General features: G+C 36.2%; 1 protein-coding gene and 1 long non-coding RNA gene across 3 annotated transcripts; both read left to right on the top strand.

Moving 5' to 3' along the window:
* Positions 1-34,006: 34,006 nt before the first annotated feature.
* Positions 34,007-34,584, top strand: LOC122220119. The gene is made up of 2 exons (XR_006202683.1): positions 34,007-34,436; positions 34,554-34,584. It is a non-coding gene; the product is annotated as an uncharacterized LOC122220119 (long non-coding RNA).
* A 26,374-nt stretch (positions 34,585-60,958) lies between these two features.
* Positions 60,959-129,263, top strand: LCA5 (lebercilin LCA5). 2 transcript variants are annotated; one of them, XM_042939216.1, is made up of 9 exons: positions 60,959-61,024; positions 72,070-72,412; positions 77,107-77,636; positions 112,830-112,967; positions 121,876-121,972; positions 122,673-122,815; positions 124,915-125,047; positions 126,765-127,624; positions 128,650-129,263. In XM_042939216.1, the coding sequence occupies exons 2-9, from the start codon at positions 72,214-72,216 to the stop codon at positions 128,695-128,697; spliced, it is 2,148 nt and encodes a 715-aa protein (XP_042795150.1). In that variant the 5' UTR covers positions 60,959-61,024; positions 72,070-72,213; the 3' UTR covers positions 128,698-129,263. The 2 variants fall into 2 exon arrangements, with proteins under 2 accessions (XP_042795150.1, XP_042795151.1); XM_042939217.1 differs by having other exon boundaries at positions 60,966-61,024; positions 126,765-127,667.
* The last annotated feature ends 14,916 nt before the right edge of the window (positions 129,264-144,179 follow it).

Here is a 144,179-nt window from a genome sequence, read left to right as displayed (position 1 = left end):
CCCAAGGGATACAGGTGTGCTGTTTCGAAGGGACAAGTGCACCCCCATGTTTATAGCAGCACTATCAACAATAGCCAAAGTATGGAAAGAGCCCAAATGTCCACTGATGGATGAATGAATAAAGAAGATGTGGTATATATATACAATGGAGTATTACTCAACAATCAAAAAGAATGAAATCTTGCCATTTGAAACTACGTGTATAGAACTGGAGGGTATTATGCTAAGTGAAATTAGTCAGTCAGAGAAAGACAAAAATCATATGATTTTACTCATATGAGGACTTTAAGAGACAAAACAGGTGAACATAAGGGAAGGGAAACAAAAATAATATAAAAACAGGGAGGGGGACAAAACAGACTCATAATTATGGAGAGCAAACAGGGTTGCTGGAGGGATTGTGGGAGGGGGGATGGGCTAAATGGGTAAGGGGCACTAAGGAATCTACTCTTGAAATCATTGTTGCACTATATGCTAACTAATTTGGATGTAAATTTTAAAAAATAAAAAATAAAACAAGTTAAAATTAAAAAAAAAGTATGATGGCAGCTGTGAGTTTTTCATAGATACCCTTAATCAGACTGAGGAATCTCCCTTCTATTTTTAGTTCATTGATTGCTTTTATATCATGAAGAGTGTTGAATTTTGTTAATTGCCTTTTCTGTGTCTATTGAGATGGTCATATGGTTTTTGTCCCTTATCATACTGTATGATGCATTACATTAATTGATTTTAGATGTTAAGTTTGATCATTTTAAAATATATTCACAGATGATTTGTGTTCTTCTGTTAAACACTGTTCATGTTGTTTGGCCTTTTCTACTGGATTGCTTGTCTTTTTCTTACTGATGTATAATAATTTTTATATAGCCTAAATATCTTTATCAGTTATGTGAGTAATCAAATATTTTCTCCAGATTTGTGGTTTGTCTCATAAAACCCTCTTGTTGTGAGGTCTTTTGATGAACACTAGATCCTTAACCTCAATGTTATAAAATTTTTAAATCTTTATGGTTTGTACTTTTGAAGACCTAAGAAATCTTTCTTGGGGCACCTAGATGGCTCAGTTGGTTAAGTGTCCAACTCTTGATTTTGGCTCAGGTCATGATCTCATGGTCCTGGGATTGAGCCCCACATTGGGCTCTGCACTGAGCATGGAGACTGCATGGGATTCTCTCTCTACCTCTCTCTGCTCCTCTCCCCTGCTTGTGTGTTCTCTCTGTCTCAAAATAAATAAATAAACTTAAAAAAAAAAGAGGGGCACCTGGGTGGCCCAGTTGGTTAAGCTTCTGACTTTGGCTCAGGTCATGATCTCACATTCATGATTTTGAGCCCTGCATGGGTCTCTGTGTTGACAGTTCAGAGCCTGGAGCCTGCTTTGGATTCTGTGGCTCCCTCTCTCTCTGCCCCTCTCCCACTTGTGCTCCTGCTTCTCTTGCTCTCAAAAATAAATAAACATTAGGGGCACCTGGGTGGCTCAGTCGGTTGAGCGTCTGACTTCGGCCCAGGTCATGATCTCGCGGTCCGTGAGTTCGAGCCCCGCGTCGGGCTCTGGGCTGATGGCTCAGAGCCTGGAGCCTGTTTCAGATTCTGTGTCTCCCTCTCTCTCTGCCCCTCCCCTGTTCATGCTCTGTCTCTCTCTGTCTCAAAAATAAATAAACGTTAATAAAAAAAAATTAAAAAAAAAATAAACATTAAAAAAATTCTTTAATAATAAAATTAAAAAAAATCTTTCTCTTCTGGTAATTATATTCTCCTTAGTTGTCTTCCCATTCAGTTAAATCTCTATTCCACATGGAATTGACTTTTTTAAAGGAATGAGGTAGGAACAGGTATCTCATTTTTCTATGTGAATATCCAATTTTTTTTTAATAGCCTGTTGTTTTGGACACAATTAATGCAACTCCTCCAATTCACTCAGATTCACCTTGCCCAGAGTCCTCAGCTGATTACTCTTGGTGAGCTCCTGGTGACTCTATGGCTGCTGTAGCTGTTGCCTCGTCTACCGGTGCTGCCATTTATCTCAACTTTCCTCCCGGAGTGCCAGCTGCAGCATTGCCCCATCGTGTCTGTTGTCGTGGGAGTACCAGTGGATCTGGCACCCAGGCCCAACCCAGATGGACTCATAGAGTGTCTGGCTCCTCCTGCCACTGACTCCTCTGGATAAAATCCAACATTACAAGGCATGGGATCTTGGCATGAGTGTCCTATAGGTGAACCAAAGGGACCGAGTGATACAGCCTGGAATTGTGGTGGGGTTAGTGCTTTCTGAGACAAACTTTGAGCAGTGAGGAATAGAAGACAAGTGAAAACCAGCAGATTAATTCTCTTCTCATCCTCCCTCTGGTAGACTGTTGTGAAGCATGATGCTTCTGAACAGCCTGTCTTAAAATGTTCAGCATGACTGAGCAGTGAGCACCCAGCTGTGTCTCTTTGTGAGACTCAGAAATGTATTTGTTTCACCCTCCTTTCCAGCCTCACTGTTCTTCACTTTTTGTTGCCCTGGGATTAGATGTCCCAGTAAAGAAGTAGCCCTTAAGCTTTACCCCAGACTCTAGTTTCTTTAAAAAAAAAAAAAAAGGACCGAGAAAATTTTCTTGGTTTTTTATTTACTCACCTACCTGCAATGCCGATTATAGCATAAATCAAGTTTCCCTAAATGTGTCTGTTTCAAAAGTGTATATTTTGTTCCATTGATCTATTTGTGTAGCTTTGCCACTACCACCCATTTTCAAAAACTATTATTATAGGGCCACCTGGGTGGCTCAGTCAGTTAAGTGTCCGACTTTGGCTCAGATCATGATCTCACGGTTCATGGGTTCAAGCCCTGTGTTGGGCTCTGTGCTAACAGCTTGGAGCCTGGAGCCTGCTTCAGATTCTGTGTCTCCCTCTCTCTCTGCTCCTTATCCACTCACACTCTGTCTCAAAAATAAATAAACATTAAAAAAATTTTTTAACTATTATTATAGTTTGATCATATATCCCCAAAGCTCATTCATCTTCAGGTGATTCAGGGTCATAATATATTAAAAATTTAGTACTTACCTGGATTCACGTTATCATGAGCAGAAGAGTTTATATGAAGTTGAAATAATATGTTCCTTAGCTGTTTGATAGAAGTCACCTGACAACTTTATGGGGCTTGACATTTTTTTCTGGGAAAAATTTTGAATTACCACTTCAATTTCTTTCATGGTTAGAGATTATTTCTTAGTATACTTACACTTGAATCAGTTTTGGTAAGTTATATTTTTTCAGTTTTGATAAGCTGTATTTTCAAGTTATTGATATAAAGTTCACAATTTCCTTTTATTTTCTGTTCAACATCTGCAAAATTTGGTATTATTTCCTTTTTCATTTTTAATTGTGCTTACTTTGAATCCTCTCATTTTTCTTGATTAAACTTGCTAGAAGTTTGTCAATTTCATCAGCATTTTCAAAGAACCAACATTTGATGTTCTCACTCCTATTTATTGTATATTTTCTATTTTATTAATATCTTATAATTATTTTCTTGTTTATGTCTTTAGTTTACTTTTTGAGTGTATTCTATTTGCACTTTAAACTTATTTTTTTATTTTTAATTTTTTTCACTTACTCATTTATTACCACCATTTACATGCTTCCAATCAAACCCAGAAATCTATATATAAGAGCTGAAAAGATATAAAAACATCAAGATTCAGTTTTATGCACTTTCCTCACACATTTGCTCACACTCTTACTTCATTTATTCTCATTCTGCTCTTCTTCCAGCTATGTATAACTTAGTGTTAAATTTTTTCAAGATCAAAAACTCTCATGATATGAATCATTTGCTTCTCTGTACTACCCTATATTCCTGTAACATACTTTTTGACCTATTGCCTTTTTTCCCCTATTTTATTTATTTATTTATTTATTTATTTATTTATTTATTGTTTAATTTACATCCAAGTTAGTTAGCATATAGTGCAACAATGATTTCAGGAGTAGATGCCTTAATTTCTCTTACCCTTTTAGCCTATCCACCCCCCACAACCCCTCCAGCAATCCTCTGTTCTCTATATTTAAGAGTCTGTTATGTTTTTGTCCCCCTCCCTGTTTTTATATTCATTTTGCTTTCCTTCCCTTATGTTCATCTGTTTTGTATCTTAAATTCCTCTTGTGAGTGAAGTCATATGATATTTGTCTTTCTCTGACTAATTTCACTTAGCATAATACCCTCCAGTTCCATCCACGTAGTTGCAAATGGCAAGATTTCATTCTTCTTGATTGCCAACTAATTCTCCATTGTATATATATATATAACACATCTTCTTTGTCTATTCATCCATTGATGGACATTTGGGCTCTTTCCATACTTGGCTATTGTCGATAGCACTGCTATAAACATTGGGGTCCATGTGCCCCTTTGAAACAGCACACCTGTATCCTATCCCTCAGGCAAATACCTAGTAGTGCAATTGCTGGATCTAGGGTAGTTCTATTTTTAGTTTTTTGAGGAGCCTCCAACTGTTTTCCAGAGTGGCTGCAGCAGCTTGCATTCCCACCAACAATGCAAAAGAGATCCTCTTTCTCCACATCCTCACCAATATCTGTTGTTGCCTAAGTTGTTAATGTTTGCCATTCTGACAGGTGTCAGGGGGTATCTCATTGTGGTTTTGATTTGTATTTCCCTGATGATGAGTGATGTTGAGTATTTTTTCATGTGTTAGTTAGCCATCTGGATGTCTTCTTTGGAGAAGTGTCTCTTCATGTCTTTTGCCCATTTCTTCACTGGATGATTTGTTTTTTGGGTGTTGAGTTTGATAAGTTCCTTATAGATTTTGGATACTAACCCTTTATCTGATATGTCATTTGCAAATATCTTCTCCCATTCCATCAGTTGCCTTTTAGTTTTGCTGATTGTTTCCTCTGCCGTGCAGAAGCTTTTTTATTTTGATGAGATCCCAATAGTTTATTTTTGCTTTTGTTTCCTTGCTTCTGGAGACATATTGAGTAAGAAGTTGCTGTGGCCGAGGTCAAAGAGGTTATTGCCTGCTTTCTCATCTAGGATTTTGATGGCCTCGCCTGTCTTATGTTTAGGTGTTTCATCTACCTTGAATTTATTTTTGTGTATGCTGTAAGAAAGTGGTCCAGGTTCATTTTTCTTCATGTCGTTGTCTGGTTTCCCCAGCACCATTTGCTGAAGAGACTGTCTTTATTCCATTTGATATTCTTTCCTGTTTTGTCAAAGATTAGTTGGCCATACGTTTGTGGGTCTATTTATGGGTTCTCTATTCTGTTCCATTGATCTGAGTGTCTGTTTTTGTGCCCTGTTTTTAATTTTTTTATGTACTTGTTTTTTTGTTTTTTCTTTTTTTTTGAGAGAGAGAGAGACAGCTGTTTCAGATTCTGTGTCTCCCTCTCTCTCTGCCCCTCCCCCACTTACACTCTGTCCCTCTCAAAAATAAATAAACATTAAAAAAATTGAAAATAAGAAAATTTAAACCAAAAAATAGATGAATTAAAAAAAAATCCAGCCTGACAAGCTTTGTTTTCTTTTTTTTTTTTTTTTTTTTTTAAATTTTTTTTTCAACGTTTTTTATTTATTTTTGGGACAGAGAGAGACAGAGCATGAACGGGGGAGGGGCAGAGAGAGAGGGAGACACAGAATCAGAAACAGGCTCCAGGCTCCGAGCCATCAGCCCAGAGCCTGACGCGGGGCTCGAACTCACGGACCGCGAGATCGTGACCTGGCTGAAGTCGGACGCTTAACCGACTGCGCCACCCAGGCGCCCCACAAGCTTTGTTTTCTAAGTAGAGACGTGAGTACTTTAAAAATACTTTTGTTTGACTAGTCATATATTTGGGGTTTTTTTACTATCTTATTTCATGTTTACTATTTTTCTTTTTTTATCTTTTGTTTCCTCCTTTTCTTCTTTTTTCTTCCTTTTTCTTATTCTATTTCCCTCCCTCTATTTTTTTGGAAATGTTATAATACTCAATATCTTTTTTTTTTTTTTTTTAATTTTTTTACTCTTGCTGGAGCACCTGGGTAGCTTGGTTGTTTGAGTGTCTGACTTTGGCTCAGGTCATGATCTCATGGTTCATGAGTTCAAGCCCTGTGTCGGGCTCTATACTGATAGCTCAGAGCCTGGACCCTGCTTCATATTCTGCGTCTCCCTCTCTCTGCCCTCCCCTGCTTGCTCTTTGTCTCTTTCTCAAAAATAAATATTAAAAATTTTTTAAAAATATAATTATTACTGTTACCATTTAACATGCCTACTTCAAGTCTAAAATAATCAAGATATTTATTATTCTTCCTGATAATATAAAGATATTAGAATGATTTAGCTGCTATCACCCACTTATCAACTCATATACTATATGTTTAGTATTTTGCCTTTATTCTGGTTACCTTTCACAAATTAGACATTATTGTTATTATTTGCCTGTATTTATGCTAATACCTTTGCTCACCATTCCTTCTTGCCTCTCACACAATCCATTTAGGATCACTTCCTGTCTGGATTGTATCTTTTAGTATTTCTTAGATTGAGAAACTGTTGGTGCTAATTCTCTAGTTTACAATTGCAGAAGTAATGCCTTTATTTCACTCATTCTTGAAAGAAAATTATAAATCTAAACTTATATGCCGTATGTGTGAACATAAAGACATCAATTTTACTACAAATTCACCACAGTTGAATTATACCAAGTTTTTTGTTGTTTTGTTTTGGTTTATGGACCTTAACAAGCTGATCCTAAAATAAAGAATTAATTAGAATCCTTCCAATGATATGGAAGATCAAAGGGCAAAGAATAGCCAAGTCATTCTTGAAGAGAAAGTACAAAATGAGGGCGCTTCCAGATATTAAGACTTACAAAGATATGATAATTAAGATACTATGGTGTTAGCAAAACAACATAGAGCAATGGAAAGAAGAGAGTCCAGAAACAGAGCCAAACACATATAGTAACTTGATATTTAATATTGGTGGCATTGCAGATCAGTGGGGAAAGATAAGCCATTGAATAAATGCTGCTGCGATAATGGATAGCCCTCTGTAAAAAGTGAAACCGGGTTCCTACCTCACACCATACACAAAAATCTACATCAAGTCGAGTAAAGACCAAAATACACAAAGCAAACCTTTCAAACTTTTAGAAGAAAATACAGGAGAGGAGACTGGGTGGCTCAGTCAGTTGAACGCCAACTTCGGCTCAGGTCATGATCTCACGGTTCATGGGTTCGAGCCCTGCCTGAGGTTCTGTGCTGACAGCTGAGAGCCTGAAGCCTGCTTCAGATTCTGTGTCTCCCTTTCTGTCTGCCTTCTCCCTGCTCATTCTCTGTCTCTCTCTTCTTCAAAAATAGAAATAAAAAAATAAAATATAGAAGAATATTTTTGTGCTTTCAGGATCGGGAAAGATTGTGTTATCAAGAAAAAGAAATTCAAATCTTCAGGGAAAAGACTATGAATCGATTAGACCACATTAACATTTAATGTGCACCTGAAGACCCTGTTTTAATTTAAAAGTGAGTAAAGACAGGCCACTATCTAGAGAAGTTATTTGAAATACATATTGTCAACCAAGATTTAGTATAGGGTGTGTGTCTCTCTCTCTATATATATATAAAAGTCTACAAATCAATACAAAAAAATTCAAAAGCAATGGATATGAGCAAGCACTTTGCAAAATAGAAAACACATGAAAAATGCTCAATCTCATTAGTAACTAAGGAAATGTAAATTAAAATAAAAATGGATGCTATTTTATATCCATAAAATTGGTAAAAAATGTCATCTGACAATACCAAAACCTGGAAAGAATTTGGAACAGTGGGGACTTCCACTTATTTGTGAAATTGTATGTAGGTATAACATACATGTTACATGTGTGTGCACAAGAACATCATATGTGTACACAAAGATATCAGATATATTAATGAAAACTGGAAACAACCTAAATGTCTGTCAATACAATGATGGAGAAATTTTAGTATAATCACATGGTAGGAAAAAAATGAATGGATACTAAATGCATTCCCAGATTAGATTTTGGAACAGAAAAAGGGTATTAATGGAAAAACTGATGATATCCAAATAAAGTCTGAATTTAGTTATTTGTAATGTACCAATGTTAATTTCTCAATTTGGACAAAAGTACCACTGCTGTGTGGGATGTTAACACTGAAGAAAATTGGGAGAATGATGTATGGGTGCTATGTGTACTCTGCAATTTTTCTACAAGACTATCTTAAAAGAAAAAGTATATTTAAAAAAAATAGAGCTACTTGTATCATTATGGATAAATCTCACAAGCACAATGTTGAGAAAATAACAAGTTGCAGAAGACACATGTGGTATATAACCAACTGTATAAATTTAGAAGCATTCAATATAATATTATGTCTTATTTAATGATACAAATATATGTACTATTATTTTAAGCATGCATATGTGAAGGATAAACACCAATTCTGAATATTAATTACTTCTTGAAGGTGAAGGACTAACATATGATAAGGAAGGTTAATGACAGAATTAAACTTTATTTGCAGGGTTTAATTTCTTAAGTTGGGTGATGTGTACATAAGCAAATTTTGTCACGAAATTCGCCTTTTAAATTACCTGGAATATCTGATAATTAAAAAAAACAGTTTCTTTAAAATGAAGAGAGGAGGAGAGAGAAGGTAGAAAGGAGGGAAGGCAGGAGGAAAGGAAAACGAAGAAAGAAGAAAGCAGTACTAAATATAAGGAGATTTTAAAAATACTGCTTTCTGAATGATTTGAAAGTCTCACTGAGAAGAGGTTTTAACAACCTGTTGTAGTGATCTTTAAGGATTGGGGTTTGAAGCACATTTAGGACAACAGCCATCTGAATCAGAATCTCAAGGAAGCTGGCATAAAAGTTTAATTCCTATGCCCAAGATCCCAAGAGATTTGAGTTCAAGTAGGACCCAGGAACTTGAACTTTTATCAAACTGTTACGTGTTCTCATACCATTTAAAGTATGTCTGTATAGGTAAACTGATTTGGTTTATTTCAGGCATGCATTGATTCCAAAAATTTCTTATTTGCACATATATATATATATATATATATATGTATGTGTGTATATATATATACATATATATATGTACATACATACATATATATATATATTTATATGAGCCTGAATGTGTGTATATGAGTTATAGGTCGCCTAAATTAATGAATGGTCTCAATTCAGAGATATCGACCAAGAGATTAGCTAGCTAGATAGTTATCCCATACAAAGTTTTTAACCATTTTTGTGCTATGGACCCTTTGAGAGTCTGGTAAAGTTGTGGATCCTCTTCCAGGATAGTGTATTTAAATGAATAAAACAAATTGCATACGATTATAAAAGAAACACATTTTATTGAGATATAGTTGCAGATTATTAAAGTAAATGAATTTGTGGCATATTAATGTCTACTTCTTTATTAAGGCATCGAATAACAAGATATACATACCACAGATGTAATAATTCATAATTTGAAAGTGGTGGCATCAAAGTCACAGATAATGTTTACACTATTATGGTTTGTTGCTTAAGTTCACAGTTAAAGAAAATGCTAAGTTTCAATTAGAAGTTTGTGAAAACAATAATAGTCTGTAGATCAGGGTCAGCACTCGAATGAGGTGAGCAAAACATTCACACTTCTGAGCACCAAAAACATCAGCTATCAAGATATTTTAAAGCAATATTTAAAAATTCAAAATTAAGGGACGCTTGAGTGTCTCAGTCAGTTAAGCACCGGACTCGATTTTGGCTCAGGTCACGATCTCATGGTTCGTGAGATCGAGCTCAGTGTCAGGTTCTGTGCTACCATGTGGAACCTGCTTGGGATTCTCTCTCTTTCTTTCTCTCTCTCTCTCTCTCTCTCTCTCTCTCTGTCTCTCCTCTTCTCTCTCTCTCTCTCAAAATAAATGAATAAACATTTTAAAAAATTCAAAATTCAGACAAAAAAATCATGATAAACAAAGTACCAAGATTCCTAAATAAAGAGAGGTCAGTATAGATCCTCTGAATACTATCCACAGACCCAAAGAATTCCACACAAGAACTCCTACCCCAGGTTAAGAATTCCTGCATTGTATGTAGGCAGGAATTCTTGCTTTTCCCACTTTTCTACTACTTATTTGATATTGTTTGGGGAGATCCATCAAAATCTTGCAAATCTCACTTTTGCATTAATAATCTTTGCATGTGACAATGAATACAAATAGGTTTTTCTGTTTATGTGCTACATAAATTCCTTAAACTAAAATTAAGTTTTAAAAGCTAAAAAGTCTATCTTAACTCTTTGGCAATGGTGCAAAGATTAAAAAAAACAGAAAAAAGTAATTTTGACATCTTATGGTTTTTTTGTTTTTAATCTAATAAAGGCAAATCATTTAAAGTAATTCTGATTATTTCTCTTATGAGATTTCCTACTGTGAAAATAAATAAGTTAGTGATGGTGATTCTATAAGGAGCAAAAAGAAATGTTCAGGAGAATGTGCTAGCGGGTTAGGGACACTTCTCCCCCGATCATTGCCTTGTAGAAACCCCAACAGAGAGAGAACACTGGCGTTAATGTGCTCTTATTCTTTATTAGGGAACATGCTCTTTTGAGAGTTATTCTTAAGCAGAACACATATTTCTATATTCAGCTGTTTCCTCTGCTAGAAGAACAACAACAGCAACATACACTATAAAATGCTATAATTCCTTCTGGTATTTTTGGAGGACTTTGATTTATTTTATTTTCAATTTGTTCTTCCATTTGTTGCTTCCAGTACTGAGGCTCCACCTAGGGCCCTTTTCTATAATTACATTCATATTCATTAACTCTAATCTCTTTTATGACGGCAATATGGAAAACAGTTATGCAAATAAGAAAGAGTGGTTGAGCCTTTGTTTTATTCTAAGCATGTGTCTAACACATACAAATTGTATTTGGTCACTCCCAAGAACAGAACACTAAGGCAGTGAACCAGCACAGGCTGCTGGCCAGGCGAGGCCGTGGCTCACATCTCATCTCTGGCCTTGGAACATTGCCCTCCAGGAATGCAGCCGGCTAACCTTTGTAACAGGTGACCCCAGCCCAAGCAGAGCGGTAAAGTGGAGAAACAATAACCTCCTTGTGCATCACAGGGCTGGCCACCCAGGAAAGGTGGGAAAGGCATAAGTCAGATAAAGGCAGAGAAAGATCAACCGATTTGGTATTGAAGTTACAAAACAACACCTAAAACTGTCTCCCCCACCTTTTATGTTTCTGTCTATTAATCAGTTTTCAGCATTTTACTCCTACTCCAATGGGCGATTTGTTTTTTGATTCCCTCTCTCCAGCAGTGAGTAATATAGAATGATTTGAGCTAGCACCCCAGAGTGTTTTGACTCACACCTGCCATCTGTCTGCTTAGTCACTGTGCAACCATCCTTCCCCTAAGTGATGATTTCTATTTGATATAAGAACTGGCAGGCAACAATGGTTGTGTTAGGAGATTGCTGGATTCCCAGTTTTCTTTATTCTTGTGATGATAGCGGCACAGTGCATTAATGTTTCAGATATTCATTTGGCTTTTTCTGGGAACTACCATATGTTCCTAAAGATACTTAGTGTGGGGAGAGTTGTAAAAAAGGAGGGAGGAAGGGAATTATTTTTGAAAATGTTATTTTAAAATTGTAGACATGTAGACCATTACCACTCAGCATAGGGCAAAGTAGAAATCTCCCAATTTATTCATATGCAGAACTAATACAAATAATTGCAGCCCTCAATTTCAGCAAAATTACCCTAACTTTCTGCATGTTCCCGTTGATAGTCTTACTCTGTAGAGTTTGGGTATAAATTCTCTATGGGAAGATAGAGCTCTAAAGAGTGAATTCTGTTCATATAGTTACTGGAGCCATACATACAAAGCAGAAATTATGCACAAAGTGACCATTGTATGTACACATCAGACTAGGCAAACAAATCCACTTTAGAATCAGAATACAACCAGAAGCACAGTTATTTAGCTGAACACCTATTACATGGTAACCAAAAATTCCTTTTGAATTATTTCCATATATGCAAAGAATATATACTACACATATGTATAGTATAAATAAGAAAAATAAACATGCCCACCACTCAGCTTAAGAATGAAAACTAACCCTGCCTTGCATCACCATCCCTCTCACCTTATTCCACTCCTTGCTTCCAAGGTAACCATTATCTTGAATTATGGGTTATTGTCTTTGTTTTTCTTTGTTGTTAAAAAAAATGGTGTCTCCCTAAATAACATGTTTGTTCGGTTTTGCATGCGTTTGGATTTTATACAAATGGAACTGCAATCTAAGTATTCTGTCACTTTCTTTTTCATTAGCATTATGTTTCATTCATGTAGGTGCAAGAAACTATAGCCCATTTGTCTTCACTGCTATATACTAAGTATCCCATCATATGTATCTATCACAATTTACTTAAACAGTCTCCTGTCAATCGTCCTTTGGGTTGGCTCCAGTTTTTTACTGGTAAAAACAGTGCTGTGTTGAATATTTTAGTACCTGTACCCTCTTGCACGTACATGAGAGTTTCTTTAGATTAGGGTAGATATTTAGGGTTGAATTGCTGGGTAAGAGGCAGATGTAGCTTCAACGTTACTAGAAAATGTCAAATTCTTCTCAAAGGGGGTTTAACAAATTTACTCTCTCGTTAGCCATATGGAAGAGTTCCTGTTGTCCCTCATCTTCTCAAACACATTGATTGCTCAGGGTTTAAAATTTTTGCCAATATTTTGGGTGTAAAAGTATTTCAGCCTTTTCTTGATTATGAGTTAAATTGGGCATCTTTATATATTTATTAATAATTGGTTTTCCCTCTTCTATAAAATGGGCATCTTTTTTTTTGCCCATTTTTCTATTAGTTTGAGTGTGTGTGTGTGTGTGTTGGAGTGTGTGTGTGTGTGTGTGTGTGTGTATATATATATATATATATATATATATATATATATATATATGGAGAGAGAGAGAGAAAGAGAGAAAGAGAATATGAATAATTTGTTCTAACTAATATGTGTTGGAAATACATTCCCCTGACTTATGTATTGTCTTTTCACATCTTTAAAATGGTGTCTTTCAATAAACAGTAGTTCTCATTTTAACAGACTTAAAGTTAAAAATTTTATATGTACTTAATTCGCCAGGAATTTATTTTTTTGTTGTGATGTGGGTCCATATAGAAAAAGATTGTCCAGGGGTGTGTGGGTGGCTCAGTTGGTTAAATATCTGACTCTTGATTTTGGCTCAGGTGATGATCTCACGGTTTGTGAGATCAAGCCCTGCATTAGGCTCTGCACTGACAGAGTGGAGCCTGCTTGAGATTCTCTCTCTCCTTCTCTCTCTGTCCCTCCCCTACTCATGCACATACACTCACACTTTCTCTCTCTCAAAAATAAACAAACAAATAAATAAATAAACTTAAAAAAAAAAACTAAAAGATTGTCCAGGCATTATTAAGGTGTCCATTCCTTCCACACTTCTCTAAAATTGCAGCTCTGACTTCTTTCATATATGTGAGGGTCTACCTCTGAGATTCCAATTTTTGTTTTATTGATATGTTTGTCTATCTCTGCCCCAGTAACACACTACTGAAACTTTAAATAATCCTGGAAACCTGGTGGACAAATTCTCTCCATCCCCAGATGCACATTTTTTTCTTTGACAGTATATTGGCTATCCTTTTTCCCCCTTGGTTATTCTTGGTCTTTTGCTCTTTTGTATAAATTTTGCTATCAGTTTATCAGATTTCACAAAAACAGTTCAATAAACTTTTTTCAGGTTTACTCTCTTTCCTTATAATTTTTCTATAACATAGCCTGAGTTTGCACAAATTAGTGTTAAATCATTTCAAAGGAATGCGGAGAGATTAAGGAATGAGCATCATTCCTTAACTCAGTAGCATCAGTCCTAAAACATTTAATTAGCAAGATTTTATTTTGTTTAAAAAACATGGAACATCACAGCCTATAGGAAACCAGCTGAGATCAATGAATGGAGATATGTATTCTATCTCAGCTAGCTCACTTTTGAATTAGGCCTATCTTGGGAAAATTTAAGCTTTCAATAAAATCAGTGAACAAGTGTTTATTCATAAGCAATTATAATGTACACAGCCCTGTTCTAGATACTATAGAAAATATGTAAATGGAGTAAAATATGGTTTAGATCTTCTAAGGATTTATAATTTATTGTGGAAAGAATTGATAAAAAATAAAATGCTGAACTTTAGTTCTGACCATGAGCTATTACGGAGTAAGTTCAGAGAAAGGAAGGAACAGTACAGATTGAAGTAATCAGGATAAATGTCATACTAAGTAAGTAGGAGGTTGTTAAAATAAGAAGGAAGGGAAGAGCAAGCCCTATAACTGGCCAAATCATTTTCTGCATAAAACTGACCATCACTAATAAACTTTACTTAGTCATTGGTTCCCCTTCCACCTAGTTCTAGCTGTATAATCCATCATAGCCAACAGTCTATTTTTTTCAAGGAATTTCCCTGGTTTGCTTCTTGTTTTCACACACTGCCCAGCACCATTCCCAATTTTGACTTGTCTTTGAATGGAAGAAATATTAATTACTCATTATTTGTTAGTAAGCTAACTTGAAATTTTATTACATTTTAGAAAATGGTGACAATTTGAAGTTTGGTAGGCAAGTCGATTCGGCTTTACATATTGCATTTTTTTATTGTTTTCTTTGTGAGTTTTAAGATTTCTTGGTTGGAATTAAAATTTAACATTAAATAAATAATCTAGGGTCTTTTGTTGAAGCTTGAAATATGCAAGGTTGAATGGTGGCCAAATGAAGAAAGCATAGAAACACATATTTTCAGAAAAGATTATGATGTTTTTTCCTCCATGGCTTTCAATATAATTTTCCCTCTTCTTGCAATGAATTTCCTTCCCACCTGTCTATCTGTAAAACCTTAAGTGTCCTTTAAAACCGAACTCACGTATCACTACCTGTTACAGATTTGTTTTTGTTTTTTAAATGTTCATTTATTTTTGAAAGAGACAGACAGACAGAGCATGAGCAGGGGAGAGGCAGAGACAGAGGGAGACACAGAATCCAAAGCAGACTCCAGGCTCTGAGCTGTCAGCACAGAGCCTGACTTGGGGCTCGAACTCACGATCCGCAAGTTCATGACCTAAGCCAAAGTCAGATGCTCAACTGAATGAGCCACCCAGGTGCCCCTGTTATAGATTATTTTTAAAATTTCTTCCCTTATCCCCATGACCTTGGATGAGAAGTCCCACACTGACCACTGACGTTTGACTTGGCCAAGTGACTTGTTTGTCCAAAGAAAATGGCAAACATGACACAGAGACTTAAAAAGTGATTACACATTAAAACTTACTTTCTCTTGCTGCTTTTGGAACTCAGAAACCATGTTAAAACATGGGCTAGCTTGCTCCATGTTGGAGACATGTGGCTCAATTGCCCATTGCTTCAGCCATCGACCATATATGTGAGTGAGGCCATTCATAAACAACTAGATCCCAATGACACACCAGGTGAGTGTAGACACATGAATGAATCCAGGAGAGCCTGTTCAGAAATGAACATCCAGATATATCCATCCAATATTACCAATCTACAGATTTGTGAGCTAATAAAGAATTATGTTTTCAAAGGACTATTTTTTGGAGTGGCTTGTTATAAGCAAAAATGAACTGATATAAAAATTTGTGTCTATAAGTGGGGTGTTGCCAAAACAAATATCTAAAATAGATGACAGTAGCAGCAAGTGGAAGCTGAGGAAACTGTGGACCAAGGCTGGTAGCAAAGACAGGAATAGTAACAAGAAAAGCATTAGCAAAGGCTGGAAAAATGTTGAGCAGACTATGAGTAAAGGCTGGAATGACAATAAGTAAACTGCTATGGCAGGCTGAAAAAATGCTGACTCATGTTATATATTAGTGAAAAAGTTTTTACAACTGCCACCTGTAGTACCTTGGAAGATAGAAAATACATATTATAAGCCTGTGTATCTGACTAAAGAGATTTCCTGACAGTGCCAACTAGTTTCCGGTCACTGTATATCAGAAAGTATAATAAAAGAACTCAAGCAGAAACCATTCCGTTTGTAAATAAGATTTAGAAGATAATTACCTTAAGGAGAAACCTTAAGAATGTAAAACTTTAGTATACTTTATTCAATTTTTAGGGTTTTTTTAAAATAAAGATTTTATTTTTAAATAATCTCTACATCCAACGTGGGGCTTGAATTCACGACTCTGAGATCAGAGTCGCACATCCCTCTGACAGAGCCAGTCAGGCACCCCTTAACTTTTAGACTTTTAAATCCAATGTTAATTTGTACTTTTCTTGAGTTTGAAAAGTTTGTGTTTTTGCTAATTCTGCCATGACGGTTTATTAGAAAATGTGAATTTCTGAGGCTACAAATGAAGTAATCAAAGCAAAGCAATTTGCCCAACTGCACAGCGAGTAGTAAGGCTGGGATTTGATCTCGAGCTATCTGGATTCTAAATTAGCATTCTTTTCAGGACATCTTTTCTTCTTCCCTGTTTTCCAAATTCTTTCGAAAAGAAGAACCTTCCATTGTTCAAGTTACTTAACTTAAGATAAAATGTATACTATATTATCATTTATAAGGGTTCTCAAAAAATACACAAGTTTCACAGAAGTGAATCCTTTTAATATTCAAGATGGGTGATAGAATGATACATTATGTATGAAGGGCTAGAATATGCTTTCCACTTTTGTAATTATAATAGAAGAAATTATGGTGTGCCCGCAGTTTATGCTGTTGAAGGTGGACTCTCTTTGATATGTGACCCGTAATGCTCTCTTTGTCTGTCTCCTGCTGCTTCTGGCTTAGCGTCTTCCTCTTTTTCTGGATAAGCTTTTTCTCCCTTTTTATTTGGAAAATTCCCATTTAGATTAATGAAATGGAATTTTTCTTGGCAGGAGAACAAGGAAGAAATGGATTTTCAACAACAGGAGGATATAATATTAAACCTACTTAGGAAGGGAGGAATACATTCAGTTAGGATAATTGCTCTTTCTTTTTCCCATCCACAAAGGAAAGAGAACTCTATTCTTGGAACAACTTATATGTTATTTTCCCTAGAATCAGAGAACACAGGTAATAAATTTCTTTAAGTCCTTCATTCTCTGAATTTCCTCATAATCTTCATTCTCTTGGAATTTGGAAAAGAGAAAATTCTCTATTTAAAACATGAATGCAATAATAATTAAGCCTCCTACAATGACCATTATGTGTGGCAGAAGAAACTTTAAGAATATAAAACTGCACTGGGATGTCTGGGTGGCTCAGTTAAGTGTCCAATTTTGGCTCCAATCATGATCTCACAGCTCATGAGTTCAAGCTCCTCATCAGGCTGTGTGCTGACAGTTCAGAGCCTGGAGCCTGACTTGGATTCTGTGTCTCCCTCATTCTCTGCCCCTCCCCTGTTCACACTCTGTCTCTCTCTCTCAAAAATAAATTAACATTAAAGTTATATATATATATAATGCACTGTATATTATCAAATATTAAATTTTTTAGTTCAACATTAGTTTGTATTTTCCTTGACTTCGCAAATTATGCCTTTTACTACTTGTTTCATGTTGTTTTATTTAAAAAAAAATTCACGCTCATTAAATGTAGTCGATGTTTTGTCATTTATCAAGTATCTGAAATATTGTAGAAGAAAGAGAATTAGAATACAACCTCACAGTTTATCATATTATTTGGTATCATTACAAGGCATGTTTTCTCAATAGAGGCACTATTTATTGGCACTTGGGGCAGAAAAATAATTCCTTGTACGAGATTCTTCTGAGCATTGCATTAGCTTACCATCCCTGGTCCCGACATACTGAATGCCTGTAGGGCCCCAGGGTCATTATGATAAGCAAAAATGCCTACACACATTTACAAATACTCTGGGGAGGGGGGGAATGGTATTGTCCCTAACTGAGTGGGATTCATTAGTATAGATAAATTTGAGAAATCCAAAACTCTCTCTTTTTCCCCCTCTAAATTTCTTCCAACTCATTATGGAATCTCTAGGGGAAATCTTACTTGTACTCATGAAATAGTCCTCTCCACTCCTACATGATAGCAGCTAATTTTCTTCTTCCTACTTCAACTTTCTGCAACGATGTCCATTCACCCTACTGTGTGCTTAAGTCACATTCTCCATATTCTAACACTCTGAATTGAAAGAAATATCTGCTTTGAGGTACATTTCACATTTAGCCGCAAGAGCCAGAATATTTTGTTACCAAATCTCTTTTATGCCACTGCCAAAGCATCTGTCTGCTTTTTAGCATTTTACCTCTGTGATCTAGATGTTGGAAATTGTTGCTCAGAACAGTTGTAACCCAAGTTTATGTCTTGACTCCCTCATGACCTATGTTATATAGTGAGTTTTCAGATGAATGCCATACATTTGGAAATCAGCGAGTTACTAAGCTTTTGCATCTAGAGTCTTGCAAAATTATTAATTCTTTTGACAAAGGGGTGGGGAGATTAATCTTAGGGTATTAGAACTGAATTAGAGAGGGGTGCCTGGGTAGCTCCGTCGGTTAAGCGCCTGACTCTTGATTTACACTCAGGTCATTATCTTATGGTTGTGAGATTGAGCCCTGAGTGGGGCTCTGTGCTGGGAGTGGAGTCTATTTAAGGTTCTCTCTCTTCCTCCTCTGCCTCTCTTCTGCTTGGTCTATCTCTCTCAAAGAAAGAAAGAAAGAAAAAAAGAATTGGACTGGAGATTGGGAATATGGTTTAACCTTTCATTTTTTAGCACTGCCCAGAGAACTGAAAGAAGTTATCCAAAGCTACACAGCCAATTAACTGCAGAATGGAGAAGCTTACCCAGACTACTTGTCTTGGTCTAGTGCTCTTTCTCCCACACCATGATATTTCTGATCAAAATCAAATTTGTGGGCACCTGGGTGGCTCAGTTGGTGAAGCATCTGACTCTTTGATTTCTGCTCAGGTCATGATCGTTGTGGATGGAGTCCCACATCGAGAATCCCCTGCTTGGGATTCTCTCTCTCCCACTCTCTCTGCCCCTCCCCTGCTTGTGCTCTCTCTCTCTCTCTCTCAAAATAAATAAACTTAAAAAAATTAAATTTGTGGTTCAAATAAATCATAGTTCATAAATATTTCAAAAAATTACTCAACTATTGATATAAGACCAAGTTCTAGGTACTTAAGATAGAATGGTGAGCAAAACATAACACCACCATTATCTAGCTTACAGCCTGGTTAAAATAATCACATAGCTGATGATTATGACATTTTGTAACTGTTTGTTCCTTCAGTAATTCATTCAACAAATATTTTATAAGCACTTAATATTGGGTCATCACTTTTCTAGGCACTGGGCAAGTGTCAGTGGATCAGAAAAAAAAACTCCTGTTCCCATGGAACTTAAAGGATTCATTTAAAACTGTATTTCTTTTTAAATAAATAAATAAAATATGAATATAACTTATTCTAAATATAAAACATTAAAGTAGATTTTGATTTTTGCCTCTAAACTCTGTGACTTTAGCAAAGTTGCATAACTTTCCTGGGTCCCAGGAAACAAGGGAAATAGACTAATCCCACACTACATAGTATGGTGGCCACATGCCAGCCCTGAAATCCACGAATCCTTTTGGAAGCCCTGGTTCCTTTCAACAGGGCGTGACATTAGAGACCAAGACGTGGGCACTGGGTTTACTTGCGGTTACTAGAACGTTTTGTTTCCAGGCTTTTTCACTGGGCAGAGCTCTTCCTTTTTCTTTTCCTCCAGAGTGCCTGTCTTCTATTTATCTCAGTCATCTCTAGCTGCTTCTGTGTCTTTCAGCCTGTTTGCCTCCTTTTTGCATCTGCAATATACTCATTCTACCCATCAACCCTCATTCTTGATTTGCCCTTCTTTCACAGATCCAAATAGATACATGTTGACTTATTTCTTTTCTTCTTTCATTCTGTGCCCTGGAAATTCAGTCTACCTTTTTGTAGGTGTGAGTGTATTGTTGGATTGCTACTTTTATTTTATGCTTTCATTTTAATAGTTCTTGCATCAGATTGGTCTACCAGTTAGAATATAATATTCTCCCAGCAGTTCCCTTAGTCCTTTTTTCCTGTTACAACGTTCTGGACTAAATCTTTTTATTTTCTTTAATTTGAGCTTTCTTCATTAAATCATTCATTCATATGTGTGTTTGTGGCTGTTGTTGGCATTCCAGATAATAGAGTGAAAGAGACAGATACCCCCTGCACTTGTAATTCTAATCAAAGTCTATGCCACCAAAATATTGTTTTTACTTGGTGATAGCTACATTGAGAGTCATTGTATTAGTCTATTTTTGCATATGTTTGAACATTCTTTTTATTTTAAACGTTTTTATTTATTATTTTTGAGGAGAAAAAGAGAGCGCCCCCAAGCTCCAGCACACAGGCACAAGCAGGGGAGAGGCAGAGAAAGAGGAGGACAGAGGATCTGAAGCAGGCTCTGTGCTGACAGCAGAGAGCCAGCCAGATGAGGCTCCAACACACAAACTGGCTGGAGATCATGACATGAGCTGAAGTCAGTCACTTAAACAACTGAGCCATCCAGGTGCCCCTTGAACATTTTTATAATACAAAGTTAAACTAAAAGACACCCAAAGTGCTGAGAGTGTACCTTGTAAGTTCACCTCCGTTTGTTATCAGAATCTTTTGCTGAACAACAGCTGTCTTACCATTAGTCAGTCAGAAGGTCAATTAGGGATATTTATTTTATGGAAAACTTATGTAGAGTTTTCACTTCTTTAAAGTAAATGTACCACTACATTCAGTTAATAGATTCTGTGGTTTAAATACCTTCACATCAATTGTTTCCTCCCTTCAAAAAGGATTCTACGCATCACATTTATATGATGTATTTATGCAACCACGGGGCTCTGGTCCGGACACCAGGATGTAGTGCTATCCTTACGTGTGCAAAGCCCTATGCCATCACCTGTTTACAGTGGTTGATCCTCCTGTGTATGGATGGACTGTGCCCAAACTGCTGATTCTACAGTCTCTCCATCTCTGGAGCCGAGCTGTCTTCAGGAGCTACAGCAGCAGGCTCCACACACATCCTTCCACCTGTTGTTCTTTCCCCACGACTATGTCACCTACTTCCTTGCATGTATCACTCATTTACGCCAGACTCGTTTGGCACTCATAGCGAAAACAATGTGCTGATGCGTCTAAATTAGTTTTCTCTCTTAGGAGATTCTCACTTATGATACTAATTTGCATCATAAATATTTTCTTTCTTGATTCCAAGAAAAACAAGAGCCCAGTCAGATCTGAATGATCACAAGTCCTCAATCACGGAGGTTCAAAATAATAAACTGTAATATACATAGTAGTCTTTCCATTCCAGCCTGATTAATTCCAAACTCCCCACAATCAGGGTAACTCTTCTCCCTGGAAGCATTCTGGAAAAAGTTTGCATGCCAAATGAGACATAGAACTGAATAATTGTCTCATAAAATATTAAAATTTGCTTAGAAAAAAGATTCTCTGGACATCTAATGTTTGCTGGCTGAAGCAAGGTTGTGTCCCAGCAAGCTTATCTGCTACTAATTACAATGCTTCTTCCTCCAGAACACATTTACTCGAAATATAAGTATTCCAAACATAATTACTCTTGGAAGGCTATTGCATGATAATGGTTGTGACAATCTGGGAATATTCCCAGTGGAATAGCTCCAGTTTGTTCATTGATCTATTAATAGTTCTGCATGTTTTTTTTTTTTTCATGTACAGATGTTCTTTGAAAACCTATGCTAGATGATTTTTCCTGCTCAGTAAGAATTTAAATCTTCAGTATTTTAATAATTTGGGTATTTCAATATCTTCTCCTTAGTCACAAATTTTAATTTTTCTTGTCATGAACCACTAAATTAATCATAACTTTAACAGGCAAAAAAATTACAGATAGGTATTACTTTTAATAAAAATTAAAACATGACCCACAGTTACAATTCTATATTTCTTCTTATTTGTCATCAATAGCAAGTGTTCTTTCTTTTTTTTATACATAAGTAATATTCCATTATGTGAAACACAAAATCTTTATCCATTCATCTATGGATGGACACAGGTTGCTTCCATATCTTGGCTATTGTAAATAATGCTGCAATAAACATAGGGTGCATTTATCATTTTTAATTACTATTTTCATTTCTTTGGGTAAGTATCCAGTAGTGGAATTACTGGATCATATCATAATTCTATTTTTAATTTTTTGAGGAACCTCCACACTGTTTTCCACAGTGGCTGCAAGGGCTCCTTTTTCTCCATATCCTTGACAACACTTCTTATCTCTTGTGTTTTTGATTGTAGCCATTCTGAAAGGTATAAAGCAATATCTCATTGTGGTGCGTGTGTATGTTTTTTTAAGTTTATTTATTTATTTTGAGAGAGAGAGAGCACCAGCAGGGGAGGAACAGAGAGAGAGACAGACAGAGGGAGAGAATCCCAAGCAGTTTCCACGCTATCAGTGCAGAGCCTACTCAGGGCTCGAACTCACAAACCGTGATATCATGACCTGAGCCAAAGTCAAGAGTCAGATCCTTAACTGACTGAGCCATCCAGGCACCCTCATTGTGTTTTAAATTTGCATTTCTCTGATGGTTAGTAATATTGAACATCTGTTTATGTATGTGTTGGCCATGTATATGCCTATGTGTTGGCTATTCCTCTGCCTATTTTTTAATTGGATTATTTGAGGGTTTTTTTGGTGTTGAGTTGTATAAGTTCTTTATATATCTTGGATATTAACCCCTTATTGGATATATGATTTGCCAATTTCTTCTCCCATTCAGTAAGTTGCCTTGCTGGTTTATTGATAGTTTCTTTCACTGTGCAAAAGCTTTTTATTTTGGTATAGTCACAATAGTTTAATTTTGCTTTTGTTTCCCTTGCCAGAGGAAACATATCTAGAAAAATGTTTCTATGGCCAATGTCAAAAAAATTACTGCCTGTGCTTGTTTTTCTTTCTTTCTTTCTTTCTTTCTTTCTTTCTTTCTTTCTTTCTTTCTTTCTTTCAGGAATTTCATGGTTTCAGGTATAACATTTAGGTCTTTAATCCATTTTGAGTTGTTTTTGTGGATGTTGTAAGAAAGTGGTTTAAGTTTCATACACATGCAGCTGTCGAATTTTCCCAACACCATTTGTGGAAGAGGCTGTCTTTTTCCCATTGCATTTTCTTGCCTCCTTTGTCATAGATTGACATAATTATTCATAATTATTCATAAAAGCATGGGTTTATTTCTGGACTCTCTGTTCCATTGATCTATATTTCCATTGATCTATATTGATCTATACGGTGCCAGAACCGTACTGTTTTGATTACTACAGATATGTAGTGTACCTTGAAATCTGGGATTGTGATATCTCCAGCTTTGTTCTGAGCATGGCTTTTTTATTGTCTCCTTACAGGCATTTAATATTTTTATTCTTAAAATATGAAATAAGTGGAGAAATGAAAATGGAATCTACTTGGACATAATTATTTCATTTTGAAAAATTTTAAAGGCTTCTAATGTTGTTAGACTTTTCCACATTTGTTAATATGTATTAATTTCTCTTTAGGCAATTGTCCATATCCTTTGATTTTTGTGCTTTGTGGAGTTTTCTTTCCCTATTTTTAATCTTAGGAAGTTTCCTCTTTGCAGAAATTTGATAAAAATTTACTTTAATTTTATGCTGCTTTTTATATTTTGAATTTTAAATTTAATTCTTAAATTCATTTGGTATATATTTAATGAAATGGTATAGTCCAAGTTATAAATAAAGATCTCTGAGCCCATGACTTTTCCCAGAATCATTTAATGAATAATTCTTTCCTTTTTTCTTTGACTTGGGACATTAACTTTATCATATATTTTAATTTTGTGTTAGTACTACTTAAAAATGTTTGTAACATATAATATTTTAATGTCTGTACAGGCTATATCTCTTTTCATGATTATTATTTTTAATTTTTAAAAACTCACTTTATGTGTTCATTCATCTAAAAAATTTAAGATCAGGGACAACTGGGTGGCTCAGTCAGTTAAGCATCCCACTTCAGCTGAGGTCATGATCTCACAGTTTGTGAGTTCAGGCCCTGCATCGGGCTCTGTGCTGACAGCTCAGAGCCTGGAGCCTGCTTCAGATTCTGTGTCTCCCTCTCTCTCTGTCCCTCCCCCGCTCATACTCTGTGTCTCACTCTGTCTCTCAAAAAATGAATAAATGTTAAAAAAAAATTTTTAAATAAATAAAAAATTTAAGATCATTTTGAATACCTTAAAGAAATGGTTTTGAAATGTCAGTGAGCCTATAATTCAATTGGAGATGATTTGACACTTTTAAATTACTCAGTTTTCTTTTCCAGGGACATGGTATATTTTTAGTTTTTTCTTTACATAGGTCACAGAAGGTGACTATTGTGACTGAAATATCTTGTCTTTTACATTAGCTAGCCAGATATTGGCAGATATATAATGACAACATCTGTAATAGCCATATTTGTCTGTATAATAATATCTATCTCTTTCATTGTCTACCTTGATATTGGCATGTATATAATAATAATATAATAATATAATAATTCATTAGCCTTCGGGTTTACTAAGCAATTATCTTATTTAACTTTCAAAACAATCTGAGGAAGTGGCATTATGGTTTCCATTTTTGGACAAGGAAAATAGAGTTGAGTAACTTGCCTCAAATTGCAACTTCTGGGTGACAGAGCCAAGTGTGTGTGACCTCTGACTTCATAGTCTGCACTGTTACCATACCACTTTACAATATAAAAACCATTAAATTTTCTATTTTTCACTTATATTCCGATTGACTGAACTTCAGGATTTAGAGAAAAGTACATTTGAATTACAAATTTCAAGTCAGCATTCTTTATTCCCTGTTGCAGACTCCTCAATAAATCCTCTATTGAATTTCAAAGAATACTCCGGAAACAACAACTCTCAAATGACTGTCAGTAGAATGTCAAAAGAAGATTAGAAAGGCTCTATTAATATTTTTGCATATATTATGTCCTAAGTACAAACTTTGCAATTTAAAAATTATGTCTCCCTCCTACCCTGGAATTTCTTGTGTAAAAAAGCTTCTGGACATGTCTAGAAACTCCTATTTAATATTTTTACACACTAGACAACCATTATAATGACATGATGTTAATATACCTACCATGCTCACAACAGGAAAAATAAGAGGAAGAGACAGATCATTTCCTCTCCAAAGGCCATTGAGAATTGTGTTCATGAGCTGGAGTTTCTCAGCACCACTCAACTGGCCACCTAACTAAAATGACCATGCAAAAATGACTGATAACATATCAAATAACATTTGTTGCTTGTGAACAACAACTATAACATTTCTTCAGGATGAAAAAAGGCTAAAAATCTGACCAGATCATATAATTTTCTCAGAAAAATGTACATTATCAAAGATAGTGTGCTGATAGTGTGGATCCTGCTTGGGATTCTCTACCTCCCTCTTTCTCTGCCTTTCTCTCTGTCTCTCTCAAAAATGAATAAATAAACTTTTTTTTTCCCAAAGATACTTCATGGAAGAGGAAGGAAAATGGCCAAGTCTTACAAGATTAAGTCACCCAGGATCTTGGCTATTCTGATGGTATCTGTCCATCATGGCTACAAGCATCACCCATCTTGTTTTGATACATCATGTTTGCATGACCATCCAAGTGGTAAAAAACAAAGAAACAAATCAAAACCAAAACACATTAAATTTTTGGTCCCTTTTCTTCACTGGGGCCACAGGCATGAATTATTTTCATTTAGATGATGAATTTCTTCTGCACAAAGTTCATTTGGACATGTGAGTATCTTGTCTAAAACTGAGGTTTTGTTGTGATTTTGAAGGGGTTCATCAGAATTCAGACTTGCAAAATATCTCCACGTGTAAGCAAACATACAAACACCATCTTCTTTTCTTTGTATTTTTGATCAGAGTAATATCAGGACTGGCAGGTATAAATTCAGAGGCCATAGCAAAGATGGTGAAACTAGAACTTTGTCCTTGATTTGCATTAGCTGTGAACCCTGTCTCTTCTTTCTTCATTTGGCTGTGTAGACCGTGTAAGTGCTTCTGAAAGGAAAATTCCAGCAATAACTGAAAAGCAGCTTCCATATGAAAAACTCTCTGGGAGACAGAATCCTCTCCAGTCTACTGCAAACACAATGAAAAGGGCCTAAATCACCAAGACAATGAGGGGGTTGATTCCACACCATAGGGCACAGTATCCTATGCTTAGAGTAACTGCTGTCCAAAATACTGCTATCAGTATGAGAAGCCTCTAACCTATCTTGAATATCAAACAATCAGTATAGTATGCTTAGAAGTGAATTGTGAAATTTGTAAGATGTAAAGCCTCAGTTTTGATAGCTGGGAATATTCCCGAAGCAACTATGGATTCTCCTAAACCAATACTTTTCAAACTGCACTGTGCATACAAATCACCTGTGATGAAGATTCTGGGGTCTGGAGTGAGACCTGAGATTCTGATTCTCGGCAATGCTGGTACTGTTTGTTCATTGACCCCACTTTGAGAAGCAAAACCTTGGCCCAAAAAAACAGAAAAAACACAAAAAAACCCACATCTCAGCTGACTTTTAGATAGCTCACTGGGAAGTCCACCATGGCTCCTTTAATATTTCAATACTCTACTTCTCCATTATACAGTAAAGAATTGGGGATGAGGTTTTGTAATTCCAAAGAACTTGTACATAGTCTAAGTCATTACAGCTTGCAACAAAACAAGCCCAGCAGAGAGGTCAGTAAAAAAGGTGCTTCAAAAAGTAAAAAACCGGGGCGCCTGGGTGGCTCAGTCGGTTGAGCGTCCGACTTCGGCTCAGGTCACGATCTCGCGGTCTGTGAGTTCGAGCCCCGCGTCGGGCTCTGGGCTGATGGCTCAGAGCCTGGAGCCTGCTTCCGATTCTGTGTCTCCCTCTCTCTCTGCCCCTCCCCCATTCATGCTCCGTCTCTCTCTGTCTCAAAAATAAATAAACATTAAAAAAAAAAATTAAAAAAAAAAGTAAAAAACCATCACATTTTGGAAATGTCATCCAAAAAATCTCAAATGGCCTTCATCAGTGCTTCTTGAAATGGTGGATATTTTTGAAGTGGCTTTTTCTCTGTAGTAGGCTGGCATGCCACCCTTTTGATGTTTAATTAACACTGAGTCCTTGACCACTGACTTTTGTAGAAAATCTTTGCTGGATGTTGCATGAAAGAATGTGCTCTTTTGAGACACTGGCAGAAATGTATTAAAGTAAAAGGCACAGCAACAGATGCTATGGTCATGACATTGAAGTACAAGTAAAACAGGTTTGCTGAAGGCACTGATAGTAGTGCCAGCATGTAGGCTACTATGCAGAGGCACCTTCTACGGTAACCATTTACTTTCTGACCGTATTCCGCATTAACCACGCCATATGTGACAAGTTCTTCCTGTGGAGCTACTCAGCAGCCCGCATGGCCTGGGCTCCTTGATCAAGTAGGAACAACAAGATCATGTCTGGTTTCTGGGGACATGACCAGCGAGTGCACAATCAGGAAGTAGCAGCTTCAGGCAGAGTATGTCCTACTGGGAAAGGTCTCATTTGTGATCTCTGCAGTGGTCAGATTTTTATCTGGTTGCAATAAATACAAGAGGAAAAATGAATATGCATGCTCCTCATCCTATAGAAAAATCTAGATAAACAGGATCATAGTGGGGGACAAAATCCAGGAGCAGCTCAGTAAACTCTGTGGCTCGTCAAACTTTCCATTCTAGTGTACATTCAGAATTTATTCCTTTCTGAAAGTGGTGCCAGCTTCCTCTCTTCAGTTCCAACTTTTGCTTCTTCCAATTACCAGTGACTGTAAAGTCCAGCTTTCCTTCTTGGCCTCTTTGATTCTCCTTTATGCAGCTAAATATTGTTTTAAATTCTTTATTTGCATGTATAATACTTTACAGCAAACCCATGGTCATGACATTTTTTTAATGTTTTTTTTTTTCTACTGTAAAAATAATGGAGATAGGAAACTTAGAAAATGTAGAATTACAGATTCCCCCCCCAAAAAACTGTCCATAATTCTTATCATTCAAAAAGAACCACTAATAACACTTTAATGTAACATTTTACATTTTCCAAATACTTAGCATTTAAGATTAGTTTGTTTTTATGAAAGCAATATCACCACTTGGAAGCCCTTTAAAATTATACAGATGTGTCTGTGTAAGACTCCTAGCCCCTTCTCTCACTTCCTATGCCAAGTCTCACTCCCCAGGCATAATAATTTTCATCAGATAATCATGCCCATTGGATATATTATTTTTGACCATTGAATATTTTTAAGGGAACTTTGTTTGTTCATTTGCTTGTGGTGGTTATTCTTTAACCTCAAAGAATACATTTTACTTCTATTTCTTGACTTACTGATTTTAGGCAGTATTCATCAACTTGTAATAAAAGATGAGGAAATTAGGACATTCCACCTCTGTTCTTCCTGATTTTTGTTATACTTTTTAAATTGTTGATGCTTGTAATGTTTATATTGTTTCATTGTTTTCATTTTAAAATGTAGCTCTTCTATGCTGTGTTTATAAATTGAGTTTGGAAATGTAAACCCAGGGGAATGAGAGAGAAAGAGAGGGACAGGGGCAGTACTTCTTTAATTAGTTATGCTGATGATATCCCCATCCTGAACTGACTTTTGCAAATGTTGCCTCTGAACTTGGAATTTCTCTGGGCCTCCTGTGGAAACAAGTCCTTTTATCTGTGAAGTTTAGGGTTATAGTGTTTCACTTCTCTATGTATTCCTTTAGTCTGATCCTATTTAGTTTCTATCTTCCAGAATTTTTTCAAACTTTTGGTCAATTGCTATCTCCATTTTATGACCCCTCTCTTAACCATATGTTCTTAATCTTTAAAAAAACTTTTTTTTTTTTTTTAATTTACTTAATGGCTCTCCTATTATTTTACTGAGACTTCGAGAGGCCAGTGTCTAGACAGGTATGTGCAATTCACCACCTAGCAACAATTTCTCCTGTATATCCATTGCTTGGTTTCAGTCATCTTATTATGAGCCTTGATGTCTTGCTGATTGGATTATTAGACCTTAATAAAAACAAAGCCATAGGATCACATCAATACTTATTCAGATGCCAGGGACCTGGAGTTCCCTTTTCATCTTTGTGTCTATCTTCTGCTATACTCCCTACATCCTCTCATTGTTTCTTCTGTTAGATCCATTCTTTTTTTTTTTTTTTTTTCCTTAGAGTGAAAGAGAGAGCGAGCTCCAGTGAGGGAGAGGGATGGGGTGGGGGGAGGGAAGAATCTTAAGCAGGCTACACACTCAGCATGGAGCCTGATGTGGAGCTCCAAGTCCACAATGCTGGGATCATGACCTGAGCCAAAATCAAGAGTCAGATGCTCAACCGGCTGAGCCACCCAGGTGCCCTTTGCTAGATCCATTCTTGCCCTAACCACCTACTTATGTGGTTCCCATAAACCCACTCTGCAAAAACCAAAGAGAAATTGAGCAGTAATTATGGCCCCCCTCCTGCTCAAAATTTCATTCATTAATATTTTTTTAAGCATATTTTTAGTGCCTACTCTGTGCTGGGCCTATTCTAGGTACTAGGCATACAGCAGAGAATGAAACAGATGAACTCTCATCCTTGCAGTGCTTATATTCTGGAAGGCAGGGACATGTTATATCCTGTAGAATTACAGTCATCCACACAAACTAGCAAACACTAGAAGCATAAAACGTGTAATGCTGCCAACTTAATAAACACATCATCAAAACTCCTAGCTGTCTTCTAACAAATTCCTAGGTAGTTAGAATCACTCTGGTCTACAGATCAGTGGACATTTAAGAATGATAATAATAATCACATTTAAAGGAACAGATGTTATAATTCAATTCTTAAAATTTTAAAACAATACTGACATCCTATACTAGAGTAATGGTTAAGTAAATTATGACATATCTGTAAAGTGGAAAGATGAGACTATCATAAATGATATTAAAGAAGACTTTAAGATAGATGACCAAATTGTTACTATTAAGCAAATAATCATGATATAAAATTATAAATATAGTTTTATGTTAATTGGGCTGTCTCAGCTTAGTGGATTAATAAAAATAGTGTCATTTTTCCCCCCCAATCATTGCTTTCAACTGTGCTGTATTGAATTCCAGATTAACATCTTGGACAAATTCCATAAAATTCTGGTTACTTTCAGGTTTTGAAGTGTAGTCCAGTTTCAAAACTTCAGTCTTAGGGGCATGTGGGTGGCTCAGTCCATTAAGCGCCCAGCTCTTGATTTCGGTTCAGGTCATGATTTCACAGTCGTGAGATTGAGCTCCATGTCAGGCTCTTCACTGACAGGACAGAGCCTGCTTAGGATTTTCTCTCTCTCCTCACTCTCTCCTCTCCTCTCCTGTCTCCTCCCCTGCCCCCCCTGCTTGTGCTCTTTCTCTCTCTCTCCCAAAATAAACTTAAAAAAAAAAAAAAGAAACCTTCGGTCTCATTTCTGATTCAATCTCTTTTCTTTCCCTCCTGTAACAGAAGCTAGAACTCTGGACGTGACGGAAGTAGGGGAGATGATACTACTGGCTCTGGTGGGGGGATGGGGAAGTCATCCACCTTTATATGTGAATGGTCCACAGGTCAAGCTGGGGAGGCATCACTGGCCTCACTCTGGTTCAGCATGTTCGTATCTGAGACCAGTGTCTCAGAAGACAAGATGGTCTCTAAGCATATGAAGTGTACCTCCCTTGGCATAATGCTCAGCTTTACCCAGTTCTTTTCTGCTGTTGTGAGGAAGAGAGGGACAAACTGGACTTCCAGGTTGAGCAGGAGTTCACTCTCTCAGCTTCCTCTCTGGGTTGTATGTTTACCACCCCGTAGCCTCCTAGGGCAACCCTGTGCTCATCTGCCTTCCTCTAAATCTTCACTCCTTTTATGGAATCATGAAACCCAGACATCCGTGCTATGGCCTTTAAGATCATGAAGAACCAGACTGGGGCCAGGAGCCCTCATCTTCTCAGATAAACTGTCTTTAAACCCTATTTGTAGTGGTTTTTCAATTCCCACCTTTAGAAATTTCTAGAGTAGAAATGGACATTACTTTTTTATGGATGCCCCCATGAACAATGGAAAAATCTCCTAAAAATCTCACATGCTTTATTCCAATGGCAGCACAAAGCTACAAAACAGCTACAACAAAGGAGCAGACACAAGTCAGGAATCTAGATGCCAGTCTCTCCTTCTTCAAGGCACCTTATGGGTGTCTATGAATTCTTTTCTGGGAGTTCCTCCCCTAACCCCTACCCACTAGGCCATTTCTTTGGTGAGGTGAAGGTGAAGAGAAGAGTTTTCTAGGGTTGTGGTTGATGGTAGAAAGGCTGGTTATATACTTTTTAATAAGCCCCAGTAGAATGTTTTGAGTCCTAATTATTTATGGCTTTTAAGAGCATGACCTCAGCTTTAGACAGTAGCCACAACTCTAGGGTAACAGGAAAAATCCCATGCAAGATTCCATTTCGCAGAAAGTAGAGAGGGACATTTTCAAATTTAGTAATTTTTTACTTGAATATTTGTATTGTTTAATCTGTGTTAGGTAAAACAAAAATCTTAATTCATTCAACTACTATGATTTTCCTAAATATTGTGGGTTATGTCATACTGTTCGAGTCTACCTGGCTTCTGTTCCCATTTATTAACTTAGTGTTATAGACTAGACCAAGGCACATGAAATTGCTACGCTGTTCTCCCCACCTTGCTGCCTGATCAAGATACCATGACCTTGACCCCACTTTTGTCCTGTCACTAAGAGCAGGCAATTGGTCACTATCCCTTGATGAGAAGAAATGGAGTTCAGTGATGCCAAACAAGAGAAATGGGACCATGCTTCCGGCTATCTCATTTCTAACCAGAGCCTGCATATCCAGGTGCCTTGGTCTTGTCTCGGGATCCAATATGGTGAATCACAAGGTTATTAATACTCAGTCACAGTCTAGACTTGCCACAGATCCCACTTTCCCTCTTGAGTGTTCAGGAAGGGCAGCTGGTGCATCAGCTTCACTAAACTCTAATGGCAGAGTGTGATCCATCACTACTTTCTGCCTATGTCAATGCACTAAAATTTCTTTTATCAGCAATAACAACAATTTTAAATTGCAATATTTTTAAAATTGTGGTAAAACACACATATATATGCAAAAAATTTACTGTTTTAACAATTTTTTAAATTTAATTTTGAGAGAGAGAGTGTGTGTGTGTGTGCACTAGTGCACAAGTGGGGGAGAAGGGGCAGAAGGAGAGAGAGAAAGAGAGAGAGAATCTTAGGAATCTGACTTGGGGCTCAATTTCATGACCATGAGATCATGCTGAGCCAAAATTGAGTTGGATGCCCCTGTTTCAACCATCTTTAAGCATACAATTCAGTGGTATTAAGTATATTCAAAGTGTTGTATAACCATCACCATTATCCATTTCCAGAATGTTTTCATCATCCCAAACAGAATTTCTGTATCCATTAGACAATAACTTCCATTCTGTCCTCTCTCCAGTTCCTAGATACCTCCACTTTCTGTCTCTGGGAGTCTGTGTATCCTTGATATTTTATATAATATTAATGTTTTTCCCAAGGCTTACTCACCTCTGGGTATACTGATCATTGAATGTCCAGACTTTTTGGGGAAATATTTATGTATGTATGTATGTATGTATTTATTTTGAGAGAGAAAGCATGCACGAGGAGGTGGAGAGAGAGAGAGAGAGAGAGAGAGAGAGAGAAAGAATTCCAAGCAAGCTCCACGCTGTCAGCACGGTGCCTGATGTGGGACTCTATCTCATGCACGAACCATGAGATCATGACCTGAGCTGACATCAAGAGCCGGATGCTTAACCTCCTGAGCCACTCAAGGACCCCAGAGTGTCCAGATTTTTGAATCAGGAAAGTAAGAGAGGGTACAGCTAACTTAAGAAAAGTTTACAAGTGCATGCCTCCCCCATGCATGAAAGTGAGGCAGGATCCTGGCTGTAACTACAGCACAACTGTAGAGAACTGAGTTTCCTAGAACTGCCGACTTCCTGATTTTTGCTCTTTGTTTGTATTGACTACATCATATTTTTAATATAAAGAAACTATGTCACTGGAAAGTCAGTGTTATTTATAAACAGAAGAAACGATGAGCACTGATAGAATTTAAACATGGTTATTACATTATAGCTAGAAACTATTGCATGCGGTTTGTGTGTAAAAAGCTAGCTCTTGTTTTTTGTAAAAAATACGATTAAGAAGTATTAGCAAGGTACTAAAGACTACCAGCAGACTGAGATTTTTTCCCCTAAGTTAAAAAGATTCAAAGCCATTGATATCAATAGATTATATCAATAGACTACTAAAGTGATTTCAAGGACCACTAGTGTCAAATGGTCAGTATTATGGGCAGCACTACTTTGTGAACATTTTACCCTTTTTGTCATGTTTCCCTAGTGTTATGTAGGTCCTCCACCCTTACTTAGCCTAATAAAAATTACCTATATGCATGTAGTGAGAAGGAACATCAAATAATATGTTTTATAATTTCTTTTCCTCTGGAATCATATTTCTAAAATTATTTTCCTATTGACTTAATTATCAAGAAAAAAATTTTCAGGTGCTGAGATCAAAGATTATTTGAACTTACCAAGGCATAAAAGGTTAAAAAAAAAAAAAAAAAGGAAAGAAAGAAAAAGCATGTTAATTCCTCTTTAATAATTCAAGATTTCAGTGATCTGAAAGTATGGGGGGGGAAATCACCTGAGTAATAAAGCATGCATCATTTGAATGGATTAAAGTTCAAATCACTGCAAAGCGGCTTATTTTTCATCCATCACCATGGATACAAAAGGACAGCTGAAGTGCAGGCATCTGACATCACAAGCATGCCCAAACATGCCCAGGAGGAGAGCTGAGCCAGTGCCACAAAGGACAAGAAAAGCAGTGAAGGGAGGGGAGAAAGAGGCAGAAGGAAAGGGTCATTGTTAAGACGATGAAACAGAAGTTCAGTTGGGAGGATTAAATACGGGGAGGCTCAAGGCCATCTGAGAAGCTTGGAGACCAGCAGTTGTTTATACCGACCTTTTAATACCTTCTTAGCCAGAAATAGAAACAGAGGGGACTGAAAGAGAAGGTATATCAGATAATTCCCTTCTCAAACAGCAGTTTCGATAATTTCTTTTATGTTCTTCTTATGTTTAGCCTTTAATTTAACTAATGTTCTAAAGCTTTGACCTGCCTGGCTCACTTATTATTAAAAATCAATCCCCCAAGTTATTGAAGACTCCAAATAACAGCTTGAAAGACAGTGGAATCAAGTACCCACAGGACAATAGAAAGTGGTAAATATTGAGAAAAATTACTATTTTGGGGTATTAAGTTCTTTTTCGTAAGAAAGAAATAAGTTTTACTTTATTTTAATTTTTTTATTAACTTAAAATTGTGTTTCCTATCAAAAGGCAGTCCATCTATTCTCTGCTGAATAGCAGGTAAGGACCTGAACTCAGGAATACTGGATTCTGAGGTGTGCTGGTAAAAGGTTTGTTTAAACAACCAGTTCTCTGGGGAAAGCCCGGATTTGTAGCACTTGCTGACTTCTGTGGTGTAAATATTTTCACCATGGCTGATTTCCAGCTACCAACATGGTGTCAACTGGCTTGCAAAATTTCTAAAGATGTAACAATTGGGTCTTATGACTGAGTGCCAGCTAGCTCTAGCATACCAGGGACTGGGTTCTGTACCAGCTCTGACGCCAGCTTGTGGTGAGATTTTGAGCACCTCACTGGGCCTTGGCTTCCTCACCAGATGAAGGGGTTGGAACTGGGTTAAAACTCTAATTGTTAACATTCTGCATCAGTTTGCCCTGTGGTTTGAGAGAGGATTCTTGGCTGCTTTTGGAAGGGGGTGTTTGAGAGATGCTGAACTGTTAGGGTTCTATCTCCTCACATCCACTTCAACTTTGCAGGCCCATTCTGACTCTTTCACAGAGTATTTTAGATTTCTATGTAAGGTACGTACTATTTGAAGAGAAGCTTTTATTACTAAGGGAAAAAAAATCAGAAAGCCATTTGAATAATTGATCTCAAAGACCCCCTTCCATTTATGAAAATCGATGATACTATGAAACTTAAAATGTGAGTCAAACACCAAGATAATGATGTCTGTGGATAGTACTGGACTTTTCTCTTTCTTGGTTAAATCTTGAACTAATACTGGTTGAAAGAGTCAACAATGCCTGAGTGGAATTATATCCGTGGAATCATAAGTTTTTTTTTTTTTTTTTTTTTTAATAAGGAGGATCTTAGAGATGACTTCCTCCAAGTGTTTTCAAATATGCCCGAAGGGTTCATCAGAGCCCCCTCAAAAAACGCCTCTGTGTATCTGCATGAGTGTGCATGAACACATTAAACATACTGTAACCTACTTGTGGCCCCTCCCCTTCCCACTGCCATGCCCCCTTCAACAGAGAAGCGGCCCATATGCTTCCTGTTTTTGAAATGTTGGGCTTCCATACAAGATGTCTTTTGAGGACATCCTCCTGGGGGGAGGAGGAAGAAGTAAAGACAACTGATTAATGCCAGTTGTTTTGTTTAACAGGCCAGAAACCAAGCTTTAAAGAAAAGGAATACCTTGTCACTATCCCACAACCAGTAACAGGCAGAGTCATGTCTAGAATTCAGGTCTCTAGGTTTCCAGACCAATATTTCCCTTTTCAGAAGCTGGCTACCTGGCAACGGTACTTCCCATTATATGTCTCTGTGTAAATAATCTAATCCTATGTTGTCCCAATAGGGTAGTCACAACCCACATGTGACTATTGAGTACATGAAGTGTGGCTAGTCTGAATTGAGATGTGTTCTAACGGTAAAATACACACTGTCAAATTCTTAGTAATAAACAATAGTGTGAAATAGTTCATTGATAATTTAAAAATAGATTACATGTTGAAATGATAATACTTTAGATATGTTAAATAAAATATATGATACATTTCATTTTTTAAAACTTATAACGTGACTACTAGACAATTTAAAAATAAATATGTGGCTTGTGTTATGTTTCTATCAGACAAATCTGATTTAACCTAGGGTCAAATTTCCACACCTATTAAAAGTAGAAAATATCTGCCCTTCTAATTTCTCAGGGTTGTTTTAAAATCCAATGAAGTAATCTTTGTGAAAGTGCTCTGCAAAATGCTACTCAAATATAAGATCATACTTTGAGGCATTTTAATCTTTCTTGGCCACCTATTGTGTTAATGTTTCCCTGGAAGGCAGTAAAAATTTTGTGGACTTTTTTCTTTGCTGTTGTTTATATGTTTTGGGGGGGTGGAGGTGGGGGAGGAGGTAGATAATAGTGTAGGTTACAAATGTTATAATGAACACATTAAATTTTTTTTTTAACGTTTATTTATTTTTGAGACAGAGAGAGACGCAGCATGAACGGGGGAGGGGCAGAGAGAGAGGGAAACACAGAATCGGAAGCAGGCTCCAGGCTCTGAGCCATCAGCCCAGAGCCGGACGCGGGGCTCGAACTCGCGGACCGCGAGATCGTGACCTGAGCCGAAGTCGGACGCTTAACCGACTGAGCCACCCAGGTGCCCCTATAATGAACACATTAATTCTGTCTTATTTATATTCTGCGTGTGTGCTGAGCCCATCTACTCATTAGCCTCAGCGTAGAGCCATATAGATTGTAGATGCTTCTTACATGCAGTGAGAATCTCAGTTTGAGTGACAGACCTCAGAACCCTCCTGAGAAAGAACTTTTCCAAAGGGAAGAGTCAAGCATGGCTAACCTGATCAAGAGCTGTCAAAGAAGGTAGTGTCTGACTATAGCACAGTGACCTGTTCAAATCTATACCAGGCCAGCTCCCTACTGTGTTTGTGCCATAATGCAGGAGATATGAAAACACTTCCACTAACTTATATAAAACATCTGGACATAACAAATGTCACAGTTCAGAATGCAATAACAAAAGTACCATAGCATAGCCTGGGTGGGTTAAACAACAGAAATTTATTTCTCACAGTTTGGGAGACTAGAAAGTCCAAGATCAAGTTGTCAGCAGATCTGGTGTCTGGTGAGGACCCAATTCCTGGTTTGCAGACGGCTGACTCATTGTATCCTCACATGTCATTTATAAGAATAAAGGATACTAATCCCATTCATAAGGGCCTCATCCTCATGATGTAATTATCACCCAAAGACCCCCATCTCCTAATATCTCACATTGGGGGTTTGATTTCAACAAACACACTTTGGGGGGGGCACAAACATTTAGTCTATAACAGCAAGTAACACCTCACTAGGATCCATCTAGCAGAAAGTAACACACAGGGAAGGGGGCATTTCACTTTCACCTCTAAAGCTTGGTTCTAGAACTCTAGATCAGTCACGATACTGTCAGGAAACCACACTAGATTTGTTTATTTGTATTTATTTATTTTAAATATTTATTTTTTTTGAGAGAGAGAACAGGTGTGTGTGTTCATGGGAAGGTGCAGACAGAGAGAGGGGGACAGAGGATCCGAAACCACACTAGGTTTCTTTGTTTATTTTATTTTATTTTATTTTATTTTATTTTATTTTATTTTATTTTATTTTATTTATTTTATTATTTTATTTATTTAATTTTATTTTTTAAATTTTAATTTAATTTTTTATTTTTTTAAATTTACATCCAAATTAGTTAGCATATAGTGTAACAATGAGTTCAGGAGTAGATTCCTTAGTGCCCTTACCCATTTAGCCCATCCCCCTCCCACAACCCCTCTAGTAACCCTCAGTTTGTTCTCCATATTTATGAGTCTTTTCTGTTTTGTCCCTCTCCCTGTTTTTATATTATTTTTGTTTCCCTTCCCTTATGTTCCTCTGTTTTGTCTCTTAATGTCCTCATATGAGTGCAATCATATGATATTTGTCTTTCTCTGACTAATTTCACTTAGCATAATACCTTCCAGTTCCATATATGTAGTTGTAAATGGCAAGATTTCATTCTTCTTGATTGCCAACTAATACTCCATTTTATATATATATACCACATCTTCTTTATCCATTCATCCATCAATGGACATTAGGGCTCTTTCCATACTTGGCTATTGTCGATAGCACTGCTATAAACATTGGGGTCCATGTGTCCCTTCAAAACAGCACACCTGTATCCTATCCTTTGGGCAAATACCTAGTAGTGCAATTGCTGGGTCATAGGGTAGTTCTAATTTTAGTTTTTTGAGGAAATTCCATACTGTTTTCCAGAGTGGCTGCAGCAGCTTGCATTCCCACCAACAATGTAAAAGAGATGCTCTTTCTCTGCATCCTTGCCAACATCTGTTGTTGCCTGAGTTGTTAATGTTAGCCATTGTGACAGGTGTCAGGTGGTATCTCATTGTGGTTTTGATTTATATTTCCCTGATGATGAGTGAAGTTGAGCATTGTTTCATGTGTCAGTTGGCCATCTGGATGTCTTCTTTGGAGAAATGTCTATTCATGTCTTTTGCCCATTTCTTTCCTGGATTATTTGTTTTCTGGGTGTTGAGTTGGATAAGTTCTTTATAGATTTTGGATACTAACACTTTATCTGATATGTCATTTGCAAATATCTTCTCCCATTCCATCGGTTGCCATTTAGTTTTGGTGATTGTTTCCTTCACAGTGCAGAAGCCTTTTATTTTGATGAGGTCCCTATAGTTCATTTTCACTTTGTTTCCCTTGTTTCTGGAGACGTGTTGAGTAAGAAGTTGCTGCAGCCAAGATCAAAGAGGTTTTTGCCTGCTTTCTCCTCAAGGATTTTGATGGCTTTCTGTCTTACATTGAGGCCTTTCATCCATTTTGAGTTTTTGTGTATGGTGTAAGAAAGTGGTCCAGGTTCATTCTTCTGTATGTTGCTGTCCAGTTTTCCCAGTACCACTTGCTGAAGAGACTGTCTTTATCCCATTGGATATTCTTTCCTGTTTTGTCAAAGATTAGTTGGCCATATGTTTCTGGGTTCTCTATTCTGTTCCATTGATCTGAGTGTCTGTTCTTGTGCCCGTACCATGTCGTCTTGATGATTACAGCTTTGTAGTTCAGCTTGAAGTCTGGGATTGTGATACCTCCTGCTTTGGTTTTCTTTTTCAAGATTGGTTTGGCTATTTGGGGTCTTTTCTAGTTCCATACAAATTTTATGAGTATTTGTTATAGCTCTGTGAAGAATACTGGTGTTATTTTGATAGGGATTGCATTAAATATGTAGATTGCTTTGGGTAGTATCGACATTTTAACAATATTTGTTCCTCCTATCTAGGAACATGGAATCTTTTTTGATTTTTTTGTGTCTTCTTCAATTTCTTTCATAAGCTTTCTATAGTTTTCAGTGTATAGATTTTTCACCTCTTTGGTTAGATTTATTCCTAGGTATTTTATGGTTTTTGCTGCAACTGTAAATGAGATCGATTCCTTGATTTCTCTTTCTTTTGCTTCATTGTTGGTGTATAGAAATGCAACTGATTTCTGTGTGTTGATTTTATATCCTGCAATTTTGCTGAATTCATGAATCAATTCTAGCAGTTTTTTTGTGGAATCTTTTGGGTTTCCCATATAGAGTATCATGTCATCTGCAAAGAGTAAAAGTTTGACCTCCTCCTGGCCTATTTGGATGCCTTTTATTTCTATGTGTTGTCTGATTGCAGAGGCTAAGACTTCCGATACTATGTTGAATAACAGTGGCAAGAATGGACATCCCTGTCTTGTTCCTGACCTTAGGGGGAAAGTTGTCAGTTTTTCCCCATTGAGGATGATATTAGTGTTGGGTAGCTCATGTATGGCTTTTATGATCTCAAGGTATGTTCCTTCTATCCCTACTTTCTTGAGGGTTTTTATCAAGAAAGGATGCTGTATTCTGTCAAATGCTTTCTCTGCATCTATTGAGAGGATCATATGGTTCTTGTCCTTTCTTTTATTGATGTGATGAATCATTTTGTGTTGTGGATATTGAACCAGCCCTTCATCCCAGGTATAAATCCGACTTGGTCGTGGCGAATAATTTTTTTAATGTATTGTTGGATCCAGTTGGCTAATATTTTGTTGAGGAATTTTGCATCCATGTTCATCAAGGAAATTGGTCTATAGTTCTCCTTTTTAGTGGGGTCTCTGTCTGGTTTTGGAATCAAGGTAATGCTGGCTTCATAGAAAGAGTTTAGAAGTTTTCCTTCCATTTTTATTTTTTGGAAAAGCCTCAAAAGAATAGCTGTTAACTCTTCCTTAAATGTTTGGTAGAATTCCCCTGGAAAACCATCTGGCCCTGGACTCTTGTTTTTTGGCAGAGTTTTGATTACTAATTTGATTTTCTTACTGGTTATGGGTCTGTTCAAATTTTCTATTTCTTCCTGTTTCAGTTTTGGTAGTGTATATATTTCTAGGAATTTGTCCATTTCTTCCAGATTGCCCATTTTATTGGCAGATAATTGCTTATAATATTCTCTTATTATTGTTTTTATTTCTGCTGTGTTGGTTGTGATCTCTCCTCTTTCATTCTTGATTTTATTTATTTGAGTCCTTTCCTTTTTCTTCTTGATCAAACTTGCTAGTGGTTTATCAATTTTGTTAATTCTTTCAAAGAACCAGCTTCTGGTTTCATTGATCTGTTCTACTGTTTTGTTTGTTTTTCTGTTTGTTTCGATAGCATTAATTTCTGCTCTAATCTTTATTATTTCCTGCCTTCTGCTGGTTTTGGGTTTTATTTGCTGTTCTTTTTCCAGTTCCTTAAGGCGTAAGGTTAGGTTGTGTATCTGAGATCTTTCTTCCTTCTTTAGGAAAGCCTGGATTGCTATATAATTTCTTCTTATGACTGCCTTTGCTGTGTCCCAGAGGTGTTGGGTTGTGGTGTTATCATTTTCATTGGCTTCCATATACTTTTTAGTTTCCTCTTTGACTTCTTGGTTGGCCCATTCATTCTTTAGTAGGATGTTCTTCAGTCTCCAAGTATCTGTTACCTTTCCAAATTTTTTCTTGTGGTTGATTTCGAGTTTCATAGTGTTGTGGTCTGAAAATATGCACGGTGTGATCTTGATCTTTTTGTACTTACTTAGGGCTGATTTGTGTCCCAGTATATGGTCTATTCTGGAGAATGTTCCATGTGCACTGGAGAAGAATGTGTATTGGTCTGCTTTAGGATGAAATATTCTGATATATCTGTTAAGTCCGTCTGGTCCAGTGTGTCATTCAAAGCCATTGCTTCCTTGTTGATTTTTTGATTAGATGATCTGTCCATTGTTGTGAGTGGGGTGTTCAAGTCTCGTACTATTATGGTATTACTGTGAATGAGTTTCTTTATGTTTGCAATTAATTCATTTATATATTTGGGTGCTCTCACATTTGGTGCATAAATGTTTATAATTGTTAGGTCTTCTTGGTGGATAGACCCCTTGATTATGGTATAATGCCCTTCTTCATCTCTTGATACAGTCTTTATTTTAAAGTCTAGATTGTCTGATATAAGTATGGCTACTTTGGCTTTCTTTTGTCATGATAGTTGGTTCTCCATCCCCTTATTTTCAATCTGAAGGTGTCTTTAGGTCTAAAGTGGGTCTCTTGTAAACAGCATATAGATGGGTCTTGTTTTCTTATCCATTCTGTTACCCTATGTCTTTTGATTGGAGCATTGAGTCCATTGACATTTAGACTGAGTACTGAAAGATATGAATTTATTGCCATTATGATGCTTGTAGAGTTGGAGTTTCTGGTGGTGTTCTCCGGTGCTTTCTAATCTTTGTTGGTTTTGGTATGTATGTATGTATGGATGGATGTATTTATATTTTCATCTTTTCTCCCCTCAATAAGTCCCCCTTAAAATTTCTTGCAGGGCTGGTTTAGTGGTCACAAACTCCTTTAATTGTTGTTTGTCTGGGAAACTTTTTATCTCTCCTTCTATTTTGAATGACAGACTGGCTAGATAAAGAATTCTTGCTTGCATATTTTTCTGATTCAGCACACTGAATATATCCTGCCACTCCTTTCTGGCCTGCCAAGTTTCTGTGGATAGGTCTGCTGCAAACCTGATCTGTCTTCCCTGGTAGGTTAGGGACTTTTTTCCCTTGCTGCTTTGATGATTCTCTCCTTGCCTGAGTATTTTGTGAATTTGACTATGATATGCCTTGTTGATGGTTGGTTTTTGTTGAATCTAATGGGGGTCCTCTGTGCTTCCTGGATTTTGATATCTGTGTCTTTCCCCAGGTTAGGAAAGTTTTCTGCTATGATTTGCTCACATAACCCTTCTACCCCTATTTCTCTCTCTTCCTCTTCTGAGACCTCTATGATTCTGATGTTGTTCCTTTTCAATGAGTCACTGATTTCTCTAATTCTTAAATCATGCTCTTTTGCCTTAATCTCCCTCTTTTTTTCTGCTTCATTATTCTCCATAAGTTTGTCCTCTATATTCCTGATTCTCTGTTCTGTCTCATCCATTTTTGCTGCTGCTGTATCCATCTGTGATGGCAGCCCAGTTAGAGCAATTTTTATTTCATCCTGACTAGTTTTTACTTCTTTTATCTTCGCAGAAATGGATTCTAATCTATTTTCGACTGCAGCTAGTATTCTTATCGTGATTCTAAATTCTGGTTTAGACATCTTGCTTGTATCTGTGTTGGTTAAATCCCTGGCTGTCGTTTCTTTGTGCCCTTTATTTTGGGGTTAGTTCCTTCATTTTGTCATTTTGAAGGGAGAAAAGGAATTAATGAGGTGGAAAAATTAAAATTAAAAAAAACTTAAAAATATTAAAATTAAAAATTAACACACACACACACACACACACACACACAAATCTAATAAATGATGCTAGATCCTAGGTGTGTTTTGGTCTGGGTATTGAAAGTGGTTTATAGATTGGAGAAAAAAAGGGGGGAAAAAAGGAAATTGTTTGAGAATTTGAAAAAATGAATACACTGAAGTAGACTAAAATGAAATGATGGAAGTAAAACGGAATTTGAAAAAAAATTTACACAAAAATAAAGAATATAGTAGAAAAAAATTAAAGAAAAATAATTTTAATAAAAATTACAAATAAAAATGAATTTTTTCTCTTTCTGTCTTCAAGAAAAAGAAATGAAAAAGAGAAAAAAGAAAAAAAATGAAATTGTTTGAAAATTTGAAAATGTGAATACACTGAAGTTGACCAAAATAAAATGATGGAAGTAAAATAGAATTTGAAAAAATTTACACAAAAATAAAAAATGTAGTAAAAAAATTAAACAAAAATATTTTTAATAAAAATTGAAAATAAAAATGAATTTTTTTCTCTTTCTGTATTCAAGGAAAAGAAGTGAAAAAGAGAAAAAAAAAGAAAGAAAATTGAATAGATGGACCTGCTAACAGAATGAAATAGGACTGAAAGTACTTCGTTTTCCCCTAGAAGTCAGTCTATGTAGTTCTTTATAGTCCATAAATTAAGCAGGTGGTGAGACTTGTGTTCTTGAAGAGTGAGGTCAGCCCAGTTGGGTGGGGCTTAGTGTAACAGCTCCATTCTCCACTAGATGGCACTGCTAGCCTACTGGGGTGGATTGTTGTGGCACTTGTAGGTGCGTATGCGCATGTGAGGGAGTGGTGTCACCCACTTACCCGGTGTCTAGTATCAGAACTGTGTTCTCCTTGATCAGCAATCACAGACTGGTCCTCTGTCTTCAGCTTTTGTCCTCTGCCCACTTTTTCACTGTCTGTGACCAAGCCCCAGGCAGTACCTCTCTCCCGAGTTTTGTCTCAGATGCAGGTGTTTCCCCTGGCCCCTTCTGAAGGACTGCAGCTTTGACCCGTTCTGCCCCTCTGTGGGAGGGTCTCACCTGGGCTGCACCCAGAACGCTTGCTGGACCCTGCTGCTGCCAGTGCCCTGAGACTACAGCCAGGTGCCAGCCTGCCCCAGAAAAAGTTTGCCAGATAGTGTAGCAGCAGCTTTTCAGGGATTATGGAAAATTAAAACACACATCTGGCACCAGGCTTCACCCTTAACGACCTTATTCCAGTACCAGCAAATGTGGCAGTTCTCTGGGGTCGGCTGGGACCAGGTGGCCTCAACAGTCTCTACCAAATGCCCTTCCAGCAGTGGAACTGCTTTTCCCTGCGTGGCCCGAGAACCTCCCGGACCCCACTCTGCTCCTGGGGATTCTCCCTTCCAACCAGAGCACCACCAGGTATCGAGCTGCAGAGTTGCAGACTCTGTGCTCTCCTTGTTTACAGTCTTAATAGAATTTAAACCCTTTCTCCTTTCTTTCTCCCTTTTTAGTTTAGTCCCTGTCTGTTTCCAATTTTCCACTTTCTCTCCAGCTGCTTTTCAGGAGGGGGGCTTTTCCCATATTCTCCCCCCAGTCTCCGTCCTCTCTCCACAAAAGCACCTCCCTTCCCGCTGTGGCTTCTTGCTCCCCACGTTCACCTTTCTACGCCGCGTACCTGCTGAATTCTGTGGTTCAGGTTGTGCAGATTGTTGTGTTAATCCTCCAATCAGTTTTCTAGGTGTGCAGGATGGTTGTGTTGGTCTGGCTGTATTTCATGGACGCGAGACACACAAAAAACTTCCATGCTGTTCTGCCATTTTGGCTTCCCCCTCTTGTTTATTTTAAATGTTTATTTAGTTTTGGGAGAGAGAGAGAGAGAGAGAGCAGGAATGCGTGCACTAGCAGAGAAGGTGCAGAGAGAAGGGGACAGAGCATCCAAAGCAGGCTCTGCACTTACAGCAGTGAGCCTGATGCAGGGCTCACAGAAAATTGGTATAAAGGTGTTGAAAGGCTAAAAGATCACAAAGAGAACACTGAGGTAAACCAGATATTTGTAACTGAAGAAAGGAGTTAACCTGTGTAGTTAAGGGAAGAAAATAATTGGGGTTGGGGGTCACTGGAGTGTACGAACTCAGAGAAAAGGCCCTACAGGGCTGGTATCTACACTCCTAGGGGAAGTTCTAAACATGTAGATCCAGAAGCAGCAAAAGACATGTTACAGTAGAGCCAATTGCTGGTGCTGTAATAACACTGATAGAAGCATGGACATCAAGAAGGAGATTCTTTCTCACCAACTCCCACCTTCCAACCTTTCCCTAATGCTTCCTATTGTCAGAACCTAGCAATGAGCTAACTAGCAAGGGTTCTGGGTAATGTAGCTTGTTGAGTCCTAGTCCCAGCACTATATAATAGAATCTAGAAAGGCAGGGTAGGATCTGAGAAACGGTAGGCATACTTCTGGCATTATTCCAGTTCACCTTTGTAGCGACATAGTCGTGGTGAATCAGTGACAGCCACCAGTGGGTTCTGGAAAGAAATGGGATAGACTGTTGCATGATATAGCAGTGGCCCTGCTGTTTTTCCTAGCAAGGACCACCAGTGAAGGTAGATGTGTTTTTAAGTATGAGACCCTCTCCGGGAAGTCCCAGAAATTATCATGGGAAAGTCTTTTGACGGTGGAAATACTATAAATCAGAAGGGGTCAAAAGACAACAATATTTGGTTGATAGTATCTATATTTACATCCTGGAGAGCTTAAAATTGCATATATGTTTCTTAGATGAATTTTAAATTAAGTATGCGCCAGACTGGTCCACGAACCTATACTAATTTTCCTTTGGAGAAACAGCTCTCTCAGCTCTTCTGGGAGAACACGAAAATTCAGGAGACTTGATGACACCTTTTCTACCTTCTCCACTCCAAGCAACCACTTGGCCACAGTAATTAGTACATGTTCAGGTATAAGCAATCAGAATAAATATTACCAGGATTTCAATTGGACCAATGAGAAAAGAGGTGTTCTTTTCCCCATGGGGTTGCTAGGTGACTAGAGTAGAGTGTAAGTTTGGAGCTTTGGTGTTAATACCTGGCTTTCTCTAAAGCCTGTCTGATATAAAAATTTTCCTATGTAAGTACATGAAAAACATAAAGAGAAAACATAAAAAAGGTTTTAAATAAAATTTTAATGATATTCAGCATATGGATCTAACTATATCTAGAGATAGGTCTACTTCTAAATTTTTCTATTATATAAGTCCATGTATTTTTTTTTAACTAAGTCATTTAAAAAGTTGAGGTAATGCTCACATACAGTGAAAAACATCTATCTTAAATTTACATTTTGATGAGTTTTGATAGAGGAAGCATTCTTTTACCTCCACCTCTGTCAAGATATAGCATATTTACAACACTAAATTTCATTCCCTTCCAGTCAATCCCTACCCTATCCCCATAGTTGATTGTTCTGATTTTCACCAGTATATAAATTAACTGTCTGTTTTTGAATTCACTATTAGTGGAAATATACAGAATATATTCTTTTGTGGTTGACTTCTTTTGCTCAACATACCTTTGAAATTCATCATGTTCATCGGTAGTTAATTCTATTGATGACCAGCATTACATTATAAGGATATACATTTTAAAAATTCATGCTGATGTTGATGGATATTTGGGTTGTTTCCTGTTTTATTTAATATGAATAAAGCTGCTATAAACACTGTTGATTAAATATTTTTTGGATATATGCTTTTGTTTTTCCCAGGTAAATACCTTGGAGTAAAATTAGGACATGTTAGAGATACATGTTTAACTACATAAGAAATACCATCTGCATTTTTACCTGGATGTCCCATGGATACCTCAAACATAGCTCCCAAAATACTTATTACTGTCCTTTACCTCAGACTTGAATTCTGTACTCACTGTCTTGGTGAAGGGAGCCAGGTGTCTTAGCCAGGAATCAGCATATTTGTCAATTAAAATTAAAAATTACCTAGCACACTAATTAAGTTATAATAACTTAATAATTACTTAATATTAATTAATAATTATCTAGCATATTTATTGTAAATTTAAAATATAGTCACCAATTTTAACAGAATTTCCTATGTATTATTTTTAGTAAAGGACAGGCAATTGTCCACTAAGAAAATTGTATTGACATTCTCCCTTTCAAATCTAACAATGTGAATAAGAATAGAATTATGGCTTCCTTCAATGCTATTTCTACTCCTTTGGAGGTAGCATTTAATCTATAGGTCAATTTACTTAAAGATATAATTGTGGAGTAATGAAATCTGAAAACATGTATTAAAAACTAGCTTAAACCAACTTTTGATTTAGATCTTTTCATGCAAAACAAAAGCAAAAAACCCCACATTCAAATAAATTCCATGACATTGAGAAACTATCAATGATTTACTTGCCAATTATGAAAGAAGAAAAATACTAGTAAATATCTCAGTGGTTTTTTTTTTCTCCACTAACAAAATTAACTTGTAAATTTCATCTAGCAATCAAAAAAGACTTATCATTTTTTTTTCAACGTTTTTTATTTATTTTTGGGACAGAGAGAGACAGAGCATGAACGGGGGAGGGGCAGAGAGAGAGGGAGACACAGAATCGGAAACAGGCTCCAGGCTCAGAGCCATCAGCCCAGAGCCCGACGCGGGGCTCGAACTCACGGACCGCGAGATCGTGACCTGGCTGAAGTCGTATGCTTAACCGACCGCGCCACCCAGGCGCCCCAAAGATTTATCATTTAAACAATAATCAAATGGTGCCAGCTTTCTGTACTGCAAAGGCAAATAATAGCAATCAATTAGACTCAATTTGTTTTTATAAGATCAAATCACTGTCCCTAACTTGTTTTCCTAAGCCATTCAATTTCTTTTAAACACCTAGCATGTTTAAAAGTTAGTATTATATACTGACAACCTACTATTTACCTGTAATTTCTCCTTTTTCTTTTTTATTGAAAAAAAATTTTTAATCATTATTTATTTTTGAAAGAGAGAGAGAGGGAGACAGAGTGTGAGGCGGGTAGGGGCAGAGGAAGAGGGAGACAATTTGAAGCAGGCTCCAGGCTCTGAGCTGTCAGCACAGAGCCTGATGCAGGGCTTGAACTCACAAGCTGTGAGATCATAACCTGAGCCGAAGTCGGACTCTTAACTGACTGAGCCACCCAGGCACCACTTACCTGTAATTAATGTTTAAATTTTTCTAGCAATATGCACACCAGAAGTTAAATTTAAAAGTTTTAAATTTTGTATTATCATCTATCTAGGTAAAATGTATAAAAATTGTGCCAATACTTTTTTTTTCTAAAGAAGTATTAAATGAACAACTGAACTTTAGCTAAGGATAATTATACTGGTGTGCTTTCCAAGATATGATTATTTATAGTATGCCCCTTTTAAAATGTAGTCATTGTAATTTCTGGATTGTCTAGAATTGGAAAGTCTACCTATTAATTTTATGAAACTTCTGACATAGAGTTCAAATTTCTTAGTTTCTCCATACAGAAAATGATTAATTTTATTGGTAAGCACATCTAGGAAGATTTTAATTAATATTATCTGTATTGTCACATAGCGTTAAGAAAGGCAACTGAGGTCTTGTAGAAAATGAACAGTTAGCAATATAATTAATCTGGAGATACTGTAATATCAATGTAAGCCCAAAATATTAAAAATAAAACCTCAAAGTCCCTAATGATCATTAGTATAATTCCTTTCATAAACATAATCTTTAAAAACAATAAGAAGTCTGATTCCTGTTAAATATAATTTCAAGTGGCGTAATATAAAAATGTACTTTTGTTGGCTTTTGTTTTTTCTGAAAAGCAGAATTCTATGTAGTATATAATGGAATGAGATATCAAATAGTATTATCTTAGAAAATCTAATCCTATCAAAATGATTATGTCAAAACCAGGTAACATCATATAAAAATTTCAGAAATTATCTCAAACTTTTGGATAACTTTTTAAAAAATTAGTTTAATAAGCTGGTTTTACTTATGGAGATTTAGAAATCCTTTGGGTCTTTATTCAAGGTCAAATAAATTGATAGTCACTGTTAACTCCAAACATGATAGAGTGAATAAAACTGCACATTGTAAATACTTTGAAAATGTGTTATATACAATTAGACAATTTTTTGGAGACTTCCAACCTTTCAAATGCTTCCTTGCTTTCTAGCAATTCTATTAACCTGTGGGTGAAACACATTAAAGGCGTTAAATTTGAAGCCTGGAATTTAGCTGACCTAGGCTTGATTCTCGCCCCTACCACTTACTACTTTAGTTATCTCCTGGAAGATTCTTTCATCTGTCTGAATCTGTTTCCTCAGGTATAAGAATGAATAACAATACCTGTCTCAAATCAGGAATGAAGATAGAATGAGATTATATTGCCTGGGTATTGCCCGTGCAAAATAAATGTCAGTTTCATTCTCAGCTGTCCTTGAGTGCTAACAACCTTCATTTGACTCTTTGGGGAGAGACGTTTTGTTTTTTTCACCTAAATGCACAAGGCATGTTTCTTGACCCTCAGCTATTTCCTTTAAAAGTACTCCACCAAAGCGTTGCACTGCATAATATTAACTCTAACGGAGTCAGTAATAACTAGTGAGCTATTGTAACGAAGAGTATTAGCAAATTTAAACTGATGAGAAGTTACTTAAGTGCACTTTAGGTATTACTCATCTTTATTTTTTCACTGACAGACAATTGCTATCTTCTGCTTTCCATACAGAAAATTGCACTTAATTACAGTAATGTTTAGGTGGGTTAGTCTGTAACTTGAAGTAAAATATATTGACGGGATAAAATGAAAGCTTTGAAATAGTGCAAAATTGGGAAAACGAGGTCAAGCAAGAAACAGAATTACTGTAATTCATGGTGAGAAGATTGATTAGCACGCATTTGCCTTCAGCCTTCAAGATTTAGATTCTCTACAGAATGGAGGTAAAGCCCAGTTTTCAAGGAATTACCAATGGCGAATAAAATAGCGTTCGGTGTTAGGCCATCTTGGTAATCACAAGGTTCAGAAAGGCTTAATTAAAATAACCTTCACTGAAGAGAGGATTTTTTTTTTTTTTTTTTTTTTTACTTTCCCTACCTCCTGCAATTAATGCAGTTTAATGCACTGTCAATTGTTTAAAGGGGAAAATATGCCATCCTGCAGTTCTCAACAGGTTACTGACAAGCGCCACAGACATTTATTAAAACAAAGAAACAAACAAAAAAACCTGTGCAAACGTCTCAAAATCATTCCACCTCTAACCCGTTCCAAAACCTAAAAAAATCACTTTCAAGCCAAACTCAGGGCGTGTTAATGATTTACCTCGAAGCAGAAGCATTAGTACACTAACTACACCTACTCCTAAAAATACGCAATCTCAGGGCTAAGACAGAGAAGGAACTGGCTGTTTGCTTATAATTTAAAATCAAATGCGTTCCCAAAGGAATTCGAAAAAATTTTCAATGTTTTCAATCACGCATTTGCTGATTTCTACAATTCATTACACCACCGACCTTTCTCCTCCACCCACACCCTGCCCTCAAGACCCAAAATCCCTGCAATCTCGCTTCGCCCAGCTGCCTAAAAGGCCCGGCGCTTGGCCGGGTTTGGGTGCAAACCATTTCCGTACACTCGTTCCGCGCTACAGCTAAAGCGGTCAACCAATGGCTGCCTTCTCCTGTATTCATCGTCCCGCCTTCCGATTCCACTGAAGCCAATAGAAAAGGCCACCTGGTGTCGGAGGCCAATGGGAGATTGGGGGGCGGGCGTCATTGGCTGCAGCCGCGTCGCAGTGCAGTATGGGCCTCCGTCTCCGTTACCCTGGTGCCCAAGTCGCCGGGCCCGGCGCTGCCCGGAAGCTGCTGTCCCCGCCCCTATTTTGGTCCTGCGTTCAAACTTCCCGCACCCCGTCAGTCCCGGCGCCCGCCCCCCAATCTTTGCAGCAGCAAGGCACCCACTCTTCGACAGCTAGACTCTGAATCTCCGGCGGGGAGTTTGCTCCGCGGAGAGAAGGCAAGGAGGCGGGACGCCGCGTCGGATCTGAGGAGGGCCGGGGCGGGTTGGGGGTGGGCTTTGGCGTGGGCGTGGAGATTGCGGAGTTGGGGGTGCGAAGTGAGGCTGTGACTGGAGCGTGGAGGGCTGGCCTTTCGTGGATGGAGGCCTGCGAGTTAAAGCGGGGAGGATGAAAGGATTAGGGATGGGGAGGGTTTAGGGACGCGGGGAGAGCAGAGTCCTAGGAAAAGATGTGAAGAGCCCGTCAGCTGGGAAAGGACCAAGAGGATGGGAGGTTTACCTACACGTGGGGGGGATTAGGAAGTTAGGAGGAGACGGAGTTGGGGAAGGGTTGGTTATTTGTTGGAATCAGGAAGGGAGCTTATTGCAAGAGGATCTAGAGAAGGGGTTAGGAGTTATTAGAAAACCTTAGAAGCCTGTGGCGACTGAAGGTGGGAAAGGAGGGACAGAGCCGAGAAGGGAAAGGAGGCTTTGAGGCTTTCGGTATCTCTGGGATAAAAAAATGGAGATTAAGACTATGGTTGGAGTAGAAAGGCCCATTCATTTGTCCAGGGTTTAAAATTGTTAACATGTCTTTCCGGATGAGAGGAGGAAAGATGCTTGGCAAAAAATGCGCCTACTTGGCACAGAGGAGTCACTACTCAAGCAGTTTTTAACAGTGGTGAAGATCATGGGTCCTGAGTTTAAACACCTCTCATACACTTGTGACCTTGGACAAATTACTGACATCAGTTAGTAACGAATTATTGGCTAGTAACAAATTACTAGGGGCATATATATATTTTTCTATTTGGGAATGGGAGTAGTAGATATTGTGAGGATTATTGAGATGTTCATTTACCTATACTTAGGTAAATGAAAACAGTGGATGGTTCTGTTAAAGTGGGTTTCTTATTGGAATTTGGTTTGTGTGAGCAATTCGATGGGCTGAATTTATTGGAGATTTTCTTAATCTTTTCCTTCGTTGACCCTGCTCTGAAAGTCTGAAGAAAGTTTTGGCCCCTCTCCCTAGGAAAATATACTTGGACACATACATGTTATGCCCGTCCTTTACCTGCAGGTTAAGAACTTCGGTTGATATATCTTTGGGATCAAAAGTCATCCTTCAAATGGTTGTTGTTGTTATTATTATTATTATTTTGGCGGGAGGGGACTACATGCAGTTTGGGAAAAAGGGTACAGTTCTGGAGAGTGTTTACTTTCTTTAGTATGTTGTTATTTTAATCCATATTTTTTTCCAGTTACAGTTCCATACTTGTATATTACTATTCTGTTTCACTTTGGGCTTTTGTTGCATGTTGACTTACATGTTTATCCAAACTCACAATAGGAAATAAGTTTGTTTTGAGATTCTGAATTGACAAAGCATCATTTCAAATATCAGAAAGTAATTGGTGACTTTGGAAAAGAGATTTTTCTTTTGTCAGAGTCACATCTTTTCTTTCTTTCTTTCTTTCTTTCTTTCTTTTCATTCAAGTTTATTTGTTTTGAGAGAGGCAGAGACAGTACAAGTGGGGGAGGGGCAGAGAGAGGAGAGAGAGAGAGAGAGCGAGAGGGAGAGAATCCCAAGCAGACTCCTCACTGTCAGTGCAGAGCCCAGCCTGATGCAGGGCTGAATCTCACCGACTGAGAGATCATGACCTGAACTGAAATCAAGAGTTGAACAGTTAACCAACTGAGCCACGCAGGCGCTCCAGAGTCACATCTTTTCTGTTAAGCAGTCATGGAACAGTGTAAGACACAGAAGTCCATTAGAAGATGCTATTCTCTTGGGGCACCTGGGTGGCTCAGTTGATTAAGCATCCCACTAATCCCAGGGTCGCGAGATCTGGCCTCTGTCCGTCTCTTCGCTGAGCGTGGAGTCTGCTTGGGTTTCTCTCTCTCCCTCTGCTCCTCCCTGGTGCGCGCGCGCGTGCGCGCACACACGCTCTCTCTCAAATTAAAAAAAAAAAAAAAAAAAAGGATGAAAAAAAGAAGTTGCTCTTCTGGCACCTGGTTATTCTCCTGCGTGTTATTACCCATTTTCTTTGTGGGATGTTCCTCCTCTGCTCATCATTTAATTATCGTGTTTCCTCATAAGTTAGTCTGCTTTCTCTTCACTCTGTGTTCTTTTCTTGGCTGAGTTCATCCTCAGGATTCTGGTAGTCTTGGCTTCCACCATCTATATTTTATTAATGTACTCTCAATTTTTATCTCTATCCTGGAACTCTTGAATTAGCTCTAAATTTGTATAGTTAATTTTTGATATTTCCAAATAGATTTCCCACAGGCATTCTAAAGTCAGTCTGCCTGATATTAAACCATCACCTTTCCCCACCAAACTTGTCCTATTGAATGCTACCATATTTACCCAATTTTTTAAGCCCAAAACTTTGGAATTCATTTAGGTTCTTCTCTGTTCTTATAGTCCACATACAATCTGTCACCTAGTGCAGTTTGTTTTACTTGATAAAACATTTCTTAATTCTGTACTCTACATCTCTACTTACCCACATGAGTTCAAACCACTATCATTTGTCTCCTGATTTCAAGAACAGCTGGTCTTCTGCCTTCAGTCTTATTGGCCTCCAATTCGTGGGTTGGAGATGGATCTTTGTAAATGTCAGATCTGGTTATTTTATTTTATTTTATTTTATTTTTTTGACTAAAAGAGATTCATTTTATTTATTATATTTTTTTGCCTGTGAGATTTTTACTTATTTATTTTATTTTGTATTTTTTAAATTTTACATCCAAATTAGCATATAGTGCAACAATGATTTCAGGAGTAGATTCTTTAGTGCCCCTTACCCATTTAGCCCATCCCCCCTCCCACAACCCCTCCAGTAACCCTCAGTTTGTTCTCCATATTTATAAGTCTTTTCTGTTTTGTCCCCCTCCCTGTTTTTATATTATTTTTGTTTCCCTTCCCTTGTGTTCATCTGTTTTGTCTCTTAAAGTCCTCATAAGTGAAGTCATATGATATTTGTCTTTCTCCGACTAATTTCACTTACCATAATACCCTCCAGTTCCATCCATGTAGTTGCAAATGGCAAGATTTCATTCTTTTTGATTGCCGAGTAATACTCCATTGTATATATATACACCACATCTTCTTTATACATTCATCTATTGATGGACATTTGGGCTCTTTCCATACTTTGGCTATTGTTGATAGTGCTGCTATAAACATGGGGGTGCATGTGTCCCTTTGAAACAGCATACCTATATCCCTTGGATAAATACCTAGTAGTGCAGTTGCTGGGTTGTAGGGTATTTCTATTTTTAGTTTTTTGAAGAACCTTCATACTGTTTTCCAGAGTGGCTGCACCAGCTTACATTCCCAAGATCTGGTCATTTTAATCCTAGAAGATATTTTGTTTCCAACCAACTTCTTTGTATGATATAAAGGTCCTTGTAATGGTCTCTTTGACTTGATCTCGTCTCATTTATTACTTTGTCACTACCCTCCCTAGCCAATGCAGTCATTCTAAATCAACATTGTCTAAAAGAAATATAATGTGAACCATATACAGAATTTAACATTTTTTCAGAGCCACAGGAAAATACAAACTGTGAAATTTTAATAGTATATCTTATTTAACCCAATAAATCCAAAATACTATTTTAACATATGATTAATATTTAACAATATTCTTAAAAATTTTTTTTTAATGTTTATTCACTTTTTGATAAAGACAGAGCGTGAGTGGGGGAGAGACAGAGAGAGAGGGAGACACAGAATCTGAAGCAAGCTCCAGGCTCTGAACTGACAGCACAGAGTCCGACGCGGGGCTCGAACTCACAGGCCTTGAGATCATGACCTGAGCTGAAGTCGGACACTTAACCGCCTGAGCCACCCAGGCACCCCTTAACAGTATTATTAAGGAGATATTTTATGGCCTTTTTTATGGACTAAGTTTTCAAAATTCCATGTGTATTTTATACTTATAGCATATCTTGATTCTGACTAGCTAGCTCAGTAGCCACTGTATTAGATAGCACAATTGTGTACTATTTGCAGTTTGATGATATTCCACACTTATAAATGCCTTTTACTTTTGCAAATGCTGCTTCCTCTTACTGAAATTGGGTCTTCTCTCACCTCATCTACCTGCCCAACTCCCTCCCCACGCCCCCTCTAAAAAAAACAATCCGCAAATACAAATACTTGTGCATAACCTCTGCTAATACCTAAAGATTCAATTTAGGCCTTACCTGGAATTGTCCCCAAACTCCCTCTGTCCTCTAATCTTAGTTGTTTGTTTGTTTGTTTATATATATGTGTGTATATATATATATATATATACACACGTATATATATATATATGTATGTATATACATATGCACATACATATATGAGCTCGAAGCAGGGTTCCATCTCATTAACCAAGAGATTATGACCTGAGCTGAAATCCAGAGCTGGATGCTTAACTGACTGAGTCACCCAGGCACCCCTTTCCTCTAATCTTAGTTATAAGTTTACTTAGCCTGCTTTACTTTTTTGGTTATTAGTACTCATACTCTTGGATTATCTTTTTCTTCTTGTATTGGAGTTTCTTAATAGTAGCCTATCAGTTGTATCTTACTTAATTTTGTATCTCCATTCATAGGTTGGTGCCTGGCATAGTAGGTGTTCAGTAAATGCCTTATGCATGAATGAATAAATATTCTGTGATGTTTTCATTTGACTGACTAGACTTTGGGAATGCATGCTGTAGTTAAGATGCTTTAATTTGACCCACTGTTTCAAAATGCTGTTTAAAATGAAGCTGATTATGCCTTAAATTTTAAGTGTAATATATATTGTGATCTGACCTAGAGTCTGGGAAACCATACTCAAAATCTAAACATAGTTTGATTTTAAAGCAAGAGTAGGTATTGTGTAGGGGTGTCTGGGTAGCTTCGTCGGTTAAGCGTCTGACTTCGGCTCAGGTTAAGATCTCACAGCCTGTGAGTTCCAGCCCTGTGTTGGGCTCTGTGCTGACAGCTCAGACCCTGGAGCCTGCTTCAGATTCTGTGTCTCCCTCCCTCTCTGTCCTTCCCCCACTCACACTGTGTCTGTCTGTCTCTCTCAAAAGTAAATTAACATTAAAAAAAAATAGTAGGTGTTCTGTAAATAAAGGTAGGATAAAGAAATGCTTAGGGGATATCCTGGAAAATATAGGTAGAAGAGCAAAAAACTACTTGGTTTTATTATCTGTTTATAATACTTTATCTCTTTTATAGGAGAGAAGCAGGTGCAGTTTTAAATGCAACAATATTGTTTTTACCTTTGTCTCATCTTCAGTTATTTCCATTCCTTTTTGAGAGATCTCCTTATTTATATCTTTCTCTCTTAGTTTGTTTTCATTTTACTCATCTAGTTGTCTGTTGTATGAGCTCTTCTGCTGGCAGGAGAGATAGCCAGGCACCAATGTTTTACACAAAGAAGCCTGAATACAGGGAAATGACAGGAAATTAACAGTTCTTTGATTTTGTATAGTTTTTTTTTTCTTAAAACTAAGAACTTTTCTTTTTTGTTTATTTTTTAAAAATTTAATGTTTCTTTATTTTGAGAGAGAGAAAGGGAGACAGAGCACAAGAGGGGGAGGGGCAGAGAGAGGGAGACAGAATCCAAAGCAGGCTCTGGGCTCTGAGCTGTCAGAACAGAGCCCGACGCAGGGCTCAAACTCACAACCTGTGAGATCATGACATGAGAAGTTGGACGCTCAACCAACTGAACCACCCAGGCACCCCTAAAACTAAGAACTTTTCTTAGTCACATGAATCAGCTAATCATGATATTCCATATATAGTAGACTTTTGGCTTAGGTCTACTTTCTGATTCATTTGAAACTTTATATAAGGAGGCTTCTGGTACTGAATGGGCTTCTGGTCATCTTTTTCTGACCTGTTATGTGTGACCTATACTATTTGGGACTTTTTTTTTTTAGAAATAAGTTAATTTTTGGATGAAAAGTGATGTGTTAGATTTGCTGGTTTTCTAGCATTGCCATAGTAGCACTCCAGGCCATTTGTGCTATCCAATACAGTGGCTACTGAGCTAGTTAGTCAGAATTGAGATATGCTGTAAGTGCAAAATATACATGGAATTTTGAAAACTTAGTCCATAAAAAAGGACATAAAATATCTCCTTAATAATACTATTAAATATTAATCATATGTTAAAATAGTATTTTGGATTTATTGAGTTAAATAATACTATTAAATATTAATCATATGTTAAAATAGTATTTTGGATTTATTGAGTTAAATAAGATATACTATTTAAATTTCACAGTTTGTATTTTCCTGCAGCTCCTGAAAAAATGTTAAATTCTTTATATGGTTCACATTATTTCTTTTAGACAATGCTGGTTTAGAATGATTGCATTGGCTGGGGGGTAGTGACAAAGTGATAATTGTTAGGAAATAAACAATTCTTAGGAATTGAAATTGGGCAAGACTTGGAGTTTTTCTTTTTTGCTTTTATCTAGTTACCCTTGTATAGATAGGGAAAGCAGATGAATAACTGTTAGTTAATTCATTCTCCATCACAAAGAATTAATTTAAATTAGCTGGAGAACTGTACGTGGAACATAAATCTTCAGTGTTCTGTTAATTTAGGTAACTTTTCTCTCTTAACAGAAAAGTTTGGATGTGGGATGTGAGGTTAAGAAGGAATCCATGATCCTTAGATTTGCAACATAAAATCTAGTAGATGGATGTGCCATTTAATGAAATTAGAAAAATAGGAAAGAGTGGGTGTAGAAGGAGGACAAATCATGATTTTGGTTTTGGATATGTAAGTTTGAAATGATTTTCAGATACCCGGGTGGAGTTGTCAAATACATAGGTGGATATGTGAATCTGAAAGTCAGAGTAAATGAAGTCTAGATGAGATCACCTAAGGAGAGAGTGTAGATAAAGAAAAGAAGGCCAATATGTGGGGACTTGGGTTTTCCAACATTTAGAGATAAGGAAGAGGGGGCAGACTCAACAAAAGAGACTGAGAAGAGACAGCCAGAGAGTTAGTAAGAAAACCAGGAAAGCAGCTGGCTATGGGATCCTAGAAAGAAAAGAGACTTCTGGAAGGAGGGAGATGGTTAGTTGTTTCAAATGTTGCTGTAAGGTCAAGGATGAATAGTATGGAAAATTGGCTACTGGATTTAGCCAAGATGAATGGTGGGGATGAAAACCTGACTAGTGTGGATTCAGATTCTGGTTGGGAAAATAGAGATAACATTCTAGATTCTAGATTACTCTTCCAAAGAGATTCACTGGAAAATGAGAGTAGAGCAATTGCATCATAGATGCATTCGAATGTAGAGGTACACAACAGCTTTATTAGAGCCTCTGTTGATAGGAATGGTCCTATACAGAGGGTAGCAGGGGCAGAATCCTTGAGATAGAGAAGTGTGGGAAGGGAGATAGGTCAAATGTTTAGCTCTGAAAAAGAGCAGAAATGTTTCTTTAGTTTTAGTGGTGGGAGGGCAACAGTATGAGATAGATGCTGATGGAGATGACTTCAAAGATGAGGCAGTTCTCATCTGATTGTTGATATTGAAATACCAAATGGATTACTCAACTGAGAGAAAACTGTACAGTCATACCTCATTGCACATTGATATGCTTTGCATATACTGCCTTTTTTTTTTTTTTTTTTTTACAATTTAAAGATTTGTGGCAACCCTGCATTGAGCAAGTCTTTTGGCACCATTGTTTCAATAGCATTTGCTCACTTTCTGTCCGTGTCACATTTTCTTAATTCTCACAGTATTTCAGACTTTTTTGTTTTTACCATATTTGTTATGGTGATCTCTGATTAGTTATCTTTGATGTTACTACTGTAATTGTTTTGGGGTGCCATGAACTGCACCTGTGTAAGACAGTGAACTTAACTGATTACTGTGTGTATTCTGATTGCTCCACCAACCAGCCGTTACCCCATCTCTCTCTTCCTGTCCTTGGGCATTTCTATTCCCTGAGACACAGCAAGATAGAAATTAGGCCAGTTAATAACTCTATGATGGCCTGTAAGTGTTCAAGAGAAAGGAAGATTCAGACATCTCTCACTTTAAATCAAAAGCTAGAAATGATTTAAGCTTGATGAGAAGGCATGTCAAAAGCCAAGATAAGCCAAAAGGTAGGTCTCATGTATCAAACAACCAAGTTACAAGTGCAAAGGAAAAGTTCTTTAAGGAAATCAAAAGTGCTGCTGCAGTGAACACATGAACAAGAAAGTGAAAGAGCCTTATTGTTGATACAAAGAAAGTTTTGGTGGTCTGGATAAAAGATCAAACCAGCTATAACAGTCTGTAAGCCAAAACCTATTCCAGAGTAAAGCCCTAACCCTCTTCAGTTCTGTGAAGGTTGAGAGAGAGCTGCAAAAAAAAAAAAAAAAAACAACAACAAAAAAAGTTGAAGCTACAGTAAGTTGACTCATGAGGTTTAAGGAAAGAAATCATGTTAATATCAAAGTGCAAGGTTAAGGAAGTGCTTATGTAGAAGCTACAGCAAGTTATCCAGTGGATCTAAGATAATAAAGATGGTGGCTTTACTAAACAACAGATTTTCGGTGTAGACAACAGCTTTCTATAGAAACAAGATGCCATCTAGCACTTTCATAGCTAGAAAGGAGAAGTCAGTGTCTTCAAAGTGTTAGAGGACAGGCTGACTCTTGGTATGAGCTAATGCAACTAATGACACTAAGTTGAACTAGTGATCATTTACCATTATAAAAATTCTAGAGCCCTTAAGCATTATGCTAAATCTGTGCCTCTGCTTTATAAATGGAAGAACAAAGCCTTGATGATAGTGTATCTGTTTACAGCATGGTCTACTAAATATTTTAAGCCTACCGTTGAGGCCTACTGCCCAAGAAAAAAGACTCCTTTCAAACTATTACTGCTCATTGACAACACAGCTGGTCACCCAGGAGCTCTGAGAGGGACAGACAGATTCATGTTGTTTTTATGCCTGCTAACACAGCGTCCATTCTGTCTCCCTGGATCAAGGAGTAATTTTGATACTCAAATCTTATTTTGAAAATACATATTAGCGGGGCGCCTGGGTGGCTCAGTCGGTTAAGCGTCCGACTTCGGCTCAGGTCACGATCTCGCACTCCATGGGTTCGAGCCCTGCGTCGGGCTCTGTGCTGACAGCTCAGAGCCTGGAGCCTGTTTCAGATTCTGTGTCTCCCTCTCTCTCTGACCCTCCCCCGTTCATGCTCTGTCTCTCCCTGTCTCAAAAATAAATAAACGTTAAAAAAAAAATTAAAAAAAAAAAGAAAATACATATTAGCTGTATATGTAGCTGCTATATGTTGTGATTCCTCTGATGGATCTGGGCAAAGTACATTGAAAACCTGGAAGGGATTCACCATTCTAGATGCCATGAAGAACATTTATTTGTGGTCTATATATTAACATTAATGGAAGTTTGAAACAAGTTGATTCCAGCACTCATGAATGACTTTGAGGGATTCAAGGCTTTGGAGGAAGTCAATGCAGATGTGTTGGAAATAGCAAGAGAACCAGAATTAGAAGTGGAGCCTGAAGATGTGACTGCCTTACTGCAGTGTCATGATCAAACTTGAACAGGAGTTGCTTCCTATGGATGAACAAAGAGTGATTTCTTGATATGGAATCTTCTCCTGGTAAAGATGCTGTGAAGATTGTTGAAATGACAACAAAGGATTTAAAATATTATATAAACTTAGTTGACAAAGCTGCGGCAGGGTTTGAGAGGATTAATCCCAATTTTGAACGTTCCATGAGTAAAATGCAGTCAAACAGCATTGCATGCTACAGAAGAATTGTTCATGAAAGGAAGAGTCAATCAGTGACACAAACTTTATTGTCTTATTTTAAGAAATCACCGTAACTACCCAATCCTTCAGCAACCACCACCCTGATCAGTCAGCATGCATCATTATCAAGACTTTCCACTGCAAAAAGATTACAATTCCCTGAGAGTTCCAATGATAATTAGCATTTTTTAGCAATGAAGTATTTTTAAATTAAGGTATATACCTTTTTTTAAAGACATAATGCTCTTGCAGTATGGTTTAAACATTTATATGCATCAGGAAACCAAAAAATTCATTTGACTATTTTTCTTTCAGTCTTCACTTTATTGGAATATTCGTTTTATTTTGGTGGTCTGGAATTAAACCTGCAGTATATCTGAGGTATGCTTGTGGTCCATTTCAAGGCTTACTGTCTTAACTCTGTGACCTTAGGTAAATTATAATCTTGCGTAACCCAGTTTGTTTTTATGGGTGCTAGTTTTCTTAATCTGTTCAAAGAAAAGAGTGATCCCCCAGGTTTCATTCCAGTGCTAAGTTGGTATGTAATCTTATTAAGCTAGAGTACTTATTTTTATTTGCTTATCCTTTTTTTTTAAATTACTGTAGTACAGTTGACACAGTGTTACATTAGTTTTAAGCATACAGCGTAGTGATTTGACAACCTATAGGTTATGCTATGCTTACTACATGTGAAGTTGCTGTCACCATACAATGCCATGACGATACCTTTGACTAGATATTGTATGCTGTACCTTCCAACCCCATGACGTATTCATTCCATAACTGGAATCCTGTACCTCCCATTCCCCTTTACCCATTTTGCCCATCCCAGGCACCCCACCTCCAACCCGAGTAACCACCAGTTTTCTGTATTTATGGGTCTGTTTCTGATTTTTAAAAATTTGTTCATTTGTTTTGTTTTTCAGATTCCACATATAAGTGAAATCATATAGTATTTGTCTTTCTCTAATTGATTTATTTCATTTAGCATAATACCCTCAGGGTCCACCCGTGTTGTCAGAAATTTCAAGATCTCATTCTTTCTTATGGCTGGGTAATACTTCATTGTGTATATACCACATCCTCTTTATCCATTTGTCAGTGGATGGACACTTGGGTTGTTTCCATATCTTGGCTATTGTAAATAATGCTGCAGTTAATGTAAGGGTGCATATATCTTTTTAAATGAGTGTTTTTGTTTTCTTTTGGTAAATACCCAGTAGTGGAATATCTATTTTTAATAGATAGTGGTATTTCTATTTTTAATTTTTTCAAGACTCTCCATACTGTTTTCCTCAGTGGCTGCACCAGTTTACATTCCTGCCAACAGTGCATGAGAGTTCTCTTTCTCCACATCCTCTCCAGCACTTATAATTTTTCTTTTGGATACAAGCCATTCTGACTGGTTTGAGGTGATATCTTATTGTGGTTTTGATTTGCATTTCCCTGATGATTAGTGATATTGAGCATCTTTACTTGTGTCCATTGGCCATTTGTATGTCTTTGGAAAAAAGTCTATTCAGGTTCTCTGCCTATTTTTTAATTGGATTGTTTGGTTTTGGGTGTTAAGTTGTATAAGTTCTTTATATATTTTGGATATTAACCCCTTAACAGGTGTACTAGGTTGCCTTTTTGTTTATGGTTTCCTCTTCTGTGCGAAAGTTTTTATTTTGGTGTAGTCCCAGTAGTTTACTTTTGCTTTTTGTTTCCCTTTCCTGAGGAGAAATATCTAAAAAGTGTTGCTACGGTCTATATCAAAGAGATAACTGCCTATGTTTTCTTCTAGGAGTTTTATGGTTTCAGGTCTCACATTTAGGTCTTTATTGTGTTATTTATTTTTGTGTATAGTTTAAGAAAATGGTCTAGTTTCATTCTTTTGCATGTACCTGGTCAGTTTTCCCAACACCATTTATTGAAGAGGCTGTCTTTCCCATTGTATATACCCTCCTTTATCAAATGAATTTACCACACAAGTGCGGGTTTATTTCTGGGCTCTCTATATTATTCCATTGATTTATGTGTCTGTTTTTGTGCCAGTACTGTCTGGGATTGTGGTTCCTCCAGCTTTTTCCTTCCTTCTCAAAATTGCTTTGGCTGTTCGAGGTCTTTGTAGTTCCATTCAAATTTTAGGGTTATTCTAGTTTTGTAAAAAAAATACTGTTGGTATTTCAATAGGGATTGCATTGAATCTGTACGTTACTCTGAGTAGTATAGACATTTTAACAACATTAATTCTTCTAACATATGAGCATGGTGTATTTTTCCATTTGCTTCTGTCATTGTCAACTTCTTTCATCAGTGTTTTACAGGTTTTTTTTTTTTTTTTTTAGGTTATTTATTTATTTTGAGAGAGAGAGCAAGAGAGACAGACAGAGCTAATCCCAAACAGTCTCTGCCCTGACAGCACATAGCCTGACATGGGGCTCAAACTCATGAATTGTGAGATCCTGACCTGAGCTGAGATCAAGAGTCGGATGATTAACTGACTGAGCCACCCATGTGCCCAGTGTTTTATAGTTTGAGAGTATAGGTCTTTCACTTTCTTGGTTAAATTTATTTTTAGGTATTTTATTCTTTGTGGAACAATTGTAAATGGAATTTGTAAATAAAATTCTGCTACTTTGGTATTAGTGTATAGAAACACAACAGATTTCTGTATATTATTTTTGTATCCTGCAAATTTATTGAATTAATTTACTTTAATAGTGTTTTGGTAGTCTTTAGGGTTTTCTATGTATAGTTTTGTATTATCTACAAATAGTGACAGTTTTTTTCCTTTACCAATTTGGACGCCTTTTTAAAATTTTCTTGTCTGATTGACGTGGCTAGGATATCCAGTATTATTTGAGTAGAAGTGTCATGAGTAGACATCCTTGTCATGTTCCTGATCTTGGTGTAAAAGCTCTCAGTTTTTCAGCAAGTATGGTGTTTAGTTGTGGGTTTGACATATATTGCCTTTATTATACTGCAGTATGTTTTCTTTTAACCCACTTCGTTGAAAGCTTTTGTTCAATAGATGGCTTGAACAATTTTGAATTTTGTCAAATGCTTTTTCTACACCTAATGAGATGATCATATGATTTTTATCCCTCATTTTGCTATGTGGTGTATCATGTTAATTGATTTGCAGATATTGAGCTATCCTTGCATTCCTGGAATAAATCCCACTTGATCTTGCTGAATGATTGTTTTAATGTATTGTTGAATGTGGTTTGCTAATATTTTGTTGAAATTTTGCATGTATGTTCATCAGGTATATTGACTCGTAGTTTTCTTTTTCAGTAGTATCTTTGGTTTTGGTATCATGGTAGTGCTGACCTTATAGAATGTATCTGGAAGCTTTCCATCCTCCTCTGTTTTTGGAATAGTTTGAGGAGAATAGGTATTCTTTCTTTTCTTTTCTTTTTTTTTAAGTCTTTATTTAAATTCCAGTTAGTTAACTACAGTGTAATGTTAGTTTCAGGTGTGCAGTTTAGTGATTCAGCACTTTCATATAACATCCAGTGCTTATCACAAGTGCACTCCTTAGTCCCCATCACCTATTTAACCCATCCCACCACCCATCTCTCCTCTAGTAACCATCAGTCCATTCCTGGTTTGCTTCTCAGTTTTTCCCCTACGTTTTTTTGTTTTGTTTCTTAAATTCCACATATGAATGAAATCATAAGGTTTATTTGTCTCTCTGACTTATTTCACTTAGCATAATACTCTTTTGCTCCATCTATTCTATTGTAAATGGCAAGATTTCATGCCTTTTTATGGCTGGGTAATATTCCATTGTGTATATATACCGTATCTTCTTTATCCACTTATCAGTCAGTGGATACTTGGATTGTTTCCATGGTTTGGCTATTGTAGATAATGCTGCTATAAATATCAGGATGCATGTATCACTTTAAATTAGTGTTTTTGTATTCTGTGGGTAAATACATAGTAGTGCAATTGTTGGATCATAGGGTAGTTCTATGTTTAACTTTTTGAGGAACCTCCATACTGTTTCGCAGAGTGGCTGCACCAGTTTGCATTCCACCAGCAGTGCAAGAAGGTTCCGCTTTCTCCACATCCTTGCCCACACTCGTTGTTTCTTGTGTTGTTGATTTTAGCCATTCTATCAGGTGTGAGGTGATATCTCACTGTAGTGTTGATTTGTATTTCCCTGATGATCAGTGATAATCAGCATCTTTTCTTGTGTCTGTTGGCCATCTATATGTCTTCTTTGGAAAAATGTTGAGAGTAGTTATTCTTTAAATTTTTGGTAGAATTTACGTGTGAATACATCTGATCCTAGATTTATTTTTGTTGGGAGTTTTTTGATTATCAATTCAATTTTTTTTTTTTTACTAGTAATCAGTCTGTTTAGATTTTCTATTTCTTCTTGATTCAATTTTGAAAGATTGTATATTTATTTAGGAAATTAACCATTTCTTCTAAATTGCCCAATTTGTTGTCATAAATTTTTTTCATAGCATTCTATTCTAATTCTTTCTATTTCATTTGTTACATCGCTTTAATTTCTGATCTTGTTTATTTGTGAGTTCTTTTTTTCTTGGTGAGTGTGGCTAAAGGTTTGTCAGTTTTGTTTTTCTTTTCAAAGAACCAGCTCTTGGTTTCATTAATCTTTTCTTTTTTTTAATCTTTATTTCACTCTGATCTTTATTATTTCTTTCCTTTTACTAGCTTTGGGCCTTTTCCTCTTGAAGCTTCTTTAGGTGCTGGGTTAGATTGCTTATTTGAGATTGCTTGTTTCTTGAGGTAAGTACAAATCATTATGAATTTCCCTCTTAGCACTGTTTTCACTGTGTCCCAAAGGATTTTGGACTGCTGTGTTTTCATTTTCATTTGTTCCTATGTATTTTATTTTCTTTTTGATTTCTTTGTTGAGTCATTGGTTGTTTAATAGTTATACTTTGTAAGAAAAATTAGTAGTTGTTTTATTAGTTGCCTTACTTCATCTTCCTTTTTCTTTTAGCCTAGTGTTTAGGGTCTTTTTGTTTTTAATTTGTTACTTTTTGTTTGCTTATGTGGACTTGTTCTGGCAGTACTATTAGCCAGGCAACATTGTTTCCACAAGGTCTAAGCACTAATTATTTATTTATTTATTTATTTAAAAAAAAATTTAACGTTTATTTATTATTGAGAGAGAGCATGAGCATGGGGGGGTGGGGACAGAGAGAGGGGGAGACACAGAATCTGAAGTAGGTTCCAGGCTCTGAGCTGTCAGCACAGAGCCCGACGTGGGGCTCGAACTCACAAGCTGCAAGATCATGACCTGAGCTGAAGTTGGACTCTCAATGGCCGAGCCACCCAGGTGCCCCACTAATTTTTTAAAAGTAAATTTTCATAGGTGTCTAAGAGTCTATTCCTTGGGAAGGCTTAAGTCATTGAGTGCTATATTTTCTAAGGAATGTTTGTTTTCATGAAGGATTGTAACATATTATAGGATGTCACAAGTATATGTAGGTTAGAAATACCCACCTTATGGGGCACCTCCGTGGCTTGGTTGGTTGAGCATCCGACTTCAGCTCAGGTCATGATCTCATGGTTTGTGAGTTCAAGCCCCATGTCAGGCTCTGTGCTGACAGCTCAGAGCCTGGAGCCTGCTTCAGATTCTGCCTCTCTCTGCCCCTCCCCTGCTCACACTCTGTCAATCTCTCTCTCAAAAATAAATAAACATTAAAAAAATTTTTAAAAATAAAAAAAGAAATACCCACCTTAGTTCAGAATAGATCCTAAGTCAGAAACTGGGTAAAGATAAGATATTCTCTAGTATTTTTGGGGTTACTCTTGAATTTTGTCACTTTTAAAGTTTTCTCATAAAATTAACATGCAATATTTTTTAAGGAATATATGAAGGATATATATTCATATATATTATATGTACATATCTTTTATATATTCCCTAAAGGAATAAAGGACATTATGACTTTTTCTTAGTTGTCTCTCTTTGATGGAAGAGCCAGACCCTGCTCTAAAAGAACTCACAGTGTATTCTTGCTCAAATTGCTTTCCTCATTGTCTATAATGGCATCTGTACCATCACTAATTTTTGTTGACTGACTTGGTGTATGAATTGCAGTTGTATGGATTTTGGAAAAGTGATTGCTTATATCAAGTTGCCTTAAAAGGGTGGGAATAACTTAGAAATAATTGGCTTAAAATATATTTGTTACATTAACAAATTAAAGATGTAGATTTGTATTTTTCTCCTCTCTTCTTGAAGACCACATTAAAACTATATTAAAGAAGAACAACAGAATGAACCTATAACTTTGAAGGGATGGTCGGGTACTCTCTGATAAAACATCACAGCACATTTTCTGAAAGAGGAAAAGAATAATGATGGATGAAACATTAAAACAGAAAACTATGTCAAAATATTCAAGAGGGAACTATAGCAAAGAAAGTTCAGATATATTTAACAGGATCTTAGAGAATCTTAGCATTTAAAAAGTCAGAGACCAAGGGTAACTGAAAATGGGAAGAATAGTTGAAATATATAACTATATATATATATAGTTATAACTATATAACTACATAACTATATATATATAGTTATAACATATAACTGTAGTTATAACATATAACTGTAGTTATAACATATAACTATATATATAACTATATAAATATATAACTATATAATAGTTATGCCTCCTTTTCCACTGAATCCCATACAGAGTGACTCAGTATAATATTCCCTGCCCTTCACCACTCCTTTTCTTTCCAATCAAAAAATACAGAAGTCATTTTTTCTGGAAATAAAAATAAAGACAACTCTAAAGGAGAAGTACAGTTGTCATGGTGGACATTTGTATCTGGACATTATCCCTCCTCATCTAGGGGAGCCCCATGGAAAATGACTGATTCTCTGCTGTTCATCCTAAAGCATAGTGTGCCTATCAGGAACCCCTACTCATATGTACTTGTTTTCCATTCATTCTTCTTTTTTCTTCTTATTTATCAGTGGACAACCAATAATTACCTTCAAAAAAATAAAACCAGCAGTATTATAAATGAAAATTCTATGGTAAAGAGAAAAACTTTCACCATGTGAAACAGATAGTTCCTGAATCAGAAGAGATCTTAATTTAAAACAAACAAAATGGAGGCACCTGGTGACTAGGTTGGCTAAGTGCCCGACTTCAGCTTAGGTCATAATCTCACAGTTCGTGAGTTTGAGCCCCACTGGAGCCCCGTGTTGGTCTCTGAGCTAATAGCTCAGAGCCTGGAGCCTCCTTCAGCTTCTGTGCCCCTCCCCCACTCACACACTGTCTCTCTCAAAAACAAACATTAAAAAAAAATAAAAAATAAAAAATAAAATGTCTAGTGTTCTCAGAGAAATACAAATGCATTGCCTCAGTAAAGCAAGAACAGAATAATTATTAAAAAATCATAGTAAGAAAGATTTATTGGAAATTAAAGTGTTTATACAAATTAAAAACAAAAGCAGAACAACCCTGGATAGTTAAAAGATAAGTTGAGTAAGTTTCTATTTGAAAATAGAAAAACAGCAGGTTTGTTATTTAGTCAGTTATTTAGTCAGTTTTAAAAAGAGTAAACAGGAAAGTGGGTTATCAGAAAAGTAACATAACATTTCTAGTGCTTAAAGATATTTGTTTCAATATTAAAAGAAGGAGGGAGATAAAGGGGCAACACAATCAATGAAAAAAATGACCCACACCTAGGCACGTTGTGGAATTGCAGTATAAGAGGAGGGAAAATTCTAAAAGCTCCTAAGGAGGGGGAAAAAAAAAGATAACCTATAAAGGAATGAGAATCGGATGAGCATAACTAGAGTGTAAACTCCATAATGGCAAGGATTATTGTTGTTGTTGTTTTCTTTATGGTTACATGGTAAAAGTTCAAAAGAAATACATGTTGAATAAAAGAACGACTGTAACATCTAGCAAGAACCTCTTCAGGGTTTAGAAGACAGTGGAGCAGTGTCTTTAATGTTCTGAGAGAAAATGACTTAACTTAGAATGCAGAACCTATGAAAAGTATCAAATTGGAGGGCAAAATAAAGACATTCTCAGGTATATAAGGACTCAGAACATTTACCTCTTAACCTATCTATATACCCTTTCTGTTGAAGTTATTTGAGGATATGGATCAGTAAAATGATCAAAACTAAAGACGGTGACATGAGCTACTAGAAATGGTGGGTCAACTCAGAAGTACTATAAAAGTGATTCCAGAATGACAGTGGTATAACAGATATACAAAGTAATTGTTTAAAGTAGAAAAGGGAATAATTGGTCCCCAAGGAAAATGTGTTTAAGAGGAAGAATGGAATGGATTCAGCCTGTAGATAGAATGACTAGGAAGCTGGGTAAATATTAGTGATATAGAAAGGTGGTTTTTTCCTTTCAATAGGATAAAAGGACAATTAGGAATTCTAAGGAAAAAACCTTGCATAACCCAACAAGCCGTTGCATGTTGCAAACATTTAAAATGAGTCACAAGTTAAATCCTCATCTTTTATAGTCTCAAGTTGCTAATTCAAGAAATAGCATAAGCATGAAAGTATAAGCCATTAAAATAGTTATTCCAGGGAGAGGGACTTGAATAATGGGTCAGTGGATGTTTCCTTTTTTTAAAACTTTATGCATATATTTGAGGTAGGATGGGGGAGAGTGGGTGTTGGTGCATAGGAGGTAAATGACAGGTAATGTTTTGTGGGTTCTACCTTTTGCAATGAAAAGTTAGGCATCTCTGATTAAGATGTGATAGGTCATAGGGAGTTGCTTCTGCTATATGCATATAAACAAATAATCCCCATCTATACCATATAATCAGCTTTTAGTTATATTATTGGAATTAAAACAGTTTTGACAAGGAATATAATCAATTTACTGAATATCTTGTATGTTTGAATTGAAAATAGTTGATTTTTACCGAGTGCTTATTGTGTCATAGTTATTGAATTATCCCATTTAACTGTCATAGCAGTTCTCTAAGGAAGTTACTATTATTATTGTCTTTAAAGATGAGATCATTGAGATTCAATGAGCCAAGCACCAGTATATGCAGCTTTAAAAACTTAATTAAAATTCAACAAAATTAAGAAATTAGTTATTCAGTCACATTTACCACATTTCAGGGTGCCCAGTAGCCATATGTGGCCAGCTACCATACTGGACAGCACAGATTATAGAACATTTCCATTCTTGGTGAAAGTTTTATTGGACAGCCTTGCCTTACAGAACCCTTCTTTTCCCCCCCCATTAAGTGTTTCTTTATCTTTTTCCTTTTTAAAAATATAAAGCATTATGTATGCAAATTTGTAATCTCTCTTTGATGAAGAAAGACTATACATGATTTCTCCATATTCTTGTGCTTAATACATTGTGGGGGTCACTCCAGACTGCAGAAAATACACAGAGGTAGTCCTCATTCCCTTAGTAGCTTGATAGTATTGTACTTCACTGTGTGGTTATATGTAGCTAGTTCCTCATTGATGGTCCTTTGATTGTTTTAGTTCTCTACCACTGTAATACTGCTGCAATGAACAGTAGTAGTGCCACCTTGTGCATATGTTTCTTTCATATAGTGCTAGAAGCACTATACTTGTAATAGTAATTTCATCAGTGGGATTTTTTTAAATATTAAAAACGATTATTCCAATTAAAAAAGTAATCTAATTTTATTTTAATAGAAAATAAAAATATATAAAGAGAGAAAAAATCATCTAAAATCCATGCTGCTCAGACACTATTTGGGTGTATATATATCCCTTACTTTGCAAATATTTTTCACTTCATCAGGGAAGAGTACTCCTTACTTTTGGGTTTTTGGTTTTTTTTTTTTATGAATATGTGTAGTTGAGATCATATTGTGTTCACTAGTTTGAATTTTTTCTTTACCATAGTAGTATAAACATTTCCTCTGGTAACACAAACGTTTTGTAAGTTTTTCTAACGACAGCACGATATTATGCTGTATTGATTTTTACAATATTCTTAATTATTCTGCTATTGTTAGAGATTTTGTTTGCTTCCTTTTTTTTTTTTAAATTGTACTGCATATTTGATGGGGGGGTGGGAGGGAGGGGAGGGTGGGTGATGGGTATTGAGGAGGGCACCTTTTGGGATGAGCACTGGGTGTTGTATGGAATCCAATTTGACAATAAACTTCGTATGTTGAAAAAAAATAAAAAAAATTGTACTGCATAAACATTTGTGCATAACTTTTCCCCTAATTTTAGGATTATTTTCTTATTACATAGGAATAGGATTATTGGGCCAAAGGTTAAAAGCATAATTAAAGTTTTAATATATCTTGCCAACTTTTTTCCCAAAAATCCTGTGGATCTTTTTTTTTAAATGTTTATTTATTTTGAGAGAGAGTGCGAATGAGCGTGAGTAGGGGAGAGGCAGAGAGGGGGAGAGAGAATCCAAAGCGGGCTCCATGCTATCAGTGCAGAGCCCAATGTGGGGCTCAGTCTCATGAACCATGAGATCATGACTTGAACTGAATTCAAGAATTGGGTGCTCACTGTTTCGGATTCTGTGTCTCCCTCTCTCTCTCTGACCCTCCCCCATTCACGCTCTGTCTCTCTCTGTCTCAAAAATAAATAAACGTTAAAAAAAAAAAAAAAAAAAAAAAAAAAAAAGAATTGGGTGCTCAACTGAGTGAGCCACCCAGGTGCCCCACTGTGGATCTTCTCTTGATAGGCATTCCAGCAGCATTAAAAAAATATTTATTTAAGTAATCTCTACACCCCAGCGTGGGGCTCAAACTCATGACCACTGAGGGCCCCCTGGGCACACCCTCCCCTTTTTTCTTTGAGTGCACTGCCGGCTATGGGTCTTAACATGTATTTGCCCATTTAACTTTTGACCTCCTATTTTTCTCGTGGGGTCATAGGAGTTATTTATTTATATGTTAAGGATGATAACTATTTTTCTGTCATGTTGCAACTTTTTCACCAGGTGTTTAAATTTGGTTAATTTTTTACATACTTTAATTTTACATTTTTATGTAGTTATTTTTGTTTGTTTGTTTCTAGTAGTAGGCTTGCCTTTACCACTCCCTGCCTCCCCAGAAAAGAAAAAAATGGTGAATAATGGTCATTATTCATCTGTCAAAAATCAGCATTTGTGTTTATTATAAATCTTAAGATTCAGGGGAGTCAAATTCAGTTAGCATTTATTCAGAAACATTATATATTAGGTACTTTGTATGTTCTCTGTCCAAGCTACAACATTCTGTCTTTTCTATAGACTGTAAATAACAATGTGAAAATAGGGATGAATTGAATTATAGCCTCTTTTAAAAATTATAAGCAGTATTTATTTGCTTTAAGTATCTTTATAATAAACTATAAAACCTATTTCACAAAATATAATGAGTTTCCTTCCCTCTTTCCTTAATTGTAAGAACAAATATGTATCTTCTGGTTGCTAATGGGCTAATCTCTACTACAGATATCTAGAGAAAACAAATTGCAGACATGAATATTATCACCAGGATCTGAAGTCTCTAAAGGTTGCTCTTCAGGCTTGTCATGGATTTTTTTGGAGAAAGGAAATCTGTGAAATTATGTGAATAGAGAACATTTTTCAAAAACCATGGGGGAAAGAGAAAGAAGTCCAGATAATGATCAAGAAAGTAAGACAGATAAACATTATTACTCTTATTCTTCATCTGATTTGGAAACTACTCAACAATCTTCTGGCCGGTCATCGCTAGTCAAGTCCTCTTCACCTAAGAGTAAAAAGGGAAAAAATCCTAAAAGACAGATTTCAGATAGCCAAGTACATCACCAAGGTAAGCATTCTAAAAGAGAGTCTAGAAGACTCATTTTAAGTGTTTAAGGAAAGTTGTATGAATGAAACTCTTCTATTACTATGTATATTGATATGTGCATGGAAATGGGCTGATTTATATATATGTGTGTGTGTGTGTGTTTGTGTGTTATATACACATAGTTTTGTATATATAGTTGTTGCTTATGGTGCTGTGTATTATCCTTTGTTATAATAAAAATCATACTATATACAGAAGAAAGAACTGTACATAAGCCTTCTCATTTTGTTTTATTCTTTCTAAATAAATGTCTTGGTGTTTCTGAGGTACTATACAGGCAAAAAAAAAATCACAAAGTAGTACCTTTTTAAGTCTCCACTTTTAAAAAGCAGCAGAAGACATTGCTATAAAATACTTAAGGGGCATTTTTATAGACTGAGTAAAATTACTTCCTCTAGGTTACACAGCGCTTACTACAAAAGTTCAAATTAATTCTAGAAATGGAATTTGGGACTTGGGACCACCACTCTGTTTTCTATTAAACTGTGTTATAATGCAAACAAGATTAATCATTAGAAATAATTTGTCTTATTAAAATGTTACTAGTCTGGAACTACATATTAATACATATTTGACAAGGCAATATTCTAGAAAACTCTTCTTTGTCTTAATGAATTTCTGGTCAAAAAACCTCTGATGTACTTAGTGACAAAATATGTAAGGACTACCGTAGAAAAATACACTACAGAATTATAAACTAAGGCAAATGAGTTAATTATAGTGTTCATTAATAAATGCAGCACAGCTATAACAGCCCCATTTAGAAAGATTATATAGTTTAGATTGCAAGGCAGGGAGGGGTAAAACTGGTAACTGAAACAGGGGCCAGGTCATGAAACACCTTGAATCCTCTAATAATATATTGACTGTCTGTTTCTGTGGAGAAATAGTTAGCTATAGAATAGATTTAAGCAGGGGTGTAATTAAATTTGCCTTTATACATTTTTACTTTGAAAAGTAACATTCGCTTTGAAAAAATCAGCAAAGAATATATGTTAATTTTGAAAGCAACCCTTTCATGGACCCCTGATCTAACTTCCCAGGGATGTTCATACTTATAACAATTGAGTGCTTTTTCTTTCTCTTCCTTTCTTTCCTTTTCATTCCTCTTCTTTTATTTCCTTTCTTTTCTTTCTTTCTCCAGTACAGTGCTACAAGTTTTTTGTTCTTTTCCTCAGTGTGAGCCTCTTATTTTGATTTTGTGGTTGAAAGCATGATCTGATATTAAACTTTTGCTATCTAATTAAGAATAAACAGACTTTAGGGTTGAATCTTAGACAATACCCATTTACTCCTAAGAAATAATTTGCATACTTCGTGAATTACTTGCAGGAATACTTTAATTTTTTACTACTTCCCCAAAGCAATTTAGGAGGCTACCTAATTAAAGAGAATTCTTAAACCTTACCTTATTTAAGAAGATAATTGAGAAAAATCTATGAAAAACAGTTCCAACATCACCCAGAAAAATCTGTTATTGTCTTTAGTCTGACTTTTACTATTTTCTGCTTTGTATTGCCTTCTGAATTAAAATCTGTGGTAATTTGTCTACCTTAGATCAATCAACAGGACCATACCAGTTACACTTAAGCACTTTAGTGTTTCCTTAAACACTGAGTTAGTGTTAAATAGAATATGCTATTTAAGTTGCAACTGCCAGTGTATAATAAACTAAGGAAAGAACACATGTAATTAAAACAGCATCTTGAACACTTGAATTTGTGGATTTGAATGTTTGATAGCATATTCTTCCTTTCTCTTTTTAATTATCAGCATATCTAATTATTTTTAAAAATGAAATTGTTCTATCAAAAGTTATATGCATAATGATAAAATTTGATGATAGTTTAGGTTATACATGTTTGTATATTACATGTTATATATGTTTTCTATTTCGTGTGTTACCAATAATATAAATATCAAGTTTTTTTATAGATATGTAATTCATCTTTACTACATTTTTTTTTACTGCATGTTTTTTAAAGGAGTCCTATTTTATTTTTATCACCTGAAGGAAGAAAAAAAGCAATACTTTCTCACCCTCTTTTTCATACTGACTTAGCAAGGGGCAAATGAAGAGTGATATACATGACAGTCAATCATCTTTTCTTTTCTCACTTGAATTAGCACTGTATTTCATCTTGATAGTTTTAAAAATGAAAATAAGTAAATGGCATTTAGGAAATATTTTTGAATTAGGTTAAGTGTCCTTTTTATGATCAGTTTTTAGTCATATGAATAGAATATGCTGTAAATCAATGTTCCAGTTATTAGGATGTGAAAAAGTTGGTTTTGGAAGGCCTTTCTGTTTGACTGAATAGCTGAAGTATATTAGAGGAAAATTCTGTCGATTCTTATGTAGGCTTTAACTTTTCAAATAAGTTTCTATTTGTATGAAATCTTGTTTGCTGAGTAATATGATTTTATACATAAAACAGAAATTTGGAAGAATTAATACTCATCTTTATAATTATTTTTATGTATAAAGTTTCTGTCATTCTAAGAGTTGAGTACATATTCCATAATAGTATATGGATACCAAAACTGTTACTAACTCAGTATGTTGGGAAAGAAAGAAAATTGAAATGATGGATGCCCCAATTTAAAATTAGAGCAGTGCTGTCCACAGGAAATATAATGCAAGTCACAAATGTAGGCCACACATGCAATTTTATATTGTCTGATAACTATATTACAAAAGAAAAACAGGTAAAATTAATTTTAATAATAGACTTCATTTAAACCAACATATCCAAAATATTATCTTATTTATTTATTTATTTATTTATTTGGATAAAGAGTGAACGTGCATAGGAGAGGGGCACAGGGAGAGGGAGAGGGAGAGAGAGAATCCTAAGCAGGCTGCATACTGTCAGCCCAGAGCCTGATGCCTAGCTTGATCTCATGAATGCTGAGTCCAATCAAGTCGGACGCTTAACTGACTGAGCCACCCAGGCACCCCCAAAATATTATTGTTTCTAAGTGTAGTTAATATAAAACATTATGTTTGGAACATTGTGCTTGCTTTTTTTTTTTTTTTTTTTTTGAACTAAGTGTTTGAAATTCAGTATGTACTTCACAGTATACCAGATCTCAGTTTGGACTGCCCACGTTTCAAATCTCTCAGTAGCTACATGTGGCTAGTGACTACTACTATATTGGGTAGTGTAGTTTCAGAGTTACAAATAGGCTTTCCCTCATTTATTATCATTACCACTTCCTTTTGTGTATTCACACATTTTTAGAACTGGAATCCCAAATCAGTACACATTCAAATCACAGTCATTAGAATCTTCTGTTTTTTAAGTGAAATTTTGTAATGTAAATTGTAAATATTACTTGTTTATATAATGGAATTAAGGTATCCATGACTAGAGAGATGGGTAGGGAAAGGTTAAATTTTCTAGTTTTTCTTTTCTTTTTTTTTTTTTTTTCATCTGGAATGCATTTCCTTCTTAAAAACTGCAGTCACCTTGGAGATTAAAGTTCATTATTCTCAACTGTGGCAGGCTTCCAGATGCCTCTTTTAAAGGACAGGGGCTCTGTACACTGGGGCCTAAGTTTAATGAACTTTTAGTATAAATAATGACATTCCAAATTTTTGCGAAATGTTATTTAATATGTATAGTTTAAGGATTTCATATGCATATATTTTTTAGGGTGTAGTTTTTTGGTTTTGTCTTGTTCTCAAATTGCATCAAATGTTTTTGATTGAACCTTACACAAAGAAAGCCCCTGAGCAAGCATTTAAAATCATGACTGTACTGCTAAAAGTGTTTTTCATTTTTAATCGCTGATAAATGGGATTAGGTTCTTATTGTGCCAGAGAATATTTGTGGAGAACTTCCTATTTTATATGAATTCTTTGTTTAGTCCTCACAACAACCTAGTTATATAGGTGCTGTTATCCTAATTCTATGGGTGGGGAAAATAGACCTGGAAAGATTTAGCCGAATTGCCTAGGAAGTTCTTAAGTGGTAAATCAGAGTCCCAAACCCAAGTCTTCTTGTTGTATAATATGTTGTAATCTTCTTTCCCCAAATAAAGAAAAAGTTCTAGTTAATTTAGAGAAAACGTACATTTCATCATTCTGAATTATAATCCCAAATATCTTGGCATAAATTACTTGAATATCACAATGTTTTCTCCAGTGTTTATTAAACCATGCTAATGGTGATGATGACCATATTTGAATTCTGGCTTGCCATCTTATCTATAAAGTTGAAAACGGTAAAGCCTGATACTGGCATTAAAAAAAAAATTTTTTTTCAATGTTTATTTTTGAGAGAGACAGAGTGCGAATGGGGGAGGGGCAGAGAGAGGGGGATACCACTCATACTGCCATATTTTAAAGCAGTGTAAAATAATTCCCTGTAAACTGTTGAGATATCATTTTGATAAGTCAGAATATTCTTGACCTTTCTTAAAAGGATTCTGAATGTTTCTTAATAAAAACATTAGTATATAAATATATGTATATTTATATACATTAACATTATATTAAGACCTCTAAAACCTGATACTTAAATTTTGTAAGGTCATTTTTTAAGGAACAATATAATTAAAGAATGTTATGGATCCACTTGTGTTAGAATGAATAAGTAATATTACATTGGTAGGGCTCTCACTTTACATTGTTACTGTTTCCTTTTTAGCCGCTAGGAAGCCAAGCCCTAAGGATCCACCAAACAGAAAGGGAGTCCGAGTGGGATTTCGCTCCCAGAGCCTCAATAGGGAGCCACTTCGGAAAGATACTGATCTTGTTACAAAACGGGTTCTTTCTGCAAGACTGCTAAAAATCAATGAATTGCAGAATGAAGTAACTGAACTCCAGGTCAAGTTAGCTGAGCTGCTAAAAGAAAATAAGGCTTTGAAAAGGCTTCAATACAGACAGGAGAAAGCCCTGAATAAGTTTGAAGATACGGAAAATGAAATCTCACAACTTATTGCTCATCATAACAATGAGATTACAGCACTCAAAGAACGCTTAAGAAAATCTCAAGAGAAAGAACGGGCAACTGAGAAAAGGGTGAAAGATACTGAAGGAGAACTATATAGGACAAAATTTTCCTTGCAGAAACTGAAAAAGATCTCTGAAGCTAGACACCTACCTGAACGAGATGATTTGGCAAAGAAACTGGTTTCCGCAGAGTTAAAATTAGATGACACCGAGAGAAGAATTAAGGTAAAACTTATACAGCTTTAATTGTGCTGTTTTGATATCGTTTTTCATTGGGTATTTAAGAGCATACTCTGTTAAGACTGCTTATTGAAATTCAGATTTGCTTAGAAATGAAACTATTTCTTTAATATTTTAAAAATTATCTTTCTGAGGAAGATTAGGAAAAAATTAAGATTGTATATTTAAGAGCAAGATACAACAAATTTATACATTAATGGGAAGGTTAATGAATGAATGAGTTTAATTCCACGAATCTTAGTCATTTTGGGTAAATACATCATTTGATTACCGGAGTGTTTCTCTAAAATTGAAAACAGTACACTGATAGCTGTAGTGTATAAAACTGACATTTGGGGCCATTGTGTAAGAAATGCCACAAGAAAAATACTTTGTTTTTATTTCTTTGAACATTTGTAAAAGACATTTTTGGCAGCAGAGCATATCCTTATCCCCCCAAATAGAAACTAACATGAGAGGTGGGTAGAAGAATGTTGAGTTACTAGCCTGAGAATACAGCAGAACGTTTATTTTTTTATTTTCATTTTTATATTTTTAAAGGGAGAGGGAGAGGGCGTGTGAGTGGGCAAGGGGCGGAGGGAGAGGGAGCATGAGTGGGAGAAGGGAAGAAGGGGAGAGGGAGAGAGAGAACCTGAAGCAGGCTCCATGCCCAGTTCTGAGTACATGCAGGGCTGGCTCGATCTTAAGACATGCAGTCATAACTTGAGCTGAAATCAAGAGTTGGATGCTTAACTGACCGAGCCACCCGGGCACCCAGAAAGGTGTTTTTCTTGTGGCACCTGGGTAGCTCAATCGTGCCAAATTCTTGATTTTGGTTCAGGTCATGATCTCACAGTTTGTGGGATTGAGCCCACATTGAGCTCTGCACTGACAGAGTGGAGTCTGCTTGGGATTCTCTCTCTCCCTCTCTTTGCCCCTCCCCTGTGTGTATGCATGCATGCCTGCTTGCTCTCTCTTTAAATAAATAAACTTTAAAAAAAAAAGGTATTTTTCTTATAACAAGTTGGAAAAAGAGTACTATCCCATGATTGTTATACAGAGAATTTATATTAGATGCTAACTCATATGTATGTATATCATGTGCACATGATAAAATTACATAGAAGTAAATGCATATACAATATACACATGAATATGTGTGTGTGTGTGTGTGTGTGTGTGTGTGTGTGTGTGTGTGTGTGTGTGTGTATGTGTGTATCAAACAGAAGCCCTGAGTCAGGGCTTATTAAAACTGATGAGTAGTTTGGAAAGCCAAGGTAGGGGAAAAGTATGGGAATAATGCCTGCTGTGACAGCTCTCTGAGGAAGGGCAAGTCAGAACTACAAGTAAATTAGCTTCTGCAATGTATTAATTGGGTGTTTTTAATACAAGGTATGTTATTGTACTTCTTTGTATAGTATACCGTGTTCAATATACCAATGCTAAGCCCAGGAGCAGTGGCTTACTAATAGAGTGTACATCAGTGGTTAGAAAAAGTATCTAACTTACTCTATAAAATTAGCAATTATTATCTTCTGCTTGAGTGCACAGAAGATACCATATTGTGTAGGCTTCACCAGTGATCAACCCAAACTGCAGAGCAAACATACGGAAACATTTTTTTTTTTTTTTTTTTTTTAAGGGGCCGCTTACCTTGAGGTGGCTTGGAGGTAGGGGCTGAAAGCAATTCCTGTCACAAAAAACAACAAACATTTTAATTGTTTTTAAAGGGGAGTATAAAATGTGCCAAATCATAGGGTTTGAAATTGGGAACCAAGAGCACAGAATGCTAATAATGATAAAAAAAACAAAAACCACCTCTGTGTATGTTTGTATAAAACTAGAGAGAACATGACATTGCATTGTACACACATATACATACACACACATATGCTGTGGTTCTCTCTTACAACCAGTTATGAAGGAGGTTTATAGGGTGTTGGGGGAAAGAGGAGAAAGAAGGAAGAGAGGAAAAATAAATCTGTGGATTCTGAGTAGTAGATGGAGGTTAATTATGTGGCTGCCCACTTGGGAGCATGAAAATCAGTCATCTGTAATGATATCTTTGAAATACTTGTTAACTGTATAGGGTCCTCAATTTTTTTTTCTTGCTGGATTTTAAAAAGTGCTTTTAACTTTTTATTTTGAGATAATTATAGATTGATACGCAGTTGTATGAAAATTATATGTAGAGATCCTATATACCCTTCATCCAATTTCCCCGGCAGTAACATATTGCATAACTACAATATTGCAGCCAGGAAATTGGTTTTGATAGTGATACAATTCATCAACCTTACTCAGGTTTCATTAGTTTTTCATGAATTCATTTGTGTTTGTGTGTGTGTATATGTTTAGTTCTCTGCAGTTTTATCACTTGTGTAGATTTATGTGACCACCACCAGAATCAAGATGCAGAACAGTTCTATCACAAGGATCCTGCGCTACCAACTTTTATAGGCACAGCTACCTTCTTGCCTTCCTTCCACTCTAACCTGTGACATCCACTAATCTGTTCACTATTTCTTTAAATTTGTCATTTTAAGAATGATATATAAGTGGAATCATGTAGTATTTAAGCTTTTGAGATGAATAGATTTTTTTTTTTCCTAGAGCTCCATCCAAATTGTTGTATATATCAATAGTGTGTTCTTTTTTTATTCTTGAGTAGTATTCCATAGTATGGATGTACCACTGAGTGTTATGGTGTATCCCATTGGAGGACATTGGGGTTGTTTCCAGTTTTTAACTATTAACTAATAATGCCACTATGAGCATTCCTGTACAGTTTTTTGTGTAAACATAAATTTTCATTTCTCCGGGATCTGTGCCTGAAAGTGTACTTGATGGGTTGTATGATAAATACATTTTTGGTTTTGTAAGAAACACCATTCTCTTTTTAGAGTGGCAGTATTATTTTACATTTGTACTAGCAATGTATATGTGATCCAGTTTCTCCACATCCTTGCCACCATTTGATGTTCTCGCTCTTTTATACTGTAGCCATTCCAATAGGTATATAGCGCTGTGTCGTGGTTTTAACTTGTATTATTCCTAATGGCTGATGGTGTATATCTTTTCATGTGCTTATTTGCCATCTATAGATTCTATTCATGTTCATATTTTTAGCCTATTTTTAAATTGGATTGTTGGTGCATTTACCATTGATTTTTGAATCTTTATATATTCTAGGTAATCTAGGTCCTTTGTCAGATGTGGGGCTTGCAAATATTTTCTCCCAGTCTGTAGGTTGTCTTTTCATCTTATTCACAGGGTCTTTCAGAGGGAAGGTTTTAAATCTTGTTGTAATCTAGTTTATTAGATTTTTCTTTTATGGATTGTACTTTGGTGTCAAATGTAAGAATTCCTTGCCTATTTCTATCACCCTTTGCCTGTAGCTCCAGAGATTTTTTACTGTGTTTCTATCCAAAAGTTTTATGGTTTTATGTTTTCTTTTCTTTTTTTTTTTTTTTTAATTTTTAACTTTTTTTTAGAGTTTATTTTGAGACACAGAGAATGAGTGGGGTAGGGGCAGAGAGAGAGGGAGAGAATCCCAAACAGTCTCCGCACTGTCAGCACAGAGCCCAGTGCGGGGCTCAGGCTTACAAACAGTGAAATCATGACCTGAGCCAAGATCAGGAGTCAGGCGCTTAACTGACTGAGCCATCCAGGCACCCCTATATTTTACTTTCAAGTTCATTTTGAGTTGATTTTTGTATAAGATGTGGGGTTTAGGTTGGGATTCTTTTTTTTTTTTTCTTTTTTTGCCTGTGGTACCCAGTTACTCTAGTACCATTTGTTGAAAAGACTATCCTTCTTCCTTTTAATTTGGCACCTTTGTCAAAAACCAGTTGGGGATATTTTTGTGGGTCTATTTCTGGATTCTGTAGTCTGTTGATCTATGTATGTATATGTCCCTCTGCCAATGTCAGACTTCTTCATTATAGGCGACATAGTAGGCCTTAACATCAGGTAGTGATTCCTCTTATGTTATGCTTTTTTTTTTTTTTTTTTTTAAAGTTTGGCTATTTAACTATTCTGGGTCCTTTGCCTTTGCATATAAACTTTAGAATAAGCTTGTTTTTGTCTACAAACACCTTCTTGGGATTTTAATGGGAAATGCATTAAACATGGATCAATTTGTGTAGAATTGATATGTGGAAACTTTCTACTCTTGAACACAGTATATTCATTTATTTCATAATCATCATTCCCAGGATATAGATCCATACAGGTTTTTTTTGATTATACCTAAGTATTTATTTTCTTTAGAGCAATTGTAAATACTTTCAGTTCTTTCTAGATGAGGAAATTATGTTTGGACTTTTATTTTCAAATTTCAAAGCTTATTTTGTTGTAATAATTATTTTCACAAGGAGTTATGAATATTTTATGCACATGAAGGAAGAGCTTGGTTTTAGCAGTTTACTTTCAAATATTAGGAGTGTTGAGTTAATTAGCTGTAAGCCCCAAAGTTTGGTTGGGAGATACAAGCTACTTCATTTATATTGTGTTTGAAGTTCTATTGGAAATGACATTTAATATGTAATTATGAACCTACTATGCTCAAATCAGTCTTATTTCAGCTGTCATACCATACTGAAAATTATTTTCATTTTTTAAAAAATTTAAATCCAAGTTAGTTAACATATAGTGTAATAATGATTTCAGGAATAAAATTTAGTGATTCCTCACTTACATATAACATCCAGTGCTCCTCTCAACAAGTGCCCTCCTTAATGCCCATTGCCCATTTAACCCATCCCCCCACCCAACACACTGCCAGCAACCCTCAGTTTATTCTCTGTATTTAGGAGTCTCTTATGATTTGCCTTCCTTTCTGTTTTTATCTTATTTTCCTTCCCTTCCCCTATGTTCATCTGTTGAGTTTCTCAAATTCCACGTATGAGTGAAATCATAAGATATCTTTCCCTGACTTATTTTGCTTAGCATAATACCCTTTAATTCCATCCACATTGTTGCAGATCGCAAGGTTTTATTCTTTTTCATCACGGAGTTGTATTCCATTGTATCTGTATATCACATCTTCTTTATCCATTCATCAGTCGATAGACATTTGGGCTCTTTCCATACTTTGGCTATTGCTGATAGCACTGCTACAAACATTGGGGTGCATGTGCCCCTTCAGGTCAGCATTTTTGTATTCTTTCGATAAATACCTAGTACTGCAGTTGCTGGGTTGTAGGGTAGTTCTATGTTTAACTTTCTGAGGAACCTCCATACTGTTTTCCAGAGTGGCTGCACCAGTTTGCATGCCCACCAGCAGTGCAAAAGGGTTCCTCTTTCTCCATATTCTTGCCAACATCTGTTGTTGCCTGAGTTGTTAACTTTAGTGATCCTCACAGGTATAAGGTAGTATCTCATTGTAGTTTTGATTTGTATTTGTATTTGATTTATATTTCCCTGATGATGAGTGATGTTGAGCGTTTTTTCATGTGTCACCTGGATGTCTTCTTTGGAAAAGTGTCTATTCATGTCTTTTGCCCATTTCTTCACTGGATTATTTGTTTTTTGAGTGTTGACTTGGATAAGTTCTTTATAGATTTTGGATACTAACCCTTTATCTGATATGTTATTTGTAAATATCTTCTCCCATTCTGTCAGTTGCCTTTTAGCTTTGCTGATTGTTTCTTTTGCTGTGCAGAAGCTTCTTATCTTGATGAGGTCCCAGTAGTTCATTTTTTGCTTTTGTTTCCCTTGCCTCGAGAGACATGTCAAGTAAGAAGTTGCTGCTGCCAAGAAAAAAGAGGTTGTTGCATGTTTTCTCCTCTAGGATTTTGATGGCTTCCTGTCTTACGTTTAGGTCTTTCATCCATTTTGAGTTTATTTTTGTGTATGGTGTAAGAAAGTGGTCCAGCTTCATTATTCTGCATGTTGCTGTTCAGTTTTCTCACCACCATTGCTGAAAAGACCGTCTTTTTTCCATTGGATATTCTTTTCTGCTTTGTCAAAGATCAGTTGGCCATATTTGTGGGTCCGTTTCTGGGTTCTCTGTTCTGTTCCATTGATCTATGTGTCTGTTTTTGTGCCAGTACCGTACTGTCTTGATGACTGCAGCTTTGTAATGCAGCTTGAAGTCAGGAATTGTGATGCCTCCACCTTTGGATTTCTTTTTTAACATTACTTTGACTATTTGGGTTTTTTTCTGGTTCCATACAAATTTTAGAATTGTTTGTTCTAGTTCTGTGAAAAATGCTGTTGTTATTTTGATAGGGATAGAATTGAATATGTAGATTGCTTTGGGTAGTATCGACATTTTAACAATATTTGTTCTTCCAATCCATGAGCATGAAATGTTTTTCCTTTTTTTGTGTGTCTTCTTCAGTTTCTTTCATAAGCTTTCTATAGTTTTCAGTGTACAGATCTTTCACCTCTTTGGTTAGGTTATTCCTTAGGCATTTTATGGGTTTTAGTGCAATTGTAGATGGGATTAATTCCTTGACTTCTCTTTCTGTTGCTTCATTATTGCTGTATAGAAATGCAACTGATTTCTGTACATTGATTTTGTATCCTGCTACTTGGCTGAATTCATGAGTCCATTTTAGCAGGTTTTTGGTGGAGTCTTTTGGATTTTCCATGTAGATATCATGTTGTCTACGAAGAGTGAAAGTTTGACTTCCTCCTTGCTGATTTGGATGCCTTTTATTTTTGTTGCCTGATTACTGAGGCTACGACTTCCAACACTATGTTGAATTACAGTGGTGAGAGTGGACATCTCTGTCATGTTCCTGACCTTAGGGGAAAAGCTCTCATCCTGATTGAGGATGATATTGGCTGTGGGTCTTTTGTATATGGTCTTTATGATTGTGAATTATGTTTCTTCTATCCCTACTTTCTTGAGGGTTTTTATCAAGAAAGGATGCTATAATTTGTTAAATGCTTTGTTTGCGTCTATTGAGAGGATCATGTGGTTGTTATTCTTTCTTTTATTAATGTGATGTATCACATTGATTGATTTGCAGATATTAAACCAGCCCTGCATTCCAGGAATAAATCCCACTTGGTCATAGTGAATAATTCTTTTAATGTATTGTTGGATCCAGTTGGCTAGTGTTTTGTTGAGAATTTTTGCATCCATGTTCATCAGGGAGATTGGTCTGTACTTCTTTTTAGTGGGGTCTTTGGCTTTGGAATCAAGGTAGTGCTGGTCTCATAGAATGAGTTTGGAAGTTTTTCTTCCATTTCTATTTTTTTGGAATAGCTTCAAAAGAATAGGTGTTAACTCTTCGTTAAATGTTTGGTAGAATTCCCCTGGAAAGCCGTCTGGCCTTGGACTCTTGTTTGTTGGGGGATTTTTGATTACTGATTCAATTCTTTACTGGTTATGGATCTGTTCAAATTTTCTATTTCTTCCTGTTTCAGTTTTGGTAGTGTATGTGTTTCTAGGAATTTGCCCATTTCTTCCAGATTGCCCAATTTGTTGGCATAAAATTGCTCATAAGATTCTCTTATTATTGTTTGTATTTCTGTGGTGTTGGTTGCAATCTCTCCTCTTTCATTTGTGATTTTATTTATTTGGATCCTTTCCTTTTTCTTTTGATCAATCTGGGTAGGGGCTTATCAATTTTGTTAATTCTTTCAAAGAACCAGTTTTCATTGATCTGTTCTATTGTTTTTTTTTTTATTTCAGTATCATTGATTTCTGCTCTAATCTTTATTATTTTCCTTCTTTTCCTGGCTTTATGCTTTATTTGCTTTCTTTTCTAGCTTTTTTAGGTGTAAGGGTAGGTTGTATATTTGATACCTTTTTCCTTCTTTAGGAATCCCTGGATGCTACATACTTCCCTTTTGTGACTGCCTTTGCTGCATCCCAAAGGTTTTGGACTGTCATGTTTTCATTTTCATTGGCTTCCATGTACTTTTTCCTTTTCTCTTTAATTTCTTGGTTAACCCATTCATTCTTTAATAGGATGTTCTTTAATCTCCAAGTATTGGCAGTCTTTCCAAATTTTTTCTTGTGGTTGATTTCAAGTTTCATAGCATTGTGGTCTGAAAATATGCAAGGTATGATCTTGCTCTTTTTGTACTTGAGGGCTGATTTGTGATCCAGTATGTGATCTATTGTGGAGAATGTTCCAGTGCACTTGAGAAAAATGTGTATTCTGCTTTAGGATGAAATGTTCTGAATACATCTGTTATTGTTTCCTTGTTGGTTTTTTGCTTATATGATCTGTCCATTGCTGTACGTGGGGTGTTGAAGTTTTCTCCTGGTACAGTATTATTATCAATGGGTTTCTTTATGTTTGTGATTTATTGATTTATGTATTTGGGTGCCTCCACATTGGGGCATAACTATTTATAATTGCTAGATCCTCTTGGTGTATAGACCCCTTAATTATGACATAATGCCCTTCTTCATCTGTTACAGTCTTTATTTTAAAATCTAGTTTGTCTGGTATAAGCATGGTCACTCCAGCTTCTTTTGATGACCATTAGCATGATAGATGTTTCTCCATCCCCTTACTTTCAATCTGTAGGTGTCTTTAGGTCTAAAATGAGTCTCTTGTAAGCAGCATATAGATGGGTCTTATTTTCTTATCCATTCTGATACCCTAGGTCTTTTGATTGGAGCATTTAGTACATTAACATTTAGAGTGAGTACTGACATACTAACTCTTTTCTAAATGGAGAAGCCTCTGCAGCCCACCTGAGGCTAATTCCTACCTTTTCATACTTCCTAAAGCCTTTGGCCCAATTTGTAATTATATTTTCCGTAATCTCAGTGATCAATCCAGAATTTGAAATCTGTACTCGTGAGTTTCTTGATTTACTATGAAAATTAGCTTTTGTTTTTGTGCCTCATACATTTATTCATACTTTATTACTTTATCCAACACAAGGTTAATCTTTTTTCTTCAAACTCAATAGGTTATAGTCAGTACCACTAATTGGGTAAAAGAGACCTCAAGGAGCTCAATTGTGGTGTTTCATTTTACATAACTAAAACCCAGGAAAGTCCTGAGTATCCCTTGAAATTGCAGTGAAATAGTAGTGCTATCTTTAAGGTCTGTGCTACTGTTTCTTAAGAATGACTGTATGGTGTTTTTTGTTTCATTTGGTGTAGCTTTTTTTATGTTCCTTAGGCTGGAACTCATGGCAGGCAGGTTTGTTTATTTGTTTAGTGATTGTCTCATTCCAGGAAGGATTTCGGGCCATGATTCTTACTCCCTTTTGACTTATATTTTCTTTTTAGAGGACAGGACAAAAAGCATTTTCCAAGTTACCTATAAATAATTTAGCTGTGGAAAAACATCCCTCTGACTATCATCCTCTCTCTACGTTGGGTGCAGGCTTATTTTGTTAGTTGATGGAACTGAGAGAATGCACAGAGTCCCCATGATTTAGGAGCATGGTAGTTTAGAAGTAGATACATGTTTAGGGAGACAAATAACCAAAGGTATGAGTGGAGACAACCACCCATGACCTCTATTTTTTCCCTTGTGTGATATGGTCTGCCCCAAAATGGACCATATACCAGGGATGAAGAACTGCTTGATATGGTTAAACTTGTTTAATTCAGTACAAAGGGGCAGACAGGTAAATCAGACTACATATTTATTTCTTCATTTATGGTTGGCTTTATACCATCATTTTGGCTTTTACTTCAGTTAATTTACTGAATAGAGTTGTTCAGTAGTAGCCCCATTTTAATATATTAACTTAAATATTAAGTTATATGTAATATTTAATAGTTAAATAAAACTGCAGCAAAGTATAAAAAAGCTGCAAAAAATATAAAAGTGTGCTTTTATAGCAGAAAAACATTTTTAGTTATATAATGCAGTGATTCCCAGTTTGTGGTCTGAAGACCTGTTGATATGTTTAAACATTACAGACCCCCCTTCCCCAGGAGCTTTTGTTTATGTGGGTATATCAGAAATGAAAACTGAGAACATTTAACTATATTTCTTAATTTATTTAAAAATAATAATAAACAACTGACTACGTGTTATAATATTTTTTAATGAAAAATATTGTATTTTCTAAACAAAAAATGAGAGAAGAGTGGCATTGTTTTCTATATTTGCAGTTTTATTCAATGTCAGGCTTAATATAGAGGACACCTGCATACTCAAAGCTGCTTCTGCATTCAGTCTGTTGCTGTATGTTATTATGGTTGATAGATGTTTAAAAAATGCAGCCTCACACAAATGTCTATAGGAGTTAGAAAATGGAAGAACATTTTAGAAGCCTTTTCAGATAGATAGATAGGCCTCTTTGATACTAGATCAAAACATAGTAAGTGGTGTTTCTTATAGGTTTGTTGCAGAGTGGAATCTGAAGCCATGGATCAGTGAACTTTTTGTACTCTGTCATATCACTTTTGTACTTGTTCATTGTATTAGGTAGATTTTCTAAATGCTGACCATTTTCTTTATATATTGTCACATATTATATATATAGCCTTTGGAAAATTCTAACATATATTCATGATGATGAGTGAAAACAGCAAATAATATTTCATTATAAAAGGGTTCTGAACTTGCAGACTCCTGAAAGTGTCTAAGGGACCTTTAGGTGATCCCTGCACCTCTCGTTGAGAATCACTGATTTAACATAAATAGTTCTTTATTAGCAAGTTCATTTGTGATTACCCCCAAATGCAGTTTCTTTTGATGACTGCCAACCTGCATCCACCATGGCTTACGAGGCCTGCAGCTGGCCTCCAGTAGCAGCTGAAGGTAAAGGCACTAATTCTGTCCCCATTCCTCATTAGAAACACAGAGCTCTGGTTGCATTCCTCATCTAAGGGTACAGTAGCATACGGTCATAGGGAAGACCAATAAAGCAAATACCATGAGTTGTAACTATCTTAAGAATCCTTAGTCATTAAATAAGAAAATTATCTACAAAGTTATGAAAAGATCATAAATGTAATACCATATTCATGCTATTAAAAGGATACCAGTAAACTGTAGGGTGTACACTTAATACATTAAAAAAATCCAACCGTGTTTTAGTATTGAATTGGCACAGAGTAAACTAAATAAATTACCTTGTTAGAAAAACATTATTAACAAGGCTTTCTCTCCCTTTTTAGAAATTTTTAAAGATTTTGGGGAGTGATTTGAGTAGCTTGAGTATCATACAGCTATGAAAGGAGGTTTGAATACTCTTCTTTTTCTTTTGATAGATTTTCCTGTTAGAGACTAGCATTCAAATTCCCTTGACCCTAGAGCTGCCCTCGAGTGGGTATTTGTTTCTCCGTGATACAAACATAGCCCTCCAATGTAAACCATTTTCAAAAATAAGAATTGATTCATCATTATCTTCTCTTACGCTTCCTAGTTTATTCAGAACCAGAATGGAACTGTCTAGTATTGGGTCCTTTTCCTGTATCTTTCCCTGCCATACCTTACTCTTGTGTCTAGGTATCTGCTCTAAGCATTTTCTGTCCTTTCACCCTTCAGAAACCGAAAGCCAGAACGCCCCTCGTTGCCTCACTTACTTGGTCTGTATTATTTCTTAAAAAATGAAACTAATTAGCACATTTGGAGGTCAAACCGAGAAATCAGTTTTGTTTTTGTCCCACTCTGACTTAGTGCAGGTCCCTTAATTGACAGGTTTCAGTTGTTTCATCTGAGGAGTGAAATGGAATGATTTGAGCCGCCTTTTGTTTCTGAAACCTGATGAGTATAAATCATGTTTTCAAATCTTTTATGGGCCAAAAGTGTTTTTAGCGTGGTAAACCATATTTATTAAAAAATAATGAAGTCCTTATTATGTCTGTTGAATATTGGGAAAATGAAAGATTTTTAATGTTAAAAAAAGGAACTGCTTGTAAAATATAATAGCATTTGTTGAGATCTTACTAATTTTTATTGTATAATTATTCAAGGAATTGGCTAGATTTTGTTATATTGTTAACAAATATTTTTACCAATTTTGGTGGGAGTGTATTTACAATGAAATTATGGGATCTGTGATTCAAGGGTAAAAGTTTAATACTCTTTATCCAGAGAATAAATTTTACAGGATCCTTTCAAACTATCCATTTAGTTAGAACAATTGTTATAGCAATTTTATGTTAATGTTTAAATTAAAATAATGTTTCTGTTGAAAAGTAATACAAGCATTACAAAAGTCCTAAAAATTCAAATAATACAGAGAAGTAGACAACGAAACATCACTATCCTTTCTGTTATCCTTGTAGACTCCTTTCCAAGAAATAATCACTGTTAAGAAATCATCTCAACAGGTACAAGTTCAGGGCACCTGGGTGGCTCAGTCGGTTGAGCGTCCGACTTTGGCTCAGGTCACGATCTCACAGCTCGTGAGTTCGAGCCCCGCATCAGGCTCTGTACTGACAGCTCAGAGCCTGGAGCCTGCTTCTGCTTCTGTGTCTCCCTCTCTCTCTCCCCCTAACCCACTCGCATTCTGTCTCTGTCTCTGTCAAAAATAAATAAACATTAAAAAAAAAAATTAAAAAAAACATGTACAAGTTCATAAAGATCCTTTTTTTATTCACTAACTATAATGGGAGTGTACCATGCACACTGCTTAGTATGTTGTTTTTACTGAAACATATTTTGGTACTCTTTACATGTTATTGTGTGCATACATACAAGATTATATATATATCTATATATATATACACACACATATATATATGTATATATATAAACTCACAGCATGAATAAAATCTGCCTCATTCTTTTTTTAAATTTTCCAGGTATATTGAGATATAATTGACATACAACACTGTATAAATTTAAGGTGTACAGCATAGTGGTTTCCGTATATTGTGAAATGATTATCATAATAAGTTTAGTAAGCATCCATCATCTTATATACAGTCAGTAAAAAGAGAAATCAAAAAAAGAAAAATAAATGTTTTTTTCCCTGTCATGAGAACTCCTGGGATTTACTCTTGTAACAACTTTCATATATGTCATATAGCAGTGTTAATTATAGTCACCCTGTTGTACATTACATCTCTAGTATTTATTTATTTATCTCATACCTGGAAGCTTATGCCTTTTGACCATCTTTCTCCAATTCTCCCTCCCCCCATTTTCCTCCTGGTAACTCCAAGTGTGATTGCTTTTTCTAGGAATTTTCTTTTTGGTTAAATATGCCACATGTAGGTGAGATCATACAATAATTGTCTCTTTATGACTTATTTTACTTAGCATAATGCTTTAAAGGTCCATCCATGCTGTCCCAAATGGAAGGATTTTCTCATTTTTTATAGCTGAATAATATTCCATTGTATGTGTGTATACACCACATCTTTATCCATTCATCCATTGATGGACACTTAGGAAGTTTTCATGTCTTAGCTATTATAAATAATGTTGCTATGAACATGGGGACACAGATATCTTTTAGAGTTAGTATTTTTGTTTCCTTTGGATATATTCTCAAAAGTGGAATTGCTGGACCATAGGTTCAGTGTAATTTTAGTTTTTTAAAGGATCCTTCATACTGTTTTCTGTATTGGCTGTACTAGTTTACAGTCCTACCAACTGCATAAGGGTTTCCTTTTCTTCACATCCTTACAAGCATTTGTTATCTCTTGTCTTTTTGATTATGGGCACTCTTATAGGCATGAGGTAATATCTCATTGTGGTTTTGATTTGCATTTCCCTAATGACTGGTGCTGTTGAGCATCTTTCACATATCTGTTGGCCTTTCATATATCTTCTTTGGAAGACATTTGGAAAATGTCTATTCAGGTCTGCCCATTTTTAAGTGGACTTTCTTTTGCTATTGAGTTGTAGGAATTTAGGAGTTCTTTATATATTTTGGATTTTAACCCCTTATCTGATAGGTGGCTTGCAAATATTTTTTCCCATTCAGTATGTTGTCTTTTTAATTTGTTGATGGTTTCTTTTACTGTGCAGAAACTTTTTAGTTTGGTGTGCTCTCTTCTTGTATATTTTTTATTTTGTTGCTTGTGCTTTTGTGTTCTGTCCAAAAAATCATCACCGTGATCCATGTCTTAGAGCTTTTTTCCTTTGTTATAGGAGTTTCATCTTTTCCGGTCTTATGCCTAAGTCTTTAATCCACCTTGAGTTAATATTTAAGAGTAGTGTAAGTTAGAGGTCTAGTTTCATTCTTTTACATGTGAATATCCAACTTCCCGAGACCATTTATTGAAAAGACTGCTTTTCTCCATTAAGTATTTTTGGCTCTCTTGTCAAATATTAGCTGACCATAAATACTTGGATTTATTTCCAGGTTCTCATTTCTGCTCCACTGATCTCTTTGTTTTTATACCAGTACCATACTGTTTTGATTACTGTAGCTTTATAGTATAGCTTGAAATAAGGAAGTGTGATGCCTCCTGCTTTGTTACTCTTTTTCAGGAGCACTTGGCTATTCAGGGTCTTTGTGGTGCCATGCAAGTTTTAGGATTTTTTTTCTATTCCTTTAAGGAATGCCATTGGGATTTGATAGTGATTGCATTGAATTTATAGATAGCTCTGGTGGTATGGACATTTTAACAATACTATTAATTCTTCCCTTCTATGAACACAAGTTACCTTTTTCCATTTATTTGTGCCCTCTTTGATATCTTTTGACAGTGTCTTGTATTTTTCAGAGTAGAGATCTTTCTTCTCCTTCGTTAAGTTTAATCCTAAGTATTTTATTGTTTTGGTGCTATTATAAATGGGATTGTTTTCTTTCTTTTTCACATAATTTATTGTTAGTGTACAGAAACATTACTGATATTTGTAGATTAATTTTGTATCATTCTAACAGTTTTTTGGTTGAGTCTTTAGGATTATTTTTTATATATAAATTCATGTCATCTCAAATAGAGACAATTTTGCTTTTTCTCCCCAATTCTGATGCCTTAAAAATTTTTTTTAACCTGTTTGCTATAGGTAGGCCTTCTATTAAATAGGAATGGTGAGTGGGTACCTTTGTCTTGTTTCTGAAAGGAAAAGCTAAAGCTTTCAGCCTTTCACTATTGAGTATGGTATTAGCTATGGCCAACATATATGGCCTTTATTATGTTGAGGTATGTTCCTTCTATACCTAATTTGTTAAGAGTTTTAATTATGAACATTTGTTGATAATACAATTTGAATATGAATTACGAATATTTGTTGATAAAACATTTTTGTCAAATGCTTTTTCTGTATCTATTGAAATGATTATATGATTTTTTTCTTTCATTTTATTAATGTGTGTATCACATTGTTGATTTCTATATGTTGAACTATCCTTGCTTGCATTCCAAGTATAAATCCCACTTGATCATGGCAAATGATTCTTTGAAACGGCTGCTAAATTTGATTTGCTAGTATTTTATTGAGAATTTTTACATCTGTTTTCACCAGGGATATTGTATTTTTTTTTTTTTTTTTTCTTCTGATAGTGTCCTTTTCTGGCTTTGGTATCAGAGTGATACATGCCTTGTAAAATGAGTTTGAGAGTATTCCCTTCTCTTCAGTTGTTGAAAAAGTTTGAGAAGGATTGGCATTAATCCTTCTTCAGATGTTTGGTAAAGTTCACCAGTGAAGCCATCGGGTTCTGGGCTTTTCTTTGTTGGGAGATTTTTGATTACTGGATCAATCTCCTTACTAGTGATTCATCTCTTCAGACTATTTCTTCCTGATTTAGTCTTGGTAGGTTGTATGTTTCTAAAAATTTTTCCATTTCCTGTGGTTGTTGAGTTTATTGGTGTATAGTTATTCATAGTAGCCTCATGATTCTTTATATGCCTGTGTTATCAATTGTAATGTCTCCCTTTCAGTTATAGTTTTGTTGATTTGAGTCTTCTCTGTTTTTTCCTTTGTTAACTTTGGGTTCAGTTTGTTCTCATTACAGTTCCTTAAGATGTAGATTTGGGTTGTTTATTTGGCATGATTTTGCTTCTTACTGTAGGCATTTATTGCTGTGAACATCACTCTTAGAACTACCTTTACTGGATCCCATAAGTTAAGGTATGTTATGTTTCCATTTTTGTTTGTCTAAGATACTTTTAAAATTTCCCCTTTATTTTTCTTTGCTATACTGGTTATTCAAGAATGTTAATTTCCATGTATTTTTGAATTTTCCAGTTTTCCTCTTGTTAATGATTTCTAGTTTTATACCATTGTGGCTAGAGAAAATACATGGTATGAGTTTAATCTTCTTGAATTTGCTAAGGATGTTTTGTGGCCTAACATGTAGTTTATCATGGAAAATGTTCCATTTTCACTTGAGAAGAATGTGTATTCTATTGTTGGATATGCATACGTTAGGCCTGTTTGGTCTATAGTTTTCAAATCTCTTCTTTCTGTATTAATTCTCTGTCTAGATGTTCTATCGATTGTCGAGAGTGGGTTATTAAAGTCTCCAACTGTTATTTGGTATTGCTGTTTATTTTTCCTTTTAGTTCTGTTGGTTTTTACTTTATGTATTTACGTACTCTGATCCTGGGTGCATAAATATTTACAATTATTATATCCTCTTGATGCATTGGCCCCATTATCATTATATAATAATCACCTTTGTCTCTTTTTACATTTGTTAGTTTAAAGTATCTTTTGTCTATAGCTGCCACCGTTTTTTTTTTTCTTTTTTCTTTTTTTTTTGGATATCATTTATTTGAATGACTTTCCATCCCTTCTTTCAGTCTTTGTGTGCCTTTAAGGCTATAGTTGGGTCTCTTGTCTCCCATCCAAGTAGTAACCAGGCCCCACCCTGCTTAGCATCTGAGATCAGATGAGATGGGGCGCTTTCAGGGTGATATGGCCATAGACTGGGTCTCTTGTAAGCAGCATATCAATGGATTAAAAAAATTTTTTTTTAAATGTTTTTATTTATTTTTGAGAGACAGAGACAGAGCATGAGTGGGGGTGGGGAGGCAGAGAGAGAGGGAGACACAGAATCTGAAGCAGGCTCCAGGCTCTGAGCTGTCAGCACAGAGCCTGAAGTGGGGCTTGAACCCACGAACTGCAAGATCATGACCTGAGCCAAAGTCAGACGCTTAACAGACTGAGCCACCCAGGCGCCCCGGATTTTTTTTTTTTTTTTAAAGCATTCCACCATCATTTCTATATCTTTTGATTGGTGAACTTAATCCATTTATACTTAAAGAAATTATTGATAAGTAACAACGTACTAGTGCCATTTTGTTAATCATTTTCTGGTTCTATGGATCTCTTGTTCCTTGTTTGTGATCCTGTTGTCTTTTTTGTGTGTTTTGATGTCTCGTGTTGTCAGTATGCTTTGACTTCTTTATCATATTCTTTTGTGTAATTACTACAGATTTTTTCCTTGTTTATCATATTTTATTTACACATCAAATATCTTTAAACTATAACCCTCTATTTTAAACTAATAAGTTAACTTCAATAGAATTCCTAAGCTTTACACTTTTACTTCTCTTTCCCCTCATATTTTAGGTTAATGTTACAATTTACCTATTATTTAATATTGTATAACTAATAAGATTACTGTAGTTATGGTTATTTTTACTGTATTTTTAAAAACTTTTAATCTAGAGTTGTAGTTGAATTATGCATTGAAATTACCATATGACAGGATCCAACTTTGACTCTGTATTTACCATTACCAGTGAATTTTACTCTGCCTTCTTATGTTTTTATGATATTAACTAGTGTTCTCTTATTCCCACTCAACTCCCTTCAGCATTTTCTATAAGACAGGTGTAACGGTGATGAATTCCCTCAGGTCTTATTTGTTAGGGGGAGTCTTTATTTCTCCATTGCCTAAGGACAGCTTTGCCAGGTAGCATTCTTGGTTGATGGGGTTTTTTCCTGGAATATTTTGAATATGTCATCCCATTCTTTTCTGGCCTGAAAAGTTTCTGTTGAGAAATCCAAAGATTATCTTATGGGCGTTCCTTTGCGTGTAATTTCTTCCTTTTCTCTTGATGTTTTTAAACTGCTGTCTTTGACTTTGTACAATTTTATTATAGCATGTCTTGATGTAGTTTTATTTGGGTTCAAGCTATTTGGGGTCCTTTGGGCTTCTTGAAACAGATCCCTCCTGCTTCATTCTCTTTGAAGGTGGTATATTCTTCCATTGTGTAGAAACATTATAATACGTTCAACCTCTTCCCTTACTAACATATATGTTAGGAACTTGTTTTGATAGTGTAATTATACATGGCAGTGAACTTAAGTCTTTGCATGCATATGTAAGTATACTAATGGAAATTCCTGGAAGTGGAAATCTCTGGATCAGTAAAGCATTTTCAAATCACTTTTGGTTATTTGTTAATACAAGGAATCTAAAAAATGCTACTGGATAATAGTTTTTCTTATGGTAATCAAGTTAAGATCTTTTATGATTAAATTGGCTTTCCTTGTGATATCATTCAAGAAGATTTTTATTTTATTTTTATTTTTTTAAATGTTTGTATTCATTTTTTAGAGACAGAGAGAGACAGAGTAAAATCGGGGGAGGGACCAAGAGATAGAGGGAGACACAGAATCTGAAGTAGGCTGCAGCCTCCGAGCTGTCAGCAGAGAGCTGGACACGGGGCTCGAACTCACTAACCACGAGATCATGACCTGAGCTGAAGTCAGTCACTTAACCGACTGAGCCACCCAGGCGCCCCAGAAGATTTTTAAAAACACGTATTTTTATGAAAGCATCTTTAATATGGAAACATTGATGAGTTGTGCCAACTTGTCAGAAATTATTGGCTCAAAATTTAAGACCAAATAAAAAGTTATTTATATTTAATTATGCTGTTGACGAATACCTACTTCCTAAGGTGTTAAGTTCCTAATGGAAGAGAATTTTATACATGCACACATGCACACAAACTAGGTTCAGATTCTGGTTCTATACTGGGCTATCTTTGTGAAATCCAGTACCACTTAGATTAGTTGAACCTAAGTTTCCAGTCTGTAAAATCTTGCAGGTGGTGATAAACAGTGTTAGAGGTAAAGTTCATGATGATTCTAGCTTACTGCCAACTACTTACTAAGCACCTAATGTATGGATAAAAAATAAAGTACACTCAGAGAAAAGTATGTTATTTAAAAGGAAATACATGGGGCGCCTGGGTGGCGCAGTCGGTTAAGCGTCCGACTTCAGCCAGGTCACGATCTCGCGGTCCGTGAGTTTGAGCCCCGCGTCGGGCTCTGGGGCTGATGGCTCGGAGCCTGGATCCTGTTTCCGATTCTGTGTCTCCCTCTCTCTCTGCCCCTCCCCCGTTCATGCTCTGTCTCTCTCTGTCCCAAAAATAAATAAAAAACGTTGAAAAAAAAATTAAAAAAATAAAATAAAATAAAAGGAAATACATCATAGCATGGTAGTATTGGAGACTTTGAAAGGACCATGGAAATTGTTTTTTGCATTGGTTTGCAAATGAGCTCAGTGTACTTCAAGGGTTCTATTGTTTTTCAAAAAATTTTTGAAAGTACTGATTTCATCCATTGGTTTTTCAAATTTTAGCATTTCTTCAGAGGCAGCCAGATAAAGGCCGAACTATTCTGTGTGGTGACTGGTGAGTTAGGTTGCAGAGAGTGCTTCAAAAACTCACTTGCCCCGCAATCTGATGCAGCCCCTGAAACACCTTCTTGGGGAGCTGTCTAGTCCAACTTAAGCATTTAACAGTTGAGGAAGCTAGGACAGAGAGATGTTATTTTTCTTTTTCTAGATCACATAGAATCACACAGGTCACTAGAATCACATGTCTGGAACTAGAACTACAGTCTGCTGTGTCCCATTCTTTTGCTCTTTCTAGTCTATTATCATTTTAGTAAAATCTTATTTTATCACATATTTAAAAGCTGAGTAATAGGATTCTCTTGTAATAGTACATTTGAATTTTATCATAATTTTATAACATGGATAAAAATATTAAAATTTGGCTATTTTATCAGTATCTTCTAATAAGGTGATGCACATGCTGGAAAAGAAACATTGTTTTTTTTTCAAAATCTGTCATATCTTGTTAATTCTCTGTATACAATTTATTGAGTGGGAACCACTTCTGAAACCTGTTTTATTTTTGGTATTAACAATACTCAATACTGTGGAGTAAAATCTAACTGTATGTTGGAAGACAATATCAGAATAAGCAAAGGCTTATAAACATTTTAAAAGAGAACAACAGCGATTTCATTAGAGTAATAAGACCAAAGCCCACTGCTTGTAATGCTCAGAGGAGGTATAACTATTAGATTCCAAGTTTGTTTCTATCTTGTCCTGCTCAAAGCAGATGAAGAAATAATAAGAGATAACTCATTTAAATTAGCTCAGTTTCCACATTCGAATGTATCACCCCCCGGAGAACTGAAGAACCTTATGAATATGGTTTCAGAACCTTTGTCAGTATACACTGGGGACTTAGGAAGACTAGGGATAGGTAAGAAAAGTGAGAAGAAGCAAGCACCAGTGTTTTCAAAGGCATGCAGAGGAAGATGTTAGAAGCTATTAATCAGTAAACTTAATGCCAATCTCTACCAAATTTTCGAATATGTTTTGGAACATATTTCTGACTTAGAACTACCTTACTCTTTTCCTTATTAGACTGCAAGATTGGTACATCAAAAAAAAATACTATATCTACTAATTTTTCTATGTACATAAAATATATACATTCAATTCTAAATTATATATTATAAACTATACAGTATATACTACATACTATACTATACCACTTATGTAGTACATATTATATACATCTATTTTCTGTAGGTATGTACTATATCTACCAGATGGTAGTAGATACAGTATATCTTTGTATATAGTAGATACAGTAAATCTTTCTTGTGTTTTAATGGAAAAATGTGGACTAGTCGAAAATGTTAGAAAGCTTTACAATTGGATCAGTAACTGAACCTAAAGGGTGCCAGTAAATAGCTGTCAGGTTGGAGAGAACATTCTTAGGTGAGTGCTTTGGAGTGCCATTTTAAGCCCCAGCCCTTTGTCAGCATATTTATTGGTCAATTTGACTAGGCTCCTTAGGGGTAAGAACAGGTCTTATTTGATTTTGTATTTGCAACATTTGACATTCTATCTGGCTAGAATTAATGTTTCTTAAAGGAATGAGTGGATAGATGGATCAATGAAAGAAAGTGGCATTCATGACAGGTTTCAGAAATAGGAAGGACAGCTAATTTGATGGATGACAAGTTTAAGATTGAATTGATCAAAATCTGGCCCCAAACAAGCAAGATAAAATTTAATCTGGTTAACTGTTGAGTCCTCAATTTTTTCCATCTATTTTGTGGGTATCATATGGGAGACTTGATTTGAAAGTAATTGAAGTTTTAAAAAAAGCATAGCATTTTAGTTGTTGAATCTATGGTCATATAGCTGCTTAAGAAGTTAACAGAAGGAAAAAAAGCAATTAACCAATTATGCTGGTCCTCAGGCTCTAGGAAATAATAATAATTAATTTTACTGGCCAGATAACATTTTAAAACAGACACCAAATTTTAGGTAACAGACTGACATGTATAGAGCAAGCAGGAGAACCAGAAGTAAAAAAAAAAAAAATGGGAATATAAGAAACAGTGGAAGCACCATGGAAGTGTGAATAAGATTCAGATAAAGGGAAAATGTAATGTGTTTCAGTAGTTAAAGAGCTGTTTTGTTGGAAGAGGAGAAATGGATATGCTCTTGGATGTTGCTGAAGGTAGTACAAACCTAACATTTTTAGGTTGAATAAGCAGGTTACTGCTTATTCATAAGGAGCTCCAAAATAAATTGGAATTGTCCAATGATAATAAAATCAGTGCCCTTTGAATTACTGGACTTTCTGCCATCAGAACTATTTGTACAGATGCTGAATGACCACTTACTAGTAATATTGTAAAGCAACTCTTCTATAAGGTGGGCTATGGTCCTTGTTTACCCAAGGGTCTAAATCTTCAGCATTTAGAATAACTCAGAATAACTTAGCAGAGATTAAAACAACTGCCATTTATAAACCTGTGTGAACACATGCAATATTAATATTTTTATGTAAGTATATATTGCTTTATTAATTAAATAGTAAGTGGGGGGTGAGATTAATTATCCTTTGGATTTGCTTGCAAAAGTTGTTAAGTTATATAAACCTAAAAAGTTACAATTCTGTGATCTTTCCTTTTGGTGAAATATTAGTTATTTAAATTTTTTCTTAAAGACATTTTTAAATTGACAGTAAAGTAGGAGGAAAAATACTTGTAATCCTTCCAGTAAAAGATAACCACTATTTACATTTTTTCATTATGTCTTTAATTTCTAAAAGCACTTTTAATGTTTTTCTTAAGAAATATTTTGAACATACAGAAAAGAGAATATTTAAAACAGGAACCTACTAGCTTGTTACTTTTGCTTTAGATCATATACTTAAAAGATGTTACTTTAAGGTTTCCTTGTAGACTATTCTCTAAAACATCCTTTTCTCTGCTTTCCCTCCATGGAAGTACTTTTCTGAAGTTGATAGATATATCTCCTTTGTATTTTATTTTCATTGAAACATGTTTTTAGAAATTGTATTTTTATTTTTACATAAGTAGCACATATGCATTATTAAAAAACTTGAGAAAAATAACTAAAAACATTATTTCACTCAGCTATCACCAGTTTTAGCATTTTAGTATATATCCTGGATCTTTTCTGTGTGTACATTTTGTGTATATTAGATGTGAAGAAATTTGGTTCTATTACCAGCTTGCTAGGAATTTTATTTTAAATCATGGATAATACTGAATTTTATTAAATGTTCAAATGCTTTTTTTCTTCTATTAAAATGATTATTTTTTCTCATTTAATTAACATGGAAAATTACATTCATTTATTTAAATTACTCTCTTCCTTTGCTTTCTTGGGATAAATGCTCTTAGTTGTGACATAATTTGTGTACATTGCTGAATTCCTTTGGCCAGTATTTGGGATTTTTGCAACAATATTCACATATCGTGAATGGAGAATGGCTTTATTTTTCAGGTTGTCTTTATCTAGTTTTGGCATCATGATTATAAAAATTCTCAAAGAATGACTTGGAGAGCTTTTCCTTCTTTCTGTTCTCTCTTTTTTCAGATTGTAAAAGATAGGGAATATCTGTTTCTTAAAATTTCATAGATATCACTTCTGAAACCTTCTGGATGTAGTGCTTATTTGTGAATTTATTTTTGTCTTTCTGTTTTTTTTTTTTTTCCATTTCCTCACTTCATTTAATAGTTATAGATTGATTCAGATCTTGTATTTCTTTTCACTTTTAGTAATTTATATTTTTCTGAAAAATTATTCATTTTATTTCATATCTTGCATTTGTTGGCATTAGGTTTTTCATAGTGTTTATGATTTTTAAAATATATTATTTTTGTATCTATATGCTCCATTTTTATTTCTAAAGTAATGAATATGTATTTCTTCTTTCACTTGATATAGCCTGCCAAAAAATTTAGCATTTTTTAGAGACTTACTTTTAGGTTCAGAGTTGAACTTAAAACATGTTCAGGGTTGTTTTACCTTTCTGGTGAATTTTTTTTTTTTTTTTATCGTTAATAACTCCTCATCTCTTTCTAATAATGCTTCTTGTCATAAAGCCTTTTTGGTCTACACCACTGGTTTTTCTTTTTTGGGTAATATTTTTGCCTAATACATTTTTTTTTTCTTTCTTGGGTGTGTGTTAATGTTTTAGCTGTGCTGGTACAATATTTATATATTTTTAAAAAGAATCTAATAACATAAGACCATCCCTTTCAACATTATCCATTTACATTTGTTGTGATTTAGTGTGATATTTGGATTTACATGAGTTCTCTTTGTTTTCTTTTATTGAAGTACAGTTGAGACACAGTATTACATTAGTTTCAGGTGTATAACAATAGTGATTCCACAACCCTATGCTCACCACAAGTGTAGCTACCATTAGCCACCTTAGAATGCTGTTACAATACCATTGACTAGATTCCTTATGCTGTACCTTTTCTCCCCATGACTTAATTCATTTCATAACTGGAAGCCTATACTTCCCACTCCAATTCACCCATTTGCCCATCTGCTACACCACTCCCCTCTAGCAACCACCAGTTTGTTTTCTGTATTTATGGGTCTATTTCTGCTTTTTATTTGTTTTCACATTTCACATATAATTAAAATCATAGGGTATTTCTTTGATTTATTTTACCTGGCATAATACTCTCTAGATCCATCCATGTGATCACAAATGTCAAGATCTCACCCTTTTTATGGCTGAGTAATACTCTATTGTGTATATATACCACATCTTCTTTATCCATTCATCTGTCGATGTATACTAGAGTTTGCTTCCGTATCTTGGCTTTTTAAAGTAATGCTGCAGTAAACAGGGGTACATATATCTTTTCGAATTAGTATTTTAATTTGTTTTGGATAAGTAGTAGAGTTATTGAATCATATGGTATTTCTATTTTTAATTTTTTGAGGTACCTCCATACTATTTTCTACAGTGGTTGCACCAATTTACATTTCCAGCAACAGGTGCATACAGGTTGCTTTTTTCTATATCCTTGCCAACACTTGTTATTTCTTAACTTTTTGATTCTAGTCATTCTGACAGGTGTAAGATGATATCTCATTGTGGTTTTGATTTGCATTTCCTTTATGATAAAGGATGTTGAGCAGTTTTTCATGGGTCTGTTAGCTGTCTGTATATCTTCTTTGGGAAAAGTCTGGGTTCTCTACCCATTTTAACCCGATTTGTTTTCGTGGTGTTGAATTTTATAAGTTCTTCATGTATTTTAGATATTAACCCCTCATCAGGTATATTATTTACAAATATTGTCTCCCATTTAGTAGGTAGCCTTTTCATTTTGTTGGTTCCCTTCTCTGTGCAAAAGCTTTTTATTTTGTTGTAGGCACAGTAGTTTATTTTTGCCTGTGTTTCCTTTGCTTGAAGAGATATATCTAAAAAGCTGTTAGTGCCTGTGTTATCTTCTAGGAGTTTTATGGTTTCAAGTCCCACATTTAGATCTTTAATCCATTGTGAGTTTATTTTAAGAAAGTGGTCTAGTTTTCCCAGCACTATTTATTGAACAGACCGTGTTTTCCTCATTGAATGTCCTTGCCTTCTTTATTGTAGGTTAATTGGCCGTATAAGTGTGGGTTTATTTCTAAGCTCTATCCTCTTCCATTAATCCATTTATCTATTTTTGTGCCAGTACCATACTGTTTTGTTTACTATATTTTGTAGCATTTCTTGAAAACTGTGATTGTGATGCTTTTAGCTTTGTTTTTTGTTTGTTTGTTTGTTTGTTTTCCCTCAAGATTGGTGGACTATTCAGGATCTTTTGTGGTTTCATACAAACTTTAGGATTATTTTAGCTCTGTGAAAAAAATGCTGTTGGCATTTTAGTAGAAGTTGCATTGAATCTTTAGATTGTTTTGGGGTAGAATAGCCATTTTAACAGTATTCTTTCAATCCATGAGCATGGAATACTTTTCCATTTGTTTGTGTCATCTTCATTTTATAAGTGTTTTATAGTTTCCAAAGCACTGGTCTTTCACTTCCCTGGTTAAATTTATTTCCAGGTATTTTACTTTATGTTTTTAGTGCATGATTGTAAAGGGATTTTTTTTTTTTAATGTTTGTTTTTGAGAGAGAGAGAGAGAGTGAGTGGGAGAGGGGTAGAGAGAGAGGGAGACACAGACTCTGAAACAGGCTCTAGGCTCTGAGTTGTCAGCACAGAGCCTGACGTGGGGCTCAGACTCTTGGAGTGTGAGATCATGACCTGAGCCTAAGTTGGACGCTTAACTGACTGAAACACCCAGGGGTCCCAAAGGGGTGGTTTTCTTAATTTCTTTTATAGCTACTTCTTTATTAGTGTATAGAAACGTGACCAATTTCAGGGCGCCTGGGTGGCTCAGTCGGTTAGGCGTCTGACTTCGGCCCAGGTCATGATCTCGCGGTCCGTGAGTTCAAGCCCCGCGTCGGGCTCTGTGCTGACAGCTCAGAGCCTGGAGCCTGTTTCAGATTCTGTGTCTCCCTCTCTCTGACCCTCCCCCATTCATGCTCTGTCTCTCTCTGTCTCAAAACTAAACTGGAATCTGTGGGGTTTTTTTATGTATAGTATCATCATGTCCTCTGTAAATAGTGACTTTTTTCTTACCAATCCAGATGCCTTTTATTTCATTATGTTTGATTCCTGTGGCTAGGACTTCCAGTACTATGTTGAATAAACGTGGTGAAAGTGAACATCCTTGTTTTGTTCATGTTCTTAGAGGAGAATTTTTACCATTGAGTATGATGTTAGCTGTGAGTTTATATGGCTTTTATTATGTTGGGGTGTGTTCCCTCTAAACCCATTTTGTTGAGAGTTTTTATCATGAATTGATGCTGAATTTTGTTAATTTTTTTTTTTTGCATTTTGAGATGATCATATGATTTTTATCCTTGGTTTTCTTGATGTGGTATATTTGCAAATATTGAACCATCTTTGCATTACTGTAATAAATGCCACTTGTTTGTGGTGACGGTCCTATTAATGTATTATTAAATTAGGTTTGCTGATATTTTGTTGAAGATTACTAAGGATTTGTTGATGTATTTGGAAGCTTTCTTTCCTCTTTTATTTTTTGGATTAGTTTGATAGGTGTTAACTCTTTTTAATGTTTGGTATAATTCACCTGTGAATCCATCTGGTCCTGGACTTTTGCTTGTTGGGAGTTTTTTTATTACCAGATCAATTTTATTGCTAGTAATTTGTGTGTTCAGATTTTGTTTGTTCCTGATTCAGTTTTGGGAGATTGTGTGTTTGTAGCAATTTATCCATTTGTTTTAGGTGGTCCAATTTGCTGGCATATAATTTTTCATACTGTTGTATTATAATCCTTTGTATTCTGTGGTGTCTGTTGTTAACTTCTTTCATTTCTGATTTTACATATTTGGATCTTTTGTCTTATTCTGATGAAAGTTTTATCAATTCATTTTATGTTTTCAAAGAACTAGTTCTTGATTCATGGATCTTTCTGTGGTTTTTTTTTTGTTTGTTTGTTTATTTGTTTTGTTTTGTCTCTAGTCTCTATCTCATTTATTTCTATTCTGATCTTTATTATTTCTTTTCCTCTACTCTCCTGGCTTTGAGTTTTATTTGTTCTTTTTCTAGTTCCCTTAGGTGTAGGGCTAGATTGATTCTTTGAGATTTTTCTTGTTTCTTGAGATAGGCATTTATCACTATAAATTTCCCTCTTACATCTGGTTTTGTTGCATGCCAAAGATTTTAGAACATTGAAATTTCATTTTCATTTGTCTGCATATATTTTTTTTATTTTCTCTTTGACTTTTTGGTCGACCCATTGGATGTTTTGTAGCATTTTGTTTATCCTTCATGTGTTTGTGCGTTTTCCATTTTGTTCCTTAGATTAATGTTTAGTTTCATACTGTTGTGGTCGGAAAAGGATGCATGATAGGATTTCAGTCTTCTTAAATTTATTGAGAAATTGTTTTGTGGCTTAACATGTACTGTACTGAAGAGTGTTCCATTTATACTTGAAAAGAATGTGTACTCTGTTGTTTTGTATGGAATGTTTTATCTGTTATGTCCATCTGATCTACTATATCATTCAGAGACATTATTTACCCTTTGATTTTCTGCCTGGATGATATCCACTGATGTAAGTGGGGTAATAAAATTAACTACTATTATTGTATTATTATCAACTTCTCCCTTAATGTCTTAATATTTCCTTCATATATTTAGATATTTACAATGTTTACATCCTTTTGTTGGAGTGACCCCTTTATTATTTATGTAATGCCCTTCTTTTGGCCTTATTATAGTCTGTTTTAAATTCTATTTTGTCTGATAGAAGTATTGCCACCCCACATTTTCTTTTGCTTCTCTTTGTATCAGATATCTTTTTCAGTGCTTTCACTTTCAGTCCATATGTGTCTTTAGGAGTGAAGTGAGTCTCTTTTAGACAGCATATAGATGGATTCTGGTTTTTTATTCCTGCCTGCCCTCTCCCATATCATTTGAGTGGAGCATTTATACCCTTTATATTTAAAATAATCATCAATAGTTATGTACTTACTGCCATTTTATTAATTGTTTTCTGGTTGTTTTGTTTGTTATCTTCTCTTCACTTTTTTCTTGTGATTGATATCTTTCTGTAGTGTTATGCTTGGCTTTATTTTTTTGTGTATGTTACAGGTCTTGGGTTTGTGTTACTATGAGGTTCATTTATAACATATTAAGTATATAGCAGTCTATATTAAGTTGATGGCCCCTTAAGTTTAAACACATTCTAAAAGAAATCTTTTTTTACCCCCTCTTCCACTTGTCATATTTTATACCCTTTTATTCATAATTTTTAATTTTACCTCGAATATAGATTTTTCTTTTCCACTTAAAGAAGTCCCTTTAAAATTTCCTTTAAGGCCAGTTTAGTGGTGACAAACTCCTTCAATTTTTGTTTGTCTGAAAAACTACTCTCTCCTTCTATTCTGAATGATATCCTTGCTCATTGGAGTATTTTTATTTGTAATTTGTAATTTTTTTCCTTTTAGCACTCTGAATATATCAGCCACTCCCTTATAGCCTTTAATGTTTCTGTTGAAAAATCAGCTGATAGCCTTATGGGGTTACCCTCGTATGTAACTTTTGCTTCTCTCTTGCTGCCTTTAAAATTCTCTCTTTAATCTTTGACATTTAATTTTTATGTGTCTTGGTGTGAACCCCCTTGGGTTACCTTGTTTGGAACAATCTGTGCTCCTGAATTTGGAGGTCTATTTCCTTACCCAGGTTAGGAAAATTTAGAGCTATTATTTTTTCAAGTAAATTTTCTGCCCTTTTCACTGTTCTCCTTCTGGGAACCATATAATGCAAATGTCCACTTGGTGTTGTCCATGAGATCATGTAAGCTATACTAACTTTTTGAATGCATTTTTTTGTTCTTCAGCTTGGGTGCTTTTTGTAACCCTGTCTTTCAGATTGCTATTCCAGTCTTCTGTATCTGCTAATCTATTGATTACACTAGAAGGAATTTTCATTTCTTTATGTATTACTCAACTCTGGTTCTAATTTATATTTTTTATCTCATTGTTGAAGTTCTCACTGAGTTCTTCCATTCTTCAGTCCAGTGTGGACATCTTTATGATCATTACTTTGAATTCTTTATTAGCTAAATGGGTTTATCTGTTTCATTTAGTCCTTTATCTGAGGTTTTTGTCTTGTTCTTTCATTTGTAGTATATTTCTGTGTCTCTTCATTTCCTTGACTTTCTTTGTTTCTGTGAATTAGGCAGAATAGCTACTTCTCTTAAACTTAAAGGAGTGGTCTTATATATGGTCACATCCTGTGTAGACTGTCTGTCCCTGGTACTTTCGGTTAGCTGGCTGAAGCTGTATCAGCATGGGCTGTGGTTCTTAGGACACTTGTGCTGGGCCTGCCCTAGGATGGCCAGAGCTGAAGTGGGTATAAGTCAGGTCAGTCCTGGGTCTCTCCATGTAGAGGGCACCTTGGAAGGATAGCCAAAGTTTTGTAGCTGCAAGCTGTGAGAATCCCAGGGCTCTCCTCACAGAGGGTGGCCTGGCATGATAGCTGAATCTGAAGTGGGTGCTAACTGGGGTGTTTTGGGACTCTCCCTGTGGGCCAGCCAGGAGGTCCTCCTCAGGGGCACCCTGGCAGTGCGGCTGAAGCCGAGGTTGGGCACAGGTAAGTTTCAGCAGAAACTTTACAGGCCAGAAGGGAGTGGCATGATACATTCAAAGTGCTGGGGTGCCAGGGTAGCTCAGTTGGTTAGCATCCAACTCTTGATTTCCACTCAGATCATGATGTCAGCGTTCATGAGAATGAGCCCCACCTCAGGCTGTGCACTGACAAGGCAGAGCCTTCTTGGGATTCTCTCTCTCCCCTTCCCCTGCTTGTACACACACGATAGATAGATAGATAGATAGATAGATAGATAGATAGATAAAACTTTTTTTTTTTAAGTGCTGAAAGGTTATCTGGCAAGGTTATCATTAAGGATTGAAGGAGAGGGAAAGAGTTTTCCAGACAAACAAAAGTTAAAGGAGTTCATTACCACTAAAATGCCCTTACAGGAAATGTTAAATTAAGTGGAAAAGAAAAGCCATAATTAGAAGAACATTATAAAAGGAAAAGATTTAATGAGTAAAAGCAAACACACAGCAAAGGGAATAGAGCAGATCACTTACGAAGCTGGTATGAAGATTGTAAGACAAAAATAGCAAAATTAATTTTAAAATATTAGATAGGGATAAAATTAGATAAGGGGACACACAAAATAGATGTAAAATATGACAACATAAACATTAAACACGGAGGGAGGAATAAAAATGAAGTTCTTTTAGAATGTGTTTGAACCTAAGTGACCATCAACTTAAGACTGGTATATACTTAGCATGTTATAAAAAGAACCTTATGGTAACCACAAATCTGAAACCTATAATAGATATACAAAAAAATGAAGAAAAAGTAAGGGAAACAAAACACTAATAAAGTCAGTCATCCATCCAAAGGAAAGAGAGCAAAAGAAAAAAGAAACACAGAAGAACTACAAAAACAAGCAGAAGACAGTTAACAAAATGGCATAAGTATATACGTATTAATGATTACTTTGAATGTAAATGGCTTGAATGCTCAAAAGACATTGTGGTGGGGGTGGAGGGAGGGTTGGGAGGAATGGATAAAAAAAACTATGCTGTCTACAAGAGAGTCAATTCATATCTAAAGACAGACTGAAAGTGGAGAGAGGGAAAAAGATAATTCCATGCAAATGGAAGTGAATATAAAAAAACTGGGGTACCAATACTTATACAAAATAGAATTTAAGACAGACTATATTAAGAGACAAAGAAGGGCATTACATAATAATATAGGGGTTAATCCAAGAAGAAGACACAATTGTCATTATCTATGCACCCATCATTGGAGCATATACTTATAGACATAAATGGAGAAATTGACAGTAAAGTAATAGGTGGGGATTTTAACACCCCACTTATATCAATGGATATATCATCTAGGCAGAAAATCAGTGCCTGCTGACACATTAGACCAGATGGACTTAACATTCCATCCAAAAACAGAATACACATTCAAGTACACATGAAACATTATTCAGGAAAGAACACATTATGCTACAGAACTAGTCTCAATAAATTTAAGAAGGTTGAATTCATGTCATGCATCCATTTCTAGCCACAATGGTATGAAGCTAGAAATCAATCACAACAAAAGAATATGAAAAAAACACAAACATGGAAGCTAAACAACATGCTATGAAACAACCAAGAGGTCAACAAAGAAATCAAAGAGGAAGTAAATATAGAGAGACAGCTTAACAATGTTCCAAAATCTTTGGGATGTAGCAAAAGCAGGTATAAGAGGGAAATGTATAGTGATAAAGGCCTACCTTACAAAACGAGGAAAATCTTAAATAAATAGTATACCTAAAAGAACTAGGAAAAGAAGAATAAACAAAGCCCAAAGCCAGTAAAAGGAAGAAAGTAATAAAGATTGGAGCAAAAATAAATGATATAGAGACTTAAAGAAAAAATAGAAAAGATCAGTGAACCAAGACCTGGCTCTTTGAAAAAAAGAAGTAAATTTGATAAAGCTGTAGCCAGATACATCAAGAAAAAGAGAGAGGACCTAAATAAATAAAACCAGGAATGAAAGAGAAGTAACAACTGATACCACAGAAATACAAAGGGTTTTAAGAGACTAGTATGAAAAATTATATGCCAACAAATTGGACAACCTAGGAGAAATGGATAAATTCCTAGAAACACACCATCTTCTAACACTGAATCAGGAAGACATAGAAAATCTGAATAGACTGATGACCAATAACAAAATTTAAAAACTCTCAACATACTGGGGCACCTGGGTGGCTCGGTTGGTTGAGAGACTGACTTCAGCTCAGGTCATGATTTCATGGTTTGTGAGTTCGAGCCCTGTGTCAGGCTCTGTGCTGACTGCTCAGAGCCTGGAGCCTGCTTCTGATTCTGTGTCTCTCTCTGCCCCTCCCCCACTCATGCTTGGTCTCTCTCACTCTCAAAAAAATAAAAAAGAAAAAAAGAATTAGAAAAAAAAAAACTATCAACATACAAAAGTCCAGGGCCAGATGAATTCACAGGTGAATTCTCACCAAACATTTGAAGAAAAGTTAATACCTATTTTTCTCAAACTTCCAAAAAATAGAAGAGGAAGGAAAGCTTCCAGATACATTCTACAAGGTCAGTATTACCTTGATACCAAAATAAGACAAAGACACCACAAGAAAAGAAAACTACAGGCCAGTATCCATCATGAATCTAGATGCAAAAATCCTCAATAAAATATTAGCAAACTGCATTCAACAAAATATTTTAAAAAATTATTCACCATGATCAAGGATCATGGATTTATTCTAGGATATCAGGGCAATCCTGTATTCACAATTCAATCAACATGATACACCACTTTAAACAAAAGTGATGGATAAAAATCATATAGTCATGTCAACAGCTGCAGAAAAACGCATTTGATAAAATTCAACATCCATTCATAACAAAAACTCTCAAAGTGGGTGTAGAGGGAACATACCTCAATATAATAAAGGCCATATATGACAAATTTACAGCTAAAATCATACTCAGTGGAGAGAAACAGAGCTTTAAGATCAGTAAAAAGACAAGATGGTCTTGTTCTTGCCACTTTTATGCAATATAGTACTAGAAGACCTAGGCACAGCAATTGGACAAAAAATGAAAGTCATTCAAACTGACAAGAAACAAGTTAAACTTGTCACTGTTTGCAGATGACATGGTACCATATGTAGAAAACATGACTCGACCAATAACTGTTAGAATAAATGAATTCAGTGAAGTTGCAGGATACAAAATTAATATGCAGAAGTCAGTTGTGTTTCTATACACTAATAAGGAAGTAGCAGAAAGCAAAATTTACAAATTAACATAGGGGTGGAAAGAGAGAGGCAAACCATAAAACATCTTGAGGGATGCTGGAGGGGAGGTGGGCAGGGGATGGGTTAAATAGGTAATAGGGACTAAGGGGGGCAGAAATAGATCTGTGAAGACAGAGATCAAACTGATGATTGCCAGAGGGGAGAGTGGTGATAAGATGGGCAAAATGAGTTAGTTGGAGGTACAGCCTTCCAGTGTGGAATAAATAAGTCACGGGAATAAAAAGTACTAAAAAGTACAGCATAGAGATTATAGTGAATGGTATTGTAATAGCATTGTAGAGTGAGATGTTCGCTCTGGTTGTGGTGAGCACATAAGGTAGAGAGTTGTGGAATCACTATGTTGTACACCTGAAACTAATGTAACATTGTGTGTCAACTATACTTCACTAAAAAATTAAAACTTAAAAAATGTCACCTTACAGAAATACTTTTTCATATGTACTCTTCCCTACCTCTCTAGTTTTTGGAAACAGATTTTAGATATCCACTTGTTTTATTCATAAATATTTCAGCTTGTATCTTTCTGAAATATAACGACCTTTAAAACAATGCCATCATCCAGTACCAAGAATGACATCTAAAAAATGAACAGCTTTATAATATCTTCAAATACCTAGTTAGTACTCAAGTTCTCAATTGTTCTTTAGCTATTTAAAGACTTTAAGCCATCCATGGGGTGTCTGGGTGGCTCAGTTGGTTGAGCATCCGACTTCGCCTGAGGTCATGATCTCACAGTTCGTGAGTTTGAGCCCCCCATCGGGCTCTGTGCTGACGCCTCAGAGCCTGGAGCCTGCTTCGGATTCTGTGTGTCCCTCTTTCTCTGCCCCTCCCCCGCTCATGCTCTGTCTTTCTCTCTCTCTCAAAAATAAACATTAAAAAAAAATTTAAAGACTTTAAGTCATCCCTAGGGACGAGAAGATCTACATATCTAACAGTACTGATAAAATCAGGGACTTTGAAATAAAAGGCACATGAAAAAAATACATACAATTAAAAAAAAAAAACAGCTGACAGACTGGAAAGAAAAAGTGTGGTGACAGAGTGGTGGGAGGTGTGTGCTTACCACCTGGTGCTTTGGCTGTGCCCATTGCCAGTAGGGGATCCTTGAGTTGTGGAGGGGGAGGTGTTTCCCAGAGGTTCATGGATGATGTCTTGTCAGAATCATGGGACCTCCAGCAGGAAACAGCATTCCTTCAGTTCTCTTTGCCTCCTTCCCTTTCCTTTCCCTCCCCACAGTCACTGTGGTCTCTCCTCAGAGAGAGTGAGTCCCGCCAGCTGCAGCACATGTGGCCAGGCAGATGACCACCTACCACCTTTACCTTCTGCCTCCTCTGCCAGAAGGTCATATGGGCCTGCCACCACCTCTGCCACCTATACCACCGGCCCTGGCTCCACAGCCTCCTCTGATGTATAGTTGAGCCACTTTCAGGCGCAGAGATGGATGGCTCGCTCAGGTGTCCTGATGTGCTGTGCGGAAGTCTTTTGGTTCAGTTATGGATACTTGCTTTGTGGATCTGATTAGCTGTAAATTGAAAGGTGGAGAAGAAAAGGAATGGCTCATACCACCATGATGTTGATGTCACTTAAAAGAAAATATTTTAGGGGCGCCTGGGTGGCGCAGTCGGTTAAGCGGCCGACTTCAGCCAGGTCACGATCTCGCGGTCCGTGAGTTCGAGCCCCGCGTCAGGCTCTGGGCTGATGGCTCGGAGCCTGCAGCCTGTTTCCGATTCTGTGTCTCCCTCTCTCTCTGCCCCTCCCCCGTTCATGCTCTGTCTCTCTCTGTCCCAAAAATAAATTAAAAACGTTGAAAAAAAAAGTTAAAAAAAAAAAAAAAAAAAAAAAAAAAAAAAAAAAAAGAAAATATTTTAACCTGAATCTTTTCACAGACTTTATGGAAAATGTTTGAAGACCATGGAAATGACTAGTATTTTTATCTAGAAATAATTTGCAAGGTAATTTCTGCACCTCGAATAGTGCCGTGTAATATTATGCAGCTGTATATATTTGCCTGAACTCTGATTCCCAAATATCCGTGTTTCTCATCATATCTTTGGCTGAATTTGCAACCAACATAAATGACTATTCATGTATGCTTCAGACAAATGCTTAAGAATTTATTTACAAGTCGTTGTAAAAAGCAAAAAAAGGACTACCAGGTTAAGGACCTTATTAAATTGTTGGTAGATCTGTTTGCCAGTTATTTTATGTTCATGAACACTAAGCGCAGCCTGATTTGTAGGTCTTGTATGGTACCACTAGAAACATTATTTCAGTGCTAAGTGCAGTGTTTTACTCTTCAGTTATTTTCGAGTATTATTTTTTTATATGTTTATATACACATCATAGGAACTATCCAAAAACCTTGAGCTGAGTACCAACAGTTTCCAGCGACAGTTGCTTGCTGAAAGGAAAAGGGCATATGAAGCTCAGGATGAAAATAAAGTTCTTCAAAAGGAGCTGCAACAACTGTATCACAAATTAAAAGTAAGTATTTCATTTTATATATATATATATATATTAGTTGAAAACACAACATTTTAGGAGGAGATCCAACCTGGTGGAGAAGTAGGGGGACTCAAAGTTCCCTCATCCCTCAAACACAGCAGTGTTGAGGCCAAAAGACTTTGAATTCCAAGAGTCCGGGCTGCAGAGTGACAAAACATCCTGGGGACCCACAGGGACAACCTGACGGGTCATAGTTGCATGATTGCAAACTGGGAGAGATAAAACGGCCCACATAGGCACGGATGGAAGAGATCCCCTTCTGTGGAGAGACAAAGGGAAGAGAAAGAGAGTCTGAGGAAGCATAGGACTATATCTGGACAAGAGAAAAACCACGGACTGGGATGGAGAAAGATCCAAACTCTAACTGTAGGACTTCCTCTGGACTGGGGGCTGGCTGCCCAGTTTGCGCATGTGGAGAGGACAGGAGCCAGCCCCTGGCTTGGTAACTAGTTCAGAGGCACAGTCCATGGTGGGAGAAAGCTATCCCTTCCCTGTATTGCTGTGGGAAGAAGGTATATAACCGTTTCAAAGGACAAAGACTGCCTGCACCCATCAGCCAGAGACCACTTATCGGTGGCATGGAGCAGTACTTCCCCAGAACTAGGGCATGCAGAGCAGAAGCCTTTAAGACATCGGGATTTAAATCCCAGCAGAGCGCCAGGGAGGCATGAGAGTTGGCAGAGCGGGACAAACCGCGCATGTGGCACTGAGGTGGTGCAGAGCAGCACTTCCCCGGAACTGGGGTGCATGGAGCAGGACTGTTTAAAACATCAGGATTTAAATCCCAACCAAGCGCCAGGGAGGCGCGGGAGTCAGCAGAGTGGAACAAACTGCCTCGTTCACGCCTGTGGCACTGCGAGGATGGCCTGAACAGAATGGTTTGGGACACCCAGTCCATGGACGAGAGACTGGGGTGTTGCCATTTTTCTCCGCATCACCAACAAGGGGGGCTTCAGGGAATGGACAGTGGGCCCACAGTGTAGGCTTGACCTGCCTATGCCAAACCATACCCCTCTGCACCTGGTAACTTCGCATCTACTGGAGCAGGATTGATGCTGTGGAACCAGACAGCCCCTCCTCCAGACCAGCGCTTCAACCAGTTCCAAGGCACCCAGCGGTTTTGCATTTTCTGATTTAATTCTTAGACAATTCTTAGTACATATACAGATTCTTTTCTTCCTTTTCTCTTTCTTATTTCTTCCTCTAGTCTGGTTATTCCGGTTGTTGGTTTGTTTAAGCAGACATATTTAATCTATTCTCTTTATACCTGCGCCTCCTGGCAGGTATACCTCTTTATACCTCTTCCCCCCTCCTCCCCACCCCCCCAAGATTAACCCATAGAGTTTCTCTGCCTGGTCAGTTTTTTCTTTTTCCCTGCCCCCATCATCTCTCTCTTTGTTTGGGATAAGGCCTCTTCCATCAACAATGCCACCACCTTTTGTTTTGCTGTAGCTGGTGTTTTTTTTGGTTTTTTTGTTTTTGTTTTTTTGTTTGTTTGTTTGTTTTATTTTCCAGGGCTACTTGAATGAAAAAAGCAAAGCACACCTGGTGGAGGGTCCAAAACATCACTACGAGTAGGGAGATAAAGCAACCAGAGTCACAACAACAGAGAGCAAGTAACACACTCCAAAATACACCTCCTGAAGGGCCAGGCCCTGGGCAATGTATGACCCCTCTTTAATATAGTAGTGCTTGTGGGTGCAGGACACATAACAAGCTTTTAAAACATAAGGGACAGAAAACTAGCCAAAATGACAAAACGGAAGAATTCTCCTCAAAAGAAATTCCAGGAAGAAATGACAGCTAAAGAATTGATCAAAACAAATATAAACGATTTAACTAAACAAGAATTTAAGATTAGTTTATTTTGCACCTCATTTACGGCATTTTTTAATTCATCATGACTATTTTTTAGTTCCTTGATCTCTGCAGCAATGGATTCTCTGCTGTCTTCTTTTTTTTTTTTTTTTAATTTTTTTTTTTTAACATTTATTTATTTTTGAGACAGAGAGCATGAACGGGGGAGGGGCAGAGAGAGAGGGAGACACAGAATCGGAAGCAGGCTCCAGGCTCTGGGCCATCAGCCCAGAGCCTGACGCGGGGCTCGAACTCACGGACCGCGAGATCATGACCTGAGCTGAAGTCGGACGCTCAACCGACTGAGCCACCCAGGCGCCCCTCTCTGTTGTCTTCTAATCTTTTTTCAATCCCAGCGATTAGAGGCAGTGACAGTGAGGATTGAAGAGACAGAGGGGAGAATAAGTGAAATAGAAGATAAAATTATGGAAAAAAGATGAAGCTGAGAAAAAGAGAGATAAAAAAATTCTGGACCATGAGGGGAGAATCAGAGAAATAAATGATTCAATGAAATGGAATAATAACTGTATCATAGGAATTCCAGAAGAGACAAAGAGAGAAAGGGGAAGAAGGTGTACTTGAACAAATCATAGCTGAGAACTTCCCCAATCTGGGGAAGGAAACAGACATTGAAATCCAGGAAGTGCAGAGAACTCCCTTCAGACATGACTTGAATTGATCTTCTGCACAACATATAATGAAACTGGCAAAATACAAAGATAAAGAGAGAATTCTGAAAGAAGCTGGCGATATGCGGGCCTTAACCTACAAGGGTAGACATATAAGGGTAGTAGCAGACCTATCTACTGAAACTTGGCAGGCCAGAAAGGAGTGGCAGGAAATTTTCAATGTGCTGAATAGGAAAAATATGCAGCCAAGAACCCTTTATCCAGCAAGCGTGTCGTTCAGAATAGGAGAGAGAAAGATTTTCCCAAACAAAAACTGAAGGAATTCATCACCACTAAATCAGCCCTACAAGAGATCTGAAGAGGGACTCTGTCAGTGGAATGTTGCAAGGACCACAACGGGCCAGAGACCGCACTACAAGCATGAAACCTACAGATAGCACAATGGCTCTAAATCCATATCTTTCAATAATAACACTGAATGTAAATGCACTAAATATTGCAATCAAAAGACATAGGGTATTAGAATGGATTAAAAAGAAAACACCCATCTATTTGCTGTCTACAAGAGACCCATTTTAGACCTGAGGACACCTTCAGATTGAAAGTGAGGGGATGGAGAACCATCTATCATGCTACTGGAAATCAAAAGAAAGCTGGAGTAGCCATACTTATATCAGACACACTAGATTTTCAACTAAAGGTTGTAACAAGAGATGAAGAATGGCATTATATCATAATTGGAGGTCTATCCATCAAGAAGAGCTAACAATTATAAATGTTTATGCACCGAATCTGGAAGCACCCAAATATATAAAACAATCACAAACATAAGCAATCTTATTGGTAAGAGTGTGGTAATTGCAGGGGACTTTAATACTCCACTTACAACAGTGGACAGATCATCCAGACAGAATATCAATAAGAAACATGAATGATACACTGGACCAGATGGACTTGGCAGATACATTCAGAACTTTTCATCCTAAAGCAGCAGAATATACATTCCTCTAGAGTGCACATGGAACATTCTCCAAGATAGATGACATACTGGGTTACAAAACAGCCCTCAATAAATACAAAAGAATCGAGATCATACCATGCACATTTTCAGATCACAATGCTATGAAACTTGAAATTAACCACAGGAAAAAGTTTAGAAAGCCTCCAAATGGATGGAGGTTAAAGAACATCCTACTAAAGAATGAATGGGTCAACCCGGCAATTAAAGGTGACACTAAAAACTATATGGAAACAAATGAAAATGAAAACACAACAATTCAAACCCTTTGGGATGCAGCAAAGGCAGTCCTAAGAGGAAAATACATTGCAATCCAGGCCTATCTCAAGAAACAAGAAAAATTCCAAATACAAAATCTAACAGCACACCTGAAGGAACTAGAAGCAGAACAACAAAGAAACCCCAAGGCCAGCAGAAGAAGAGAAATAATAAAGATTAGAGCAGAAATAAACAATATAGAATCCAAAAAAACAGTAGAACAGATCAGTGAAACTAAGAGCTGGTTTTTTTGGAAATCAAACAAACAAACAAAACAAAATTAACCCCCTAACTAGACTTCTCAAAAAGAAAAGAGAGAGGACCCAAATAGATAAGATCATGAAGGAAAATGGATTTATCACAACCATCCCTCAGAAATACAAGTAATTATCAGAGAATACTATGAAAAATTATATGCCAACAAACTGGACAACCTGGAAGAAATGGACAAATTCCTAGACACCCACACACTACCAAAACTCAAACGGGAAGAAATAGAAAATTTGAACAGGCCCGTAACTAGTGAAGAAATTGGATCAGTTATCAAAAATCTCCCAACAAATAAGAGTCCTGGGCCAGATGGCTTCCCAGGGGAATTCTACCAGATATTTAAAACAGAATAAATACCTATCCTTCTCAAGCTGTTCCAAAAAACGGAAATGGAAGGAAAACTTCCAGACTCATTCTATGAAGCCAGCATTACCTTGGTTCCCAAACCAGACCCCACAAAAAAGAATTATAGGCCAATATCCCTTATGAACACGGATGCAGAAATTCTCAACAAGATACTAGCAAATCAAATTCAACAGCATGTAAAAAGAATTATTCACCATGATCAAGTGAGATTCATTCTTGGGGTGTAGGGCTGGTTCAGTATTTGCAAGTCAATCAATGTGATACATCACATTAATAAAAGAAAGGATAAGAACCATATGATCCTGTCAATAGATGCAGAAAAAGCATTTGACAAAATACAGCATCCTTTCTTAATAAAAACCCTCAAGAAAGTTGGGAAAGAAGGAACGTACCTAAACATTATAAAAGCCATATATGCAAAGCCCACAGCTAATATCATCCTCAATGGGGAACAACTGAGAGCTTCTCCCTAAGATCAGGAACATGACAGGGATGTCCACTCTCACCACTCCTGTTTACCAAGTGTTGGAAGTCCTAGTGAAAGCAATCACACAACAAAAGGAAATAAAAGGCATCAAAGTTGGCAAAGAAGAAGTCAAACTTTCACTTTTTGCAGACGACATGATACTCTACGTGGAAAACCTGAAAGACTCCACAAAAAGGCTCTTAGAACTGATCCATGAATTCAGCAAAGTTGCAGGGTACAAAATCAATGTACAGAAATCAGTTGCATTTTTATACACCAATAATGAAGCAACAGAAAGAGAAATCAAGAAATTGATCCCATTTACAATTGCACCAAGAACCATAAAACACCTAGGAATAAACCTAACCAAGTATATAAAAGATCTGTATGCTGAAAACTATAGAAAGCTTATGAAAGAAATTGAAGAATACACAAAGAAATGGAAAAACATTCCATGCTCATGGATTGGAAGAGTGAATATTATTAAAATGTTAATACTACCCACAGCAATCTACACATTCAATGCAATCCCAACCAAAATCGCACCAGCATTCTTCTCAAAGCTAGAACAAACAATCCTAAAATTTGTATGGAACCACAAAAGACCCCGAATAGCCAAAGTAATTTTGAAGAAGAAGACCAAAGCAGGAGGCATCACAATCCCAGACTTTAGTCTCTACTACAAAGCTGTAATCATCAAGACAGTATGATGTTGGCACAAAAACAGACACATAGACCAGTAGAATAGAATAGAGACTCCAGAATTGGACCCACAAAAGTATGGCCAACTAATCTTTGACAAAGCAGGAAAGAATATTCAATGGAAAAAAGACAGTCTCTTTAACAAATCATGCTGGGAGAACTGGACAGCAACATGCAAAGAATGGAACTGGATCACTTTTTTACACCATACACAAGAATAATCTCAAAATGGATGAAAGACTGAAATGTGAGACAGGAAACCATCAAAACCCTAGAGGAGAAAGCCGGCAACAACGTCTTTGACCTCAACTGCAGCAATTCTTGCTTGATACATCTCCAAAGGCAAGGGAATTAAAAGCAAAAATGAACTGTTGGGACCTCATCAAGATAAATAGCTTCTGCACTGCAGTGGAAACAATCAGAAAACTAAAAGGCAACTGACAGAATCGGAAAAGGTATTTGCAAATGACATATCGGACAAAGGGCTAGTATCCAAAATCTATAAAGAACTTATGAAACTCAACACCTGAAAAACAAACAGTCCAGTGAAGAAATGGGCAGAAGACATTAATAGGCACTTTTCAAAGATGACATCCAGATGGCTAACAGACATGAAAAAATGTTCAACATCACTCATCATTAGGGAAATACAAATCAAAGCCACACTGAGATACTACCTCACACCGGTCAGAGTGGTTAAAATTAACAACTCAGGAAACAACACATGCTGGCGAGGTTGTGGAGAAAAGGGAACCCTCTTGCACTGTTGGGAATGCAAACTGGTGCAGGCACTCAGGAAAACAGTGTGGAGGTTCCTCAAAAAATTAAAAATAGAACTGCCCTATGACCGAGCAATAGCACCACTAGGAATTTATCCAAAGGATACAGTTCGTAGGAGTGCTAATTCATAGGGGCTGTTTATAGCAGCACTTTCAACACTAGCCAAATTATGGAAAGAGCCTAAATGTCCATTAACTGATGAATGGATAAAGATGTGGTTTATATATACAATGGAATACTACTTGGCAATGAGAAAGAATGAAATCATGCCATTTGCAGCAACATGGATGGCACTAGAAGGTATTATGCTACGTGAAGTAAGTCAGAGGAAGACAGATATCATATGTTTTCACTCATATGTGGATCTTGAGAAGCTTAATGGAAGATCAAGGGGGAAGGGAAGGGGAAAAAAATAGTTACAGTTAGAGAGGGAGGGAGGCAAACCATAAGAGACTCTTAAATACAGAGAACAATCTGAGGGTTGATGAGGTGTAGGGGAGAGGAGAAAATGGGTGATGGGCATTGAGAAGGGCACTCCTTGGGATGAGCACTGGGTGTTATATGTAAGCGATAAACCACGGGAATCTACCCTGAAAACCAAGAGCACACTTTACACACTGTATGTTAGCCAGTTTGACAATAAATTATATTAAAAAAAACACAAAAAACCTTAACATTTTAAAACACTTACTCATATTTGTGGGGGCCAGGGTGGCTCAGCCGACTTCAGCTCAGGACATGATCTCACAATTTGTGGGTTCAGGCCTGCATTGGGCTTTCTGCTGTCAGCACAGAGCCTGCTTGGAATCCTGTTTCCCCTCTCTCTGCCCTTGCCCCCCTTGTGCATGTGCTCTCTCTCTCTCAAAAATAAGTAAAACGTTAAAAAAAAAAAAAAACTTTAAAAAAATGTTTAAAACATTTACTCATATTTGTAAGTTGGTACTATGTAATTTACACCAGGGTGCCTGGGTAGCTCAGTCAGTTGAACGTTCAACTCTTAATTTCAGCTCAGGTCATGATCTCATGGTTCATGGGATTGAGCCCCACCTCGGGATCTGGGCTCTGTACCCTGCTAGGGATTCTCTCTCTCTCTCTCTCTCTCTCATGTTGCCCCTACTCCAGGCATGCATGTACAGGCACCTGCATGTTGTCTGTCAAAATAAATGAAAAAATTTTCGAAAGGAGTTACTTAATTTATAATATATATTGGTTGAAAACTCAACATTTTATTTTTTTTAACTTTTTTTAATGTTTATTTTTTATTGAGAGACAGAGAGAGACAGACTGTGAGCAGGGGAGGGGCAGAGAGAGAGGGAGACACAGAATCTGAAGCAGGCTCCAGGCTCTGAGCAGTCAGCACAGAGCCTGACGGGGGGCTCGAACTCACAAACCAAGAGATCATGACCTGAGCCGAAGTCAGATGGTTGAGCCACCCAGGCGTCCCTAAAAAGTCAACATTTTAAAGCATATTTGTAAGTTGGTACATTGTGATTTACAAAATTCTAATATTCTCTTTGGTACTTTTGAAGAAAAGTTTTGGTAATATAGTCACTATAACACATGCCAAAACTGAAAACATTGAATCCTAATAGGAATGATATAACTGAAATAAGTTATGAAATCCTAAAAGGAAATTATGGGAACTGGAGTTTTTCCCTGTTGCATGGTTGAATAATCCAGTGTTCTTCCTCAGATAACGCCATGATTATTTTAAAAGTTGTTTCAAGTAATGCCCTTCATTTTCACAGTGTTGAGAGGAAGCATTCACATTATTTAATTTTGTTAAAGGTGTTCTTAATTCTATCCAGAGGTCATTGATGGCTGGAAATTTTGTGCAAAATTGAATGTTTATTCATTATCTTACATAGAATTTTCATTTTGTTAATCAAATTCTCAGACCCATAGTCCCAAAATGATAAAGAATACTGTGTTTTAAAAAACGTCTAGTTTTGGGGGTGGCTCAGTCAGTTAAGCATCCAACTTCAGCTCAGGTTCATCTCACTGTTCATGGGCTCCAGCCCTGCATTGGGTTCTGTGCTGACAGCTTGGAGCCTGGAGCCTGCTTCTATTCTATGTCTCCCTTTCTCTCTGCCCCTCCCCCACTCATGCTCTGTCTCTCAAAAATAAATAAACATTGAAAAAAAATTTTTTAAACCTCTAATTTTTAACTAATTCAAAACCCACATTTGAAAGATGCTAACAAAATTATTTTGGGCTCTGTTACTAAGTCTGAAAGACAGTTTAAGATAGTTACTAGCTCCATCAGGTAGGAGTGGGTAGAAAATGAATTTTGCCTTATTTGTGCTCATTTATTTTGATTGCCAGTACATATTGCACTTTTTAGGGAGAACCATTTCTCTGCCCTAACCTAGATGTTCTAGAGACATTCCTTTCTATAGTTTGGTAGGTAAGAAGGGAAATTGAACTAGGTATAATATATTCCAGTTTGGTGAGGAAAATACCAGTTGATGAGGTGAGAATTTTTGTTTTATTTTAAACTGATACTCTACATCCTTAATTGTATTATGGGTTTCTTTTCAGGAAAAGGAGAGAGAACTGGATATAAAAAACATATATTCTAATCGTCTGCCAAAGTCTTCTCCAAAGAAAGAAAAAGAACTTAGATCAAGAAAAAATGGTATAGTGGCTATTACTGTTGAAAAACATATTGTAGTTGTCACTTATTAATAGTAAAATCAAATAATTCTGAAGTAGAAGGCAGGGAAAAAACTTCTTTGAAGTAAACTTAAATTTCCTCGTAGCTAATTTTCAGAAATCTTGTCAACTTTCTGTTTTTCCTGAGGTCATTAAATTATGTTTTACATAATTTTTAATGTTTTTCTTATAATTATTTTTGAAACTTTTATGAAAATATGTAAGAATACTTCTGAGCGGAGGTTGATTATATTACAATGAACCTTTATTATGCATCACTTAGCTTTAATAGTTACATATTTTACTAATTTTACTTCATCTATTTTTTTCTACTTCTAGAGTATTTCAAAGTAAATCCTAGCAGTCATTTCACTCATAAGTACTTCGGCATTATGCATTTTTTTTTGCTTTTTTTTAAACAAAAGTATAATTTTTCCTTTTTTGAATTGCAGAAAGTTAAAAACAAATTTTGTAAAAGCTTAATAGGGTTTACCTGTTTAAATTGTTCTCGAGTCACAGAATTGCCAGTTAACCCTAGAAACAAAAATAGTAATAGTGGGTAGGCACAGAGCTGAGCAAAACATGCATTATCTCGTGTAGATGGTGAACATATAGCAGTTAAATTCCATGTCTTAGCACTGTTCAATATGATTAGAAAAATTCTTTTGTAATTTTCATGGTAGCTGCATGCCAAAGTGATTTTATAGACCAATGTACAAAAGGAGTACAAACCAGTGATGACTTCGAGCTGGAAGAATTTCCTATAACACCACAAACAGTTATGTGTTATGAAAACAAATGGGAAGAACCTGAACGTCTTACTTTGGTGAGTTTAGAAACATGATTAGGTACTAAACTCTAGGTTTGAAGTTACTCCAAAAAACATAGTATCAAGTGTTTTAAAAGTTAGCAATGAAGCTAGTGCCATAACTGTAAATATGAAAGTAACCTTTTCAAAAGAGGTAACACCTATGTATTTTATTAAATCCCTTTGGATCAACTCATTGCATCTTTCAGATGCTTCAGGAAGGTTAGTTGTACCTTCTGGATTGGAGATAGCAGTTTCTTACTTTTTATGTAATCTAATAAGAAGAAGAAGAATCAGATATCTAATAATCAGATAATCTAAAAATCCTCCTTGCCCTTATATTTAATAGTAAATTATAGTACTTTTCAAATGATTTTTTACAATTAGTCTACATATTTTTTTGGCCTTATTATATGAGAATTTTATAGATTAATTGAATGTTGAGCAAAGTCTTTGCAGTTCAATCTGACTTTATATAACTAACCATTAGAGCGAAATTCAGGGGAGTCTGTATTGGACCTTCATCGAAAAGGACTTTTATACTGAATACCAGAAGGTTCTTTTCTTAAGAGATTTCTGTATTTTGTGTTTACAATTTAAATCCCAAAGAAAATAATATACCAGGGATCCAGCATATTTCACATATTCCTATGTTTTTGTGCCCTGTAAGTTTCCCAGTGACTCTGAACTCTTTTCTTGTGGTAATACCAGACAGGATGGTCTGATTTGATTCTTGGGCTGTATGTGCTAAGTGTCTTTCTTCCTATATTTTCACTGTCATTGAAACTAGATCATGTTTTCTTTTTGAAAAGGGTAAAGTGTGGAATAGAAACTCATTCTTAACTTTAAAAGGATTAAAAAATAGTCTTTATAAGATTCAGCATGAACAGTAGCAACCTGATAGGGTGAAAAGAGTACAGCCTTGGAGTTAGCACTGTTTTTTAATTAAATTCTGGTTCTAACATTTTAGTTGGGACTTCCTGGAGCCTCAGTTTCCTAGTGTATAAAAGAGGGATGGGCTACCCATCAGGGTTGTGGTAATAACTAATCACAGAGTTTATAAGGCTCTTAAGACTTCCTGCCACTTTAAAGGGTCTTAGCAAATGGGAATGTTATTAAAGTACAGACCAATAAGTTCCTGTTGGAAAGAGACCCCAAATACAGTGGCTCAAACAAGATGCAGATTTTCTTTTTTATGTAATAGATTGAAGGTCAGTGTGTAGTCCAGGATAGGTAGATAGGTTTATTTCTTGGCAGTCATCCTTTGTCTTAATGTTCTTCCATCTTAAAGAGTGTAGTCCTCCTCTGTATGGTTGGAATTGGCTCACCACCCTTGTGAGGAGGAGGAACAAAGTGGAGGGCAAGCAGCTTTTGTTTTTATAAATGTGATCGGAAGTTGCATCTGTACTTTTACTCACATCCCTTTGGTCCGTTTAGCTCCAAGTGAGGTTAGCAAATGTAGTCTCTACTTGAGCAGTCCTATGCCCTGCTAAAGCTCTCAGGGATTCTGTAACTAAAAAGAAGAGGAAAATTGATACTAGGGACAATTCTCTGCTATACTTTGTAATAGGTATTTTACTTTTATTCAGAAAAATTACACACACATGTTAAAGGGACCATAAGGAACAAGTAATTTTGGGTTTACATTTTATTTATTTAAATATTTATTATAAAATTTATAGTATAAACTTGAAAAATTCAGTGCAGTTGTTACTGCCTGTATTATAGCTCAGCACCTTCTCCCATGGCCTCTCCGTACGTTGTTAATAGCCTTTTCTGGTTAACTGAATTAATCAGATTTTGCTGTGAAAATGTACAAAGCAAGGATACTTCTGAAACATATCTCTTCAGAATTGTTTGTAGAGTATTGGCTTTAATTTTATTGGTTCTGATATGTCTTCTACTTTTTAGAAAAATTTGAACTAAAATAATCTTATGTGCCTTTGAAGTATCTTTCAGAGGGTGGTAACTTGTGATTTACTGCTTTATTAAATTAAAATTTAGTTTCTAACTTGGTGTCATACTTAATGGGAGATAAATCTATGATATTTAAATGGCTTTTTCTCCCTTTTAACTTGTGAACTTGCATTTAAAAAAAATATATATATATGTAATAGGACCTGGAATTGCAAGAAAGAGGTGAGCATGAAGAAGCAGGGATGCTAAACCCAATTGTGAAAAGAGAAGAAAAATTTGTGAAAGATCAAGGATTCCGTGTTGTAAAACAGGAGGTTGAGAAGCCGGAGGATGGTAAGAAAAGAATTTGTTTAATCAAGAGATGAATCAGCATCTTTTGGTAAAGAAAGGGTTAGCATCCCTTAATATTCTCATATTTTCCAGCTGCACAGTGAATTGGTTATACAGAACAAGAAAAGGTTGATACAGTGTTGGGGGATGGTCTTTTAGGAATCAAACATTTCAATACAGTTTTTAAGGAAGGGAAAAAATGACTGTTAAGTTGCTATTTGGGGTTAGGTAATAAGGACAGTTACCTTCAGAAAGTTCGGATGAAGTAGAATTCAGATGAAAGGGAAAATTTTTGTGTATAAATTAACTAAAACTTGATGAAGAGATAATCAAAGACAATACACTTTATTGGCTTGACCGTCAGACTGGCCAAAACATGAAAATCAATGAATTATGAGGCCCCAAATATATTCCTGTAAGTTTTCTTTGGTTTTAGTATGTAAAACAAATCTTTAATGTATTCAACCATTAGTATGGAAGTTTAGGGAACCAACTCATACAGCTTCAGATATTGAAAATGAAGTTCAGGAATAAATTCATTTCCATCTGGATAAAATATCTTAAATGTATAGGTGAGAGGGATCCTGGACTTTAATCCTCTGCATATATTTCATTAGTCTTACAGAGAAATCCTTTTTTTTCCCCTTAAAGTTAATGGAACATAAAACTGTCGCCTAACTATTGCTACAGTTACTGTATCTATGTGTATTTTTAGTGTCTGTTTAGAGCAATGTAACAGGTAAATTAGAAAATCTATTCCTGTTGGCTAATGCACAAAGGGAGATGCTTCCACATGTTAAAATATAGAATAGAAAATTAGATAGTATGTCTGTTGTGTCTAGGTACTGAGAAAAGGAATAAAGTAACAGAAGACTGGTCCTTTCTTTCCATCTTATTGATTTTTTTTTTTTCTGGAGTTTGTATAGAATGGTCTCTAACATCAGTGAAAATGTTCTAAAGCTTCTAAAAGTTGTATATCTCATGCCCATACCTTAAAATACTTCCATGTGTATTGTTCCCAAATAAGGACATTTTCTTACATCATTCCAGTATAGTTTTCAACTTCAGAAAATTTAACTTTGATACAACATATTTCTCTAATCTGCCGTCCATATTACAGTTTTGTCAGTTGACACAGTATTGTCCTTAATAGCATTTTCTTCTCCATGATATGATCATGAATTGCATTTAGTTCTATCTCTTCAGCCTTCTCTAAATATTTTGTGAGATTAACATTTTTGATGAATAAAGACCCATTTTTTAAAAATTCCTCATTTGAGGTTTATCTGAAGTTTTCTCTTAGATTCAACTTAATGTATCTTCAGTAAGAACACTATATACATGATGTTGTGTCCTTCTCATGGTATGACATCTAGAGTTTCAGTTTATTTTTAATTTTAAAATAAACTCACCCCATCCATCTATCACTCTCTATTCAGTGTACCGCACTATATTAGGTATAAAAAATAGAGACCCTTCTTCCCTATCTCTAAACTGAAGAACAAAATTCTTTCTATAAATGTGAATTTTAAATACAGTACACATTAAGTATATTCTTTTTGAATTCCAGACTATCAAGTATAGCAATGAAATTTACAGTGTTCATCTTCACTGTGCTGATAACTAAGTTAGACTGTTTTGTAAAAGATGAGAATTGAGTTTTCCTAAAGATATTGACTCCTATAAAATCTCATTTTTTTTTTAATTTGATTTCATGCAGAGTGGGAAAGAGAAGAACTTGCTAAAAAGGAAAAAGACAAGGTATCTTTGCTGGAGAGAGAAGAAAAGCCCGCATTGGAAACTGGAAGATACCAAATGGAAATGTACCAAATTCAAAACATTGGTAAATTAGAAGAAGAGGAAGAAGAAAGGCTGAAGAGAGAAATGCTACTTGCTAAACTGAATGAAATCAACAGAGAACTTCAAGATTCTCGGAATCTAAAATGCCCTCCTCTGCCATTGCCACCTGATTTGGAATCAAAACTGCACTTCCCAGACAGAAGCCCCAAAACATCCATGTTCTATGAATCCTCAGAGAGAGTGTTTAATGGGCATCATTTGCAAGACATCAGCCACTTTGCTACAAAAGGAGACGGTCAGAATCCAGGAAGTATTAGAAGCCCAGCCTCTCCAAATGAGCTTGCATTTGGCAGCTATGTGCCTTCATTTGCAAAAAACACATTTGCAAAAACGTCAAATCCATTTAGCCAGAAGAGTGGCCTTTTGGATCTCCAAAGAAACAGTATAGAGAAACTTGGTAAAGACAGTGTAGATTTAATTACAAGAAAAGAGAAAAAAGCTCATCTGATGGAACAGTTATTTGGTGCCAGTGGCAGCAGCAGCAGCACCGTTTCCTCTAAAAGCAGTGACCCAAATTCTCTGGCTGCCGGCAAAGGAGACTTTGACTCTCTCAGTTTTCCCCCTGGGGATAAGAGCAGTAGGGATAGAGAACGTGATGAAAATGATGACTTTTTCCTCAGCGAAGGAAGAAGTTTTAATCTAAATAGACACCGATTGAAACATGCAAACAGTAAACCAGCAGTAAAAGTAGTTGAATCTGTAGAAGATGAAATTGAAGAGGTAGTCCTGAGATGACTGATGACAGTATATACTTTTTCCAATTGTAAATATTAAAATATTTTAATACAATATTTATTATACACATTTAGAATTTTTAATATGAAAAGTCCTTATTAAGGAATGATTTTTAATAGAGAAATACAGTGTAAATGAAAAGTAGATCATATCATGCCACATAGCTAGTTTGCCAAGAATGAAGGCGACTTTTGAATGAAACCAAAAATAGAGATGTATCTTACTTGGTTTTGACTTTTTATTTACAAATAGTTTTACCTTTTAATCAGATCTATAGGAAGTTTTACTCCATTGGAGTTCATATTTATTTCCTATTTTTATCCCTATTTGTTTACTTATTTTTGGTCATATCCTTACTGACCTAAATGTAGTCTTCCTCCTGAAAGTTGAGTGGAAATTAAGGGTGAGAGGCTCTGGGTTAGGAAGCATAGCTCCCAGATGGTGGAGAGCTGGTGCTACTTAGCAGCCCTGTGCTCCGTGGGCAGGACAGGGGTCCCTTTCTAAACAAACAGGGCAAAGCTGAGCTACTCTTAAGTGGGAGCAATGACAACACAGGGGCTGCTGCATTTATGAGCTGCATTAAATCACTTACCTACGACTGTGCTAACATATTAAATTCAGAAGACATTTGTCTGTTTGCATGGATAATTCCCCTATCATGGCTCCCGGAGGCTTGGGTATCCTCTCCTTGTTCTCCTACACTCTTTGTATCACAGTGACTGGGGTTGAGATTTCATACCCAAATACACAAAACTGAAGAGATTTCATCCTAATATAGAAACTCAATTATGTTTCCAGAGTATGTAACTTGGAAATTCTAGTATATATTTTAAGGTTTGAACTTATGTCAAAACCAACAATAGACAATGAGAGTGTAATACTGTTGGACTTGTAGGACTAATTATAAAGCAACCTTGGGTTAAAAATGTTTTAGAGATGGGCTTCTGCCTTGCTAAGTAGGGCGGATGTTTTTCTGTTTAAATGCATTGGTCTTCTTTTGCTCTTTGTAGCTCACTTCATCTGCAGAGGAGTTGATGACCTTGGACTGCTGGGTATGATTGGTCTTTAAGAAGCAGTAATATACCACCAACCAAGGAGAAAACACTGTTAAAATGAAGAGTGGTGGAAATAGTGTGTCAGGGGAAGCATAAAAAAATGTAGATTGACACTTATTCTAAAGTGAGCTTTTTTTCCTTCAAAAATTTCAAAAATTATGTATTTGCTAATGGTATGATTTCTGATGCCAAGTATATATACTGATAGATGAGGGGACCAGAGTTACTGTTTTATCTTGAGTTCTTATGAATGCTGATTATTGAATATAATTTCATAACTATTTGGCAAGACTTACCTGGATAGGTCTCTAATGAAAAGATAGGCTATCTGTCATCTTCTAAATTGTGTTACTGTCATTGATTGGGAACAATCTCCCAGAAGTGCTAAACTACATTAAAATTTTTTTTTAGTAAAGAGGTTTGATGTCTGATTAAAAAAAAAAGCTTGTTGCAAATCATTCTAATATATGTAAACCACATTATCATAATTCAGTTCTTGATAAAATATTATGTAATGTTAATTTTGTTCATAGCTGCTAATTTTTCTGCCAAAAGTATTCTGATTTTTAGGTTGTTTTAAGAGGCTTTTTAAAAGCCTTTTAGTAAAGTTTTATATTGAGATCATTTAATTAGTCTCTTGCTTTTTTTTCTACATAATGTTTTCTAGTCTCTTTCACCAGATATAACAAGACAGGGTTTTTAAAATTAAACCTAAAATTAAGTTACAGACTTAGAAGTATTATGGTGTTAGGTATTAGAATTGGAGATTAAAATGCACACAACAGGTTTTTTTTTTTTATGAACAAACCTCAGAGAGTAAATCGTTTTTTTTCTAAATATCAAGATAAATTTGTTATTTGTACTCAGAACTCTTAACTCACGATGGCTGTTTGAATGATACCTTAAGTCACTCAAGAAATTCATGGTAGAAACAGGACCAGCAGTGTTAAATTTTACTTCTTTACTCACCTTTTTCCCCCGTCCAGTATTTTTAATTAAAGTAGATGAATTTGCCCTAAATCAGGTTAGACAGTATGCTAGTCTTATCAGATAATTATAGTTTTAATTAATCCTTTCACCCTTAATAACTATCCTAATGGCATATATTGCTCATAATATAAAAAAGCGGGGAAGGAGGATTAAATTGAATCATAAACTTATTTCATGTCTGATTCTCTAGTTCTGATCCTCCTCTCCATCTCCTATCAGACATACTCACCTTCTGGTATCCCTGGTTGAGTGTCAGTCAGATACAGCATGCAGATCTGCCCTATGAAAAGGGGAAGGGAAATGTGTGTTACAGTCACAATGTGGATTTTTTAGGATTCAAAAAGGAACTGTAAATTGTTAGGAAAAGATCTGCCTTTAAAGCTTTTTCCTTTCTACACAACAAATGCCCTTTCACATTAAAGTCTCCTTTTATATCATTTGAAAGTGCTCTCTTTTTAGTAAAGAGTGTGTAGTCATTCATTAATGGGGTGCCCTGCATGTAGCAGGTGCCAGGAGAGTAAGACAGACCCTGCCCTTGCCCTCACAGTGAATGCAGAGCACAGTGAGCCAGACTGCACAGTTCCATCCCTGCCCTCCCACCCACTCTCTGAATGTCCTTGGGTTGCTCAGCTGTTACTGCTCTTTTATAACACTTTTTAAGGTAGTTATGAGGGATGAATGAAATACTTAGGTTGATGCTTGGCAGGGTGCCTGGCACATTATAAGCACTCAGTAAACATCAGCTGTTATCTTAGGTGATTGAAGTTCTTTTAGGGTATAATTGGAAAATAGAGCATAGGTATGTACATACAACGTACTGACACTACACTTTGCACAAGATAACGGGCCAAAAAAAAAAAAAAACCCCACCCGAATTACCATAAAACATCTATACTAAATGTGTTGTACCCCTTAGCTCTGCGCTTAGAACTTTCCTTGCTTCATTCATCATTAACTGTGCAGTCAGCCTCATAGCAGAAATAAAATGAAATACAGAAAACATAGCACTTTGTATTGCATAAGGTGATAATTTGCACCCCAGCTCTCCCACAATGTGTGTATCCTTGGATAAGCTACAAAACCTCTTTTCACCTCCTTTCCCCCCTCCCTCATGGTATTGCATACATTAAATGAGTTGATATGTGAAAAACTGTAAAGGCTCAAATATTGATGTTTTGGAAAGGTAATGTAGAAACAGGGAAGAGAAGTGATACTTATTGAATGTTGGGCATTACAGTTGGTGTTTTTATGCATGTGCTTTAGCTCATTTAATCCTCACAAAGTTCTTTCTAAAGTGGATACTTACTCCCATTTTACACTCGGGCTAATAATAGACTATATTCAATAGTCTCAAGAAGTCCAAAGAAATAAGATATTTTAGAAAAGAATTTTGCATTTACTCTTAAAGTGGTAAATAATGGAAACCCAAATCAAACCAGCTTTAAAAAAATATTATTTTTGGCTTAAATATGGAAAGCTCATTGATCTGGAGGTTCAAATAACAGTGCTTACTTTGTCCACCTCTTAGCCTGGCACCTTGCAGCTGGCACCGACCTCAAAAAGAAAATCTTTCCTATACCTCCAGCAAAAATCTGGTGGGCTAGTTTATATGCCCACCTATAGGGCTGGTGACTTTGTGTAGGGGAAGGATGACACCCTTCTACCTCTCTTCATGGAACGATCACAACTTCTACAGAAAGGGGGAGGCATTTTTCCCTGATGAAATTTTGGACATAAAAAAGCAATTTGCTTTACAGTTATGGTGGATTTGGTTCCAGACCACCACAATAAAGTGAGTTGAATTATTTTTTTGGTTTCCTACTGCATATAAAAGCTATGTTTATACTATAGTCTATTAAGTGTACAATGGCATTATGCCTAAAAGTAAATGCATACCTTAATTAAAAAGTATTGCTAAAAAAAAAAAAAAAAATACCATTATCTGAGCTTCCAGCAAGTTGTAAATTTTTTGGCTGGTGGAGGGTCCTGCCTCAATGGTAATGGCTGCTGAGTGATCAGAATGGCGGTTGCTGAAACTGGGGGTGGTGGTGGCATTTCCTGAAGATAAGACAACAATGAAGGTTGCCACATCAATTGGCTCTTTTCAGGAATGATTTCTCTGTAGCATGTGATGCCATTTGACAGCATTTTACACACAGTTGAACTTTCAAAATTACAATCTTTTGAAACCCTACGGCTGCTTTATCAAGTAAGTTTATGTGATAGGCTAAACCCTTTGTTATTTCAGCAATCTCCACAACATCTTCAGTAGATTCCATCTTAAGAACCCCTGTCTTTGCTCCTCTGTAAGCAGCAGCTCCTCATCCCTTCGGGTTTGATCATGCGATTGCAGCAATTCTGGCACATCTTCAGGCTCCACTTCTAATCGTAATTCTTTTGCTGTGTCTACATCTGCACTTAGTTTCTCCACTGAAGTCTAGAACCCCACAAAGTCATCCGTGAGGGGTAGAATCAACTTCCAAACTTCTGTTAATGTTGCTATTTTGACCTCTTCCCATGAATCACATTCTTGATGGCATCTAGAATGGTGAATCCTTTCCAGAAACTTTTCAATGTACTTTTCCCAGATCCATCAGAGGAAGCATTACCTATGGCAACTAATGGTCTTAAAAAAATGTATTTCGTAAATAAGATTTGAGTGTCAAAATTACTCCTTGATCCATGGAGAGAGAATGGATGCTGTGTCAGCAGGCATGAAAACAACATGCATATCACACGAATATCACTGTATGTCATCAGAGCTCGTGGGTGTCTAGATATATTGTCAATGAGCAGTAATATTTTGAAAGGAGGCTTTTTTTGAGCAGTAGGTCTCAACACTGGGCTTAAAATACTCAGCAAACCATGTTATAAACATATGTGCTATCATCCAAGCTTTGTTGCATTTATAGAGCCAGGCAGAGTAGATTCATCATAATTCTTAAAGACCCTAGGATTTTCAGGATGGTAAAAACACTGCCTTGACCCCTGAGAAGAGAGTCAGTCTGTCCTGTGAAGCTTTGAAGACAGGCACTGACTTCCCCTTTCTAGCTCTGAAAGTCCTAGATGGTATCTTCCAATATAAGGCTATTTAATTTACATTGAAAAATCTTGTTTAGAGTAGCCTCCTTCATTAATGATCTTAGCTAGTTCTCCTGGAGAACTTGCTGCAGCTTCTACATCAGCACTTGCTGCTTCATCTTGCATTTTATGTTTTGAAGAGAGCTTCTTTCCTTAAACCTCATGAACCAATATCTGCTAGCTTCATACTTTTCTTCAGGAGCTTCCTCAACTCTCTCAGCCTTCATAGAACTGAAAAGAGTTAGGGCCTTGCTCTGGATTAGGCTTTGGTTTAAGGGAATGTTGTGGCTGGTTTGATCTTCTATCCAGACCACAAAACTTTCTCCATATCAGCAATAGTCCATTTCACTTATCATTAATGTGTTCACTGGAGTAGCACTTTTAATTTCCTTCAAGAACTTTTCCTTTGCATTCACAACTTGGCTGTTTGGCACAAAAGGCCTAGCTTTTGGTCTGTCAACCAAAAGCTTCCAACATGCCTTCCTCACTAAGCATAATCATTTCTAGCTTTTGATTTAAAGTGAGAGAAATGTGATTATTCCTTTCACTTGAATACTTAAGAGACTTGTAGGATTATTAATTGGCCTAACTTCAATATTGTTGTGTCTTAAGGAATAAAATGCCCAAGGGGAGGGAGGAAGATGGGAAATGTCCAGTGGAATAGAACACACACAACAGTTATCGATTAAGTTTGCCATCCTATATGGGAGCGGTTGGCATTCCAAAACAGTTACAACAGTAACATCAAAGATCACTGATTAGATATTTTTATATGGTGACAGATGATAGCTACACCTGCTATGAACATAGCATAACATACAGACTTGTTGAATCACTATGTTGCACACCTGAAATTAATGTAACATTGTGTGTCAGCTGTATTTTAATTAAAAAATCACTAATTAGAGATAACCATACAAATAAAATGAAAATTAAAAATATTACAAGAATCATTAAAATGTGACAGAGGAATGAAATGAGCAAGTGCTGTTGGAAAAATGACACCAACTTGTTCAATGCAGGGTTGCAACAAACCTTCAAATTATAAAAAATGCAGTATTTGTGAACTGCAATAAAGTGAAGCACAATAAAATGAGGTGTGCCTGTATTTTCCAATTAACACTATCTAATTAATGGCTCTTATGGAAAAAAAATATCAAAAGGCTCTTAATCGAACAAGCATTAGTTACTCAAAACTCCGTATCTCTAGCAACAAGCCATTTTAGCAATATGATTACAACCATGGGGTTGCACTATGAAGTTAATTCTGTTGTTGAAGGGTGAACTGTCCCATCATTATTGTAAGATGAGTATGTAAGACATTAACACTTTAGAGTTCACAGAGGAGTTCCAGAAATGTACTTTTTTTGTACCAAATGCTACATTTGTGAAATACATCTATATATAAATGAACATACTCTATTTCAATCTAGAACAAAACAAAACTTAGAAATGGGTAGCCAGGATAGGGTAGAAACAGGATAGGGTAGAAACAGTTTGCCACTTACTAATTAAAACTTTGGTCAAATAATTTAACTTTTCTTAAGGTTTCCTTAGATGTGAAATGGGGCTGATCATAGTTTACAGTTATTGTGAGGATTAAATGAGATGATGTTTTCTTGAGAGAAGAGACTAAGTAAAACAGGCATGTCAGTAGAGGGAGAACATTACCTATTAAGCATTTTCTTTTGTTTCGGTATCAATACCCCAAACTTTTCTGTATCAATACCCCAACAGAAGCTTGTCAATATGGTATCTTAAAAACTAAATGTGATATTTTACCCTATAATCTGCCATCTTTGAAGTCACCTTGTCATTATGGACCCATGCGGAGGTTGCGGTCGCCCACAGAAGGACTTTGCTGCTCCCAGGAACAGGCAGCCTGTGGGAGAAGCAGCTTCACACACATAGTTTTGCTTCTCCAGTTGTTTCCATGGAGGAGTAACAGAAATAGGAGCCCCTGCTCTGGTCTGAAGGCAGAGTATTAGAATTCAGGAAGAAGCCTCTCTGCTAGTATAGCTAAGGGGGGTGTCCTGAATAGCATGGCCAAAGGCAGCTGTTTTTCTTCTCTCTTTAACTGACCTGAATATCAAATTTCAGAATTTTTGTCCCAGTTAATGTGGATCCTGGTAAGGCCTAGTTTTCACACTATCTGTAACAGGACATCATAGACTTCAGGGCTTTTTTTCACACTGATAAAAAGAACCTGAGAGTTACCATATATACACAGTTGGGATACTGAAAACCTCTGGGTACACCTAGAAACATGGGTTTATTGCAGTTTTGTTTTTCTTCTACAAGGACTTCCCTCCGGTTCTTAAATTTACCTCCAACAGTTTGTTTCTAATGTCAGTGACATCCTAATTTACTCTCCTAAGCACTTACAGAAGAACTCCTTCAATAATCAGCACAAATCTCTATGTTCTGTATCCAAAATATTTTTCAGCAGAGAAAGAGAATCAGAACCAAAGAACATATGCCAGGAGAATCTGTTACCACTCAAACATTACTACTGGGGTCCAGAATCAATGGGGCCCATAACTCTGAGGTCTAGTTTTAAATAAACAAGTTTGCTTTATTCTTTAGGCATTAGTTCTCAAAGTGTGTCTCCTGCCCACCCCCCAAGCCTCACCAGTGTCCCCTGGGAACTTGTTAGAAATGCCAATTCTTGGGGAGCCTGGGTGGCTCAGTCGGTTAAGCCTCCGACTTGGGCTCAGGTCATGATCTCGTGGTTCGTGAATTCAGCTCTGCATTGGCTCTGTGCTGACAGCTCAGAGCCTGGAGCCTGCCTCAGATTCTGTCTCCCTCTCTCTTTGCCCCTCCCCTGCTCTCTGTCTCTCTCAAATAAACATTAAAAGAAGAAATGCCAATCCTTAGGTTCCACCCTAGACCTCCTAAATCAATGACTCTGGGTGTAAGGCATTCTGTATTTGAACAAGTCCTCCGGGGATTCTGATGCAACTCAAGGTTGAGAACCAGTGCTCTGAGCTAACACTAGTAGGTGAGGGGTTGAGGGGCATTTCTACTTAGATTGGCTGCCTGCAGGGTTTTGCAAATTGAAATTTAGCACAGCTTGGGATCATAGTGTGAATGTACAGTATATGAACTCACCTTTGTCCCTCACACTGCACTTTTTTTTTTAAGTTTATTTATTTTGAGAGAGACAGCATAAGCAGGGGAGGGGCAGAGAGAGAAAGAGAATCCCAAGCAGGCTCTGTACGGTCAACACAGAGCCCAATGTGGGGCTTGAGCCCACGAAACCATGAGGTCATGACCTGAGTGAAATCAAGACTCAAATGCCTAACTGACCAAGCCACCCAGGCGCCCCCTCACACTGCACTTTTTGGACCAGAAACAAACCACTGTCTTTTTTATGGCTACAACAGTTATGGTCTATAACAGTCAGTCCTCTGTTATGTATCAGAAGAGTTGAACTAGTCAGGGAAGAGGAATGCCATTGGAACCACCAGCACCAAAAAGATGGAGTGGTTCATATGTCATTCCTCTATCATAGCCTGTCGTCCCTAAGCTTCCAGAAAAACCCTCAAAATGTTGTCCTACTGCATTTCCTGAAGAACTAATCAATATGGTTTAAATTTGACATTCTTTGTAGGGCATGCACTTTGGTATAGCAACAAGTTTATTAAATTTAAAAGTTTAGCTTTTTCAAAATTTGAGAAAAATGTGTGTGTGTGTGTGTGTGTGTGTGTGTACTTAATGTTCCAGGCAAGTAACTTCTTTGCTTGAGGTTTAAGAAACATTAAAATTATCTAAATGAAATTGGCCTATAAACAGGGAATATGTTAAAAATTAGAAGTATTCAAATTTCTCATGTGTCCACTTTTTGCATCTTTGAAGACACATAAATAAGAATTCTGATGTACATCCAGAGGTAGTACCTACCTCTACCTACACAAGTAGGCCATGTTTTATGAATTTGGATTTTGTTTGCTATATAAAGTCTCCATCTGCCTTTCTCTGACTTCCTTGATTTATATGGCTGTTACCAAAAACCGCCACCTCATCAAGGACATACCTGTTGCTGTATAATCTGTTATAAACAGATATAGATATAAACAGTTAAAGATGGTGCCCAGTACTGGGCCATGCAAAATAGTGATGGTGGTGATGATGAGGTAGGGGGTGTGGTGGGTGAAGGAAGTGGTGGTTATGAAATTAGCTACATTTCCAAATGTGTACTCAGGAGAAACATTGTTTTTCAAGGGCTTAGTTCCCATAAAATGCATTATTACCACTAGGAAACGTACAATTCGATGGGCCATTAAAAATGTAGTGGGCTTGTATAACTTAAATATATTCTTAAAGCTGTGATTATCCCAATGTAATTTTGGCCTTGGACTAGCAATCTCTTAATCAATATAATATTGGTTCTAACACTCACAGCAATCGTAACTTTACCAACTTCCTTGTGGAATTATAATTTTACCAATTTCATTTCTACTCTATTGATAAGCAAGTAAAAAGTTATCTTTCAGTTATGAAATTCTCCCCTTACACTCCTTCGCCTGTTCTCATTTTCAGCTGTGACTTAATTTCTATTTATGTTTTTAAGTGTTTTTTTTGATTAACTGCAAAGTTTGATAGAGCCAGCAGCATAATTAAATCAGTGTATATTGTCATTTGGGTCTTTCCTGAGCTTGCTGAAAGGTTGCTAGGATACTCTCTTAAAGATACAGTTCTCTTGATTAATTGCAAAACCTGGATTGCCCATGTAACAGTTTTATTAATTCATAAAAATACAGGTCAGGATTGCATTTAAATTTATAGCAAGATGAGTGGTATATATCTCTGGATGCTTTTAGCTTTACAGAAATGTGTCTAGGTACACTTATAAAGAATGTGTTTTGAATTACAATTTAGTGGTTAAGAATTAGTCACTTTTAGTTAAGGGAGAGTATTCCTTTGTGTTGTACAATGTACATGGGTTTGGGACTGAAAGAACTCTGAACTTTAAATTGCCACTAGGAAATAATCCATGGTGTAATACTGTAGACATCCTACTGTAGTTATTAGGATTATAATTATTGACATATTCAATTCCAAAATTTCATATAAAGTACAATTATTTTTTCTGGTTGATTTAATAAAATAAATAAAGAAACTGATAAACAACTTCATCTATAATAGTTTGATGTGATATGGCCAGTTGTTTCAAAGGTTAAGGATGAGCAAATGGCTTTAAATGGTTGGCATTCTTCCAACAATTGTTTTATAGCTAATAAATCTGAAAATAACTATGACTGAACCTACTCAACTGTCAATCATCCAGTTCATCTATTCATTCACTTAAAAGCCTCCAAACACTTTATGGGGCTTATATTATATACAGTGCACTTTAGTAGAAGTCAAAAGTGGATTTTTAGATGACATGAGGCTTTTATTTCAGAACAGCAACTTTTATACTAATATGGAAGATAGATTACACCATTCAAGAATTGCACATAAGAAATAAGAGAACATAAATAACTAGAAAATAATTAACAAACTGGGAATAAGTACATACCCATCATCATTACTTTAAATGTAAATGGTCTAAATGCTCCATTCAATAGATAGTATGCAGGAATGGTTAAAAAATAGACTCAACTATGCTGCTTATAAGAGATTCACTTTAAACCTAAAGACACACACAGATTAAAAAGTGAAAGGATGGAGAAAGATTTTCCGCACAAATGGAAGGAAAAACAAAAGCCAGGATAGCAATACTTAGACAAAATAGAATTTAAAACAAAGACTGTAATAAGAGACAAAGAAGGACATTACATAATGATAAAGGAATCAATCCAACAAGAGGAGGTAACAATTGTAAATATCTACGTACCCAACATTGGAGTACCTAAATACATAAAGCAAATATTAACAGACATAAGGGAAGAAAGTGACGGCAATACAATAGGAGGGGACTTTAACACTTACATCAATGGGTAGATCAGACAGAAAATAAATAAGTAAACAGTGTTTTTGAAAGACACATTAAACCAGATGGACATAAAAGAGATAGAACATTCCATCAAAAACCACAGAATACACATTCTTTTCAAGCACACATGGAACAATCTCCAGGATAGACTACATGTTGGGCCACAAAACAAGTCAATAACTTCAAGAAGACTGAAATCATATCATGCATCTTTTCCAACCTCAATGGTATGAAATTAGAAATCAGTTACAAGAAAAAAGAAAAAAACAGAAAAAAAAAACACAAACAAGGCTAGACAGCATGTTAGTGAACAGGCAATGAATAAACAAAGAAATCCAAGAGGAAATAGAAAAATACATAGAGACAAATGGAAACACAATGTTCCAAAAACCTTTGGCATGTAGTAAAAGCAGTTCTAAGATGGAATTTATTTATTTATTTATTTATTTATTTATTTATTCATTCATTCATTCTTCCATCCATCCATCCATTCAATTTATTTTTAATATGGAAATTTATAGCAATTTATAGCCTACCTCAAGGAACAAGAAAAATCTCAATCTCAATCTAACCTTGTCCCTAAAGAAATTAGAAAAAGAAGAACAAAGCCCAAAGCCAGTAGGGGAAAAAATGATAATAAAATCAGAGCAGAAATAAATGAAATAAGACTTAAAAAATAGAAAAAAAATCAAGGAAAGCAAGAGCTGTTTCTTTGAAAAGATAAAATTGATAAACCTTTAGCCAGACTCATCAAGAAAAATAAGAAAGGACCCAAGTAAATAAAATTAGAAATGAAAGAGAAGTAACACTGACACCCCAGAAACACAAAGGATTGTAAGAGACTACTACAAAAAAATTATATGCCAGCAAATTGGACAACGTGAAAGAAAAGGATACATTCCCAGAAGCATACAATCTAACAACACTGAATCAGGAAGAAATAGAAAATCTGAACAGATCAATTACAAGTAACAACATTGAATCACTAATCAAAAAACTCATAAGAAACAGAAGCCCAGGGCCAGATGGATTCACAGGTCAATTATACCAAACACTTAAAGAAGAATACCTATTCTCCTCAAACTAATCCAAAAAATAAGAGGAAAGAAAGCTCCCAAATATATCAACAAATCCTCAATTATCTTCAACAAAATATTAGCAAGCCTAATTTAATAATACATTAAAAGGATCAGTCACCACAAACAAGTAGAATTTATTCCAGGGATGCAAAGATGTCTCAATATTCACAAATCAATCAATGTGATACACTTCATCAACAAAACAAAGCATAAAAATCATATGATTATTTCAATAGGTGCAGAAAAAAAGCATTGACAAAATTCAACATCTGTTCATGATAAAAACTTTCAACAAAGTGGTTGTAAAGGGAACATACCTCAACATTAAAAGACCATATATGACAAACCCACAGCTAACATCATACTCAATTGGGAAAAACTAAGATCCTTTCCTCTGAGATCAGGAACAAGATTAGGATTCCACTCACCACTATTATTCAAGATAGCACTGGAAGTCCTTGCCACAGCAATCAGACACGAAGAAGAAATAAAAGGCACCTATGTTGCTAAGGAAGAAGTTAAATTCTCACTATTTCAGATGACATTATTTCATACAGAGAAAACCCTAAAGACTTCACCAAAAAAAACCATTAGAAGTTATAAATGAATTCAGTAAAGTTGAAGGATACAAAATTAAAAAAAAAATACCTGGAAATCAGTAGTGTTTCTATACACTAATAACAAAGTAGCAAAAAGAGAAATTAAGAAAAAAATTCCATTTACAATTGCACCAAAAAGAATACTTAGGAATAAACTTGACAAACGAGGTGAAAGATTTGTACTCTGAAACCTATAAAACACTGATGAAAAAAACTGAAGATGACACAAATGGAAAGATATTCCATGCTGATATATTGAAAGAATTAATATTGTTAAAATGTCCATACTACCCAAAGCAATCTAAAGATTCAGTGCAATCCCTATCAAAATACCAATGATCTTTTTCACAGAACCAGAATAGTCCTGAAATTTGTGTGGAATCACAACAGACTCCAAACAGCCAAAGTAATCAAGAAGAACAAAGCTGGAAGTTCCACAATTCTAGATTTCAAGACAATGCAAAGCTGTAGTAATCAAAACAGTATGATACTAGCACAAAAGTAGACACATAGATCAATAGAACAGAATAGAAAGCCCAGAAATAAATCCACATGTATATAGTCGATTAATCTATGACAAAGAAGCAAGAATATACAATGAGGAAAAGACTGTCTCTTCAATAAATAGTGCTGGGAATATTGGACAGCTACATGCAAAAGAATGAAAGTGGCTCACTTTTCTACACCATACACAAATAGATTAAAGACCTAAATGGGAGACCCGAAACCATAAAACTCCTAAAAGAAAACACAGGCAGTAATTTCTTTGACATTGTCCATAGAAATATTTTTTTTAGATAAATCTCCTCAGGCAAGGGAAACTAAAGCAAAAATAAACTATTGGAACTGCACCAAAATGAAGTTTTTGCACAGCAAAGAAAACTATTAACAAAATGAAAAGGCAACCTACTGAAAGGAAGAAGATACTTGCAGATGATATATTTGATAAGGAGTTAATACTCAAAATATATAAATAACTTACACAACTCAACACCAAAAAATGATCTGATTAATTTGTTTTCCAAAGAAGGCATACAGATAGCCAACAGGCACATGAAAAGATGCTCATCATTAATCATCAGAGAAATGCAAATCAAAACCACAATGAGATATCATCTTACACCTGTTAGAATGGTAAAATCAAAAAGACAAGAAATAACAGGTGTTGGCAAAAATTTTGAGAGAAGGGGCCCCATGTGCACTGTTGGTGGGAATGTAAATTGGTGCAGCCACTGTGAAAAACAGTATGGAGGTTTCTCAAAATTTTTAAAATAGAAATACCATATGATCCAGTAATTCCACTCTTGGGTATTTACCTAAATAAAACAAAAACACCAATTAGGGAAGATATATGTACCCCTATGTTTACTGCAGCATCATTTGCAATAGCCAAGATATGGAAACAACCTAAGTGTCCATCAATTGATAAATGGATAAAGGAGATGTGAATAAATAAATAAATAAATAAATAAACAAATAAATAAATATTACTCAACTATAAGATTTAATAAGAATGAAATCCTGCCGTTTGCAACAACATGAATAGACCCAGATGGTTTTATGCTAAGTGAAATAGGAGAAAGACAAATACTGTATGATTGCATTTATATGTGGAATCTAAAAACAAGGGAACAAACAAACAAACAAAAAGCAGAAACAGACTCATAGAAACAGACCACTAGTAGTTGCCAGAGGAAAAGGAGATAGGGGAATTGGCAAAATGGGTGAAAGGGAGTGGGAGACATAGGCTTCCAGTTATGAAATGAATAAATCACAGGGATGGAAGGTACAGCAGAGGGAATTTAGTCAATGGTATTGTAATAGTGTTGTATGGTGACAAATGGTGAGCATAGGATAACTTGTAAACTTGTTCAATCATCATGTGCACCTGAAATATAACTGTGTGTCAACTATATTTAAATTAAAAAAAAAAAAAGAATTGAAGAGTAATGGTACAAAATGGTAATGTAGATTCCTTCTGACTTTGTTCCTTCTCATAAAAGAACAAGCAACAACTACTCATGGACAAGACACCAATGAGACAATCTAGAAACACAGGAATGAGGCTGAGGCACCCCTCCTCCCATCATACACACCACAGAAATTGAGACAGACTGCATTAGAAGGGTCAGAAGAACAGCTACACTTCCCCACTGTGTGAAGAGAGAGCCCAAGAAGTACATCCAGAACCTTCAGCATTGTGGATCATTTTGTGGGAGCCCTTACTCTGGTTTCGTCCCATGGAGATCACAGGGCAATCTGCTGGGCTCAACTACTAAGAATCAAATTGTGATGAACAAGTGGGGAGGGGCTTCTAATAATCGACACTCATATCTGGGTAGACAGAGTTCCCATTAGCACAGCTGAAATAGTAATCCCAAAGAGCAGTTCTGCTCATCTGCAAACCAAGTCAGGGAAGGGGGCAGTCTGACCAGGGAACTCAGTAGGGTGCAGGTCTCCCTAATTTGGGTCCCCAAACAAGGATTTTTGCTGTAGCCTGGCCTTCTCCCGCTCAGCAGAGGTACTGAGTCATAGCCCCATCTGCTGTAAATTGGGGCTCCCGGCTCCCAGCTCTCCCTAGCAGAAAACCTGTTCAAGAAAATTTAGGAGTTGGTGGAGTGGGCCTTCCTAGGCCTCCCTAGCGAAGAGCTTGTGTTATAGCCCCACTTGCTGCAGAGCATGGCCCACAGCCCCATCCGACAGGAAGGGTTGGCAGGAACACTGTGTAACCCAGCAACTCTGGAGCTAAGAGGTGGATGAACAGAGCTAATGGTCCCCAGAGTAAAGCCAGTGGTCCTGTTCTGCCAGGGAATTTGGGGCACAGGATGGCGTAAGTCAAGATCACAAAGAGCATTAGTGGCCTTATACCTGCTTCATTTGCTGCACCTGGACAGGGAAATAATTCATAGCCTCACCTGTTAGCAACAGATGGGTACTGCCTCAGTCCACCTGACCAGGGAAACTTACCAGATCACATGAGAAGCTGTGTAGCCCATCCAACAGCCCGGCTTATAGTAACACTTGAACAGAAAGCACAGCCTGTGACTTTCCTTGTCTACAAAGAAAAACCAGTAGTGGCTTCACCAGACCAGGTATTCAGTGTACACTCTTGCTTTCTTTGGGTCCCCAAACAATGAGTTGTGCAGACCTGGGTCCTATCCTGCTGCCCTGTCTACTGCTGAGTATAATACTCAGTCATGACTGTCTACTAAACCTGAGTAGAGAGTCTAGGCAATAGCAGAGCCCATCCTACAACCTCAGTTGGGAAGGGAATCAAGCCAGCAGTCCCAGCAGCTATTCTGAGTATCACACCCCTGACCTCAGAGTGTAAACACTTACCTTGCCCCAAATTAGACCCTAATAGCAGGTCCCATCTGCCCCAGGACATTGCCAGCAGACATGTCCAGAAACCCAGACCGAGCTGGCTGGTAAGGAGCTGTCTCTGCTATAGTGAACCTGTAAAGTCTGGAAGTAAAGACAACTTACCCGAATGTAGAGATACCAACATATGAATCAAGGATCATGACAAATCAGGTAAATATAACCCCACGAAAGGAAACTCATAAAGCTCTAATAATTGATCCTAATGAAGTGGAGGTCTATGGACCATGACAAATTCAGAATAATCCTCTTAAAGAAGTTTAGTGAACTACAAGAACACACAGAAAACTAAAGAAGATTAGGAAAACAATGCATAAATAATATGAGAAGTCCAACAAAGAAATAAAAAATATATTAAAAAACCCAATTCCTAGAGCTGTAAAATATAATAACTGAAGAATTCAATACAGAGCT

This window comes from Panthera leo, chromosome B2 (genome assembly GCF_018350215.1).
Source record: "Panthera leo isolate Ple1 chromosome B2, P.leo_Ple1_pat1.1, whole genome shotgun sequence".
Lineage (NCBI taxonomy): Eukaryota > Metazoa > Chordata > Mammalia > Carnivora > Felidae > Panthera > Panthera leo.
This window is presented reverse-complemented; position numbering and strand designations above follow the sequence as displayed.

Coding starts and splice junctions, on each gene's coding strand:
- LCA5 (XM_042939216.1), top strand. CDS start 72,214: ATGGGGGAAAGAGAAAGAAGTCCAGATAATGATCAAGAAAGTAAGACA. Junction 122,816..124,914: donor AACCTGAACGTCTTACTTTG/GTGAGTTTAGAA, acceptor TATATGTAATAG/GACCTGGAATTGCAAGAAAG. Junction 125,048..126,764: donor GGTTGAGAAGCCGGAGGATG/GTAAGAAAAGAA, acceptor GATTTCATGCAG/AGTGGGAAAGAGAAGAACTT.